The 124,704-nt window shown below is 41.2% G+C and overlaps 3 protein-coding genes and 1 long non-coding RNA gene across 14 annotated transcripts in view; 3 read left to right on the top strand and 1 right to left on the bottom strand.

Moving 5' to 3' along the window:
* Positions 1 to 22,331: 22,331 nt before the first annotated feature.
* On the top strand, positions 22,332 to 30,703 carry LOC307017977 (V-type proton ATPase subunit d 1-like; the record flags this gene model as incomplete). Of its 4 annotated transcripts, none has more annotated exons than XM_079647983.1 (9): positions 22,332 to 23,805; positions 24,439 to 24,613; positions 25,739 to 25,910; positions 26,679 to 26,857; positions 28,702 to 28,781; positions 28,962 to 29,039; positions 29,863 to 30,039; positions 30,128 to 30,205; positions 30,493 to 30,702. In XM_079647983.1, exons 2-9 carry the CDS (start codon positions 24,493 to 24,495, stop codon positions 30,625 to 30,627), a joined length of 1,020 nt encoding a protein of 339 aa, XP_079504109.1. In that variant the 5' UTR covers positions 22,332 to 23,805; positions 24,439 to 24,492. The 4 variants fall into 4 exon arrangements, with proteins under 4 accessions (XP_079504109.1, XP_079504108.1, XP_079504107.1 ...); XM_079647982.1 differs by having other exon boundaries at positions 22,337 to 23,805; positions 24,480 to 24,613; positions 30,539 to 30,703; XM_079647981.1 differs by having other exon boundaries at positions 22,337 to 23,805; positions 24,476 to 24,613; positions 30,539 to 30,703.
* A 100-nt stretch (positions 30,704 to 30,803) lies between these two features.
* Positions 30,804 to 122,622, bottom strand: LOC307017967 (uncharacterized protein). Of its 8 annotated transcripts, none has more exons than XR_013802316.1 (74): positions 122,396 to 122,592; positions 122,149 to 122,199; positions 121,834 to 122,000; positions 121,692 to 121,762; positions 121,331 to 121,496; positions 120,995 to 121,132; positions 120,308 to 120,485; positions 120,092 to 120,234; positions 118,982 to 119,085; positions 117,748 to 117,913; positions 117,470 to 117,652; positions 117,192 to 117,344; positions 116,645 to 116,789; positions 115,416 to 115,574; positions 115,215 to 115,333; positions 114,922 to 115,128; positions 114,237 to 114,395; positions 113,268 to 113,452; positions 113,002 to 113,184; positions 111,094 to 111,185; positions 110,778 to 110,947; positions 110,544 to 110,697; positions 110,393 to 110,469; positions 110,134 to 110,314; positions 109,534 to 109,689; positions 108,633 to 108,766; positions 107,798 to 107,956; positions 107,483 to 107,666; positions 105,848 to 106,059; positions 105,049 to 105,237; positions 104,181 to 104,323; positions 103,921 to 104,080; positions 103,744 to 103,827; positions 102,333 to 102,470; positions 102,040 to 102,156; positions 101,866 to 101,958; positions 101,506 to 101,726; positions 101,006 to 101,199; positions 99,349 to 99,603; positions 99,044 to 99,273; positions 98,777 to 98,941; positions 97,752 to 97,829; positions 95,717 to 96,088; positions 94,272 to 94,616; positions 81,918 to 82,253; positions 80,953 to 81,084; positions 80,665 to 80,817; positions 79,698 to 79,814; positions 77,773 to 77,946; positions 77,484 to 77,688; positions 75,408 to 75,562; positions 75,225 to 75,337; positions 74,283 to 74,364; positions 73,998 to 74,135; positions 70,528 to 70,690; positions 69,527 to 69,642; positions 68,679 to 68,837; positions 67,749 to 67,862; positions 67,366 to 67,482; positions 62,342 to 62,500; positions 61,917 to 62,078; positions 44,055 to 44,217; positions 43,368 to 43,552; positions 40,372 to 40,464; positions 40,089 to 40,293; positions 37,640 to 37,827; positions 36,414 to 36,511; positions 34,973 to 35,157; positions 34,521 to 34,711; positions 34,215 to 34,383; positions 34,013 to 34,122; positions 33,787 to 33,932; positions 31,516 to 31,642; positions 30,804 to 31,408 (listed from the first exon to the last, which is right to left on the bottom strand). XR_013802316.1 is itself a non-coding variant. In XM_079647959.1 (74 exons), the coding sequence occupies exons 1-74, from the start codon at positions 122,451 to 122,453 to the stop codon at positions 31,398 to 31,400; spliced, it is 11,484 nt and encodes a 3,827-aa protein (XP_079504085.1). In that variant the 5' UTR covers positions 122,454 to 122,592; the 3' UTR covers positions 30,804 to 31,397. The 8 variants fall into 8 exon arrangements, 7 of the variants coding, with proteins under 7 accessions (XP_079504085.1, XP_079504086.1, XP_079504083.1 ...); XM_079647959.1 differs by having other exon boundaries at positions 33,807 to 33,932; XM_079647960.1 differs by having other exon boundaries at positions 30,804 to 31,642.
* On the top strand, positions 48,174 to 105,478 carry LOC307017994. Its single transcript, XR_013802320.1, has 4 exons — positions 48,174 to 48,318; positions 49,217 to 49,258; positions 104,231 to 104,332; positions 105,038 to 105,478. It is a non-coding gene; the product is annotated as an uncharacterized lncRNA (long non-coding RNA).
* A 1,146-nt stretch (positions 122,623 to 123,768) lies between the features above and the next one.
* LOC307017984 (Krueppel-like factor 13) overlaps positions 123,769 to 124,704 on the top strand; it is a 10,717-nt gene continuing 9,781 nt past the window's right edge. The window contains exon 1 of the mRNA XM_079647992.1: positions 123,769 to 124,545. Coding sequence (XP_079504118.1) covers positions 124,053 to 124,545 — 493 coding nt within the window. The 5' untranslated portion in view covers positions 123,769 to 124,052. The remainder of the gene's footprint in view (positions 124,546 to 124,704) is intronic.

Genomic DNA, 124,704 nt, shown 5'->3' with positions numbered 1-124,704 from the left:
TGTTGGATTTCTGTATTCATTTTTCAGCTTGATAATATCCAAGCAGTGACAGGTAGAAGCAGTCTCGCCTGGAAATTATTCACTTTGTCAGTATCATGATTTTAGTTGTTTTTAATCCATAACATTAGTGTGTTCCATTACCAGAGACATTAGCAGTTCATATTATATTTAGATTTTAAATGGGATCTCAAGGATTTCATTTATAATAACACAGATGCTTGTCAGGAATTCAGAGCTATTGAGATATGTTATTTAGTTCACCTGAAGATGTTGGGGTTTATTTTGTTGACACAGGCCAAGTATTAGAATTCTGAAGCGGCCTACCAGTGGTGGGTCAAACACCTGAGGGCCCAGAAGCCGTGAGCGTAGACTTGAGGGGTGGGTATCAGATTTCTCCACACAGGTTGCTGACGCCAAAAGGGGGACCCGAGGAGCAGGAGGCCGACACAGCGGAGTTCGTCTGGCTGAAGGTCGTCAGGCCTACGTGACTCAACCCCAGGTTCTCCGGCCTCTACAGAGTGACCCAGTGGACATCTCATGCCGTCCGCCGAGGAGCAAAGGGGGACATCTGGTACTACTGGAGCCAGTGTGCGGCGAGGAACACTCCGGCTAGGACCTTGGAGGACATCAGGATGGACCTGGCTATCGTCAACGCGGACATCCCTACAGCAGACGACTTGGAAGCAGGCATCAGCGGACTGGAGGAGAAGGACCTCGCGGACATCCCTACAGCAGACGACTTGGAAGGAGGCGTCAGCGGGCTGGGGGACTTCTCGAGGCAGCAGAGGAGTCTACTTCTCTCTGATCAGATTCATCAGTTCCACCTTTGAAGGAAAGGCCGCATCTCCCCCTCCCTATCAGCTGCCCTTGTTGGCGTATTCCGCTGAGGGGGGGGGGGGGGGGGGGGGGGGGGGGGGGGGCCCTGATGATTCAACAACACGCAAGGATGCTGCTTTCTGGCACTCAGGCTCTCACTCTGATAGTTTCTTCACTGTCATTGGAGGTTGTTTTCTGTTCTCAAGGGTTTAATGAAGGGGGACAGACACAGTATCAAAGAATGACAGTAGTTTGTTTCAAATGTCGTATGTGTGTTGGTCTCGTGAGGCGAGACCAAAAAGGGGGAATTGAAGGATTATTTGAATTATTTGAAGGATTAAAGTAACGTGGTATGGCAGGAAAGTTCAATCTGGTATATTCCTTTTTATGTCACCTTATATATATTCATGTGTGTTAAATTAGAAGGGACAAAGTATCTTTTCCCTCCCCCAATATATTGAGGTGAAGTCCTTGTGTTTAGAGAGAGATGTGAGCAGGGGACACCCTTATTTGGGGATAGCTCCAAAACTCTGGAATGTTTCCCTCGTAAAAGAAGGGTGTGCGTTACACATGCTTGGAGCAGATGTGTGTGTGTTTTCATTGCAGTAAATATATGTGCTACAGGATTACTGGTCAACTATACCTCTGTTCTTATTCTTTCATGTGTGGGTACTAAATGGCTACAAACATTGTGGAGAAATTAGCTTAAACATCTTTTATTACTCTATATGAAATGGAAGCAGTTTTTTATGACAGGGACGAGAGAGTTGGGGGAGGGGACACATTCCGAAGAGTTTCAGCATGTCAATTATCAGGGAAATCGACTTGTGTTCAATAGATATGTGTGGTTGGTTACTTTGTATTAATAATAACAGTATGTGTAAAGGAAGCTGGAAATATGCAATGTGAAACCTTTTTAATTGAAGTAAAGATGTGAACGATAGCTCAAACAAATGGAAAGGTGGTAGGACAAATGAGTGTGTTCTCTATATTAGGCCTGTGTGAAGTTTGACTATTTGAAAAGCATCTCTAATACTGTTTAAGAGCATAGGTAATGTGTTCCTCGTTATTATTGATATGAAAGTGATTTACATGTATTACGTATAGTTAGCCAACTATAACAACTATATCTTAAAACATACTTTTAACTTGTGTGTGGTAACCTGAAGGGGGGAAGATGGACTCAGGGACAAAGGGCCATAAAGGGGATGTGTGTGTGCTGGCTACAAGATGTGAATCGGGTTTCTTCTGCTGTGTCGCACTGATTGGGTGCGACAGGCCATGTGTTGGTCTCTGCCAATAAGATGACCTCTGGGGGAAAGCACGTACACACCTCCTCCTGTGTTTTTAGTATGAAAGCCTGTGTTTTCCTTTGGTTCGCGCTCTTGTTTTTCACCGGCCGTTCCTGAGACCTGTCTCACACGGTGGTAGAACCTGAGCCCGGAGTACTCTGCAGAGTGCTTCGTGATTTCTTTGTATTTGTATTGTTACTCTTTATCATTAAAGCAAGATTATTGTTTAACTTGTATTCTGGTGTTTCTTAATCCCTTCCTTTTTACGAATTCACCCAGCTTATCAAACGACACGCGGAGACGAGGTTGGTTTTAAACATCCTCTAAATCTCCAACAGTGTGTGTGTGTGTGTGTGTGTGTGTGTGTGTGTGTGTGTGTGTGTGTGTGTGTGTGTGTGTGTGTTCGGTGTGTTTGTGTCACTGGCATTTGTTTTCAGATTACCATGAACAGTAATTTACACACATATAGCCAACTCCATAGGTATAAGTGTGTGTTCCCAAATGAAAGAAGTCATTTAATCTTAATCTCGATGTAGTGCTAAATGAAATATTTAGAAATATATCTCAAATAATGTATGCACTGCCATTTCCCCACATCAACAACAACGTTCGCAATGAAACGGTTGTCTCCTGTGTGCTCCACTTCCTCCTTGGCGAACCGGTAACTTTCTTGTTAACCCGTTATGGTTTAAAAACGGAATGAGGTCGGTTTTTTGGTTTTCCGTTTTTTCTATATTTCCGTTTTTCCGTTTTGGTTTTAAAACAGAACAAAAAAAAACAACACCGGTTTTAGTTTTTCCAATTCGGTTTTGAAACGGAAAAACCAAAGAACAAACCATACACGGATTAAACATAAACTTCTCCTCATATTTTTCAAAATAATCTTTTTATAAAAGTAATCATCATCTTTATATATATATATATATATATATATATATATATATATATATATATATATATATATATATAGCCTATATATATATCAAATCACCTATACAGCACCTTCGGGCATGTAGTGTCTTGATCAAGGACACAACAACGTGTTTGGACGTGCATGGGGCTCAAACCCGTGTAACTCGAGGTGACATGAGTGGGGGGCTAACCATAGGGGTGAACACACTAACCACTCCGCCAACGCCACAGTCGCCCCCACCGTTTGGGCCGGGGCCGGATCCGAATTTATGGCCGGCCCAATATGGCGCGCGGGCCATAAGTTGATGGTCACTGCGCTACAGGGTGTACTTTGAGGGTTTGTGACTTTGCAGACCATTTACATGCAGAAAAAGCTACATAACACACAAAGGGACGGGTAATAACCGGAAAAGCATGACATGGGACCTTTAAGTAAAACAGCTATATTGAAATGTTAACAATGGAGCAACGCGTTCCTAGAGCTAAATGTAACTCGGTTAGACATATTGCTTGAATAGAAATAGTCATAAAGAAAAGGAAATGACAAATGGTCAGCAATTAAGTGTCATAAATTTGACTGCAGTGAATGTGATAAATTGCAAAACATGTTATTTTACAATTTTATCTTTTTCTGGGACCGCAGACATCTTTTTAAGGCAGATGGACTTTGCCTGAACAAGTCAGGAGTAAAATTGTTTATCCCTAACACAGAGTTCCCGTTAGCCGGTAATTACTGGACTATGACAGTAATGACCAGTGGTGACCGGACATCTCCTTCATTCAGAGACTGCTTTGGATATTGTAACTACGCAAGGAATACAACTTGAAGTGGTTACCTGTTACAAATACTTGGGCTTGATGACTGTCTCACTTTTAAATTTCATGTAAATAACCTGCTTAAAAAGCTGAGGTTTAGGCTAGGTTTCTTTTACAGAAATAAGTCCTGTTTCTCGCTTGATGCCAGGAAAAGGCTAGTCACTGTGACCTTTTTACCTGTACTGGACTATGGTGATTTGTTATATATGAATGCACCCGCCAATTACCTGAGCAAGTTAGATGCTGCGTATCATAGTGCACTGAGATTTTTGACAAATTGTAAAGCACTTACGCATCACTGTACACTGTATACCAAGGCGGTTTTGCCATCACTTACCGTACTGAGGCTCAGTCACTGGTACTTTTTAATTTACAAAGCCATGTTGGATAAAGTACCATCTTATATCTGCTCCCTGATCTCTCTGCGAATTGAAAGTACTTATTGCCTGAGATCGCATGCTATGGTTTTATTAAATGTGCCAAGTGCAAGGACGGTCTTTGTGAAGAAAGCTTTTAGATGTGCAGCTCCACTAACATGGAACAGTCTGCAAAAAGAATGGAAAATTACCAAGCTGGTACCACTACATGTTTTTAAAGCTCGGTTGGATGCTACAAAATCAGATGCTGTTGGTACCTGTACATGTGGATAGATATGTAAATTGTAATCCCTGTACATTTTGCTGTATGATGTCCTTTTGTTGCTCTGTTGTTTATGTTTTTATGTTTTCACGTGGAACCTACTGCTGCAGGTCTCCCTTGAAAAAGAGATCATTGATCTCAATGGGATTTTACCTGGATAAATAAAGGTTTTGAATTTAATTGAATGACCGGTAAAATATGCCTAAAAGTGGCAAATCTAAATCTCTCCGGTCAAAATGTCCGGTCAAAATAATTTCCCTTTAGCGCAATAGTGCATCAGTTGCGCCACTTATGTGACAGACAAGAATAGTATGTGACAGACAAAAGAGTATGTGACAGATAAGAATAGTCAATTCTAATGTCTAACACGTAATGTGGAGAAAGAGATGTCCTGTATGGGTTGATTGTGCGTTGATCTGTTGTTAATCCCTCTGGGTTCCGGTGGGCATGTAAACAAATGCATAATGCTGCGTTATACTTTGTGGCCTCACCCGGTTGCATAGCAACGCTTATTGTTTAGGTGTCTTTTAATAAGCAGGTAGTCATATCATTAGCTAGAACTAGCTAGATCTGATCGATATGGACATAAACGCGAGTAAAGTCTAATCTGACGGGAGAGAGAGACCAGCTGCTGCTGACGAGTCCACACGCAGCTCTGCATAATCACATGCAGCGGTGAGCGGAGCAAAACACACACTTCAGGTTAGAATATCACACGTAGCTATTTGAATTACCTCTCAAACTACCTACACTAGTTATAGATATGTTTAGTTTTACTGTCGGGTCACTCATTACTGGATCCGCGAGCTGCATGATAGGCCTACTGCTGGGCTGTCAGGAGAAGGAGAGAGCGCTCCGTTTATTATTCCCGTGTTATTGTAAATTACTGTACACTTTTGAATAGTTAATCTACTATAGTTACTTTGTGTATATCGAATCATATCAATTTGTTTTAAAGCTCAATAAATAACAAAGACCTTTGACCTGCACTTTTCTCATTTTGTCCGGAAGATTTAAACTTTAAAAAATGTAGACTTAAAAATATTGTAACGTGAACTCTGCTCTAACATAATCAACAGCCTGCGTCATCAATCTGTTCCCTCTGCCAAGGACAAGCGACAAGAAGAATCAAAACAGGAGAAAGACATAACACATCATGCAGAAAACCATGAAGAAGTATCACTGCACCCGCCCGAGGAATGTTTTGATTATGGGTTAGAGACAAAAGGAGGAGTCTCCACCGCCCTTCACCCCCCATTATCAACGCCTTTGAGGATACTCTCCCTTCATACCCAAGCTCTCTCTTCTCTCCGCTCACCCTTTCACCCTCGTCCCCCTTCCTGGAGTTCAATGACCGCATGAAGGAGATACAGAGTGTTGGCACCAAGTCCTTGACCCCGTCCACCACAATCACCAAAGCAGAGACGTGCACCATCTCCCCCGTCTTCATCACCATGCCTACCACAATCATCCAAACCAAAACCTGCACCACCTCCCCCCCTTCAAGACAGCATCTGCTGTCTCCGAAAGCCTGATAAGGATGTGTGTGAACAAAACGCAGCAAACTCTAACTGATATGTGCTGGGTCTAGGCTCAAGGGCGTATGGCACTCCCAACTCTTTCCAGAGCAAGCCGGTGCCCTGCCTTCCAGTAGCTTTGCCAATATCTTTGTTGATAGGTAATAGATTGAGAGCGGTGAATCAGCTTAGAAACAGGAAGCGCTCAAACGTTTGTGTGAGTTTATAAAATGTTGCAGTGATTCCATGTCAGCCACAGCTTGTCACAACAAATCTGACTGATAGTGTATTTAACGAACTTTAACAGGCAGGAAAAACGTTTTTAATCAATGATTTTATCACTGAGCACAATCTCGATTTTATGTTTTTAACGGAAACTTGGATTGAACAAAATAACAGTGCAGCTGTTCTTATAGAATCAACCCCTCTCAACTTTAGTTTTATGGGTCAGGAAAGGATGCATAAGAAAGGAGGTAGAGTTGCTATTGTGTTCAATGATTCCCTTCAATGCAGGAAGACATCTTATGGGAACTTTGCTTCTTTTGAATATGTGGCCCTTCAGCTGAAATGCTCCTCTCGAGCTCTGTTCCTAAATATCTATAGACCACCCAAATACTGTGCAAGCTTTTTTAATGACTTTACTGAACTGCTGTCTATAGTGTGTATTGACTTTGACCGTCTGGGTCTGCATTTTTATTTATTTTTTATTTTATCTTTTCCAACATTTGCCGATATGTACTGTCTTTGGTGTATATTGATACTGATGTGCTGTAAAGTGATGTAAGGTGTTTGTGTTGTTTATTTTCTTTGTTCAATAAAAATAAAGTATAAAAAAAAAGAAAAACCTCTAACCCTTTCCTGGGGTCTGGTCTGGCCTTGGGAGGTCCGCGGATACTCCGGAAGGTTTCTGGGAGATGCAAGGCCAGGATTCCAGCCTGTGCTCCAGCAGCTCCACTTCCGGCTCCAGTTTCGGATCCAGTTCCGTCCCACGCAGCCGTGGTTCTAGCCCCAGTTCTGGCCCCAGCAGCCATGGTACCAGCCCCAATTCCGGCTCCAGTTCAGGCTTCAGTTCCGGCTCCAATTCAGGCTTCAGTTCCGGCTCCAGTTCCGGCTCCAGTTCTGGCCCACGCAGCCATGGTTTCGGCTCCCGTTCCGGCTCCTGTTCCGGCCCACGCAGCCATGGCTCCGGCTCCACCGGCCAACTCTAGCTCCCCATCTCCTGTTGGCCCTCCGGCCGACGCCAGCCCCCCGTGTCCTGTCGGCATATCGGCCGACTCTAGCTCCTCCGTTGGCTGACTCATGTCCTTTCTTCATCGGGGGTCCCGCTTTCTCAAGTCCCGACTCAAGTCCCGACTCAGGTTCCGATTAATGTCCCTTCTCCTTTGGCGGTCCAGCCGACACCTGTTTCGTCCGGGGTCCTGCCAACTCCATGTCCTGTTCCATTGAGGGTCCAGCCGACACCTGTTTTGTCAGGGGCCCTGCCAACTCCATGTCCTGTGTCGTTTGGGGTTCCGCTGAGGGTCCTGCCAACACCATGTCCTGTCCTGTTCGGGGTCCCGCCGACACCTGCTCCGCCAAGGTTCCTGCCAACTCCATGTCCGGTTCCGTTGGGGGTCCCGCCAACTCCTGCTACCGGTGCTCCTGTTCCGCCGGTGGCTCCGCCGGTGGCTCTGCCGGCTACGAACTCTGTCCTGCCGGGTGTCCCGCCGACATCAGATACTATTCCGCCGGTGGTCCAGTCGGCCACAAACCCGGCCCGTCCTTGTGCCCGGCTCCCTGACTATGCCCACCGCGGCCTTAGCCGCTTCTCTGCCTCTGCCTTGTCCCTGGGCCGTCCGCCCAAGAACCACCTCCTGTTCCTCTGCCTTGCCCCTGTGTCGTCCGCCCGAGACCCCTTCCTGGTCCTCTGCCGTACCTCCGGGCTGTCAGCCCAAACCCACCCTTTTAGAAATGTTGGACTTTGTTTAGGACATATTGAATCTGCCCCTTTATGGGTTATGCCATGATTTTATTTTTGTCTGTCTTGTCATGGTTTTATTTTGAAATTCTGTTCTCCCTGTGTCTTGTCTTCCTTCCTGTGTTTGCCCTCCTGTGTCTGATTGTCTGATTGTGTTCACCTGTTGCCCTTGTATTTCTGCCTCCCCTGCCCAACTGTGTCTTGTCCTGTGATTACCCTTTGGTGTATTTAGTCTTGTCTTCCCCTTTGCTCCATGTCGGTTCGTTGCCTTTCCTTTTACCCTCGATGTTTGTCACTATCGGGTTTTGTCTGGATGCTACCTCGTGCTACCTGTTTTTTTATTCATGGTTTTGTTTAGTTTTTTCATTGTCAACAGCTTTTTTTTGTAAATAACAGCCTTTTGTTACATTTTGAAAACCGCTTCCCTTTTTAACCCGTTAATCCCGAGAGTACCCTAATCCAGGTCCGGCGGGTAGTTATTTTTACGAAACTGTGTCTCAGGGCTTCTTAATATTTAAAAACCTATTAATGTGTCATACTCACTTAACGATTAGAAACTCAGCTAACTGAAGATATGAACAATTTTTACCGAAACAAAGCACAAGTCTCACAAGAAGCGTCTAAATGAGCCCTGAGTGAAAAAATGCTAACACACTTAGCACAGAACTCAAGGTAAAAATACCCTTATTACATATCGTAACAAATACAAAATATCAGATTAAAGCACAGATTCTTTAGGTATTAGTGTCATCACTGAGCTATCAGAACTCGCAACAGCGGAAGCAAACACAGACATCACAACACGTAGCTTTACGGAGCATTCACAGGAGATCGTTTCACCTTAGCTGTTATTCTGATCAAAAGTCGTGTTCAATGGCATTAAAACGATAAAAACGAAGCTGAAGGTTAATCCAATGGTTAATCCAATGTGTCTGTGTCACTTTAGTAAATGATTACTGATAATCCATCATTCAATTTTTAAGTCAAAAACTGAGATTTCATATTAGCTGCTAATGATAGCCACCCGAGTGTATCGCAGCTTCCGGTTCCGGAGCATTCTGGCTCATCACTCATTCACCAATGGCTAATGTTTAGATGGATTTTAGGAACTTCCCCTTGATTCTATTGGCTCTAACGGTTAAAAAGAGATGTCAATCATCAAAATCGAACAAGGGGGGCCAGACATATGGGAAATGCACCCAAATGACCCCAGAGGTGGGTTTTTTTTCTAAATCTCTCTAAAAAGGTAAAAATGTCACTTGTTTTGCATCAATCTTGATACAGGCTACTTATTATGTGTTATAGTAAGTACATGGGATTCTAGATTACACAAGTAATAAAAAATGTTGGACAGACACTATAATTTACATTTTTTTACTATGTTCAATCTGAATTTACTTTAAAATAAAAACATGTATATTGATTCCGATACTTCTACATCCAACTCACAGATGTAACCTTGCTTTGAGAAAAAAGATTATTAATGTACCCCTTTTAGAAGTGAATATATGGTCAATTGTTCTGGGAATGTCATTTTCGAGCCTGAGACCTGAAAAACAGGCTCAGGGCTTAAAGTCCTTATCTTGCGTAATTTACTGTAGCTGAAAGATCATAGAACTGTTTCAAAATGCATTAACTTGTTGGGTCTTATTCCAGTAACACGTGATATAGATCGAATATCGTTTCCTATTTGCTGTAAATCACTTGTTAATATCGGGAAAATGGGTCAAATTCAGAGGTATCCAGAAAAGTCTGGATTCAAACTTGCCGCTGCTTGGTGCTGTGTCGTGACGTCACGTGTGGTTCCGCGAATCCTGGTGAGTTCAGCCCGTCCCAGCATCACACAGTGTAGCATTGCTGGTATAGCCGCATGTCAACTTTGTGTATCAGTGTTTATCTCCGAGTTTGTCTTGTTTTTTCCGGATCATGGTGAAGAGGTGTGTCGTTGGCGGGTGTAGCAACACCAATCGGGATGGTTTTACCGTTCATTTGTTCCCGAAAGAGAAGGTTTTACGGGAGAAATGGGAGCGATTTGTGCGGAACACAAGAAAAAATTGGCAGTGCGCCAGTGAAACCAGCGTTATTTGTGGGGCACATTTTGTTGTCCCTGATGATTTTGAAGGCTACCAACAATGGAAGATGGGTTTCAAAAAACAGTTGGACATAAGAAAGGGTGCAATTCCATCAATTAGGACAGGTGATTCAACCCCAATGACTTCCTCGCGTTCCGAGGCTGAGCCCCAGGCATCGTCGATATTTCGCGGCCAACGGGAGACAACGCTGTCCGATAGTAAACAGGGTGAAACACAAGTGATGTCAGACTCCTTGGCGGAACCCCTACAAAAGAAACACAGGTCCGATAAAGCTGTGAAAAAACTAACACTGTCCAGGGTGAGTGAACCATCAATTTGAAATTTGTTTATCATTTATATATCCTAATCTAAGTTGTAAACTGGGAGAAACCCAGGTATCATTGAATGACATGGCACTATAGACAGTTTTGCTGGCTCGAACCTATACGGTTCTAGGCCTCTTATTTCTGGTGTAAAAGGCGGCAGAGATCGTTCAGATTCATCGTCACTGCTCGCATCGTCCACACCAAATAATTGTTCTGTCAAATTGTGCCAAATACCCGCGCTATTAGCTTTTTCTGATGCGTAAACATCAACAATATTTGACGCCATTTTTCGTTGTGAACTCTCGCTGGCTGCGCGCATTGGCTGTCGATCCGGACGGCAGCAGGGAGCCAGACAGCGGCAGCCGGGAACCACACGTGACGTCACGAAATGGCCTGCTTCCAGAAGCAAAGTTTTTTTATTGGACCTAATATTTTTCCTTTTTTTACATATTATTCAGTATGAAATAAAGAAACATACATTGACTATCTGTTGCATACACCCCCCAGAAATCAACTGCCAAAAAAAGTTTTTAATGTAAGATAAGGACTTTAAAGAGCAACTTCCAGGTTAAAGACACCTGTGAATAAATGTGTAGGAAAATGATGAATACACTAGATTTTCAAAAAAATATGCAGAAATATACATTACAGTGACATCTGTCGTCGTTTTTGTAAGAAATGTTCACTTCCGCATAAAAAAGCCTCGGCACGTGACCTCCCGCGTGTGACGTAACACGGGGGACACAAGGGGGAGAGCGGCCGGTGTAACGTATTAATAAACATGGATCCCAATGCTAGTTTCGACACAGAAGACACAGAAGAAGTTGAACATGAATATTCAAATGCATATGACGGACCACAACCTTATAATTATGAGCCTGCAAGGCTTCCAAGAGACCAGGAGCAGCCAAGGATTAGAAGAAATAACGGCCATCGGAGAGAAATTGAGCTGTGGTGTGAGGAGAACCAGTGGAGAACTGGGCAGCTATCTTGGTGAGTGACCGGCGTTAGCTACAGAATGTTAGCTAACGTCACCTCACAACATTGTAAAGTTAGCTATCATATATCAGGCTATAACTAAAGTAGCATTGATAATATAGTAACGTTACTGGCAGGACTGTTGATACTGATCCATAACAGAAACTAATGCGCAAGTATCAGCCGTATCTCGCGTTACCTAATGCAACTCCACACGCTGTTTACCGGAGGAGAGACGCGAGATACGGCTGATACTTGACGATCTGGCGGAGAAAGGTTGTGGAGCCTCCGCTGATATGTCGTTGTAAATGGCTTGATGGAAAGCAGGTGTAGTCGGGGAGGGTGCACAGCTGATTGCAGCAGGTGAGTGGAGGTTGAGCCGGGAGCCAGGAGTGACAGCCACCACGCACACACAAACAACACAGTACCGGAGGAGAGAGAGAGAGAGAGCAGCGATGGGGGGGGGGGGAGAGAAGTAATACGGTTTCCTGATAAAGCTGTGGAGATTATGTGCTGCAGGGAGGTGGATGCACAACGCACCCGGGAACGAACGCTAGCTCCGGTCCTTTTTACTGTGGACTCGATGTCCTGACAGGCTGGTATTTGTGCAACCTGCACAAACACAATACTGCACCATGATTACAAATGGTGAAATGCAATGTAAAACTACCGAAAAATACCAGCTCCTGAAAACACAACCGTTCTACTCAACGCAACTCTACTATACCCGCGGTCAGAGAGCGGAGATGTGTCCCCTGCGTGATGTAATATGACGCGTTTGACGTATGACCTTAAAAAAATGCAGTTTTTAAGAGCAGACCTCAAAATTGCTCCTTTCCCTCTGAATTCCTGCCCTTATGTCTCGTAAAACATATCAAATCCTGCATTCACTTTTTTAATTGTAATTTTCAAGCAAGTTTAAGCATAAATGTAGAAAAAAGAAAAACCTGCAAGATGCTCTTTAACAGGTTAAACTGCATTTGGGTCCTACCTTTCCTCAACACACACAGACACTAATTAGAACAGTGGTTCCCAACCTGGGGGGCGCGCCCCCCTTGCGGGGGCGCCAAAGATCGCAGAGCCTCAGATTATTTGAGGCCAAATATCATATTTAGACTTTTTTTCTTTTTCTTTTTCTTTTTTTCTTTACCTGTAACGGAATACATGATTGTCACTACAAGCCTTGTCTCTACATTAAAATACAATATACAAAATAATTGATTAATTAATTCAGGGTATATGCAGGAATCCTGAAGTCAAATTGAATAACTTTTAAGACCTTTTTTAAGACCCTTTCCATATATTTTAAGACCTCATCGTCACTTCGAGTTCTAACCGGTTATATTGGCGACACACTTTACCTCACATTTACTATATACAGTATGGATTGTAAGATAGCACAACTAAACAGCTTGGGATAACTCCTTATCATAATTCAGATAGAACAAAGCACAAGAGAATGAATTGTGTGACTAACCCAATGCAAGGTTTATTAGAAAAAGAAACCATTAGAAAGTAGTATTTGATTTAGGCATTGTTCCCAAAAGATAAAACAAAAAACTATATATATGTGTTGACAGAGTCACATGAATAGCAATAAACTGGTCATGACGACGAGGTATTCTTTAGCCTTAACTGGCGTGGTTTATTTTCATATGTGCATTGCACCACTTGACCTGCTCTCCATGAGAGCTAGAGAGAGAGAGAGATAGAAGGGGAGGGAACAATCCCTTATATCTGATATCTGACGTCAGCTACAATAGCTGCGCCTCCTTACGCCTATAGCGCCCTCTTACTGTAGAACAGTTATAGTGCAGTTACATGCAGACATATTAATACTTACACTTAACACTCCCACTTATGAATGACGTGTATACTGTACAACTTTTCCAAGAAAAATAACAATTCAAAACATCAAAAGAACATGGCAGTCAATATTACATAGTAGGCAATATTTTACACACCGAACATGACCCCTGCACATTTTTTTAATTTCAGTTTGGAGACAGGCTTGGTCATAGCGTCTGCAACCATGTCATCTGTAGGACAGTAAACCAGTGTCATCTTTCCTTCTCTGATGACAGATCTAATGAAGTGATATTTTATATCCACATGTTTACACCTCTGTCGGCACACAGGGTTTCTGGCAAGTGCAATGGTTCCCTGGTTGTCTTCATAAACAACAGTTTTCTTATATACATAGGTATCCATTCCTTTGAGCAGTTGTTCCAGATAAATACATTCCTGTATTGTCAAGGCTAGAGCCATATATTCGGCTTCACAAGTTGATAGTGCCACTGTGGGCCGTTTCTTTGTTTTCCATGAAACCAGTGAGCTGTCTGTACCCATACTCACACAATACCCTGTGGTACTTCTCCTGTCTGTGGCGTCTGCCGCCCAATCTGCGTCACTATAGGCTTGAAGCCCTAAGCCCTCGCTGCTCTTTCTGTATCAAAGCTGTTAATCTGCTGTACCTTTAAGATAACGGAAAACATGTTTTGCTGTAATCCAGTGCTCTTCTGTGGGATCAGCAAAATGCTGTGATAACTTACTCACTACAAAACATAGGTCAGGGCGAGTACATGTTGTCAAATAAATTAGGCTGCCTACAGCTTCTCTATACATTTTTACATCCGTCAATTTTTGTGCATCCTCATTGTAGTCTAGCTTTTGATCACATGGTGTTTCCCTAGTTCTACATTCCTGCATGTCAAAACGATTCAGGATCTTTTCCACATATCTCTTCTGGGATAATTTTACACAACTGGCAGACTGTTCGAAGTCCATGCCTAGAAAATGTTTTAACCTGCCCAGGTCCTTCATCTTGAATCTGGTGGAGAGCATATCTTTCACCTGCTCTAGGTTTCTAGTGTTGTCTGCTGCGATGATCAAATCATCCACCCAAATCACAATGATCACTTTCCCTGACTCCTTTGTGTAAACACAGGGGTCTACTGGGTTCTGTATGAAGTGGTCTTCAATTAGACATGTATGAAGCATCTCATTCCAATTTCGCCCAGACTGTTTCAGGCCATAAATGGATTTTTCTAGCTTGCACACTAGCTTCTCTCCTTTCTTCTCGTAACCTTCAGGTTGTTCCATATATATGTCCCTATCAATGGGTGCGTGCAGGTAGGCTGTCTTCACATCCATCTGGTGTAAAATCAAGTCGTCTTCGGCTGCCTTCTGCATAACTACTCGTACACTGGTCAGATTAGCTGTAGGGGAGAATGTCTCACCGTAGTCTATTCCTTCCCTCTGACTGTAGCCTTTAGCTACAAACCTGGCCTTGTACCTGTCGTGCCCTTCAATACCATCCTTGATTGAGTACACCCACTTGCCTCCCACTGTCTGTCTACCCTCGGGTAATTTTGTTCGAGTAAAAGTATGATTGTCCTCCAGGGACCTCATCTCCTCATCCATCGCTCTCTCCCATTTTCCTGATTCAGGGGATATCATGGCCTCTGAGGTACACCACTCACTACTCTGTAGCAGTAATCTATGCTGGTAAGTGTACTGTCATCCTCGTCACTTTCTCTCTGGGCATAGTCTTTGAGATACTTTGGGGGTTTATGTTCCCGGGGGGGATATCTCCCACTGCATGAGGCATGTGACCCCACCCTAGGGTGCTTCTCGCCATCATCCTCCGGTGGCTGTTGACCATCTGTCTGCATGTCTGTGCTCAGTACACTAGGTAGACCCTCCAGAAAAACGCGATTCTGCGATCGCAGAATTTCCCGCATAATCAGCAAAATGCCGCAGATTTTTAAAAGTCCGCATATTTATCAAAAGGCCGCATAATCCCCGCATTTTTCCACAAAAAGTTGAGAAAAAAAGAAAAAAAAAAGTTAACTCGTCTTGACGAGTAGTGATGATGACGCAACGTCATCAGCCCGCGCATCACAGAAGGCAAACACCGTCGTGTGAAGGTGTGGAATTCACACACCAAGATGAACAAATCGAATCCATCACATTTACCCACGAACATTTCAGCTAAAGACCGGGCAAAGCAGTACCCCAATGTCTTGCACGAAAGTGGGGGGAAACTGTTCTGTACCCCGTGCAACTGTGTGTTGGAGCATAAAAAGAAATCGACTGAATACCCACTTCGATTCGCTCAAACATTCAAAAATGGTTTCTGCTGCGGACAAGAAAGCCAAGCAACTCACGCTCACAGAGGCTTCAACCTCCAAAACCCTTTCGAGGGTTGCAAGAAACGAGGTGAGTAGCCTACAATATTGAAGCTGGTCAGATAACGAACGAGTAAAATGAAAACAGAATGAGGAGGAGGAGGTGTGTGTGTGTGTGTGTGTGTGTGTGTGTGTGTGTGTGTGTGTGTGTGTGTGTGTGTGTGTGTGTGTGTGTGTGTGTGTGTGTGTGTGTGTGTGTGTGTGTGTGTGTGTGTGTGTGTGTGTGTGTGTGTCTTTCTGTGATGTAGCTTGCTTCTAGTATGCTTGTTTATCATAGCAACTCTTTAAAAGTGCTCCCTTTCATTCAGTAGTAGCCTAGTAACAGGGTGCGGGAGAATAAACACCTTTTTTCCGCTTCCCGCATATTTCACAACTGTTCGCATATTTCGCAACTTTCCGCATATTACGCAACTTCCCGCAATTTTCCCGCATAAAATCACATAAAAACCCCGCATTTTTATCGCATAATCAAGGATTTTAGCCCGCATAATCAATGATTTTAGCCCGCATAATTAAGGATTTTGGCCCGCGTTTTTCTGGATGGTCTAACTAGGCTGTGTCGTCTCTCTTTCCGCACACCCTACTCTGGAGTCCAGCTCTGGCTCCTGTGTCTGTGTCTCGTTCTCACATGTTGTCTTTGTGACAAACTTGACTAACCTGTGCTTTTGCACTTTCCCCTTACCGGGATAATAGACTAGAAAAGAGGGGCTGCCTTTGTCATGCCCTATAAAAAGTCCTTTCTCCCACCTGGACTCGAGTTTTCCTCTGTCCTGTTGGTAAGCATAACACACTGACCCAAACTTTTGCATCCTGGCTAGATCACACCTTTTTCCTGTCAGTGCTGTATATGGGGTGGTGCCCGTGTGCTTGTTAAAACACCGATTTCTGGTGTAAGCTGCTTCTTGGACCGCATAATGCCATAGACTCTTAGGTAAGTTACCGTCTATTAGCTTACACCTAGTCATTTTGAATAGAGTGCGCCCTTCCCTCTCAGCTATCCCGTTCTGGTGCGGGGAGTAAGGACAGGACGTTTCGTGTCTGATCTTGTTCCTTCTCAGCAGTGACTGAAACTCTCTATTTGTAAACTCTGTTCCGTTGTCGGACCTCAGGCATTTTACGCTGCCATACGGAGCTACATCTGCAAGGAATTTCTCTGTGGCCTGAAGTGTGTCACTCTTCGCTTTGAGAAAGTAAACAAACACTGCCCCTGTACACACATCTGTGAAAGACTGCATATATTTAAAGCCACCTATGGACTCATTAGTTACCGGACCGGCTAGATCTGTGTTAACTAGCTCAAGTGATGTCTTTACTTTTTCTGTGGGACCTCTGTTCCTTGTTTGAGCAGTAGCGTGGCGTGGGGAAAAAATTAGGGGAAGCCAATAATACGTCCTTTCTTTTGGGGGGGGGGGGGGGGGTGGTCAATGTAATAACGTAACCAGATGAGTGATTACAGCGCCCGGTATCATTTTACACACATTTGTATCATACAGATGCAGGACTTACACACGCCTGTTATCTGACCGACAGGTCCGTCCGCACGCACTCTCCAGCCGAAACTCTAATAAGCGTTCATTCACAAACTAAATCAGGAGACCTTTAACGTTTTACGTCCGATTCGCTCCTTTGTTCCTCGCTGTACACAGCTCCAGTTTGGGCATTGGCCTGTCATCAGATTGTATTTGTTGTTGCTGCTGCAGCGGAAGTTTAGTACAATTATTTTTGATTAAATACTCCGAATCTCTACCCTCCATAATTGCACTTGCTTCAGTTGCTTGCTACTTTCTAACGGGGGTGAGAGTGGTGCAGTGACGCTATTTTTTCTATATTAGATTTATTATTCGAAAATTATAAAAGTAGGGTAGACATGTGGATATTATTCGACTGAACAAAACGTGCATTTACCTAACAGGTTCGTTTTCCACTGACCTTTTTTCGAGCTATTTTCCAAAATCCTATGGAGAAATCCCATTGCTATTTTGTCGAGGGAAACCGAGCGCAGCTTACTTCCGCTTTTTGGGACGCGTCGCTGCACCACTAAGTTGATGCGATTTGATTGGATTGTGAGGCAAGGGAAGCCAGCCGCCTCTGGCTTCCCTTGGCATGGCCCTGACCAATCACAGGTTGGCAGGGGCATGACGTGAGCCTCATCTGATTGGTCAATCCCTCCATTTTTTTTCACCAAGGGAAGCAAATTTCGGCTGGCCTCCTCTCCCAACAGAGAGTGCAATCTACTGTTTCACCATAACATCTAGAGGGGCGCTGTTTCACTCTTTGTAAAATACTCAATGAGAATGGGGGAGAGACGGGCCGGCAGCAACACACAAAGAATTTCCGAAACTAAACGAAGTGTTTTTATTTATTTATTAAAATTATAACTACAATCCGAAAAAACAGGGGAAGCCTGGCTTCCCTTGGCCTCCAGGAGAAAACGCCACTGTGTTTGAGTGAACTTTCCCTTTATACACACATCACATTCTTTGTTAGGTCTATGCTTTTCGCCGTTAATGTGCATGCCTACTGTTACCGCCTGCAGCTTCAGTATATCCTCGTAATTACAATGACCCATGATCTCATGCCATGTCTGAATATCCTGACTGACATTACACACATCATTTTCATTACATTCTGTTTGTAGATAATACATTCTCTTGTACACCTCAATGTTAAATCTCGTACCGTCAGGCTCAACAAGAACATCGTTACCTTCATTGAAGAACACCTTGGCACCATTTGCAGTAGCAGATTTGACAGAAAATAGTTATTGGGGGGACGGTATGTAGGGCGTTCTTCAACGTCACTGTACACCGGCGCCCCTCACTGTCTATGAGGCATACCTGTGCGTCTCCTCTCCCGTGCGCCAACCCGAAAGTGCGCTTCCCGTCTGCCAGCTCCATGCTGTGTCTCTCCGGCTCGAAGGTGCTGTCAAAGTTCTTGAATCGGTTCCTGTCGTTGATAATGTGGGACGACGCACCTGTGTCCACGATCAGTCCCTTCCTTTTGGCCTGCTGCTGCTGCGCTGACCAGCTGGCGTATGCTGTCTGCGCCCCGAAGGTGAAGTCCTCTCTTCCCGCTGCTCTCCGGGCGTCGTCTCGACTCGCCTCACGTCCACCGCTGCCGCCATCTTGTCCACAGCCGCCATCTTGCACGCGCGCGTACCGAGCGCTCTGTTCGCGCTTCTTTCTACACACTCTGTCTGCGTGTCCCGAAGTTTTACAGAAACTACACCAAACAGTTTTTGTGCAATTATCTTTTCGGTGACCCTTTTCTCCACATCGCCAACACGCCATCTCCGTCGGGGGTCCGGTCTTTTTCTTTGGCGCTGCCCGGGCCTTCATTACCCTTTCTCCCGCCTCGTCGGCGACCGGGTCTGAGTCTTCTGAGGCCTCGTAGTTCCGCAACTTGGCCTTAAACTCCCCCAGCGGCATGTCCGCTGAACCGTGCGTCATCAACAGTGTGAACGGTTTATACATCTCCGGTAGTCCCCTCATAACCATCGCCATCATTAATCCATCGCTCGGTGCTTCTCCTGCACTTTTGAGCGCCGTGATGATCTGCTCGGCCCTGATGACGTATTCAGTCACCGTCTCTGTGTTAGCTTTCTTCAGCGCGGTCAATGTTATATACAGGGATACAATCCGGGGCCTACCTCTGCCGATGTAGTGTTCTCTTAACACTTTTAGACTCGCTCGGCCTTTGTCCTTTGTGTCCCGGAATATCAGCCCCAAGCTCGTGTTGTCTTGGAGTGGTGCTAGCTCGCAGTATGCGTCGGCGTTCAGCTTAGTATCCAGGGCTCGCGCGGCTTCCGTTATTTCTCCCGTGAGGCCCGTCAAAATTGTCTCTTTCAGCCCCACTCTGTGTATACAGCACAACATCCGCTCTTCCCAGAGCTCGTATTCTTCTGCCCTTCCGTCAAACGTGGGCCACTTGCTTCTGCCTCTAGTCGCCATCTTTTGATTGTAGCTTAGCTTAGCTGCCCGTTAGCTTAGCTTTAGCGTCCCGCGGTTTTCCCGCCGCTAAACTAGCCTAAACTTTTCAGCTAACTAGCTATCGTTATTTCGCTCTTCCGTGATCTGGGCCCATAACCTGTTGACAGAGTCACATGTATAGCAATAAACTGGTCATGACGACGAGGTATTCTTTAGTCTTAACTGGCGTGGTTTATTTTCATATGTGCATTGCACCACTTGACCTGCTCTCCATGAGAGCTAGAGAGAGAGAGATAGAAGGGGAGGGAACAATCTGACGTCAGCTACAATAGCTGCGCCTCCTTACGCCTATAGCGCCCTCTTACTGTTGAACAGTTATAGTGCAGTTACATGCAGACATATTAATACTTACATTTAACAATATGTTAACACTTTTCTCGTTCTTAATATAGACTAGACTTTAGGGTCGATATGTGTTGACTTTACTTTAAAATAGCAGATCACTGTGACCGGATATAGTTGGGCTTAGTGAACGTGTGTCTCTTCCTTGGAGGAGCAGCATCGGCCGGACTCCGCTGCTCCTCCGTGCAGAGAGTCTGCAGCGGTGTGTGCCAGCGACTTGCAGTCAGGGGAGGCATCGGGAGAGTCGGGTCTTAAACGCCGCAGCTTTCTGGCTATTACTTAGCATGTGGGACCGGCCAGCTTTGATCCCCATCGACAGTGGCGATTCTAGAGTCTGTGGGCCCCTCAAACCAGCTTTCATCACCATCAGTGGCGCCCCAAAACACTCTTCCCCTCCAGGCGGAGCAAGGCAACGAAACTTAAAATAAGAAGCAGCATTTTACGGCGCGCTATGCATGGGGCCGCCTTAAGGGGGTTTCCCGACATGTCGTTGCAGTAAATTAGAGGGTATTTCATGTGGTCGTTGCTGTGGACCTTCTTAATACCTTGGAAAATGCCGTTTAATACTTTTTAATAGCCTTAATTTTCGCTAAATTGTTCAACTTTTAATACTTTTTAAAACCCCTCGGACACCCTGTAATTTGAATACAAATTCAAGTTAGTAGCTATTAAAGGCATAAAAAAAAAGAAAAGGTATAATTCTTTCTTTAATAGAAATGTTTCTTCTGCCCGTAAAGTGTCCAAACCAGGCTTTTCTGGATAAGCACATTTTCAGAACATAGTCATTGTCCATGCCGGTTTCAGTTGGATTATTTGTCACAGTTGCTCCGATCAGATCGGTCTCCTCCATTTTCTAGATTATTTATGACTTTTGAATCCACATAAACACATCGGCAAAATCCGGCTTACTTTGAGCATGTGTTTTAAACAGTTTAATCCCTTTGTGAATTGTTTCCACTTGCGCCGTCCTTTAATTTCTTCAGCGGGAATCCAAATGAATTAATCCTGAGTCCAATAGCCATCAAAGTCACTCCAATAGTGCTCCTTAATTACGCTTTCATCCTCCTTTAACAACATACTTCACATTCATCCAGTTTGTGACAGTAGTTGTAGCATTTCTGAGACTTTGAAACTTTAATTACCGCTGTTGTAGCAGCGTTCAGTTATTGTGCTCCAAATATCTGGAACAAACTCCCAGAAACCTGCAGGTCTTCTGCAACTCTTACTACTTTTAAATCTGCTTTTAATTGAAATATTCATATCTTACACTGCACTCTAACTTTTATTCATGTATTTTTTTACTTTTAATGTTTATTTCATTATCTTTGATTTTTAATGGCTGTTTTTAAATGCCATATTCTTAATGTCTTTCATGTTTGTAAAGCACTTTGAATTGCCTTGTGTTGAAAGGTGGTATATACTGTAACTAAACTTGCCTTGCCTTGCCTTGCCTTATATCCCACAATCTGTATTCTGATACCTGATTTTGCATCGGTCTTTTCTCACACATGCTCACACATGCAAAAAAGTATAAACTGAGATTGAATGCCCATAAATATTGTGAGCGTTTCACCATTCAAGAGCAGCTCAGGTCATTTTGATGTATGGTTTGTTAAATAAGAGATCAGAGTTTGCTTCATCTTTGCATGATGTCGAGCCAAAGAGCATCATCGTTTTTGATTTATATTGATACACTGTTTTTTAAAAGGAGATATATTTGTCCCTGGGTATGGAGTCAATACACAAATCAGAGTTAAAAAACCTGTGTAGACTTTGGGCCTTTCTCACTTCTCTTATTTTTCATTTCCTCTCTCCTCGGTCTCTGTCTCACCGGAAGTTGATTTGTCTGCGCCATCTTGAGTAGCGTCCCAATGGCCTTATTTTTGTCGGAGGAGCGAGGAGCGAGGAGCGATAATGGAGGAGCTATAATCGAGGAACAACCAGACCATCCTCCGATGAAATCCTCAGACACTCGCCCCGCCCCCTTACTGTGTATCGCTCACTGATTGGACGATGCAGTGCATGCACTGATGTGATGCTTCTTGACATGAGAGCAGTTTCCCAGCGAAGTGAAGAAAATACATGAACCTCACGGGAGTCACTCCTCAGTTTATACCGTGTTTTGTTTCAATTAATGTATAATTTAGTTACAAGTATATCTGATATGTCTGAACAACAAAGTGGTCAAAAATCATTGTATTCATTTTTTGGAAACATTTTCATGATCGCTTTTTTCGTTTTACATTTTCATTTATTATCATTTCCATTCGGTCAGTCATTAAGTGCTATTTAAAATGTTAATTTGCTACATATCCAAACAAACAAACAAAGTGTGCAATCCAATGAATGTTAATCTAACTGGGTTTTGATATATAACATATCTCTTTTTCTTCTCTCAATTATTTTATTTATTTTGTGCACTCTAATCAATATTAATCAAACTATTGTTCGTTTTGTGGTGACCACTTATTTAACTACTGGTCCAGAATTCAAACTGGGAACTACAGTTGCGGCTATTGTACCCGCACGGACATTTTATGTGTTGCCTATATATGGTGTGTGCCCTCTTGGCTCTTCCTCTTGTCGACCCGGGCTGCGACCCAACAACATGTCCTATTCTGCTCTCTATTAAAGTCCCCTTTTCACATCTCCATTGCACCGCCTCCGACTCCATGTCCTCGGCACTACACTGGTGACCCCGATACGTCTTGGGAAGTTTCCTGGACGGAGCCGAACACGGCAAAAGGAACTCGTTTTCCTTTCTCGAGATGCCGGGGTTTGATCGGAGACGTCCGTGGCTGCCACCGGCACGCGGACTGAGGCTCGGTGCGCACTCCGCAGAAGGCTGGGGACGTTGCTCGCCGTTCCCGCATCGGCTTTCTATACAACGGGGGGACGATGCACGACCTGCTGGGTCGACCAGCAACCCCATTGCTACCTCGTGGGTTTGTTCTTCGGGGCGTGCGGCTGCACATCCCGGCTGCTGACCACGTGGGGCTAACGACGGCTAGCAGCCACCCATGGCTGCCAGCTAGCGGCTAACCACGTGGGGCTAACGACGGCTAGCAGCTACCCATGGCTGCTAGCTAGCGGCTAACGGCTATTGCTAACGGCTAATGCTAACGGCTAGTGCTGACGGCTAGTGCTAACGGCTATTGCTAACAGCTATTGCTAACGGCTAGTGCTAACGGCTAGTGCTAACGGCTAATGCTAACGGCTGATGCTAACGGCTAGTGCTAACGGCTAGTGCTAACGGCTAGTGCTAACGGCTGTCGGCCCTTTTGAGTTTTCTGGTGCCGGAGAGGAGGTTCGACCAGCCGGGGGCTTGTGTGGTGACCACGTATTTAACTACTGGTTCATAATTCAAACTGGGAACTACAGTTGCGGCTATTGTTCCCGCACGGACATTTTATGTGTTGCCTATATATGGTGTGTGCCCTCTTGGCTCTTCCTCTTGTCGACCCAGGCTGTGACCCGACAACATGTTCTATTCTGCTCTCTATTAAAGTCCCCTTTTCACATCTCCATTGCACCGCCTCCGACTCCATGTCCTCGGCACTACAGTTTATACATTTTAAGAATGGCGTTGATGATACAAATGTTTGTGTAAGTAAATGTGTAGGCTACTAACAGAGGCGGGGGTGTGTGTCGAAATAACGGGGACAGAGCTGGCTACTGTCAGACGATCAGCTGTGCAGCGTCATCACAAACGGACGTCGCTTCACGTGACGCTCCGGAGGAAAGGACGTCCCATTGCTCTTAAAACTAATTTCCCTGCTTCTCGTGGTTTCCTTGCGTCCCTCCATACTTCCCTGGTGGGAGGGACTAGTCACAGGGAAACTACGCATGTGAGGAACGCAAGGAATCCATTTAACCGAAGTGAGAAAGGCCCCATGTACATTTCCTTGAGTCCTGCACTGAAGCACCATTTCACAGTATCACTTCACAACATCTTACAGGTAAATATTTAACTTTTTCACTCAACTACATCTTAATACATTTAGTTACTAGTTACTTTGCAAATCTTAATCTATTACATTATCAAGTGACTTTACTTATAGCACATGTCAGAGAGAAAGTTCCTTAACACACAATACAAAAATACAATGCATTTAAAAAAAAGAAAAGACAATTGGAAACAATTGCAAAAACAACTCTTAACTAATGAGGTATGCTTCTATGTCAAATAATTTCCCAATTAATTAAGAATAAAGTATATCAAATTTAATCTAATCTGATTATGTAATGGATCATAATAGTACATTTACTTTTTTCTTTAAGTATACTGATGCTACTATTTTCATTATCTTATCTAAGATCATCTTAAAATGCAGGACTTTTACCCGTATTAAGGTGTTTCTATAATGATGTATTGCTATGCGAAAGGAAACCTATCTTAAAACTAGCCATACTAAATGTACTAGGAAGTGAGACAGCGGACATATTTCGGGCAGTTATGGAATTTATTGGTGTCAAAGAGGAAGGGACAATAAGTGCATGAATATTAGTCAGACAGGGAATAATGCAGAAGTTACAGCTAAAAAAAAGCACTAAAGAAAGACTCATTTGAACACTGAAACATAATTTCTCAGACAGCATTTCTCTAAACTGCTCTCGGGCTTGTTAAAGAAAGGCTCATTGGCACCATGGCAGAGCTCAGTTTCAACAAGGATCACGGCTATCTGGAGGGTCTGGTCCGCGGAATGAAGGCTGGGATCCTGACTGACACCGACTATCACAATCTGGCCCAGTGTGACACACTTGATGGTAAGCATGTTGGTGTTGGGGAAGCTAATTTACAGGCATTGGATGAGGTAGAACTGTATACATCCAGATGGGAACAGCATAGGAAAATTCAAAGTAGAGTACATACTATTATATGTAAACAAGTGAAAAAATATAATTTGATACAAATAAGGCAATTAAAGTAAAAATTCTTAGAGCAAAAAAAAACTGTAGATGTTCCAAATAATATTGATATGACTGTTGTTCTTAGTGTCAGATTTTTCAGAAAAATGGGGAGGACTTGCATAGTTTGACGGCCACTGGTAAAAAATACCTTTTCAACAGCTTTGACAATTAAAAACGACTTTACTACAGCAAAGCGGAGACATCTAGTTTGGCTAGCAAAAGCTACTTGGAATAAGTAGTGCAAGCTACTTTGAGCATTTCTTGATCAGACTGACAATATTTATTTTTGTGAATCAAAATTATTAACGTAATATAACGTAAAAAAGTAAAATGTCTCTCAACTGAGTTATTTTAGGGTGCACACTTGAATGCTGGTCCTACATAAACAACATAAGAAATATACTATCTTAGACCATTTGACAGACTTGAGTAATGGTCTAAAAAAAGGAAACATGCCAGTTGTCTGCTATCAGAGGGTAATTTAATGCAGTGTAACTGACAGGGATCATCTTTTCTAACCTGGACCCAGTTTTTCAAAACAGTAATCTGATTTTCTTACAAGGTAATAGGCATTCCTTTCTGGGAGACACATTGGCTACAGGGCAAGTCAGTGTGGATGAAGACAAATGACTTGTTAGTGTTGAGCTCAAGACTGTGTACAGTATATTTTCAGGAATGTTTATTCTCCCACTCACCAGTTCTGTAAGTTTGTGGATCTTGGAAATGTTTTGAGATAGTTCTCCTAACAGACCCAATGCAGTTTCTTTTTCACCATATGTGTCCGCCATCCGCTGAAATCCGTTTAACAAATTGGTCAAAAGTCAGGGAGTGCTATGTGTGAATTACATACTGTATAAACTTCCTGTTTTTCTTTTGTAAATGCAAACTCCCAGGAAGCCGTTGTGGAAAAACACTGATTTGAGCTCAAGTTAAGCTATGAGGACGATAAATGTTGTACAAAATGTTCTTTTCTTTCCCCAGACATGAAGCTGCATCTGCAGAGCACAGATTATGGTAAGATGCTGTCTTCGTCTGAGGAGGACCTGACTGTGTCTCTGGTGGACAGCAAGCTGAGGGAGAACCTGGTGACTGAATTCAGCTGCCTTCGCTCCAACGCCCTGCCTCCATTATCCACCTTCCTTGACTATATAACGTACGATAATGTAATTCATTAAGAATTATACAAAGATCACAAGACATAGTTCCTGTTTTAATCTCTCCATATATCTTGCTTTCTACAAGTCCCAAATCCAATCCATTTAAATGTTTAATTTCACAAATCTTTGTGTGCTACAAGATTCAAATGCTGTGTCTCAATTCACGTACTTCTTTACCTAGCTAAGCTATTTTAAGTGTGACCCAAAATTCAGGTACCGGGATGATTTTTCGTAACATTCAAACAGTTGAGTGTGAAACGCTGGAGACTTCACGCACTCAATGATAACCACTTTGGTAACTTGACGGAAGTTGTGTGACCTGCCAAGATTGCAGTTGCTCTGGTGAACACAGCATTATACAATTAAAAAATATACTTTATATTATTTTTACTATTTAATAAACATAGCAGTAGTGTTGTTGTAAAGAAGCAACTGTTCATTTAATAGTGAACGGTCGTTGCTAGCTAGCTAGCAACAACCAGGCATTCGCTAGGTAAAGAAGTACGTGAATTGAGAGATACGACGGGTTTCCAACTTGCTAGCTCGCTCGTTAGCTAGCAAATGTGGACATTTCAACCATCAGCCGTCGTCTTAAAAATGTGCACTGCTTCACAAAATGTGTATTCAAATTGAGTCAAAGCAATGTATAGGTAAACATTTTCTTAAAATTTAAAATAGTTCAATATGCCTTAAGTAAAAGGGATGTAATATAAAATGCCATGCACACAAATAAAGTAACATCTATTTACTCTGTGTTGCCATAGCTACAGCTACATGATCGACAATGTGGTGATGCTGATCACAGGTGCCCTGAAACAGAGAGATGTGGCAGAGGTTCTCCCACGTTGTCACCCACTAGGAGCTTTTGATCAGATGGCAGCAGTGGGCATCGCTCGCACCCCGACTGAGCTCTACACGGCCATCCTGGTGGACACACCACTGGGTAAGGTCATTCAATCATTTGTGTTTAACTATAACTCCTGAAGATGGTAACTACTGTATAGATAAACTCTCAAATAAGATTTAACACCTGAGATGATTTTATATCTCCAGTGTTAAAGTGAAAATTGAATTGTTTTATAATGGGGAGGAAACATTTTCAAAAACTGAAGTTTGATGAATAGGGACCCTTTCTGGTTGGAGATCAAATAAAATATTAAAATATATCATTGTTTAACACCTAAAAGTGGGAGTGGAATCATCTGTGTTTATATACTGTATAAAATATGTGATTGTGGAGAAGGTAGGAGACTCATTGACTATAGGCGCAAACGGTACATAAGTTAACTTTTCAATGCGCTAAACAATTAGGTAAAGTTCAGGCAGTGACAATACTGTAGCTCTCGAAGCGTCTTTATATTTTCTCTGTTCTCCATTCTTTTTCACTCTGAATTTAATCCAAATTTCAATCAAGACTTGCCAAAAGAAGAAAAACATTCTCCCTCTACTCTTGGTACCTTGACCTTATGTTCCCTTAGCCAATGTTCCCTTATCCTGTGTTCACTTGGCCTTAAGTTCCCTCACCCAACGTAACCTCTACTCTTTCTACATCATCCAGTGTTCACTCACCCAGTGTTCAGTTTTTCCCTTAGTCTATGTTCCCTCAACCGGGGTTCCCTCTGGCCCATGGTTCCTCAGCCTATATGTTCCCTCACGCGACGTTCTCTTAGCCTATGTTCCCTCTCCAATTCTTTTCTCAGTCTGTTTCCTGCCCCTGTGTTCCCCTGTCAAATGTTCCCTCAGCCTATTGTCCCTTGCCCAATGTTCCTTGAACATATTTATCCAAATTCCCATAAGGCGATGTTCCCTCACTCAATGTTCCTTTAGCCTATTGAGGTTTTCCAAACACATGAAGTGGCTTGGCTCAAATCTGTTTGACGACACATGGATTTGCATTTTCACTTCAACAGGACTACTCACTTAAAAGTGTGTCCTGATCCTCGGGAACTCGGGATCTAAGTAGTGGCTGTATAAATGGTGGATAAACTCATTTATATCCCTATTAGTTTTAACAATAAAAGTCCCCCTTTATTTGTTATGCTTACTCTTCCTCCCGGCAGTATTAATAGTCTGGTTTTTATTGAAGAATAGCCATTTACAAAGCTTCACTTTGGAGCCAAATATAAATAACTGAAAGCTGACCACATAGACTTTATAAAACGTATGTCTCTCTTGTGTCGCACATGAGATCAAGGCACGGTCGCACAACAGCTTGGTGGGAGAGGGAGAATTAGTTTGTATTCTGTAGGTTGGTTTGGCCCAACTCTGGAGATAGTAAAACTATGCAAAACAGCGACGCCCAGCTTGACTGGCAATCAAAATGGTCAACGAACAGTATTTGTTCGGGAGAGGGACGGCTTCAGGAAAGTCTTGGTTGGATTTTACCCTGTGTTTTTATCCACCTTCTCCAAAAAGTTGAGAAGTGAGGTTATATAAGGGACCATCATTAGTCTCTTTAAGTTGAGGAACATTCTTTTGGATTGTTTTTTAATGTTGCATTGAGTGAATTATAGGGACATAGGTCTGAGAAAACATTGGCAAGCAACACAGCTAATAATATATTATGACTTTTTCCGTTTTTGACTGTCAGGCTTACTGCTCCCTCAACCGTCAACACCATCCATCCATCATCAAGACAATTTTCTATTGGTCAACCGGTCAAAGTTCACAAACACGGATATTCCATCGGAATTGAATCATTTCACGGCCAATTTGGTCTTTAAGCTGCTCGAACAGACATTGAGTTATGCTAGAGACTAATGATACCACTGTGTTGTTGTGTAAAAGCTCAGTTTTTCCAGGAAGCTGTATCCGATACCAACCTGGATGAAATGGAAGCTGAAATTCTCAGAAGCAAGCTGTTTAAGGTGACTACAGGGTAAAATTATACTATAAAGCGGTAATGTGTGTGTCTGTGTGTTCATATAAATTCTGGACTGTTGAGTTTTAGGACAATGTGCTTACCCTCTTCCTTTGGGGTCAGGGTTTTATGTTACAGACACTTAAAGACTTTTTTAAAGATATGATGAATATGTGTTTCTTTAAAGGCATATTTAGAGTCTTTCCACTCCTTCTGCAAGAGCCTTGGTGGAGCCACAAGAGATACAATGTGTCCTGTCCTGGAGGTACTGTGAATAGACTTTATACATATTTTGACGTAGACCGTCCTTTTCATGCTAGGAATCATTCAAGTAGGTCTTAAGTCCCATATTTCTTATTATGGTCATCTCACTTAAATGTAGTCAAATAACATACAGAGCTGTCTGACCAGAACTGATAATACCAATATTTGAGGAGTTATCTTTAGATAAAAAGCTAATTGCTGCTGCACAGAATTAATACATGAAGGGAAAGGGCTCCAAATTGGAGTAGTACAGTGATGACGTAAAATTGTAGCTAACCGGAAGGGGCATCATATGATAAACAAAATCACATTTGGCAGGATATTCTCCACAAATGAACACCTCTTTGTGATTGTGGAAAGATATTCGGCAGTAGTAAAAAGCTATAAACAAACTACTGTCACATGAGTAGTGTATTTAATGTCGCAGAACAAAACGTGAAAATATAAGCTTGTGAGTCTTATTTGCAGCCTTTAACCAAAAACATGTTTACATTTTTTTTGACTATGAGACGATGGGAACCAGAAGTGGTAAAGAACATGCTCCATGCCAAAAATGCTAACAAATGTTACGCGTTGTAGGACTCTTTCCTGCATCACTCAGTGGCAGCAGGGTGGCCACATCTATGTTTCCTTGTTCTTTAGTCATTGTCAATCCTCATGATCAAACTTCATTTAAATCTTAGAATTGTTAGACATCAGCTCCCTGTCTCCAGCATCCTCTTTGTGTTTTCTAGCATATTACTCGTAGAATTTCCTTCACAATTTCTTCAAGTTTTTACTACGTAAGATTTCTTTTTGCTAAAAATGCTGTGTATGTGCTTCAGTTTGAGGCAGACAGGCGTGCGTTCATCATCACAGTGAACTCCTTCGGGACGGATCTCAGCGGAGCAGACAGGAGTGTGTTGTATCCATCTTGTGGCAAACTTTACCCTGAAGGACTGCAACTGCTGGCCAGCGCAGAGGACCATGAGCAGGTCAAAGCTGTGGCAGACTGCTACCCAGTGAGTCCAAACACATTGCCCGCTGTGTTATGACTGCACTTAATCAAAGTCGTAAACAAGGTTAACATGAACCCTAACCTCCTTGCAGGGCTACAAGATCATTTGTGATGACCCTGAGCCAGAATCAGGATGCAAGACTCTGGAAGACAGATTCTTTGAACAAGAGGTAATATCATTTGAAGGTTCTTCAGACTTTAGTTTCCCATGAGGATGTGCAATCTAGCTGTTGAAGTTTGGGACCAATCACAACATTTCACACAAAATGTACCTTGAAAGTACTCACAGGAGGATTGTGGCCACATGTGAAAATAACATCACAATGAGTTTACAGCCCTCATTGTGGTGGTAGTAATCATCTTCCGTAGAAGGCAGTTTGTTTACATTATTTTCACTGACGATATGTTGGTGAACATTTTGGGATAACTATATCTATCTATCTATTTGTGTTGTAAGTGCCTTTCTGTGTCTGTTAGAACTCTCATTATCTACCTTTTCCCAGGTGAAGTTGAACACACTTGCTTTCCTGCAACAGTTCCACTTTGGAGTATTTTACTCCTACATCAAACTGAAGGAGCAGGAGAGTCGTAACATTGTCTGGATCGCAGAATGTGTCACACAGCGACAGAAGTCCAAGATACACAACTACATACCTATCTTCAAATAAATTAACGGAGCGTGATTGGTACATTTTGGGGTGTTTTTCTTCTTCAACATGTCTTCTTTTAGGCTCGTGAAAGAAAACATCCAAAATCAACATGTGGGTGTTTATTTGAGTAACTTTGTTTATTTATGTATGTAGATTTCTCCTAAATTCACCAAAATCTAGAATTAGATAATCCCTTATTCGCATTTTTAACGAAAACATCAACAGCAAAAAAACGGTAATTCAAAAAAATGTGGATTAATTTAATCAACTGGTGAAGTTTCATTTAGATTTTCTTAATTTTTTTATGTTTACCCTCTTCTCTATAAGTTCTGTCTTTAATAAACAATCGTAAGATAGCATACAACAGGTAATGCACTTTATCAAAAACATTTGTTGATGTCTTCATAGTCCAAGTTTGCTTGTTAGGATCAGTTACTTTGGGGTAAAATAGTTATATAATATAAAAAATGAGGCCTTGTGATTAATAATAAACTTGCTGTAGTCAGTATGTTCACATTCATGTTCCTGGCCCAATATCTGGATGTCTAAATAGTGAGGTATAACAATGTGTAAATATACAATTAAGAACAAAATGCAATACAAAATATAAGTAATGTAGCACAAACAGTGGTATAAAAGTATAAATGTGTCAGTTTTAGCAGCTAACAGATATCACAAATCCGCCATGTTCACTCTTCATCAGCGCGTCCGGTCAGGCTTTCACTAAATAAAAAAACAGAAACATATCAGGGCAGTTCAGAATCACAGACTTTATAACATGGTGTGAGTCTAACCAGTCACGTCCTTGGTTGTGTAATGGCCTGACTTACAGCAGTGGACTGGGACCTCCAGAGGTATGTAGTTCTGCCGGCAGAGATGAACAAAAGCAGATGCTAATCTACAGGGTGCTCTCCAGGAGCTCAGTTTACACACCGACCAGAACCGACTGGGATCCACCTGACAACAAAAACACTTTGTAAACATGGAGCTCAGAAACAATCACATACAGGTGATGCTCAATGCAAAGCCCTTATATAAGATTATTATTGTAGATCAGGGGGATTCAAAGTCACGGACTGTAGGCCTCTTGCAATGTTTGGAAAAAATTGTGCCTTCACCCTGTCTTACTTTTGCTCAATTCCAGGATGCCTTTGGGATTATGATAAGGTTATTTGAACCCTGAGGCACTCAACAATTTAACCAACATATCCTTATATTGCCGTTTGACATAACACAGACTACACTAAATACATAATAGATGACATGCTAAGACTTTTATCAGTTTGGGATTCTGGGAAAGTATGAAAAACTTCTCTCTGAACGATCACTCAAAAATAAAGCACGCACATTTAGGCTATACTATGCGATCTTATTTTGCTATTATAATGACTAATTTGACATTTCAAATGAATATTTCCCCCTTTTTTCCCCCTTGCTTAGAAACTCCTTCTATGGGTTAGGCAGGTGTAAACGCGTAACACTGGTCAGAAACCCATGCAAAAGAAGAAACATCTCAGATCAGATCAGAGTCCTGCACGGGTCTGATTTTCAAGACCCGCTCCCGCCCCGCACCCGCGATGTGAAATACCGAACCCGCCCCGCTACCCGCACATATTGCCAATTAGTTCCGCAACCCGACCCGACCCGCCGGCACAAGATCCGCAACCCGACCTGAACCCGCATATATATAAGCAGTGAAAACGTGCAATTATTAACACACGCAGTTGCATATTTGGCTCAAAAAGCCTCGGATGTTGGTTATTTTCTGCATCTAGGATGACACCAAAAGCCTCCCAGACGTTGGATTTCGCTCTTGAGGAAGAGTTATTGAAAATGCTGTATTCTCCGCTAGAGAGTCTCACCTCAGCCATTCAGAATGTGGCGCGCTCAGCAGCAGATAGATGCGCTGCAGAGGTTATGAATATGCTCGGTCCCGCGGGGGAGAGGTCTGAGGATTTAAACATTAAACTAAATTATTATTATTTAAATATATTTATTATGCAACACCCGCAACCCGACCCGCATCATCTTTGTTTTACCCAGAACCGAACCCGGAAAAAAGCGTTTGAAAAAATAGCACCCGCAAATCACCTTTTTTGCGGGTCACCCGTCGGGTACCCGCGGATACCCGACCCGATGCAGGACTCTGGATCAGATATGCAGCGTTTGTTGAGCGCTTGTTGACAGTGACAGTTGGCTAGTTTAATAATCCCTGAATGTCAACAAGAGTTCTTGTCCCAGCTGTGTGCGTCACTTTCTAGTATCCCCGTTTCCATTTTGTTTTTGCAGCTTTTTCATTTATGCAACACTTTGAAGAGTTCTTGGTGAATGTTTTGTAAATACTGCGCATGTGTTGTGAAGTTGGTGACAATGTGTTTTTCATTTGCATGTGTTTTAGCATATTTGTGTTTTAACATTTGCATAGTTTATGAAGCTGCAGCGCGTTTGTCCTAATGGAAATGTTTTGGGCCGTTGTAGCGCGGTTGCACTTGTCGGCCACCCTAGATTTGAGATTGAAGGCATACTCTTAGGCTTTTTTTCTGTTGAATTTATACTGTGTGGAAAATATAAATAAATAAATAAAATAAGTAAGTAAAATATATATTTTACTAGTAAATGTATTTTGAACTAACTACATGTATGCACAAAACGAGTAAATAAATAAAAAGTTTAAATATATATATATACTGTATGTTTTTTTCACTTTGCTGAGCCTCCACTGAAATTGCGTGAAGCTCCCTTGGGAAGCTGGTCTCACAATTTGCTTTAGATAAACATATGTATATTTGGTTTTCATTACTTCTGGCAGGACTAAGAAATTAAATGCACTCATTGACACACGTTTTTTAGCTTCATCTACCCTATGAGTGGAGTTCAGTACAGATGGATCATGTTTGTTCTGACACATTAACATTGCTCATCATGTCCGGCTAATTATTTTATCTTATCTTTGTCATGAAACCATAGGCATCAGTTAGGTCTGCCAGGTAGGCGCTGTGCCAGACACATGTTTTTAAATTGTGTAACATCCACATACATCCTCACAAGACGATGATAAGGCTCATTAATAACATACCGCTGGGTAAGAATTATTCACTCACACGAGCGTGTTTGCACTCACCACCCTGAAACAGGAGCTCAGCGGGGAATCAGGAGAGGAGAACAAAGAGTCACAGCTGGGAGGGCCAGTGGCTGCTTGAGGGAGGTGCTCTGTTACACCTGGATCTTTAATACAATCCAGATTCATCTGAAAAAAACAGACAAAATAAATACTTTCTTGAAGGGTTGTGTCTATTGTATATAATTGAAGTGTCTCACTTGTCCAACCTGCCAACTATGGAAGAACTCCTCCAAATGTTCAGCCTGAGAACCATCAAGCAAAGGAAAATCGTTCCCGGCTTCATTGTCATTCGTTCCCAACAGACCAGTGGACACACCTATGTAGAAGAAAACATGTTGTTCCCAATAATGAGGATCAGTAGGATATTTAACCTCAGGACTCACGTCAAATCTTTCGTTTTAGACCTACCATGCAACCATCCATCGAGAGTGAAGCTGCACAGCTCAAGCAACAGGTCACATGACACTGACGCCCCATTCTGATTGGACATCTGCACAATGTTTGACCCTCTTCTGACAGTTACTCCATTGTCACTGTGAAATGTGCGCGTAACATCGTGGTTGCAATTGGCCTTCACCTAGGACACAAACATGTATTTTATTTATTTTTAAAGGCACGTTGAAAGAAGTCCGTCTGCTGCAGTTTTCATTTTGTTCTCTGACTAAACACAGTCCACTCTTCTAATTATTTGGAGTCCCCAAAATTAACACGTACCTGTCCATTGTGCTGAATGGTGACGGTGCTGTTATTCATTTCTATGAGAAGGAAGTCTGTATTGCGCAGCAGTGTGAATGAAGGCTCAGCACTGACGTCTTGAGCAAGGAGCAGTGCACAGGAGGGGGGGAGCTCATACAGATGACCATCAAATGTCACCACAAACTGATCCGCCACCAACAGAGCTTGGTCTGAAAGAGAAAAACAGAAAGAGAGAGACATCATTAGAATTACAAGAATAAAGGAAATATTTCATCTACAAAATCTCATTTACCCAGTTGTATGCTCACGATCTAAAACACATGCATTTTCATTGAGACATTACTATTTAATTGTCGCAATGAAGTGGAAGTGGTCATATAATGGAAAACTCAAAGGGACATTGTTTGGGGTAAAGTATTTCTCTAAGTCCCAAAGTTGCATTGCGTTTCTTACTGAAAAATGTGTCTTACGTTTAAACGGGCTGTCTATCATCTTCCTTTTGAGACGGTAAAGTTCAGCTGTGGGCCTGACTGTGGCGAGGGTCTGCAGGGGTCTCAGGAGCCACTCCTCCAGAAGGATTTCTACCAGTCCAGCCTCGGACACCCTGGACCAGGGGAGAGGTGGCAGCGGCACTGACACAACCACCGAACACTCACTGGAAAAAGAAAAAAAAGGCAACTAGGTTAAAAATATCTTACTGGAATCATTTTCTTATTAACTTACATATTTTTTATTAAGATTTTGGAATGTAACAGCAAATACACAACTATGAAGTTTGAGTTTATATACATTTTCACTACAGTGAGGGACACAGAGGGGACACAATTGTATGTATACAAGACATGAAAAAGTGGATTTTGCATAATAAGTGCCCTTTAACTACTTCATGACAGAATATTGGAGATAAAGCCGCACATGAAAATCATGAAATCTGTCAACCCTTAGCTCATCCACCTGTCATTCAGAGGACATTCCAACCTGGTCTTTAAAACCTGTATTTTAGGCAGGTGGTCAGAATATTTTATCATTATTAACTGCTCCCTGTCTTTTGCCACTTTTTACCCCTTCTTGAAGAAACCATGGTTAGATTTATCTGTTTTTACACATTTTAGGCCTATCTCCAAGCTTTTGTTTTCATCCAAGATTTAGGAATACAAATGTCTTCACACAGTTGATTTTTTTATGTTTAACAAAAATCTTACCATTGAAAAAATGTAATCTGGTTTTCAAGCTTGACACGACACATGGTTTTGAAATGACTTACTGCTTGTATCTTTGTCATTCGTGGAGCCTCTCGTGATCCTTACTTTTGTGGGTGCCCCCCAGGGCTCTATACTGGTTCCTCTTGCCACTAACTTGCTATCCCTCGGACAAACCATGCCAAGTATAGACCTTAAATGATATGCAACTGTATGTCCCTTGGAACCTGACACAACTAATGTTTCCTATATTATGTCTTTGCTCAATGATAATAACAATAGGACATCCTAAAATGTTGCAATTTCAAAAAAGAGGCCCGCAACCTGGTAGTTATTTTCAACTCAAGTCCTTATTTTCTTCTGCAGAGTAAGGAAAGGCCTTCATGCTTTTATCTCCTCCAGAGTTAACTAACGCAGTGCTTTGTATTGTGCTATCAGCAGGCAAAACATCTAAGAAATACAAGGCAGAGAAACTCAATAACCTCTATCTTTTCGTAAATGTCACTTTTATCTTTTAAACCATTTCTTAAAGACAGAGTATTCAATTTCACTTTTTTTATATAGTTTTATATCTTTCTTTCATTATTATTAAAACTTAAGGAAGAATATGTCCCTCCACTGACCTCTGTTCATAACTGAATGAAATGAATATTTAAATAAAAATGTGTTTCATGGAGCTTTTCTATATGTTCGTGTGAGACATGTGCAGTACCTGGGGGAGAATTTGTAGGCAGAGGCCAGGCGTTTCCTGACCCCAGACAGAGCCATCGCCAGCCTGGTCTCCACCCAGTGGTTGGCATGCTTTCCTGCCTGGTTCACAGAACACCATCAGTCATCGTTCCATTTTACAAGTCTATCATCATATGACAGGGCAGGGAGGAGGGGGCAGCGGATATGGCTTGGGTAAATGTCCAATTGGCTTCTTGTTGTCACGGTAACCAGGGCTATGCTTAGTTCAAGGTTGTTCTACACAAATATGAGTGCGAGTGTGTGTGAGTGTGAGTGTGAGTGTGTAAAGTAAAGTAAAGTAAAATGAACATTGTTCTACTCTATATTTTATGTATACCATTTTTTTTTTACATAACTTGAGAGGATTTCGCATCACTACAAATAGATTATGATGGTATAAAACAAAGTATCCCAGTTTATGAAAACCAGTTCAAGAGCTCTTTCAGGTTTTTGAAACTTGGATATTTAGATGCAGACAACATAAACAAGTTACCCTACTGTAACCCTAAACCTAACTCGGATTGTAGTTCTTAAATGTCAACACATTATTTTAGTCAGCGAAATAGAATTTACCAGGGCTGTCAATTTTAACGAGTTGTTCAAATATTTCCTGTAATTCCAACATAGATGTTTACTATGAATCGCATGGAAGTGCAAAGACAAACAAAACGGAGAAGTCGGCACGAGCTACATGTATCTGCAGACTGGAGACCACTGGACATCGGTGAGCAATGGAACACCTCATCCAACACAAATGGCAACTGCACTTGTTGTCTTTAGGTGTGGTTAGTACAGAGGTAAGGCGCTTTGCTGAACCATGCTCCTGTAGTTGCACAGGAGTGGGAGAAAGCAGACAGTCTCCACTGTAGGACAGATAGAGCCCGCAGTATGATAGCGGCAGAGATAACATGCCATGCATGTGTAGCGCACATTATATGAGTGGTATCACAGTGGCTCTCTGTGACATCAGCTTTGTCTATGCTTTAGCTGTTAGACTTCATGCCATAAATTCAGATATCATGTTATAATAAAGTAAAAAACCCTATGATTTCTATTAGCAGTTTGTCATACACACCACATATGGTTTCTTTTTCTCCCGTAAACACTAGTATTTGAACTATATTATTGTATTTAAGTGTTTTAATCGTTGAAAGCACTAGAATTTGCTAATCTTACTATAACGTTTGCTAAGAAAAAAGTATTTCTCACCACATCCAGGGCGGCGCTGAGCGTGGTGACCCCGGCCTGAGCCAGGGGCCTCAGCTGAGGGTTCCCAATCAGCACAGGGAGGACATGCATCAGCCCGTCAGTCCACAGAGAAACAGCCTCCCTCCACAGCGCCTCCACCCTCTGGCCCTTCACATCTTGGTACACACCTGCCAGAGTGGCCAGGGGCCCTGAGAATAGAGCAAAATGCATTAAGATGAGAGCAGCAGATAAACAGTATTATCACATTCAAATAACTCAAATGGAAAGTAGGGGTAAAGTATCCTGACAACAGAAAAATTGTGAAAAGATGCTACTCATGCGTCATATAATGACGCAAAGGAAAAGATCATTAGTTTGTGATTTCATGAAGAAATTCGATTTCTGGCTTTGAGGAAAGGCAGGGACTGACTGCACTCACTCAAAAAGTCAAATTTAACTCCGCTGGCCATATCAGTGTAAGCAGGCTTAGACCTGCTTTACTTTACTTTAGACTTTATTGTGCCCCAGGAGGAAATTCCTTACAGCACCGTACACATCACAGAGCAGTACACGTGAACACCAGTACACACTCCTATCCAGTGAGGCCAGTTGTTCAAAGGGAAGATTGGAAGTTTTGAAGTGGGATTGTATTAGGAACTTATCTTTAGAAAGTGTGCGCTGTATTTATAATATGTTTACCAATTTTGAATGCTCTCCTCAAAGCCATTGGATTACTTTGAAACAAATTGGAAGGTTGGTACAAATCCGAGCCTCCACAAGTTGACTGTCACATATTGATATGTCCTTGGGCAAGATACTGTACATACACTTAACCCAAAGTTGCTCAGGATGTCAAGGTAAGTCCGAGGGAATGTTTGAGAGATTGTATGAATAGTCTGCATGAGCAAGTGGGACCTTGTGCAGCAGCCTCTGTCTGAATGTGTGCAAATCGGGAATGCTCACCTATATGTAAAAGTGCTTTAAGAGGTCACAAATACGGTGGCCGACAGGGGCAAATGCGCTACAAAGGTCCAAAACATTTCCATAAGGAGAAACGCACTGCAGTTTCAAAAACACTGGAAATGAAAAAACATGAATGAGCCAAAACACATGCAAATAAAGAAACATCTTCACCTACTTAAAAACACATGTGCAAGTGTTAACTAAAAGCGCTGCATAAACAAAAACTCTGCAAATAAAAAAACCCTGCAAGAAGCTAAAAACACAAAGAAAATCAGGGGACACTAAAAAGTGATGCACACACTGGCCAACTGTCACTGTCAACCTCAAATGTACGTTGTATTGGCTTATTTAAACAATGTGACTGCACAATTCCTCCCGATATTATTGCAGATCTGATATAAGCTAGTTAGCTAATGTAGCTAACCTAGTCATTTAAAATATACTGACAAAACACTTACAATTACAATTATGAAACAGACTAACTCTGCCAACACTGACAGTTGGCCAACTTTATAATTGCTGATGCGCTCCGGTCCCAGCTGTGTGCATCATGCATGTGTTGGCAGGTTGGTGAAGATGATTCTTGATTTGTATATTTTGACACGTTTGTGTTTTTTATATCTGCATCACTTCTGAAGCTGTAGCGTGTTTCTCCTAATGGAAGAGTTTTAGCCCGTTTGCACCTGTTGGCCACCGTACACAAAGACTGATAAAGCAATATATAAATGCAGTCCACGCAAATAAGAGAAAGGAATAACTGGCCTCTGATGGCAAGGAAAAGTGTTGATAGTGAAAATATTCTGATCTCATAAGACCCCACCTTTAAACATATGTCATATTTTTTACGATAGCTATGAATTCTACGACATGCCTTTTAGTTTAGGTTAGCCCTTCAACACATGAGGTGGTGATTATGTGGCTAGATACAGTCTATATTAATTACCGGTTTTAGCGGCCTTATTGTTGAGCTCTGTGAAGTTGGGTGTGGGTGGTTAATTATACAGGCGGGGTTGTTGGCTATGGGTATGTGAACAAAAGTAAAGACGCAAGAGTAACTCCAAGGAGGCCCTATTAAGCTTTTGGGGATGTTCCCTTTCCTGTACTGTGCTTTTTTTGTGAATGTAAAGGCTAAAATCCCTGTGTTCCCTGTGTTCCCTCTAGACTTCCCCAAGTGGTGAAAAGAGGTGCTGCAGCACAGGCAGTATGAGAAAAATAAAGAGCTTTTTGAACATTAAAGCATGTGGACATGTCACAGTAGGGACACTAAATATAAAGATGAACCTGAATTTAGCCGAATGTGTCCTCTTTAAAGCGTTATTTTCAAGTGAAAGAACCACAATGTTTTTGTTAAGGAAAAGTAAAGTATTGGCCAAACCAAAGCAGCACGAGAGCGTCCTATCTCTTTTAACTGCTCTCTTAATCTTTCTTTAAACATCTTTCTTTTCAGTGACACGAAATGCACGACCCCATGGAGGCAATGTCTGCCATGTGACCCCTGTGGACTCACTCCTCAGTTCCTGTTGTCCCAGCAGAGAGGTGTGCTGCAGCAGGCTGAGGAGGCGCGGCAGGCTGTCGGTCAAGAGGCGGCGCAGGGGGCTGTGCTGCCACAGAGCCAGCAGACCCCCCTGTCTGTGCTGCAGCAGAGCCTGAGCATGCTGGGAAACATGAAGCGGAACGGCACTCAGCTCCTGAAGCAACTCGCTGTCCCTGGACTGTGGAGAGAAGGTTGCCAAGTTCAAAAAATGTAAATGCATTTGTTGACGTAACTTATCCTGCAGTCATTTGTCTACCTGCCGTCTGAATTCCACAAGGAGATGCTGTAACGTCTTGACTCTTTCCAGCAGCTTGGTCTGTATGCGAGTGCTTAGATATTGAATGCGTTCCTGTGAAAACAAAAACATATTGAACAGATTCTGAATGATTTTAACTTATTATTCTCTTCACGGATCAACTCTATGGAATAATAGAATGATTACATTTAATGGGGAATTGTTACGAGGAAGGCATTTTCTTTGTTTATGATCTGTCCGATTGCACTGGTCACTTTATTTCTTGCACAACTTGAAAATACAGACATAACAGATACAAAAGGTATACATTGAGGCAGAAAACCAAATGGACTTATTTGAAGCCTCCAGCTAAATAAAGTAAAAATTCCCAATGTTATATAAAACACAAGGTTAATATACAAACCAATAATAAGAATTCACAGTGACGGCATCACTACCTTTTTAGGTATCATTTCAATTATATAATAATTATAGTAGAATCGCTGATTCAGTTAATTACTGTAAGAATATGTGTATGTTTTCTATTGACAGGATAAATGGTCAAATTGGTGATTAATGATTCAATAATAAAAAAAAGTATTACTTATGTATTTGTGCTGCGGTTTGAACGGGCTGAAGCCAGATATGTAAACCATTATGAGTAAAGCACATTCTGGAATTACGATAATGGTTTATTTTCCACAATGTAAAAGAAAATGTTATTTAAAATAGTGAATAACGTTCGATGGGTTGCAGAGTTTCTTAGATATTGTTGAAATTATAATTATACTAATAACATTTGTAAAGCGGGGAACGAAACTTTCGAAAAAAATGTATGCCCAGCCTCAAATATATTTTTTCGTTAAATAATAAAAAAATTGATATAATACAAGATAAATGAAAATCAGACTTTTGACCAATAATATACAATTTTTGTATTCACTTTTTTAAATGTCTCTATTTCTGACATGGTTAATTTGATAATTACTTTTTTTACAATTACATATCTACTGTCAACCCAGTCTCACGGTATTTCGTGTTATAGTCACGAAATTAATCTATTGATTCGTGTCACACAGAACGATTTTAAAAGCAATGTATTTCTATTGGTAGTATGTTTCGTGCCTTCCTGCACCAAATAATAACAAATTAGAAGGAAAAAAAGATGACAACAAATACAGATTTCAGTATTCTGAGGCTCTGAGCCCCATTTCTTTTCCTCACGGACGGCAAAAAAAGTCGTGCTGTAGGCTGAAGTATTATTTGAATTATTTGAAGGATTAAAGTAACGTGTTATGGCAGGAAAGTTCAATCTGGTATATTCATTTTAATGTCACCTTATATAGAATGTGTGTTAAACTTGTGATTTCTGCATTGAGGGACTTCTGCCTAGCAGATACCAAGAAGAGGCCCCTAGGGTCTCTCTGTTAATTATCAATAGTCCTTGCAATTAACAGGGGAATTCCCAGATACATTTTCAGATAATCCAGTTAAAGTCCTGTTAATTAGTGGTTCATGTCCAGCATGCATTAGTTAAGAAACGATAAGGGTGTGTGTTTTGTTTGATATCTTTGTTTTTTTCTTTCGTGTGTGGGTACTGAATTGCTACAACATTTGTGCAGTGGTTAGCTAAAACATGTTTTATTACTCTGTATGAACAGAGAGCAGTTCTGCATTCCAGTAGATTGGAAGAGCTGGGGGAGGAGACATTCTTCTTAAGATTTTCAGCATGTCAATTATCAGGGAAATCTACTTGTTTTAAATAGATGTGTGTGGTTAATTAACAGTATGTGTAAAGGAAGCTGGAATTATGCAATGTGAAACCTTTTATTTGAAGTAAAGATGTGAACAATAGCTCAAATGGCTGGAAAGGCTGCAGGACAAATGAGTGTGTTCTCTATATTAGGCCTGTGTGAAGTTTGACTATTTGAAAAGCATCTCTAATACTGCTTAAGAGCATAGGTAATGTGTTCCTCGTTATTATTGATATGAAAGTAATTTACATGTATTACGTATATTTAGCCAACTATAACAACTATATCTTAAAACATACTTTTAACTTGTGTGTGGTAACCTGAGGGGGAGAAGATGGACACAGGGACAAAGGGCCATAAAGGGGATGTGTGTGTGCTGGCTGCAAGATGTGAAATAAGATAATGAAACTTGTTGTTTAGAGCAGGTTCGTACCAGACACCAAAAGGTATCTGGTTTTCGTCAAACTGAAAGAGACTTTTTGTTTCTGGGTTTCTTCTGATTGGGTGCAACAGGCCATGTGTTGGTCTCTCCCAATAAGATGACCTCTGGGGGAAAGCACGCACACACCTCCTCCTGTGTTTTTAGTATGAAAGCCTGTGTTTTCCTTTGGTTCGCTCTCTTTTTCTTCAGGCTGACCAGAGAGTAAGACAGGAGAAAGAGCAGGAAGTACTTCCTTTGTATTTGTATTTGTATTATTACTTTGTGTCATTAAAACAAGATTATTGTTTAACTTGCATTCTGGTGTTTCTTAATCCCTTCCTTTTTACGGATTTACCCAGCTTACCAAACGACACGCGGAGACGAGGTTGGTTTTAAACATCCTCCAAATCTCCAACAAGGCACGAAACATACTACCAATAGAAATACATTGCTTTTAAAATCGTTCTGTGTGACACGAAAAAAATGGGAAAATCGTGTTGGTGAACATGAATCAATAGATTACATTCATTTCGTGACTATTACACGAAATGCTGTGAGACTGGATTGCTACCGTACTTCTTTTTCCTTTTCTTCTATGTAAAGTAATTAGAAAATAGTGCTTATTTATATTTCTACTTGCATATAGTAACATGACTATGCACTAGCATGAATAAACATAGAACACTTAAGTGTTCTATGTTTATTCTATCATTTATTGGTTTATACAGCATGTCTGTATTCTATACGAGTGCTTGTAGGCTTGTTAATGAGTATTAGTATTTTAAAAAGTGCCATGCTTTATGGTAATATTAAGGTATCTGCTGTTGTTGTCTTGGTGATACCTCCACTGCTGTCAGACTTTCCAAACAGCCTCCTGCTCTCAGCCTCAGCCTCTGATTGGCCGCTCCCACACACACACTTCCCAGAGTCTCAGGGCCTGTGCTGCTGCCGTCTCGTTTCTGCACATCCAGCGTCACACTGCCATTTGTTCCCACACACGCCACAACTGTGACTTCCTCGCTCACACCTGGACATAAACACATTCAAATATTCATCATCCTAGATTAAAAATGTTTGTCTTTTTTTCTTTCTTTTTTCTTAAGAAACTAATTTTTTACAGAGCAAGCGCAATACAAATGTAATACAGTTAAAACAATAATACCTAAAAAGAATTTGTAAGAAGAACTCAAAAATTATGATGGGATATATTTAGCAGGAAACGGATATATAGTCAACATCTAAACAAAGGTCATTTCTAATATTTTATGTTTACCCATTTTCCCGATTTTTTATCAAATATATCAACACAAAAATAGGAATTATCATATATTTCATGTATAGTTATTTCCATTCAATATTTTTGAGGTTATCATCTTTTGATTATTTCCTTAGAATGTGTTTAGTGGCTACTCTAAATACTAGGCTGAAGTAAACATTCTTCTTTATTCCTTCTGTTTTTTTTTGCAGAAGTTGTGGGTTTTTGTTTAGAGCAATATAAAAATCCATATTTATTTTTCAGATGTATTCACCGTTCATATAACCCGCTGCGCTCTGCAGACATGGTCCCTCTGCCGTCCCGTTAAGCCAGATCTTCTCACTGCCGTCCAGTCTGGCCTGCACCTGGAGACCGGACCCCCGGGGCCCAGACAGGACACTGCAACCCACCTCCACACTCCAGTTGCCAATCCTAGACTGTGAAGTGTACAACACACACATTGTTGTATTTGTGTATTCATAAGAACCCACAAAGATATACAAAAATCTAAAATACAGCATTTATGTGTTTTAGCCTTAACTTCCTTGAGTATTGCATGGCAATTAGGGAAGACTCACAAAAGTTTGACAAACAACCTCCGATAATGCCACAAATGGTAATCTTTACACACATTTTTTATGTGCTAAATCTAATGTGTAATTTTGAGCTTAAAGTGCACCTATCATGCTATTTTAAGGCATATATTATGGGTCTCAGATATATACAAATATATAAAAACATGTCTATGATGTGTTTTGCTCAAAATACAAACAGATCATGCATTTTAGACATCCCTCCATTCTAGCCATGGATGTATAATAAGAACTGGATACAGCGTGGGAGGCGGGGCCTCATTCATTCCTATGAGAGTTGGAGCGCATGATGATAAAATGGCCCAACTTTTGAGAGAGCAAAACGTCACAGGTTACCCGGCATGCCTGAGAAGTACCCGTATGTGCGCTCATAGCGCATGCGCAACTTTAACCAAAATGCTCGTTCACATCAAGCACGTCAATTTGCGTACATGTAACAGCACCGCGCGTTCATGACAGTGTGGTAATGGATTGTTATTATTATGGATTTGGAGATCCAGTGTGATGCACATCGCTTTTTAAGCCATGAATAGTGTTTGAAAAGTGCTTGAAACATCGGCAAAAGTGTTGAAAATAGGAGAGTTTACCCAGATAGCTCTGCGCTGCAGATGGCTCTTCCACCCAGACTGAAGCCAGAGAACAGGCTGCTTCACAGCACTTTATAACCCAGGAAAGCAGCTTGGATCATTTAACGAGGCGGTAGTTAGCAGCTAGCGGCTAGCTAATAATTATGCTAATGTACACATCAATCGTTATGTACTTATATTACGCTGTAACAGGATCTAGTGACATCCAAGCAACAGAGCTTCATTTAGCATGAAATTATTATTGCACTGTATATATATATATATACACACATATATACATATATATATATATATATATATATATATATACATATACAGTGCAATAAGAAGCTACAGGGACGTTAATCTAACGTCGGTAATATTAACTTTATTTAATACAACATTTACGGTACAAGATGTAATCATACAGCCCGTGTAGTATAATATTTTACTAATGATGAATTACAGCAAACATGTGCAATATATCCATTATTACAGCTCCGTGGGATGGCAGTAAGACGATATGGGTCCGTTCTTATTGTGCATCCATGGGTAAAGATAAACGCATGTAGTGCTGAACACGTAACATGAACGTGCCGGGCGGCGCGGTCCCGTGGGTTAGATGCGTGTTCATGCAGAGGGAAATAACTCTCAGAATGACGTTATTAGCACATTTTTACAACTTGAGGAACGAATGTTTTTAATAAGGGCTATACAAGTGTTCATACTGGGTAGTTTATTTAGTCTAAAATAGTCTTTCCCCATGTAAGTCAATGGGAAAAAGTGTTTCCGGGCCCCAAACGGAAGTGTAGTACCGCCGTTTGGCCACCACAAATATTTTCATCTGAGTCCAGCTCCTGGGGGCTTGATTCTAGCCCGGATTGTGGGTCCTTAGCTTAAAAAAAAAAAAAAAAGGAGGCGGTGGAGCTAATGCCTGATCAGAATTCTACCGGAGATAAACTTAAATTCTGCTGTGATTAAACGCCATCCTGTTCTAAACCACATCAAAGATTATTTCTGAAACAGTATGGAGCTCAAATAATTTTTCTCTTGCGGGTTTATCACAAGGTGAGTTCCTTTTTTTATTTCCTGCTTTTAAAACACATGTGCTCTCCAGTACAGGTTAGCTCTGAGTGGTAGCGAGAACGAAGGCGAGATTACATCCAAAACACGTCAGACATTGTTTCTGATAGCAACTTTCTGTGGGTCCACCATCCAAAATGACGTCTTATAGGCAGCAAATCTGTATCCGCTCGTTGTACCCCCGTTTTTTCGATTTGGGTACGGAGGAAGAGAGAAAGGGTTTTATTTTCTGACACTGCGTGAGTTCCTCGACGCACCGGGGACACATATTTATGTATAAAAGACATCTAAGAGGTGCTTAAACTGGATTTTGTTAGCTTTGAACAGGGCTACGTTAGCTGTTTCCCCCTGTTAGCATAGTCTAAGCTAGGGATCACAAACTACATTTGTCCAAGGGCCGAAAATGTATCCAATAGACCAGGGGTAGCCAACACGGTGCCCGCGGGCCCTCAGTCGCCCGCAGGGGCAACGTGAGTCGCCCGCCGGGCATTTTCTAAAAAATAGCTCGCTAAGCAAATCCAAAACAAAAAAGGAAATGTAATTAAAATAATCTACTCTATGCATAAACGAAACCTAAATCATAGCGAACTCTATCTACAGATGTAGCACTGAATTTCGGACTCCAGTTTACAGCTTCCTGCCTACGGCCTGCCAAAGACCAGTATAGAGGAATGTTAAGCCCTCCCACTATTTTCCAAGAGGGCGTTGCCAGATTTTCAATTTCAGGTTTTAACCAGGAGATGGCGCTTCATTCACAAATACAGAAAGACAAGTTTCATGGACTTTCAGTTGTGTTTTGAAGAGCATTTGAACACATCAATATTTTAGATCAACTAAAGTATATCTAATCTTGTAATTCAATAATATATAGTCTTTATATATTAAATAATCATAATTATAATGTAAATGTTTACATTACACTTCTTTATTTGTTATGCTCATACTTTAATATTTACAATCGTTTGCTTTAATATGCAGTATATTTTTGTGTTTGCTTCCTCCTGCTCCCTTTCGGACACATACTGTATGATTTATTATTATTATTAATATGAAGATATTATTAAGATAAGATAAGATGTTACTTTATTGATTGAACATTTTAGTTTAGAATGTGCTGTCCCACGGTAATTCAGAAGGCTCACAGGTCACATTCCGACCATTATTTAAAACAATAGGTGCTTTCACACCTTCTACAGTTTGATTTGTATAGAGGGAGCTCTGTCAGTTTTCGAATTACCCATTTGCTTTCGGGGAGCCCTATTTTTCAGAGCACATCCTGCTACTAAATATGTCACACGCACGCTCTGTTGACTGGTGCAGCAGCGCGGATGCGATCAATTGATATAAAAACACTCTTCTACTAATACAGACGGTGTCACTATGCCGGCGGATGTGGCCGTTGTTGAAGCCTCTTCAGGCTCCGCATCGGCAGGCCTCTCCCTCGGTGTGGAGCTGTCAAACTCGACCCTAACGCCGCTTACAGCCGGCCAACTAAAAGTTGTTTTCCGTTCACGTTGTCATTTTTAGACTCCTTCGCTTCTTTGCTTGTGAATCCAAAAGCTGTGACGCTTGGCTGTTTTCGTTTTGCCATATTTTTTTATTACACAGCCAGAGTTAAAAGAATATCAATATGAACATTTCAAATACCGCGCCGGCATTACCGCCATAATCATAGCAACGTAAGTAAGAATGCAGCGCCGCCACATACAGATGGCAACACCCAGACATATTCACAAATATAAAACAAATATTCAGAAACTGTAATGAACAATAACTATTATTTATTTCAAGAACTGTTATTTACAGAAACTCAACATTTCTAATCTGTGTGACACAAATATGCACGATTGTTTTGGGCTCCCCCCAGTGGCGCAAAAAGTGGGTATGCACTATATGCGACGCATAGGGGCGCCACACCAGTGGGGGCGGCCAACAAGCGATGGTAAAAAAAAAAAATTAAATTAAATTAAAATAAAATGGTATTTTCTTTATGTTTCTAAATAGTTTCTGCATTTCCTTAAGGTTTTAAAACATTTTAGAGGAGTAATATGCTAGAGAAGGGCGCCCTATCTCATAAGATTCCATCATAGAATTTTTACATAGAGGAGGGAGCACGAGCAGGGACGCCGTGAACACTGAGGAGCAGGCGCTCGTTGTGAGTTAACGTCAAAAAGAAATCATGGATAAACCAAAAAAGCGGTCGGGGGCAGAAAAATAGAAAAAGAAAGAGGGAAAAGGAGACGGCGTGTCAAGGGATGCGACAACAGCTAAATAAGTGGATGTTGAAAGGCAACAGGTAGGAATAGGATGATTTAAAGTGTGACGTCTGTCTGTGCTTGGAAATATTGACTGGCTAGCGTATGCTAACACTGGGCATGTAGCAGCCAAAGGTGGGTGGGTTTATGGCTAGCTTAGAATATGCAAACCAATGTTGCTGCGCCAGCGCTGACATGGAAAGTATGAGGTAGCATGTACAATAAATGACAAGAATCTGGAAAACATAACTAATGCAGTAACTCTGGTTTATCATGGAATCATGCACACATTTGCTACCAAATAAGAGGCTTGCAAATGTCAGTTCATGTTAACAGACTGTTCTCAGATTGGCTAGTGTTTGCTAACACTAGCAGCTGAAGTGTGGTTTACGGCTAGCTTTAATGCAAACCGATGTTTCTGATAGCTACATTTAGATTTTGGTTAAACCCCATGCATGTCACGTCCAAATTGTATTAAGGTAAAATAACAACTGGTAAATATAAGGTAGCATGCACAATAAATGTCAAGAAGCTGGAAAACATAGCTAACCATGGAATCATTTAAATATGTTGTGCTGCCATTAGCTGTCTATGTTAGCTGTGCTGTCAGACATACAGGCTATACATCTGTTTGGTGACACAGAAGCTGTTATTACAGGGTCACATCTCTTTACAGGTCTGTGCTAAGTAGCTCTCCGTATTTGTTCTTTTAAAATTCAAAATGTGAATGTACTTTCAACAGCAGCACAACCTTACACGGCATAATAGTGTTTTTTATTTGTTCTTTTAAAATCCAAAATGTGAATGTACTTTCAACAGCAGCACAACCTTACACGGCATAATAGTGTTGTTTTTTTTATTATTAAGTTGCCTTATCACTGGGCTGATATAATAATTTAATTTAGACAGCTGCTTTAACAGTGAATTCATTTTATTCAGGTGTGAGGATGGTGGCTCAGGAAAGACAGGGGAAGGCAACAGGTAGGTCTAACATTAGGTGTAAGTGTAGGGGTCTTGATACCAACAGATTCATTTCTTAATATTATTTTAATATTATTAATAAGGAAAAACTAATATGGAAAATCTATTTCATAATGTTTGTTTGACAATATATCTTAGTGGAAAAGAACACAGGCAAGGAGTGAATGAGACAGACATGAGGTCGGCGATGGCATCAAGTAGAGATGAGACCAGTGATGATGTCAGGTAGTAGGAGTTCTATTAGTTTGACCACACAAAACTCAATGTCCAGTATGGTTTGAAGTTCTGTTGACCAACCTATTCACTGTGTCCTTTTTGGGGATAATAGTGCAGACAGAGATGGAGAGCCACTCACCACAGAGGTGGAATTTGAGGAGATTGTCGAACCGAGAGGTGACGATGAGGTGGAAGAGAATGTCGAACCGAGAGGTGAAGATGAGGTGGAAGAGAATGTGGAACAGAGAGGTGAAGATGAGGTGGAAGAGAATGTCGAACCGAGAGGTGAAGATGAGGTGGAAGAGAATGTGGAACAGAGAGGTGAAGATGAGGTGGAAGAGAATGTCGAACAGAGAGGTGAAGATGAGGTTGTGGAACAGAGAGGTGAAGAGGAGAGGGCTGAGTCAAGGCCTTACTCAGAAGATCCATCAGACTGGCCACCACCACATCAGATTGGGGACTCATTTAGGCAGTGTGTTGTTGAAAATGGCCCACACAAATGTCCTGATGGGCCATATCCAAGATCAGAGAAGTCTAGAAGGTGTTTTTCGAAAGCGTATTGTTTTCGCACAATGTCAAATGGAGAGAAAGTTGCACGAGATTGGTTACTGTATTCTAAAAGTACGAATAAGGTGTATTGTTTTGCGTGTAAACTTTTCGGTGGAGCTAGCGTTGTTGACACACGCTTTGTGGTGGGATATAATAACTGGCAGAGTCTTTCAAAAACGCTGCAGCACCATGAAACCAGTGGTTTACACATCAACGCGTATCTTTTGTGGAAAGAATTAACATCTCGCTTACGCCTTGGTAAGACAATTGACAGTACCTTGCAAAAAGCCATAGAAGCTGAAAAGGCACACTGGAGAAGCGTGTTAACGAGAGTGATCGATTGCATACTCTTTCTCGCAGAAAGGAACTTGCCACTGAGGGGGAAGAATGCTACATTAGGAGATCCTAAAAATGGAAATTTTCTGGGTGTCCTTGAGGTCATAGCACGATATGATGTCACACTAGCAGAGCATCTTAGAAAGGTAGCGGCTAAAAAAAACACAGGATATCTTTCCTGGTGCACTCAGAATGAATTTTTAGATTCAATTGCAGACTGTGTACTTGGTAAAATGTGTGCCCAGGTCAAAGCCTCCAAGTACTTTGCTGTGGAGTTGGATTGCACTCCTGACATTTCAAAGCAGGAGCAGGCCTCAGTCATAATCCGGTATGTTCATACGGACGACAAAAAGAAAGCCACCATCAATGAGTCTTTTGTTGGCTTCATAGTTGTGAAGGACACAACTGGTAAAGGTCTCACAGAAACACTGACTGGGGTGCTGGATAGCCTGGGGTTGGAGTTGAAGAATTGTAGGGGACAGAGTTATGACAATGGCTCGAATATGAGAGGTATACACAAAGGTGTTCAAGCCTTGGTGCAGCAGAAGTGTCCAGAGGCACTATTTATCCCCTGCTGTAGCCACAGTCTCAACCTTCTCCTATGTGATGCTGCATCATCAAACAGAGTGTGTCTTACCTTTTTTGGCACTATCCAGAGACTGTACACCATTTTTTCAGCTTCGGTGAAGAGGTGGGATATCCTCAAAGAGTTTGTGGACATTACTCTAAAGCCTCTCAGTGAAACCAGGTGGGAGGCGAAAATAGACTGTCAATGCTGTGCGTTTCCAGTTAGGGGGGATTCTTGACGCTTTGGAAAAGCTTGAGGAAGTGGAAAAAGACGGCAAAACAGTCTCAGAGGCAAAGTCGCCCTCTGGCGAGATTGTTACCATGGAGTTTCTGATGTGCCTCTTGATTTGGTATGATCTATTGTCAGAGATCACGTTTGTTAGCAAGGCAATGCAAGCAGTGAACATTTCGATGGACACTGCCATAAGGATGATCGATTCTCTGAAATAATTCTTCTGTAAGTATAGAGAGGAGGGGTTTCAGAAATCCCTTGACATTGCACGCAGACTAGCCATTGAGATGGATGCTTCCCCTGACTTTAAGGAAAGACGTTGCAGAAAGCAAAAGAGATTTCATGGAGATGATTCAAGCACTGGCCATTTTGAACAGGAACCTGAGACCCATTTTAGGTGCATGGTTTTTAATGTTATTGTTGACACTGTAATTCAGGAATTGTCTGACAGATTTTGCAATCTTCAGCTTGTGTCCGAAAAGTTTAAGTTCATTTACAAAATGGAACACCTGACAAAAGCTGAGTTGGAGGAATCAGTGACAAGATATGCACTGGCTACCGATGATGTTTCAAGGGATATCATTCAGGAAATTTACCCAGCAAGCCGTCTACTTAGGGGGCATGAAAAGGCTCTGGATAAACTAAATGTCCTCCTACAGGAGAACCTTGATTTGGTTTTCCCAAATCTGACAGTAGCCCTGAGAGTTTTCCTGACAATGCCTATGACAGTTGCCTCTGCCGAGAGATCATTCAGCAAGCTAAAGCTGATTAAAACATACCTTCGTTCCAACATGAGCAATGATCGCTTAACCCAATTAGCAGTCATTTCAATTGAAAACAGTGTGGCACGAACTGTTTCATTCGATGCAATACTAGATAAATGGGCAAGTGCAAAGGCACGCCATGTTACGATTTAGTAGCAACTAAAGAGTGCTCTACTACAATCTCAGGTAGCAACATTGTTACATAAGCTACATCATTTTTTAATTTTTTTTATTTATTAGCTTATTTGTCAGGGGCCGTGTACAAGACAGTTCAGGTACCAGAGTTAGCTATAAAGTGATTTACATCTGTGGTTGTTGTTAACAGAGTGTGTTCTAATGGATCTTTGTAAGCTTACTTTTGCATTTTAATGTTTTATGTTGCATTGATTATAATGATTGTAAATGTGTAAATTTGTTTATTATTTAATGATGGTAGACCTACAGTGGCTGATATGCTTTAAAATAAACCCTTATTATTTAAAGGCCATGTCCAGCAGACTTATTTATTTATTATTACTATATATATATATATATATATATATATATAATATATATATAAAAAAAAAATTTGGGGGGGGGGGCGCCAAAATTGTTGCTGCATACCCCCCTGACACAGGGCAGCTGCGCCCCTGGCTCCCCCTATTTATCTCAAAGTCAGCCTTCAGGGGAGCTCCCTCCCTCTTCGGGGGAGCCAAGCTCCTCCTAGCTCCCCCCCATTTCGAACAGTGTCTGTGGCTGAATGGCCAGCGATTAGGTGCGGCGCATTTGTAATAGGTGATCAGAGCTAACTGCCTGCCGTCAGATTTCATTTAAAAAACTGATCTGATTTTAAGACTATTTCTGCGCTCATAAAGAATGATAAGAATAAGAATAATGCGTATTGAACTGGTTTCATTAATTAGTGAGTTTATTTAATACTAGAACCGCCAATCGGGTCAATTTGTGTGATGTGTGTTGTGTGTGTGCAATGTAACTTTTTTTCAATAAAATATTAAAGTCTCCCAGTCCGTGACTTTTCCTGAAAGTGTGTTATGTAGCACCCTATGTTGTTAAAAATTGCATTCTAATAGCGGGATTTGACGGGTTTAGGTAGGCCTATACAAAAACCTCTGGCGGTTCTAGTGTTAAGGTAATTAGGTACAGTAGAAGCCCTTTTTTATCAGTAACGAATTTAGCAGTTGAACATAAAAGTTAACTAACTGAGGGTCACTTGCAATGACAGTGTTGTGTCTAACTGTAAGCTTGTCACTCAGAGTAACCTACCGTGAATTTAGCTGCTGGAGAAGAAAGATCAAGGGGGGAGGGGGGGAGAGAGCTGTGGTTGATGGGCCATTAGTTGTGTAAATACACAGCTGAGAGCTGCCGTTTCATTCAGACTGTTTAAAAAACTGTAACAACGGACTATTTTTCTTAGCGGATGCATGTCAATTTAAATCAATACATACAACTATTTTTTAAATCAATACATACAACTATTTTTTAAATCAATAAAATACATTTTCTAAATCCATAAAAGCATTTCAATTAATATTGGGAGTCATGTCTTTACTTTGTTGAGAATTTGGCCGTGTAATAAGCGGGATAATTTGCAGCGACTTGTTCCTTATGGGGAAAATAACACCCGTCATGTGTGTGTAGAGGTGTGTGTGGTTAAAACACTTTCATGAAGTGAAGGAATTTCCTTCTATAAAACAGCTGTGGGCAGCAGTGAGTGTCAAGGACATGAATTCATAGATCAAGGCAGACTGGTGCACACACTCTCCTGTCCTGCCAGGCGACACGCCCGTTCTAAGCCGTGTCCCTCACTCCTCACATCCCAAGCATCCCCACAAGTGTATTATGTTGTTACATCATTTCAGATGTTATGTTTCAGTTGTGCTCTGTCTATGTTCAGTGATGCAAACTTGTCACCTTTCGGCGAAATTCGCCGTTTTGAATCCAAAATAAGTCGTTTCTGTGATTCATGTAGATCTGCAATACAAATATTTTTGGGGTATGGGGGGGGCTGGGACCCGGAGTAATCTGCGGCCGTGAGCTGTTATGTGCCATCATGACACGCATGGTGTTCTTTTTTTATATATTATAATGAAGTACGAGCTGTGTGCTCGAGTCTTCCTGCCTGTCGGCTCTGCTCATGGATGTATAATAAGGCTCTGCTGCTCCGAGATGATGGTCTAGCTTCAGCAGCTACATTACCTACGGGTGCGGTCGTTAATATTAACTGTGCGTCCGGAGTCACTGTGGCACAGACTGGACCGCTGGTGAACAGCTGTTAGAACGGGCTGTTCAGGTGTTCAGAGCAGAGCTCCCTGTCGGAGCGGCAGAGCGTGATGTGAACTGAAAAGTTTTTCTGTGGCAATATTATTTAAGGAATCGTTGAGCTAGCTAGCTAGCATACATTGTCACTATCTGCTAACGTTAGCTTTAGCCTTCTATTTCTAATAGTTTTTTTCATAGGCTATAAACAGAGGTGGTATAAGTATATATTGTACTTGAGTAAAAGTACAAGTACTCAGATCTTGTACTTGAGTAAAAGTAGAAGTACTCAGGTCTTGTACTTGAGTAAAAGTAGAAGTACTCAGATCTTGTACTTAAGTAAAAGTAGAAGCACACAGATCTTGTACTAGAGTAAAAGTAGAAGTACTCAAATCTTGTACTTGAGTAAAAGTAGAAGCACACAGATCTTGTACTAGAGTAAAAGTAGAAGTACTCAAATCTTGTACTTGAGTAAAAGTAGAAGCACTCAGGTCTTGTACTTGAGTAAAAGTAGAAGCACACAGATCTTGTACTAGAGTAAAAGTAGAAGTACTCAGGTCTTGTACTTGAGTAAAAGTAGAAGTACTCAGATCTTGTACTTGACTAAAAGTAATAGTCCCAGAGTGTAGGAATACTCTGTTACAGTAAAAGTCCTGCATTCAAAATGTTCCTCAAGTAAAAGTAGAAAAGTATTATCATCAAAATATAGTGAAAGTAGCGTCAGTAAAAGTAGTCATTGTGCAGATTGGTCCATTTCAGAATTATAGATATGATATGTTTTATAATGATTGATCATGAAAGTGTTCTCAAAGCTGGTAAAGGTGCAGCTAGTTTGAATGACTTTGTATACTGCAGGGTAGCTTGTGGATTTACTCCAGGTGGAACTAAAGTCTGATTTAACACTTGATTATATTTCACTTAATTAATCCAGATCTGTGAAGTAACTAAAGGTATTAAATACATGTAGTGGAGTCAAAGTACACCATATACCTCTCAACTGTAGTGGAGTAGAAGAACAAAGTAGCAAAACATTGAAATACTTAAATAAAGTACAAGTATCTCAAAATTGTGCCCAAGTATAGTACTTGTTGAGTTTATGAACTTAGTTACTTTACACCATGTGGCTATAAAGATAAAAAGACTTAAGCCTTGCACAGAGGCATGAAAATACATTTTCAAAATACTCAACAGTGCTGCCAAAATTATAAACTGACTGCTCCACAATTTAAAATGAATGCTTTTATGTATTTCTATTAGATGTGACTCTTTGGCGTTTCTGTTATTATTAACACTGCTGCTTTAGTTGTTCTGACTGCTAAAATCCTCTGTCATTCCGTGGGGTGGGGGAGCCGGGGGCTCGGATCCTTGTCACCTTTTTCATACCTGATGAGTTTGCATCCCTGTATGTTAAAAAGCCTCAGTCACCTTAATTCATGTAATAAAAACATCTCAGGTCAGTAACACTCAAAGCTAAATGTGCAATACCATGTTCAGCTATGTTACTATTTATAATGTTATTGTTGTTACATCAGAAGATGTACATATTGAAATGATTTCTTAACTTACAGTAGGCTATTTTTTACAATGTGTGTTGGAAGGATTTATTAAATTACAATGAATATTGTCATTGTTGAAGGCTTTTAGAGAAGGGTGAACTATAAGCCTGAATTACATAACATTTTATACCTAAAAACATAAAAGCCACAATAAATAAGTCACAATTATTGTAGTTATTTTTACCTCCCGTATTGCTTTCAACCCACCAGCTTTTATGGTGTTGTTACGTCACTAACTGTAAGCTTGTCACATACAGTCTATGGTCACTCAGAGTAACCTACTGTTAATTTAGCTGCTGGAGAAGAAAGATCAGGGGGGGAGGGGGGGAGAGAGCTGTGGTTGATGGGCCATTAGTTGTGTAAATACACAGCTGAGAGCTGCCGTTTCATTCAGACTGTTTAAAAAAGTGTAACAACGGACTATTTTTCTTAGCGGATGCATGTCAATTTAAATCAATACATACAACTATTTTTTAAATCAATAAAAACATTTTCTAAATCCATAAAAGCATTTCAATTAATATTGGGAGTCATGTCGTTACTTTGTTGAGAATGTGGCCATGTAATAAGCGGGATAATTTGCAGCGACTTGTTCCTTATGGGGAAAATAACACCCTTCATCCAGATGAGGATCCCTCCGCTACACTTTGGGATCCTGATCGACCGACGAAACTCCATTAAAATATACATATTTTTGGTGAATTACTGAGTTTAGGCACGTTAATAACGTTTTAATGAAGTTGAATACAGTATATTCATATGTGTCAGTGATTTCATGTCAATTCGGCGAACATAAACATAAATGATAGTGGTGAAGATGATGATTAAATTAGGATTAAAAATCGAGAGCAGGGCTGCATTTCCTCCCGTTCGTTTTTTTCGAATAACAAAATTATTTTGTTAAATAACTACATGGTGATGTTTTGTAAATGATTACATGTCTCTTATTTAGCACAGTAGTATGATATCCGTGACATATGGATCTTAACAAAGTTCCGCTGTAGCCTACATCCAGCATACTGTATCTCACTTTATTTCACATGAGCTCCAGTGTGGAACCCCACTGCACCCCCTGGTGGATCAATGATCCATTGCAGCTGGCTTCATTATAATTACATTTATCTATCACGGGGGCGGTCTCAAGTCAAGCTGGAGGTTTTCCCTTGAGCGAGGGCAGATCACGTACCAATCACGGCCCTCGCGTTTCCAACTGTCTGAAATGAATCGCTACATCTGTACTTACTACAACTCTATATCTATCTAACACCCCTCCTCCCCCACCCCCACAATGAATATCGACCAATCACGTTTTGCTTGATTTGCGGGACCAGCGTTGTAGTCGGGAAGAAAAGCAATGTGGCACCTCCCCGCTGATTTTCCTTCTGGCAGAATCTACACAACACAACAGCCCCATTGAACAGCCTATCATGCCAGCCTATACAACACATGAGGAGCAGAGTTTTACTCTGTGTGTGTTGTAACTTGCATATATATTTATTCCACTCGACGCACACACAGGCAATCTCCACTGGGGACAGGGGGGACATGTCCCCCGCACTTTTCGAAATCTTGTTTGTGTCCTCCCACTTTACAAATATGTTTATTATTATTTTTTAACGCAACCCGTCATCGCCAAGGAGGAGCACACAGCCTCTGTGAGCGAGCGAGAGAGCTAGGGAGAGAGAGAGAGAGAGAGAGAGAGAGAGAGAGAGAGAGAGAGAGAGAGCGAGAGAGAGAGAGAGCGAGAGAGCTAGGAAGAGCACACTTTTATCTATTTAATATAGATAAAGTAAGAAGTCATTCCAGTGTGTACTATAGGACAGTACAAAAAACAGTTTAAAAGGGGAGTGATTAGTAAAATATGCATAAATAAAAAGAAAGAGTTTAAATGATTTGTTATTCGTTGCGATAATATTCTAAAGATGATTGGAGTATTGAAACGTATACAGCTCCCTTTCATATGAGTGTTGAGAGCTGTATCCATAAATTCATTTTGTACTCAAAGTGCAGCAGATTGGTGCATTTCACTTCAACATTTAAAAAAAAATCTTTTAGAGGAGGTGAGGACCCACCTAGAAGATGTGAGATCCCCCCTGGAGAATGTGAGGCCCCCCCTAGAGGATGTGAGGTCCACCCCCAAATAAAGCAGGTTAAAATTATTAAATTGCATACATTTTCTTTTAGTAAACACTGACAACGGGTCCCACAGACCCAAACAGCACACAAAGGTTAAAGGTAAGCATATAATATATAAATATAAAATATATGCAATGCAAAAAACTAAAAAAAGAGGAGTAAAAGTAGCCCCCGACTTGCTTTATTTTTTGAAAGTAGCCCTCATCCTAAAAAAGGTTGGTGACCCCTGCAATAGACACTATCGCGGGCCAGCGATTTTTATATAGCCCAGAATTTTGAAGTTGTTGAGTAATCAGAATACAGTTACAGTTATGTGTCTTAAAAACGTATTCAGATTACTTTTAGAATACTTTTGGAATACTTTCTTTTTCCATAACAGATGGGTATGTTTTGGTGAACAGGAAACACTTATTTTACTGTTTTAATGGCTTACCAAGAACTCAAACACAACATCTTGGTGTCCTTCTGGACAGCTCTCTCATCTACACCCCACATAAAAAACATCACTCGGACTGCATTCTTTGTACTGTCTTAAAACCTTTCCTTGGAATATGTTATGAATTGTAAGGTGTCCTTGGGTGCTTTGAAAGGCGCCCCTAAATAGAATTAATTATCATTATTATTTATTATCTGAAACGATGTAATAACTTTTAAAACTTTTTCCAGTCACTTGCCCCATGCATTCAGCAGCAGCAGGCCATTCACTTTGATTTGATCCCGTTATGAAATGTCATAATTTCGACAATAAATAAATGCTACATAAACGTTATCTTGCACATTTGATCTAACCATCTCCGTTTCTAACTTTCAATATATTTTAAAAGAGATGTCTATCTCTCATCTGCGTGCGGGGGCGGGACCTCCCAGACACGCTGCATCTCTCTCTTTCTCAGACATGCTGCAGCGCTGTGCAGTGTGCACACAGTTCTGCCGGTAATGAATATTACATTTTGTGAGGAAACTTTTCCACCAATGATTCCAATAAGTATTCCAAAAGGTATTCACTTCAGGTTTACGAAAGTAACTGTAATCAGATTACTCGTTTTTCAAATGTAACGCCAGCTGAATACAGTTAGCCGACTAGATTTTTGTATTCTGATACGTAGCGCCGTTACATGTATTCCGGTTACAACCATAGACTGTATATATAAAGGTTACAACCCAACCCTGCTTCTAGGCTACTGTCCCGCAGCTCCTGCCTCTCTGTTGGACTCTGTCGCAGCGGGGCTACTGCTGTGGTGCAGAGGCCCTGTCTCAGGTCGACTATTTTCATTTCCTCGCTCCTCGGTCCTCGGTCTCACCGGAAGTTGATTTGTCTGCGCCATCTTGAGTATCGTCCCATGGCTCTTATTTCTGCTGGAGGACCGAGGATCGAGGATCGAGGAGCGATAATGGAGGAGCGATAATCGAGGAACCACCAGTCCATCCTCTGATGAAATCCTCAGATACTCGCCCCGCCCCCTTACTGTGTATCGCTCACTGATTGGACGATGCAGTGCATGCACTGATCTCATGCTTCTTGTTCTTGACATGAGAGCAGTACCCCAGCGGAGTGAAGAAAATAAATGAAACTCACGAGAGTCACTCCTCAGTTTAAACTGTGTTTTGTTTCAATTCATGTATCATTTAGTTACAAATATGTGATATATCTGAACAACAAAGTGGTCAAAAATCATTTTATTAATTTATTGGAAACATTTTCATGACGGTTTTTTTCGTTTTATATTTTCATTTACTGTCATTTCCATTCAGTCAGTCATTAAGTGCTATTAAAATGTTAATTTGCTACATATCCACACAAACAAACAAAGCGTGCAATCCAATGAATGATAATCTAACTGGGTTTTGATAGATAATATATATATTTTTCTTCTCTCAATTATTTTATTTCTATTGTGCACTCTAATCAATATTAATCAAACTATTGTTCGTTTATACATTTTAAGAATGGCATTTATCTTTTTTGAGAATGAGTTCTTATTTGATTTTATTTATTGGGGTCTACAACAGATGATACAAATGTTTGTGTCAGTAAATGTGTGGCAGGGGTGTTTGTGAAAATAACGGGGACAGAGCTGCTGTCAGACGAACAGCTGTGCGGCGTCATCACAAACGGACGTCGCTTCACGTGACGCTCCGGAGGAAAGGACGTCCCATTGCTCTTAAAACTAATTTCCCTGCTTCTCGTGGTTTCCTTGCGTCCCTCCATGCTTCCCTGGAGGGAGGGACTAAACACAGGGAAACGACGCAAGTGAGGGAAGCAAGGATTTCATTTAACCGACCTGAGACGGGGCCTCTCTTCACAACCAAGGATCACTTCTTCTTCAAGGCAGGGGAGGTTTCGCAATACGCAGTCTACGGTCCCGCAGCTGCTGCCTCTCTGTTGGACTCCGGTACTGCACCTTACTCACAAGACGTTGTATAAAAAGAAAAAAATGGGTGGGGGGCGAACGCAGCAACCACTCCGCAAACGCCAGTCACCCCCCTCGTGCGGGCCGGATGAGAATGTCTGGCGGGCCGGATGTGGCCCGCGGGCCGCTAGTTGGTGGTCACTGGTCTAAGCTTATCAGCCGTAGCATAAATGGACATTTTGACTTTTTAAGTGGAGTTTTACGAGCAACTTATCCACGATATGATATGATGACGGTCAAATGATTTTATGAACGCTTTATTCAATGTCACCAGACTTATTTTACTCCTAAGTAATTTTACCTTGCAAAATACAGGTTAGCTGGTCTACCACTGACACAATTGATTGTTTAGCTTGTGTTAATGGATGACTTTAGGGTTTAAAGGGTTAGTTCAGTTTCATCAAAGTCATACAATAATACAATAGATCAAGGCAGCAATAAACCGGTAACCCAAGTTCTGCTAGGTAAAATACTGCTTTTTAATGGAGCAAAAAAGGGTTAGCATAGCTAACAGCTTCAGTTCTTTGTTGGAAAAGGATATCTCACTTCAGGTTAAAGCTTGGGAAAATATTATTTTAATACTCTTGGTGGTGAGTGGTATCAAGCTTCTGGTCAATTATGTAAATGTCAAAAGAGGAAGTTGTACTGTTATGTACTATAACGAATAAATGCCAAAGCCTTGGCCTAATCCAGATCATGTTATTATGAACCTTTTAAGAAGTGAGATTCAACTCTTTACTTTCCACAAATGTCCTTACGTTGCATACCCTAAACCTTGTCCTCACTAAGACGCAAAAACAAATGCACCTACACACACACAGCAGCAGCACTAACAGCCTCTGTGTAGAGAGTGCTATTTAATCCAATCCCAATACCTTATCACTGGAAAGTTCCGTCAGCACAGTAATAAAACCATCATGTTCAATAATCGGAAAGAAACACCACCCTTTTTAACTAAAGTTCATGACGAGACACATTTCAGTGTAATAAACCCATTTAACATACTTCAGATCTGTAACATTACTAACTATTCTGATAATAATCTAATCTTTTAAGTAATTGTTTATGCAAAATGGTTTGGAAATGCTGTTGTTGGCCTCTCAAATATGTAGATGTACTGCTTTTCTGTTTTATATATATATATAATATAACACGTTGGGAGTTTTACAAAAAAAAAAATTAACAAGATATCACCTTGGTATTTTAGAAACTGGGATGGACTATATTCTGACATTTTATCAGTGGTGGGAAGTAAAAAAGAAAATCTATTTAGTCAAATGAGGTACTTAGGTAAACATTTGAGGTATTTTACTTGAGTGTTTTCTCTTTGTGCCACTCCATACTTCTACTCCAATTGATTTAAAAGGTTAATATTGTGCTTTTTACTATGCTATAAATATTTAACACCTAAAACAACCTTTTCAGGACATTTTCCTGATCATACTTATATAAACTAATATAATAGTACTTTTACTTACATGAAGGACCTGAATACTTCTCCCACCACGGCATTTTGTAGATCTAAAGATTAATCAATCAACCAAAATATATGTGGTAGCTTCTAAAATTGAAAGTAATGTTTACAAATGTGAATGAAACCAAGGAAAACTAAGATTTGATCCGGGGGATGTTCACCTTGGAGAAAAGAGACATGTTGGAGCCCTGGGCTGTGGAGGAGTTGGTCAGAGCGACGGTGAGGCTGCACTGGTGGGGCCGTCCTGTAACCGAGAGGCGAGACTGAGAGTAAAACAGCTCCTCTCCCGAGTTCACTCTGTGGGATCCGGACCACGATACAGTCTGAGAGACACACAGAGAAAACAAACAACAGTTGGAGAAAGGAACCAAGCACAGCCGCATCCTGTGAGTCTGAAAACGTACAAGAAATTACAAAAAGAAAAGATTCCTCCAGGGTTCAGAGTCTATGCAAGTTGAACCACACACTTTACCAAAACAGCAGCTACAATCTGCACATGTATTCAGATGTGGGAGTAAAACACCAAACTGTAAATCATCGTGAAGGAAAGCAGTGAGAAGAATAGGATGCAGATGTGTTGACTCACAGGCTGGGGGGGGCAGAGGCCCAGCAGCACTGTGTGCTCCAGGCGGTTCCTCAGGTTGGTCTGAATCTTCGTCAGGAGTGTGTGTGAATGACAGGGCACAGGGGACACTTTATTGAGGCCCACATTCACCTGAAGCCTGTGCATTCCCCGTGGACCCCTCTAGAATGACAAAAACAGAAACATCAGCCAAACATGAGGGAATAAGTCAGGAGGATTTAAAGCTTTAAGCGGGTTGAAGGGGGAAAGCTCTCTGGGGCCCCACCGCTGAGAGGGGGGGATAGATAAAAGCAATCATCATGTTTATCCTGGTAGAGTGTTGCAGGAAGGAGTCCTAAAACCTGGAAAGGAGTTAGCATTTGACAAAATTCCAGTTTCCTCGTCTCAAAGTAAATTTGAACGTGTTTCTAGATGCCTGAAACACAATCTGATGTTAGAACAAGCTGATTTTCGAGATTAGACTTTCAAATGTTGTTCTGAGACATAAAACACCTAAGTAATTACCTCACTCTTGATTGTCCCAAGCTTTTAGGCATCTTAAATACGGTGGTTGCTAACAAGTGAAATGAGACTACTGATCTTCGCTACATCCAACATTAGCGCCTTTAGCTTAGCAGAGGTAAAAAGCAGCCATGCGACCGTGTTATACTTCTGGGGATTGCCTTTACGCTTTAAAAATGATGGTGGTGTTAATATGAAGGTTATATTTATTCGAGGGAGCCCTTGCAATGCTAACTTATGAGTTGGCCTGTATAAATACTTCACTGCACCACTATATATTTAGGCATAGGTAACATTGTATTTATTGCTACTTTAGTAAATGTTGCCTGTTTCTTAAAGAGGACATACTATGCTCTATGAGGGGCCGTACAGGCCGTAATTCATACTGGTCATCTCACGCACATACATTCTCCTTTTACATACATACATTTTCACTCTCACACACGTAGATATTTACACTCACACATTCATACATTTTGCTCTCATATTATCATATTTCAATGCACACATTCATATATTGTCACAATGTTTCCCCTACCATTGTCTTGGAGGGGCTGCGCCCCGCCAACGGAGCCCCGTGCCCCCCCTGAAATTGAAGGTGTTTTTTATATATATATATATATACATATAGCACCAAATTGCAAATAATCTATATCTACTGTCACTTTTCACATTGAACATGTGCTCTTTTATTAAATAAACTAAACACTTTCATTTGAAGTTGTGAGTTTAGTGTTTTTGACCCTAAGAAACACTGATGCATTAATCAATAACAATAATCCACAGCTCCTCTCTCTGCTCCAGAGGATTTTTAAAGAGAATATCCCAATTGAAAAAGAGGAATAAGAGTCTATATGCAAGCTATTGGAATGATATATTAGATAAATAGATAAATAATAACTAAGTAGCAGATGAATGTTATGGATGTTGTTTCAACAGTTCAGGTGTTTAACAGTCTTATTGCCTGTGGGGCGCGAAACTTGCGGAAGTATATTCAAAACAAAAGCACTCGTTTGCTTGTAACGGTGATAATATTATAAACAAGGTGAATTTAGCGATCACAACGAAAACAGCCAAGACGCATATTGAGCCCAGAAAACTGTTATTAAGGGCTGTAAATATAATAAGCCTATGTCTAAAATGGACAACATTGTTAGGAGTTTTAAACTATACAGCGATTCTGCACTGCGGTCACCTCAGCCGTCTCTCGAGTTTGTTTTTCAAATCAGCTGCTCTTCATTTTTTTCTTTACAAATATTTGTTACCGCAAGTTCTTAATAAAACGGACACTGTTGGACTCTATTCTAGTTTGCTCCCAAAAATAAAATGAATTATTTTTACTGTGTACCGGTACTTGTTTAGTAATCCTCTGTCAGAGTCCCCTCCTGAGTACATAATGCATGTGTTCTGCTATCTTTGATGAGTAATAAAAATACAATGTTACCATTAGTTCTTAATGATATTGATACTGCTGGACTCAGTAGTCTTACACCTACTACCACAATACAATGAAGTAGCCTACTTCTAGTGTGTTTTTTGTTGTTGTTGAAATCCTCTGTCAATGTCCCCTCCTGAAAACAAAATCAAGCCACTTCTGCTAAGTTTGATGAGGGAAAAAAAATGAATTTATTTTGCCATTAGTTCTTTGTGAGATTGACACTGTTGGACTCAGTACTAGTGAAACTACTCCCACAAATACTATGAAGTACTTTTACTGTGTACTTTTTGAGTAATCCTCTGTCAATGTCCCCTCCTGAGTACAAGAATGCATGTTTCTCTACTATTTGTGTTAAAACACCTTTCTCATGAGACTGATATTGTTGGACAGAGTATTTTAAGAGGATGGTAGACATGATATCAGCAATACTTCCAGTCAGTACTCCGGCAGCAGCATGTTTACACCTTGGAAAGTCTTTAGAGTCTGGTCTGGATAGCTGGTCCCAACTCCTTCAGCACACTGACACACTCTGACACTCTTGTTGGCCTCTTATGAGGTTGCTGTCTTTTAAAATATGATTATTTCTCTGCTCCTAGTTCATTGCTCACGGCTTATTCCATCAGTCCCAGTCATTGCATGTCAGTCAATAGAGCTTCTAAAAATGTGTCCAATTCAACAAAATGTTTTTTTGTGAGTGAAGGCCAGAGCTAAATTATAGATTGTTTGATTGTGTAATTACAAGGTGAGAGAAAATAAATCCACATCCTCCTACTAAACTTGTTTTATTTACTTGTCCAGGTCCATGTTATACAGTACTTATACTTACTTGTATTAAAACATTTGCATGTTGAACTATATGCTGGATATCTTCCCCAGCCTAAAGGAAATACAATAAAATAAATGGATTCATAATTTTAAAAAATGTATAAAAATGTATACATTAATAATGTTGTGTGCCAACATTTCAAATTTAAATACAAAAGGAAAAAAATGTTTACTTTTGAAATTTCTCACATAAACCTTTCTAAATAGTAAATTATTAAAAAAAGGTTTAGTCTATAGACGTTTTTCTGCCTAAAATAGTTGAAATTGAACGTAAACTATATCAAACACCACATCCATGGCAATTAACCCACTTTTGCCCGCTATTTAAATTGACTATGGTTGAGCTTAATACAAATATTGATATTATATATATATATATATATATATATATATATATATATAGCATATCATTGATGCAGTCTTTCTGAACACTTTTAAAATAAAATACTGCAAATTAAGAATATTTGTAATGTTCTGCACAGATAGTGCCTTAACTTGAATTTGAAAACACGTGGCAACTTTATTAATACAGCAGATGAAAAGATTTGTGGAAGGATAAATTCTTCATGGGCTTCAATGGCTCTCTAGATAAAGGGTGTTTTATGGTTGCTTGTCTTATCCTCAGATAGTGGTTGTTTAAATAACTACTGACATTTTAATAAATATTGCAAAAAAGGGCTCAAAAAAAGGCATATATATATATAACCTGGCCGGCTGAGCCAGTGTGTATTTTTTCAAGCACCACAAGATTCAGAGTTTATAAAGTAAGTACACAGTAAGTACTTCATAGTACTTCTGGGGGTAGTTTCACTAGTACTGAGTCCAACAGAATCAATTTCACGAAGAACTAATGGCAACAAAAAATAATTCCCTCGTCAAACTTAGCAGAAGTGGCTTGATTTTGTTCTCAGCAGGGGATTTTGACGGAGTATTTCTCAAAAAATACACAGTAAAGTACTTCAATGTATTGTTAGTAGCAGTGTCAGTTTTATTAAGAACTTGTGGTAAAGAATATTTGTATCACTCATTGAATATAGCAGGGAAAAAATGAAGAGCTGCTGATTTGAAAAAACAAACTCGAGAGACGGCTGAGGTGACCGCAGTGCAGAATCGCTGTAGTTTAAATCTCCTAACAATGTTGTCCATGTTTAGACACAGGCTTATTATATTTACAGCCCTTAATAAGATTAGTTTTCTGGGTTCAATATGTGTCTTGGCTGTTTTCGTTGTGATCGCTAAATTCACCTTGTTTATAATATCACCGTTCCAAGCAAACCAGTGCTTTTGTTTTGAAATCACTTCCGTGAGTTTCGGAAGTGATTTCGACCATTTAGTAAGGTAAAAAGCAAAAACGCCTCGCAGACGCTCTTCAGTTTACTTTTTTAATAAAGAAAAACAAATGGTCCGTAGATACACGGATTCATCTCCCTCCATCATGTTGAACTGAATCAGAAGTTCTGAACATGAGCCCGCCCTGCTCGACATTCTGAGCCAATCACAGCGCGATAAGGACCTGCCTTCCGTTACAACCATACTCCTTCCTTTCCACTATACTTTCTCTCACACACACATGCATTCTTCTCTTGCATACATATATTGTCTTCAGACATACATACATTCTCCTCTTACATACATATATTGTCTTAAGACATACATATATTATTTATAATATTAAATGTAAACATTGAAAGAATGTGTATGAGAGCAACATTTATATATGAGCATTAAAATATATGAATATGAGAGCAAAATGTATATGTGTGAGTGAAAAATGTATAAATGTGTGAGTGAAAAATGTATAAATGTGTGAGTGACAATATATGAATGTGTGCATTGAAATATGATAATATGAGAGCAAAATGTATGAATGTGTGCATTGAAATATGATAATATGAGAGCAAAATGTATGAATGTGTGAGTGTAAATATATACGTGTGTGAGAGTGAAAATGTATGTATGTAAAAGGAGAATGTATGTGTGTGTTAGAGGACTGTAACATGTTTCCATGCTTTTATGTTCAAAAACCTAGGGGATTCGGCCTCATGACCTAAGAAATGTACTGATCTGAACCATTACGGAGTGAATTTCCTTTGCTATGTCTGCCCATAAATCAGGATGTCTTAAAATAAATGGAAGGATATTCGACGAATTTTAGGAGAAAGACAGTCTACTGTATGAGTAAAGCAAATCTAGATTAGGGCCTCATTTACTTGAATTTCAGAGGGGCCCATGTTCCTGTGTGGTCTGAGCTTGCAGAGTTTACCTGGTACTTCAAGCCTTGTTTGACGCTCCTGTTGTCCCATCTGAGCTCTGCATTCTGGGAATACGAGCTTCCCTCCTGACCCACTGACACACAACCTTTGACAGACGACACCGCCATCTAACACACACACACACACACACACACACACACACACACACACACACACACACACACACACACACACACACACACACACACACACACACACACACACACACACACACACACACACACACACACACACACACACACACACACACACACACACACACACACACACACACACACACACACACACACACACACACACACAGATCAAGTAACACAATAAAGAAAGACTTCTCCTACACATGTGTACCATCCTATGAGGAGGGTCTTCCAACCTGTTGTGTGGAGAAGAGAGCGCAGGCCTGCCCCCCGCTGGAGTTGTTCTGCCACTGCTTGTTCAAGCTGATGGAGATGTTGACGGGCACCGTGTTGTTCCATGACAGATGGGTCTGCAAGCAAAATAAGATGAATGAATAATAATAATAATTATTATTATTATTATAAATAATAATAAATATTATTTATTATTATTATTATTATTATTATTATCATTATTATAATAATAATAATAATAATAATAATAGGAAAGTAAAAAAATGGACTTGCATATTTAAAAAAAGATGCAAACACATTATTGTTATTGCAAAACATAGGTGTTAAAGCCTGTTTAGTCAGTCCATGATAGTAGATATACAGTATGTTTTAACATCAGAGGTGGGAAGTGACGAAGTACATTTACTCAAGTACTGTACTTAAGTACAATTTTGAGGTACTAGTACTTTACCTGAGTATTTCCATTGTATGCTACTTTGTACTTCTACTCCACTATTGTTCAGAGGTAAATGGTGTACTTTTACTCCCATACATTTATTTAATACCTTTAGTTACTTCACAGATCTGGATTAATGATGTGAAATATAATCAACTCTTAAATTAGACTTTAGTTCCACCTGGATTAAATCCACAAGCTACCCTGCAGTGTTGTAACATTAAGGCCATTAATAAAGGATTTAAATTTGGTATAGAGTAGACAATGTCTTTGTATTAAGTAGGTAGTACATGCGTACAGCTTTACTATACCAGTGATTTTAATACAATAACCTAAAATCATTGACCTTGTCCATTTGAGCGATCAGATCCAAAAGATACATTTAAAATGTTTTTATGAGAACCTGAGCTTTGTTAAATGTTTCAATTCAAATGACAGAAGGAGACGTGAGAAAATATGTGAGTAGTGTAGTGTAAGATGAAAGGTGTCAGTGTACCTGGTGGCTGGTGCGCTGCTCCGTCAGTGCGCTGTGTGTCGCGCTGTGTGTCAGGCTGTGCAGGGACAGGCTGCTGAGGGTGGAGGAGAAGGGCTGCTGCAGCTCCACCCTGCTCTCACTGCTCTCCTCCGAGCGCCTCCACCAGCTCTCAGCCCGGACCTGCAGCGGAGCCAAGACGTTAGTGAGGAAACGACGGGAAAAGAGGTGTAAGTAGAGAGAGTGAACCCAGAGAGCAGGATACAATATGACATGTGTTATTATCTGCTTATAGCTATACACTTTTATCAATCATAAAATGTCATTGTGAATGATTATGAAGTATTATTATACTTGACCTTTATTAATTATAAAAATGTGTTATGATTATTATTGAAGTAACATAAATATATGATTGCTTTTAAATGTAACATACAATGCTATAAGCAGTCTAAATATGTATAGTATGCCTTACAATCATAGAAAGTGTTACCAAATGAAAACCTCATACATTATCAAATAAATGCCAGAAAATGACTTTTACTCTCCAGCTCCAAAAGGATAAGGCCGATTAATATTATTAAAAATATGATTGTTATAAACCTCTCAGATCTTAACAATGTCTTATTTTCCTCTAACCTCTTTTATATGCATTGTGAACTGTACCTATGCTTTCATTTTTATTTTATTTAAATGTTCTGATTTGTGCTGTATTGTCACAGTCCTGACGTGTTCTATGTTTAAAAAAGAAAGAAAGAAAAGTCTAAAAAACATAAATAAAATCACTGTAGAATATGACCATTTGTGACTTCAAAAAGGGAGGAAAAAAACGATATAATGAATTCTTCACATTGTCATTATCACAGTCTGACCTGCTCCAGGAGGCCGTGCCTGACCCAGCCCACCCCCACACTGTCCTGCCCGCCCTGGGGGGAGCGCTCCAGGGTCACCTCCACACGGGACCCCCGGGGAACACAGCTGACCTGAACTGAAGCAGAGAACAAGAGAGAGATGGGGAGCATAATGAAAGACCAACAGCTGCTACATGTATCACATGTTGGCTATGATTCAGCCCTCTTGTTCGATTTGATTGAAATGGAAAAACATTTGGCATCTTTCCCCAATATAATAACAGCACGTGTTCTATAACCACACAGTTATTGGTACCTTGGTCTCATAATGATGAATCCCACTGTTCTCAAAAATGTGACGGTCAAGAAGGCCCATATCAACTTTATACACAAAAACTTCAAAAGTTCTGAAGTACCTTTGAAGTTCATGCCTTCATATTTGGCAGCGGCAGAAGTGGATATAAAATAATAGAACAAATATTGTTCCGTTTATTTATTTAAAAAAGACCATAATGCTTTACAGTATTTAATTTGACATTCTGTTTTGTCTCATTCTATTTGTATGCATTTGTCTATTTCCTTGAACTTACTTGCACATTTTTCTATTGCACTATTTTATCGTACTATTTTAATGTTGTTTTCTTTTTTGTTAGTAACAAAACAAGTATGTTGCATTGTTGCAAAGTCTTTAAATCTTCAAATTAAAAAGAAGATAATCATTTAAAAGAATGAAGGTCATAATCAAAAAGACATTATAAATAATTATAGTATTGTTAATAAAATCCTGTTTTATACAACTGTAGAATTCATGTTTTTGAACAAACATGGCAGCACTCAAATGTGTGCAAGTGTGCTAATGAGTATATGTTGAAATCGTTTTTACTTTGAACTAATCCTTAAATAGAAAACATTGGTGAGAGTCAGAATCTTCATGATAACTGTGGATGTGGATTAGAGCTGGGTATAAGAAAGCTGGGTGAGTGATCGTGTCTGTGCAGGTGGAAACGCTCTGCAACAGTTACCCTTCAGGGTGTGGTTCCCCTGCTGCAGTGCTGGGGGGGCAGAGTAGAGCCCGGACAGGACTAACTCCTGGCTGCCCCACACCGCTCCATGCTGGACCTGGTGGCTCCAGCTCCTCGCCTCGTACACCGTCCTCACTGCCACCGTCCTGGGGAGGGGCCTCAGCTGCAGAACAGAGGACAGCACTGAAACACTGTGTGTGTAATTGTGTTGGTCAAATGTACCGGTGCACTCTAAAAACAAATTCAGGCGACCTTTCACCTCCACTTAATTAAATGCATGGTTGCAAGATAAAAATGTGAATTAATTGATTTAGATAAACATTTTAAGGTGCAAACATTAATTTATAAGTTGTGTTGACGTAATAATGTTGGTAATTACATCAACTTAATATTGTGTGTAATTTGAACTCTGATTTCTGCGTTAATTCTCTGGCTTGATAGCTTCATTGTTCTACACCTTTAGTGAAGGATTTCAAGTCCACTCCCACTTAACATGCCTGGACAAATTCCGACAGTTAAGACAAATAGAAATATACAAAGGACATTTTAAGGTGAGTGTCATCTTTTGTCATTCAAATACAGATAGCCTTGTAGTTGCACTGTATAGGCAAATTGGTGTTTGACCAAAATGAGCAGCCTTTGAACTGTGAATAGTTCTGTGAGAGGATAAAAAGTAGTAGAGGCTACTGTGAGAGTAAAAATACTTTGGTTACTATTGTGATATCGCTTTTTATTAAAAATGAATCTCGGTGAAGCAGATCAAAGACATGCTTCTTGAGGTAGGATCGTTATTTAGAGTTGTGATTGAAATGCAAGTTGTTGGCAGTCACCCATTCAGAATATATTCATTTAGGTAATTTCTCTTTTTTTCCTTTTTCAAAAATAGCACAATACAAGTGAAGTACGCAGAGAACTATAGCCATCCGCTGCCTTGTCGTGTACCTTGGAGAAAAGGAAGAGGACCGTTTCAAGGAGTTTAGCGATGTAATTAAAAATCTTGAAATAAAATAAAATCCACGGGCACAGTGTAAAAACACAGGACAAAAGCACTGCTCTCTGTCAGTTACATTTTGAAGCATATTGAACTTTTGGCCACACCCCAATCAATAATGCTTAATAAGTGCTTCAAAAGGACTTGAATATCGCCATCATCAGTGACCGGTCCACCCCAGGATCTGACCATACGATGGCAACCATCGTGGTTGAGGGAAATAAATGAATGAGCAAGCCTTCTGCGTTAAATGTGTTCATACTATTTGAAATAATGACTGTCGGCAGTGTAAACATCTTTGTCACATCTTTTGTAAATTTGATCTATGTGATCTGCAGATTGGTGGCCATTGAGAGTTTGTTTCTGTAGTTTTACAAAAACTTTACAGATTTTACATAATTGGCACTGGTTTTAAATATGCAAAGGCCTCTAACTTCGTTGTGATGGCAGCATGTATTTGCTGTGTCCCCATTTCCCATGGTAATATGGCTAATGTGTTTATTTATTATTTGTGGGGCAATTTAAATTTGTGTTATTTATCTTTTTTTTCAAGATTTAAATGAAGCTCAGCGCAAGTTCTTTCAGGAAGACTGGGTGTAAATACATTCACTCCGCAGCTGCATATAATCAGCTCATCACAGGCGTTCTCTTTAACCTATTACATTTCACCTCATTCTCCAGCAGCCAATCAACGTGCTGCAGCCAAACTATATAGTGGTTCTCCTCTCTCCTGCAGTCAGCTGTGATTTCAGGTGTTCATGCACCTTATCATATTGCATGTGTCAATAAATGTTCAAACTAAATGAATTCTCTCCTGATTGAAACATCATGTGTTGAAATAAACAACTGCAGTTCAAAATAAAAAGTGAATTGCCAAATATTTTTCTTGTGGAATCAATTAATTTCTTTCTTTAGAGGCAAAAACATGAAAAAGCTAAGAAAAAAAACTATTGAATACAATATATCTGGAGCAACTTAATTTATAAATGGTTGTCAACTTAAAAACGTGTGTTCACAATGATGGTAATTAAGTACATACAACTTAAAATTCCTCTTAAATCATACGGTAAAACAAGTTGGAACAACTTCATTTTTGGAGTAATCAACTTAAAAACTTGTATCCCGAATGAGGGTAATTAAGTACATACAACTTAAAATTCCTTTAAAATCATGTGGTAAAACTAATCGGAACAACTTAATCTTTTGAGTAATCAACTTCAAAACTTGTGTTTATGCTACCAATTATTAAGTAAGTGGTAATTAAAAACAACTGATTGTAGAGGAAAAGCCTTCTCCCCTAACTCAAATAAGTTTGTTGCTTTAAGACAATTTCATTAGAAGTTGTCATAACTCAATAAACATCGATGCAAACTGTTGCGTTGATTTTCTTTGTTGAGCCAAGGCATTTGTTTTTAGAGTGTGTAAGACTTTTTAAGATCTGACCATTGTGTGTGGTCATGCCTGGATTGCAGTGCAATATTAAGTCACGTCTGGGGAACTCCCCTCCCAATTTTGTTATGAATTGTGTTTTTTCTCCTGCTTAGGATTGTTCATGAAAACGAGCTATACCCTCCTAAAGTCAGAAACCAGAGAAATCTCAATCTTGTGATGTCATCCATCCAAGTTATTCTTTTTATACCAAACAAGCCTTTTTTGTATCTTTTACCTTTTTTACAATTCAATTTCAGTGGAGCAGTTTCACATTGTATTCTTTATGACATCACACATTTGTTTTTAAGCTACTTTTTAGACCGAGAAGAGCCTTGTTAATGATGACGTATCTTTTTAGAACATAGGAATATATACATTGCAAGGTTGCCCCTTAAATGTGAATACAACAACAAAAAAGGTTTGGTCATTAAATGTATGTATCATATCTTTGACTATTTGTGATCATGTCATCATCTAAATCAGTGGTTTCCAACCCTTTTTTTGTCTGGTGTCCCCCTTGAGCTGGTCTCCATTCTATAAGAACCCCCTCCCTCATCTGTGATGATTTGCCTAAAAAATATTCTTGTGCTAAACCCTTTGTCAACAAATTGAACCCAACTGTTCCTTACATTAAATCACTTGTATAACTCACCCTAATACACATGCATTAAACCTGACATCTACACTTATTATGAGTGAAATAACAAAATCATATTAAGACTTCTAACAGCCACAACATCTTTTCTGAAGACTAGAGCTTTATGAGACACTTGAGCTTGCTTGTCTTTAATAAGCTGTGATAGTTCTGGGGCAAGACACCAGACTTATGAGAATTGACTTTAAAATGTTTTTTTTGTGTGGAAATATATTGCAATCTCTATTCTCTCTACGTACCCCCTGCAATCCCCTCAAGTGCCCCTAGGGTAAGGCAACCACTGATTTCAATCATGTCCCACACCATTGGAATGCCTGTTCATTTCCCTTTACTACTGGTGATGTAATTGAGTGTAGGGTCCCATATCATATCTAGCATCCTGCTCAGCAGTACCTGAGGGTACGAGTGTTTGAGCTCCACAGCCTGTCTGTATCCACTCTCTATGGCTGTCAGCTCCCCCACCGCCCACAGCCTCCTCCGGCCTGACGACACCTCCACCAGCCCTGCTACACCCGACTGGGACTGGTTCAGCTGCAGGGAGGAAAGAGAGCAATACAGTCTAATTACTACAACAAGTGCATGGACAAAAGCGACACAGCAACAGCATAAAAGGGGATATTCCAGTTCACATGTTGCATTGCTTCATTCTCATTTTAATAGAATGTAATAAGCCCCCACCTGAGAGCGGATGTTGAGCTGAGGAGGAAGGTACACCAACATCCTGGGAATATTCTGCACCACCTTCACCATCAGGTCCTTGCTGGACAAAAGAACAGCTGTCATGTACATGTTCATGGATAGCTTCAGTACTGGGTCCCAGGGAAATCAAAGCTTCAATCACTTTATTTCCTGCACGGTTGCATTAATGTATGTCGGAAAAAGTCTTGGTAAAAGTTTTAGTGTAAGAAAACAAAGGTGACAATTAAAAATAATTCTTGATTTTTCTTTCATATATGGTATAGTGGTACATCATTAAATACAGGTACAGATAGGTACAGATCATTAAAGTTATGCATTGTTTTGTGTATCTGTGTTGAGATACTACAAATAGTTTAAAACATGTCTAATATCGTTTTATTACATTACCCTTACATCAGCAAAAATAACAAATAATAAGTCAAACCATAACCAATATATATGTATTATAGATAGTGTATCAAAGGACACATAGATTGATAGATATAGTTATTAATAACATCTAAAAAAAAAACGCACCATGCCCCCTCCTCCCCCCATGCAAATGAGCCATACTCTCATTAACTATGCGCATATTTGAATATACATTTCAGGAACACAATTCTGAGCATTGGATAAAGTCAGGTTCGAAATGCTTGTTTATTGTTGTTGTTTATTGGTTTATAGTAACATCTCAATTGACTGTTTCCCATTCTGTTTCTGAGTCTGATTATTGTTATTCTTTCACACAATTAAAACTACTGTATATAAGAGTAAAAGATGAGGCTGAGTCGAATGATTCCAAGGGATAGGAGGGGTTCCCGGTATATTCTCTACAAGGGTTTTTTTTGCTGAAGAAACAATTGATAACCTTGAGTATGAGAGGGTATGAGATAAGCCTAAGTATGAGTGTGTGCATGTATTAAATGTGAGTGTTTCCAGTACCTGTGGGGCCGATGGTGTCCCTGCATGATGAGGGCCAGAGAGGAGCTGAGTTCTGGGTTCAGGGCGATGGAGCACCTCAGCTGGGACTCAGTGAGCCTCCCCCAGGCCTCCACCTGTCAGAGAGAGGGGGTCAGCACCGGTGAAGAGCAGCAGGGGGGTGTAGAGTGTGTGTGCGACCCTCACCTGTAAGGCGGGGCTGGTGAGTCCCTGGACTGTGTGCCTCAGAGTGACCCGGGCCTCCTTGGAGCCCCCGTGGGCCCCCCAGCCCCCTACGTCCCCCACAGCTCTCACTCTCCAGTGGGGAGAGTGAATGTCTGCGGAGGCGCTGCGCAGAGGACCTGAGGGGAGGATCAGGAAGAGCATGATCAGGTTTCTAATTTTCTAAATCAAATTCAAGGACTTTTCAAAGACATTCCAGGTCCAATTCCATCAAATGAGGAACGCAAAACAGTATTGTTTGAGATACAGTTCGTGGTCATGAACTTTTAATGTTGGCCAGCCCCTCCCAAGAACAATAGAATAACTGGAACTGATCAAATAGCACAATATCACTTTTTCTCTCCTCTTTTATCTCCTTTGTATTTCTTCTTGTGTTATGATCCGTATTTGTTTTCCCGTTTTACAGTATTTTGAAAAGTGGTGTTTGATGTTGCTTGTTCTGAGAGAGTTTATGATTTTGCCTTGTTTGCCATGGAACTAAGTACAGATCGCGTTCACACCGGAATAACTTTTTTATCCCCAGGATAGTCCCACCTCTCTAGCAGGCGCTCAACATGGGGTAAAAGTTCTCGGAACTAAGTTCTCTTTTTGGTGTGAACGCATAATTCCAGGCACTATCGGAACTAAACGGGAAAAGTACGGGTAAAAGTACTCCGGTGTGAACGCGCCAAATGCACATTATTTAACATGAGCACTGGAGTCCATCATGTAAATGTGCCAGATTTAGCCATAGATGCTCATTTCCATCTGGCAGGTTGATGGCATTAAATGAAATCATAGAAGAGCACATGAGAACAGAGAAAACTCATGAGCATAATGACAGCACATAAGCATAGTCCATTTGCAATCCACTAAAATACATGATTATAAAAAAAGTCTCCAACTTGTTATATTAGGCAGCTGGCTCTTCACCCTGCCATCTGGATGTCTGGCGGATCTTCAATAAGCCTGAAGTAAATGTCTTAAGGCCCAGATACACCGGCCCGAAATCGGCAGTAAACAGGAGTCGGGCCGAACATGAGCGTGGGCACGCCCTATTCGGAGTGGTGTGCGCCGCACCGTCGGGTCTTTTCAGCCGATCTGACGCCTTTTCTTGAATCGGCGTTGGGAACACCACCGGAAGTCGGACAAAGGGATAACACTGATTGGCTGTTCAGCTAGCGAATCAGTGCATGAGAAGCGTTAACGGAAGTGAGGGAGGTAAACAAATGATTTAAAATGCAAGATGGAACACACACGGACGGCTATTTCACCTCATCGGTTTATAGAGCTCCTGTTCGTTCATGTTTTCAATGGACGAGAGTGAAAATGGAAAGAAAAACGCTATTTGTTGTTTGTTTATATCACGGAGTCTGTTCTTCTTCTCTGTCTTCCGGTTGTTGCCTCTTTTGAATGATGAATACACACTACCGCCGACTGCTGGTAAGGAGAGTTATTGCCACTCACGCATGCGCAGTTCATACGTGCTCGGCTCGGATTTGCGGTGTGTTCCAGTGCGCGAAGTCGGCAAATACGCAGGAGAGTCCGGCGACGCAAAAGTCGGTGTCGGCGTCGGCGACTTCTCAGTTGACTGGCCGGTGTATCTGGGCCTTTAAGTGAACCACCAGACATGGAATTGACATTTTCCAGGCGTAACTGAAGGTTGCTTCACACATCAATCAGAGCCAAAACTCTAAGTTGAGTTAGATTTATACTCACTCAGGACTTAACCCTAACCATCCAAGGTCAAATGAGCAAGCAAATTGAAGGACACACTCTCACTTTGCTTCAATCATCCTTCACTCCACAGAAAGAACAAAAAGAGCCACATAAACGTACGCTATTTACTAACCTCAAGTTAAAGAGAACATTAAAATATTCAACTATCATAGTCCATGTATTTTTATGTTTCTTTTAAAGACTTTGAAAGCTTTGATTTTTGCCCTCAAATGGACATACTTTCAAGGACTCAAAAAGTACCGATAAACAACTGCAGTGTCCCAAACCTAGGGAATAGTATTAAAACACAAACATGGAATCCAGAGGTGAATACACTCTGACCTTTGAACTGTGCCGTGATCGTGGTGTTCAGACTGTTCTGAGTTCCTGTCAGATTTGCAGCGGGGGGGGAGAATGAGAGGAGCAGAGCCAGGCGTCCGTCAGAAACACTGACGTTCAGCCCAGAAGAGAGCAGCTGCTGCCCGTCCACAGAGAGCCGGACCCCCGACTGGAGCTGAGAGAAGACCCCCTGGACAGAGCACAGGCCCTGAAGAAGGTTTTCTTTTTTTAAAACACTCTTTGAATACCAGTTTAATGAACCTATATAATGTAAATAACCAAGATATGATACCTCTATGTTGCGGGGCAGCCCCCTCCCCTGCAGCCAGGACCAGCCGTGCCACATGCTTCCTCTCATCTCTTTGCTCGTTGGGAGAGATTTCATCCTGAGTCTCACCACAGCCTGTTGACCTCCAAACTGGGACTGTAAGGTGAAGGCCTTCCCCCCCGCTGAGCCCAGCTCCACCTGTACACACACACACACACACACACACACACACACACACACACACACACACACACACACACACACACACACACACACACACACACACACACACACACACACACACACACACACACACACACAAGTTATGTCTTAAAAAGAACCCATAAAAGATAGAATTAAGGAGATTTAACCTGTTAAACCCCCTGGTTTTTTTTTTCAGGACACTGTGTCTCAGGGGATCTTAATATTTAAGAACCTATTAATGTGTTATACCAGATTAACGGAAATAATCTCAGCTAATTGACGATATAAACCATTTTTACCAAAACAAAACACAAGTCTCATAAGAAGCATCTAAATGACCCCTTAGCGAAAAATGCTAACGGACATAGGCACAGAACTCAAGATAAAAGTACCCTTATTACTTATCGTAGCTGCACATACAAGATCTCCGATTAAAACTGAGGTTCCACAGATTATTTAGGTATTTAGTATCATCACTGAGTGATCCGAATTTGCGACAGGGGGAGCAAAAACAGACATCACAACACGTACCTTTACGTAGCTTCTCGGGAGATCGTATCCCCGTAGCTGTTAATCTGATCAAAAGACGTGTTCAATGGCATTAAAACGAGAAAAAACGCGGCTGAATCGGTTAATCCATAGGTTGATAAAGTTTCTGGGCAATATTTTGTCTTATTTATAATCCATAATTCCATTTTGATGTAAAAATCGGAGTGCGAAAGTTAGCTGCTAATGGTAGGCACCAGAGTGGCTGCTGCTTCCGGTCTTGGCTATGCGGCAGTATAATACACACACATGACCAAATAAAGACTATGTGGGAGTTCCCCTCGATTCCATTGGCTCTGACGGTTAGAAAGAGATGTCACATGTCAAAATCCAGCAGGGGGAGCCAGAGATATGAAAAGTCCACCCAAATGGCCCCAGAAGAGGTTTTTTTTTGCTAAATCTGTCTAAAAATGTCAAATATCACTTGTTTTGCATCAATCTTGATACAGGGTACTTATTATATGTTGTACTTTGGATTCCTAAATATTTTAGTCGACTAACCCATCATCTAAGGTTAGTTTTCACAATAAGTACAAAATATCTTTTGGACGGACACTATAATTTACAGTTTTTTACCATGTTCAATCTGAATTTTCTTTAAAATGAAAAGAAACTATATTGAATCTGACTTTTCTACATCCAACTGACAGGTTTATCATTACTTTGAGAAACAAGATTATTAATTTAACCCTTTTAGAAGGGAAGATATGGTCATTTGTTCTGGGAATGTCATTTTCGAGCCTGAAACCTGAAAAACAGGCTCTGGGTTTAACAGGTTAAACTGAACAAAAAAATAAATAGGAATATTAGATATAGAATATTAGAGAATAAAATAATAGAGACTGAAAATGTTTATCAACTACCTTTTTATAATTAATTTTCCCGCAGAAATAAAGAAAGCCCCCACCTTGGACTTTCGCCCTATTTTCTTGACAATTTTGAGCAAAACCCTTGATTAATTATTCCAGAAAATATCTGCTTATGAGTCTATAAAGAACATTTTGATTTAAAGCACTTTTTCACATTTAAATTCTTAGATTGAAAAGTCAGACAGGAAATGTAAATGTCCACCTAATCCTTAGCACTTTGCATTTTTCGAATTTGGCCCTTCTAAAAAAGAATTGAACAGGCCTGTTGCACACCTTTCTTAATTGAACTGTTTAAAGTCATTTCACTGTCACTTTTTGACAGTTTCTAACCTGCATGCTGCTGTCTGCAGGGACTCCCGCTCTCCTCAGGACGCTCACTGTGTGTCTGAAGAGACTCTTCACTCGGACTGACTCAGACATCTGGGAGACGCTCATCTCCTGAGTTAGCTGTAAAACATGGAGAGGAGCAGCCGTTACATACAGTGGGAACTCACTATCATTATAAATATATATATTTTTTTATTATTGAAAAATTATATCAAATACACAATCAAAAGGGACATAAACATCAATGTTCATCACATCAATTCACAAAACTGAGGGCATGTCTTACTTTGGCATAATTTAATAAATATGTTGTATCATCATGCCTTTTATTTAGAAATGCAATAGAAACTGGGGAAATATTGAGAAGCGACATTTGTTAATTTAATATTTTGCTAAAATAATCAATTGATGAATTCCAAATTCAGTTTTTTTGTTTTCAAATTGAAGGCCGAACTTTATATTATCATAGATGTGCGAAATGTTTTGCTCATTATAAATGAACCAAAACTGGAAAGTGGAAAATGTCTAAATGACAAAAGGAGCTTATATTTCAATCTAAATTGAATCTGTGGTGTGAGAAATGATTACAAAGGTATGATTTTAAAATGTACTTCTTTAGCTTTTGGTGGAACTGGAAAGAAAAGGTAACTGGTTCTTATCTTTATAATATCGTTGTTTGAATACTTTTCCAAAATATGTTTTCTTTTTAGCTGTGAATTATCCATTCATAAGTAATGACAGCTCTTGTGGAATAACCACAGAATATGAAAGCATGCCTTTCATTCAAACAATCATTGCTTGAGGGATTGCTTTAATAACTATCTTATATTGCCTGTCAGTACACACTCAATTATATATTTTTATAAATGCATCATGTGTTAAAACATTTCCATAATGATCCCACAAATGAAAGATTGACCAGATACTGTTTGACTTTCATTTGATTCTAAACTGTTTTATAAAAGGGTACCTTCTGGCTTCCTGCACTGCTGTGTAGCAGGTAATAGTACGATCCGTTGCCATGACTCCAAGAGTGCATTGTGAGTGCAGTACTGACAGGGAGACCCATCTTCTTCAACACGGACACAGAATGGTTCACACTGAGCGATGCTTCATTGATATCCTGGAAAACAACAGCAGTGAAAAACGATACGTGATGTCACGTCCACTTCATCTCAATGCTTCATGTAATGTGAATTGTTATTATTTATTTATGTAACAAATGTAAAAGGACAAATGTTTCCATGCATATCCACACCTTGGTTTCCTTGAGAACCACAGAAGCCTTTAACTCTGCTTCATCAATCGCCATGGAGACCCGAGACTCTGTTAGAGTCGGGGAGACGACCAACGCCCCAGAATACTCCATCCTGTCGGGACTCCCCCACTCCTACAGACATCAGACGAGAGGGAAAGAGTGGTAATTGAATAATTAAATATAGTTTATTTCAGTGAGCCTTAAATAAATAAATAGTAGATATGCCTGATTGAAGAACTAATACATACAAATGAATGTTAGAATGTATCTTTTTTTTTTGCTGTATAATAACACTTCCAAAAAAGGAGACAGCATGTTTTTTTCCACCAACTCCCGTGACATGGAACCAAAGATATTAAACCGAACGCTCTGTGGCGATTGCTTTACAATGTATCCTTGTTCTTTTCACATGCGTCCAAGTCTTGTTTGTTAGTAATAGGTGAAATAGGATTTAACAAAGCTTTTCAGCTCAGGAAACTGCAAACGACAAGTCCTTTTTTTATTCACATATCGGGGCTAAAGAATGCTGTGTTTTTTATTTAATTTGTTGGTCCATAAAGAGTACATTGATTTACTTGTACATTTTCATTGTTCATACAAGGCTTTGGCAGGTCTGTATGCCATTATAATCATGGCTACAAATCTATTTAAATCTTAATTGAGAACTCAACTTGATTACCAGATCAAAGTCGACATAAAACATTGTGGACTATTCTACACAGTTCTCCAAACATTTGTTTTGTATGTATATGCAGCTACATCATTGTAAGAAGCAATCAATCAATTTTGCAGGTCTCCCTTGAAAAAGAGATCTATGATCTCAATGGGACCATCTGGTTAAATAAAGGTTTGAAACCAAATCAAATCAAATCAAACTCAAATGAAATTCGAAATGAAATAGAAACTTATTCAAAGTGATAAGCTATTGCGACCTCAGCAGTTGGATGATCATGTGGTGTGTGTACCTGAATGAGAGTGCAGTTGTTGTGATACAGCAGCGCCCCCTGTAGGCCTGTCTGTGACATCACAGCTCCACTGGCTCCCACAGTGCACTGCTCCAGCTGAACGAGGGCCTCCCCGTCATACCGCTGTTCACCGGCCCTGCAGGAGACCCTCAGTCTGCCGTGCTGCGGTAACCCTCTCAGGGCGGGGAGGTCGTGACGGAGCTCGCCCTCCACACTCAGCTCCGGCCAGGCCCTTGCATTCAGCCTCAGGAAACCCCTTTTAGCCTCCTGGTTGGTGTCCACTGTCACTGTCCAAACACCCAGAGGGTCCTGCAATACTGAGCCATTCAGATGAGCCTGAAAAGGACAGAATATCAACACTATTATCACTGGTATTGATAAAAACGTCTTCTACAAACACTGACTGAAGATTCCTTATCTTTAAAATTGCCACAAAGTGGTAAATGATTGACCTATAATAGAGTACATTTGGACTTTCCAGGAAAACCACCATCAATCCATAAATCAAAATCATGTAACTTAGACTAACATTTGCTCCATTTAATTGAGCACCCCAGTCTTCATTATTGTGATGTAATTATCCCTGACCTTTTCCTGACATTTCTACATGTCTGCAGTGAAAAAGGTCAAAATGCTTAGACAATCAACAATTGAATAGTAATTGGATCCCTATTTTATTCAGGCCTTTAACTGTAAAAGGAAAAAAACCTCACAATGTGTGTCAGACAGTACTGAATTCCAAAATTAATATTGTTATGGTCATAAATGTGGGTACCTGATTAAAAGGAACAATTCACCCACAATAAGATCAGTTTCTCACCCTGTTACATTGAATTCTTAAAGAAAATGTGTTTTTCTCGCATTTCTAGCTGGTAAATGAAAGATACACAATTGAATGGAAGTAAGGGCTGTGTTTAAAACCAGCAAAACGATATCAAAACATCTGTTTACACACTGTTTACAAAATCTATTTGTTTGCATTTTCCTCAAAACCAGGAGGTATGGACAGGGATGAAAGGTAAGTTGTGCACATACGTAACATCACTTCTGTTGGTATTTCAACCTTAACATTGACAAATTTGACATGGAATTAAGTCACTTGTGTAATTTTTAACCATTACTCGATCTCTTTCTTAACCCTTAGATGCATAAGTGGTTTTTTTTTTACCCAGTGAGGTGGTTTTCTTGAAGTATCTTTGTAATTACATTTTATAATCATTTCATATTCCAGCTATTCCTAAAAAAAACATGTTAGGTCAAAAATGACCCGCATGCATTTTCTATGGGATCCTATGGGAAAACGTTTTTTTTTCAAATGTAATTTTTTTTTCTAAAATTCTAAATAGTGAAAAATTAAATATAAAATATTTCTAGTGTGAACCAAAATGTAATACTAAATATTATATAAGTGATTTTTTTTAACAAAATGACAAAAATGGCATAACAACACATATTATTCTAATATGGGTCCTTTTTGACCCACTTATGGAAGAGTGTAGGGTCCAGCCACTCGTGCATCCCGGCCACACGAGGACGAAAACGGTCGTTTGCGTTACTGTTTAGTGTCATATAGACCGTCGGCGTTCGGCCACACGAGGACGACCGAATATGACAGTAAACAACTGCGGTAACGATAACGGGTCCCAAGGTGGATAGAACGGCATACGCAACGCTCTGGGGGGTCCAACGGCTCGGTGTGTGCGCCCTATACGATCATTTTGTGATAATGATGAGCAATAGCCCCGCCTCTCCCCACCTCTGCTGCTCACCCCCGCGTCAAAGTAAACTGCACACTGAATTCAGATTATTTATCTTTCTCTCGATATGGACATAAACGCGAGTGAAGTCTAATCTGACAGGACCGAGACACGCAGCTCTGCTCACCTGCAGCTCCTCCCGCTGTGATGCAGCGGTGAACGGAGCAAAACACACACTTCAAGTCAGATCATCACCCTTAGCTATTTTAATTACCTCTCAAACTACCTAAACTAGTTATAAATATGTTTATTTTTACTGTCGGGTCACTCATTACTGGATCAGCTGCTGCTTGAGACAGACACTGACGCTGTTAGAAGAGAGGGAGGAAAAAGAGAGGCTCCGTGTATTTTATTATTACATTATTTGTATTCATTTGTTTTAAAGCTCAATAAATAACAAAGAAGACCTTTGACAGGCACTTTTATAATTTTGTCCGGAAGATTTAAACTTTAATACAGGTTGACTGGCGAAAAACTCTGCCCGGTTCCCTCGGCCCCTACCGTGGAGAATAAACAGAAGGGCAACCATGACAACCATGCTTCTTCGCTGCTTTTGTGGAGGAAGTTACAGCGCCACCTACAGGCTCCTGCATATTAGGGGTGGGCGATACCACAAAATCTGGATTAGATCCGATACCAAGTATTTCAGGGCCAGTATCGCCGATATCAATAGCGATACTTTTTTAAATGAAAAGCGTCTTATGTACTTTTATATAGGTGGGAGCTGCATGACATGATTTTTGAGCTGAAAGCATCATAAATAGACTAAATCTGAATTAATTTTCATGAATACAGACAGGATAGTTTTTATAGACAAATAAACGTTTTACTTTTGCAAATTTAAAGTGCAAACATGAAAAATAACAATACAAAGTGGCCAGAGTATAGCGAACTGTCTTCTTGCACACATCACAGTTCGCTAAGTTGTAATTGCCAGTTGTGAAATTGCTCAACGCTGCTCTTTCTCTCAGCCATCATGCGCGTTTGTGTGTTGCACTCGCGAGTCGCTGGCTGCTGCTGTTCTGCCCTGCCGGCTGCTGTCAGTCAGCTTGATAATCGGCGTTCAGGCAGGGAGCGCCTGCGCGAGTCTCGAGGAGAGGAGGACAGCAGTGGAGAGAGAAGAAAAGAGCATTTGTGTTCGTCTGCACATAGTTTTTTGAAGAAATTGACGAGTAGAGGAGACGGGGAAAAAAGTATAAAAGTATCGATCCTATAGACAAGTTTACGCGCCAAAACACGGGTAGCGCCATAACACTACACAAATGCACTTCATTTCCGCCGGAAGTCTTTTGCACAGCGTCTGTCGGTGTAAACCGATGTAAACAGTCAGACGGGCACTGGTGTAAACACAGCGATTTCGATGCTAACAGTGATGCTAGCTTGGGAACACGATTCTACTTCTTTGACTGGAGATGGCGTTACTCTCCCCCACCCGAATTCAGTGCAAAACTGGGAGGATAACATGACGACGTGGCCCAGCATAAAACCAAAATAAACTGCCTTATTTAGGTCATGCCCACAGGAGCCAACAGTTGTCTGTTGTTTACATAATGCACAATTTACATGATCTCTTTATGCTGTGCAATATATCATATGTGCCTGTACTGTTTGAGTGAAAATAAAGTTTGATGTAATTTCATTTCATTATTGCACTGTTATTGCATTATTGCATTTTGTTCCTTAGAGTGCTACAATTTCTTTTAACACAGTTCATCATTCATATTAAGCTCATACTGTACATAAATAACACTGAATTAATTAATTGTTGAGAGGAAACTAAAGAAATGGCTTCAACAAGAAAGATCACATGTTTAATCCTAACAGGTATTACAAATTAAAATATAAAAGCAGCCCACACAATTACATCACTATGAAAATATTCATATATAATATTAAAAAATACAATGCATGCAGTATTTGTTGTGTTTATCTGTATTTAATGAACAACATGGCTGGGTGCTGGGTGCTGGTTTGTGGTCGTAGCACTCTCTATCTAACCACTCGTTCAGGTGCTTTCTCGAGTGATTGCAACCAACTACCGCACACGTAGTTCCCGAACCACTTTTCTTCATGTTGTAATTGTTATATCCTCTTTGTCTCTGCGATATCAGTGCTTTGTCGGCACAACGGAGCTAGCTAGCAAAACAAACCCAGTCCGCCAAAACGGAAGTGCATTGCATCGAAGGGAGGAGTTCAGGATGTAGAGCGGAAACGGCTCAATAACTTGTGTATTGGCTCTAGTATCGATATTTTGAAACGTAACGTAATATCGGAAGTATCGATATTTTGGGATCGATCCGCCCACCCCTACTACAGCTTCTCCAGCGGTTGGAGCTAAACGGAGCTGTCTCGTGTGGACAGACACTATACGGTGAATATTGCGTGTGGACGGAAGCTTTTTTGCGATTGCGTTTGCGTTAATCCTATGCGTTTAGCCGTATGCGTCCTTGTGTGGCCGGGGCCTAAAGGTTAAACCAGTTTCCTCTGAAGCTGGAAGTTAACTTGCCCGTTTACTTTATGTTGCATTGTTTGAGGAGCCTGGGACTTAAGCCCCGGCCACACGAGGACGAAAATGGTCGTTTGCGTTACTGTTTAGTGTCATATAGACCGTTCGGCCACACGAGGACGACCGAATATGACAGTAAACAACTGCGGTAACGATAACGGGTCCCAAGGTGGATAGAACGGCATACGCTCTGGGGGGTCCAACTAGGGTGGCCATTTCCATAACACCAAAAAGGAGGACACTTTGGGATTATCTTTTAGTTTTTATCCTGGCTTCACTGAATCCTTCACACTCAAAACACAATAAGACTCTAGTGTACTAACCACAAGTTGAATGTCTATTTACGATACTTTTGCCCTTTCCTGGCTGCTTCCAAGAGTTTTTTGTTTGTAAGGAGTCTCTGGTACATGTCTGTGCACTCAAATGTGAAGTTGACACAAATTTGCAGCTCTGCCTTGACACTGTCCACATCCAGACGATTTCTCTCATTTCTCCATGCTGAGGTCATCATTGAGAACACACGTTCTGTATGTGCATTGCTACATGGGATGGAGAAGATGTAGGCGCTGATCTTCCTCAGATTCACAAGTGGTGAAGAGTTTATCGCCGGCCACTAGAGGGCAGTGTCACTGCTGTCGCTGCCCGGTTATGCCGTGCTCTGACCCGGAAGTGCCGAGCGGCCATTTTAGTTCAAACATTGTTCATGCACTCCGCCTCGAGTTGAGACGTTCGTCCACTCATTCATGTAAGACTGTTTCCACTATTATATTATACCATATATTATACTATATATATATTATACTATTATACTACTATACTCTGTTTCGTGGTATATATTTGTGTTGATTGAATTGCATGGATGTAATACTTTGTCAGCTTATCTTGCTGCATTATTCTGTTTTAGGGTGTCGTCATCCTTGTCAATAAATCACCGAAACTGACATTGAGGAGTGTGTTTCTTCAAGTGGGACTTCTGCTTTGGAAAACAGTTTCAGATACCGCTCCTCACTGTGGCATCCTTCCATTTCTGAAGAGCTGAGAATAGCTTCCACCATGCCATATTCCTCATAGAGTCCATCCATGTCAATGTCTTTCAGGCTGCAGGCTTGGACTGCATCACTGTATTCTCCATAGGACACAGCAGTTGTGAGGCCAAGCTTTGACACTTTACTATGAAAGCTGTTCTCAGAGAAGTCATACCTTTCACTCACGTATTTCTTGGCTCTTTCATAGAAAACAAGAAAATCAGCCTCACATTTCTTAGCCAGATCAGGGGTTAGCTGCTTGAGTTTGTTGTTCACAGCAAAGCCAAAAAATGTGTCCTTTAACCTTCTCTCAAGTTTCCCTTTCAGTTCAGTCATTACCTTAAACACAGAGGTTATGCTGAATGATTTGGCCTCAAGTGCTTCAATGCAGTCTGAAAACACTTTCAGAATGTGACTGAGGAAGAGAAAATACATCTCAGATACTTCGTTGCCATCCTCTCCAAAGCATTTCCACAAAATCTTGGAGCATTCCTCCTCACCTAGACTCTGAAAGTAGCTGGTCAGGGGTCTCCAACACTTCAGGATTCTGTCAATAGATGGCAGCAGAGACAACCATCGCGTGACAACGTGCCGCAGCAGATTGCATTCCTCCACTTCCACAAACTCGCAGAATTCCTTCAACTGCGCCGTTCTGCTAGCTGAGATGCTAAAATGGCTATACACCTTAAGCACAACATTTTCAATGTCAATATCCAAGTTGCTTGCTGCATATCTTGTTGCATTGTGCAGAATATGGGCTAAACAGTTTGCAGCGAGCACGTCTTTTTGAGCCTGTTTCAGTTTCTGATAAACACTGTTGTGTTTTCCATAGTTAACGCTGGCGTTGTCTGCTGCATATGCTGACATTTTTTTTACATCTAGTCCAGACATCTCCAGTTTAGATAGCAGCTGATTTGTTATAGCTTCCGACTTTTCGTTGCTATCACTGTAAAAATCCAACAGTGCATGTTGCACGCCCTCCTCAAAGTGAAAATATCTCAGTACAATGGGGAAACACTTGATCGTACCTTTGTTTGATGCATCACTTGCCACTGAATAATGCAGTTAATTTTCTTTTATGTAATCCACATGCGTCTGGACAGAGTAGGGTGCTAGGATATTTTCGCACAAAGCTTTGGCTTTTGTTTTTCCACAGGTCATCCCTTTTGCTATTGATGAGTCGTTGTAGATTGTGCGATCAACTTTTATTCCACAGTCTACACTCCTGTATGACTGGTGATGCTTGACGGCATGATAAACTTTACAAAGTTCTGCTGCGGAGATTGTCATCTTGAGGCGATGAAGCTTCACGGAAAAACGATAAAAGTGAAGAGGCACCTGCGCTTTGATCGCTGCTTTTGTGCTTATCTGTGTTAGCATGTCTGTCGACAGCACCTTTTCCTTTGCTATGTACCTCCACATCGCAACGACACAACGTGCAAAAAGCATGGAAGTCGTCCTTTCGGCTTTTTGTGAGGAATCCATGCTCTTTCGACCATTCAGGATTAAATGAAGTCTTTCGTTTCGGCATTTCTGCGGTTTAACCTACCGCTAACTAGGCGGAGTTGGCTCATGAGCTAGTCTGCTAGCGCTAACGTCACTCTGTGCCACAGTGCCATGCCGTGAACGTGACGTCAAGAAGCACATGGCTAATTGTTTACGTTTATTAACCAATGAAATACAAGATATTTATTTGACATCACATTCAGCCAATAATTTGTAAGACCACAAGTCTTACAGGGATATATACTTACACATAACTTATTTTTTGTATTTCTTTGTATAATTGTCTATTTTTTTTTTATACCCTAAAAGTATAAAATGGGGATCACCTCAAAAGGAGGACAAATGAGCGTCCGGCTCAAGGCTGCGCCGGCAGACGGACACAGACATTGAAAACCGGACTGTCCGACCTAAAACCGGACGGATGGCCACCCTAGGTCCAACGGCTCCGTGTGTACGCCCTATACCAGGGGTCGGCAACCTTTTTGATATGAAGTGCCATTTAAAAAAAAAAAATGTTATCAGCGTGCCAACGATCGAGAATTATCAACGGGGGGGGGGGGGGGGGGGTGAGGAGCTTGACGCCCGTAAACTATCAGCAGGAGGGCGGGGGAGCTTCGCTGCGGGGAAGCAGTGTGTGGACCTGTCAGCGCAACTTACATGATGCCGAATGTAACAAACACATTTAAATAATTGGTTTAAACGGCATAATAATAAGGACGATCGTCCGTTCTGTGATTCTCCAGAACACACAAGTTATGATATTAGGGTCATGCAGAGTGAGATGAGATCGCTGTCCCTTTAAGAGAGAGAGAGATGCATGTGTGTTTGTGAATGGTAGAGCGACAGTGAGGGAACGTGTGTATGTTTCTGGAAGTGAAACGGGAAAGCAGAAAAACAGAGGTCTGTGATGTATTTTGTGAAACAGAAGAACAGCTAAATAAATGCAACGTCCTCCCAAGAACAGCTCGCCTCTCTCCAGTCATTTAAGCTAAAGTGGGTTATTGAACCTGAAGCTTGTTGCTTCTGCCCGCCTCGACTACGGTCTGGGATGGCCAGTCCGCCCCTCTGTAGCATATTATTTCGATGAGAGATGAGCAGATCGCCACTGGGCTTTCAACTAAATAAACACAGCCACGCAAAAACTGCGTCATTTGTACAGCTCCTTATGGGTACTGCAATTAGTGAAGTGCTTTCCTCCGTGGTGAAACGATCAGCAGTGCACCACGGAGGAAAGCGGCAGAAAGTCACCTGGAGATAAAGAGAGCGGGGCTGTGGCTTCCTTCTGCAGGTAACGGGGAGACGCGCTCTGGCGGCGGTCTCGCGTTCAGGATCTGAAAATTAATTTAAATATTTTGCACACTTATTCCACTTATTCCTAGCGTGCCACTGGTTACGGTGCCGCGTGCCAATGCTGGCACGCGTGCCAGGGGTTGCCGACCCCTGCCCTATACGATCCATCCATCCATCCATCTTCTCCCGCTTATCCGTGGTCGGGTCGCGGAGGTAACAGTTCCAGCAGAGAGCCCCAAACTTTCTTTTCCCTGGCCACATCAACCAGCTCTGACTGGGGGATCCCAAGGCGCTCCCAGGCCAGCGAAGAGATATAATCCCTCCATCTGGTTCTAGGTCTACCCCTTGGTCTCTTCCCAGCTGGACGTGCCTGGAACACCTCCCTAGGGAGGCGCCCAGGTGGCATCCTAACTAGATGCCCGAACCACCTCAACTGGCTCCTTTCGACGCGAAGGAGGAGCGGTTCAACTCCGAGTCCCTCCCGGATGACCGAACTTCTCACCTTATCCCTAAGGGAGACACCAGCCACCCTGCGGAGAAAACCCATCTCGGCCGCTTGTACCCGCGATCTCGTTCTTTCGGTCATGACCCATCCTTCATGACCATAGGTGAGGGTAGGAACGAAAATGGCCCGGTAGACAGAGAGCTTTGCCTTCTGGCTCAGCTCCCTTTTCGTCACAACGGTGCGGTAAAGAGACTGCAGTACCGCTCCCACTGCTCCGATTCTCCGACCCATCTCACGCTCCATTGTTCCCTCACTCGAGAACAAGACCCCGAGATACTTGAACTCCTTCACTTGGGGTAAGGACTCATTCCCTACTTGGAGTGGACAGTCCATCGGTTTCCTGCTGAGAACCATGGCCTCAGATTTGGAGGTGCTGATCCTCATCCCAGCCGCTTCACACTCGGTTGCGAACCGATCCAGTGAGTGCTGAAGGTCGCAGACCGATGAAGCTATCAGAACCACATCATCTGCAAAAAGCAGTGGTGCAATCCTTAGTCCACCGAACTGCAGACCCCCTCCCCCACGACTACGCCTCGAAATCCGATCCATGTATATTACAAACAGGATTGGTGACAAAGCGCAGCCCTGGCGGAGGCCAACCCTCACCTGAAATGGGTCCGACTTACTGCCGAGGACCCGGACACAGCTCTCGCTTTGGGAGTACAGAGATTGGATGGCCCTGAGTAGAGACCCCCTCACCCCATACTCCCGCAGCACCTCCCACAGTGACTCCCTGGGAACCCGGTCATACGCCTTCTCCAAGTCTACAAAACACATGTAGACTGGATGAGCGTACTCCCAGGCCCCCTCCAGGATCCTTGCAAGAGTAAAAAGCTGATCCGTCGTTCCACGACCAGGACGGAATCCGCATTGTTCCTCCTCAATCTGAGGTTCGACAATCGGCCTGACCCTCCTTTCGAGTACCTTAGAGTAAACTTTCCCGGGGAGGCTGAGTAGTGTGATGCCTCTGTAATTGGCACACACCCTCTGATCCCCCTATACGATCATTTTCTGATAATGATGAGCAATAGCCCCGCCTCTCCTCACCTCTGCTGCTCACCCCCGCGTCAAAGTAAACTGCACACTGAATTCAGATTATTTATCTTTCTCTCGATATGGACATAAACGCGGGTGAAGTCTAATCTGACAGGACGGAGACACGCAGCTCTGCTCACCTGCAGCTCCTCCCGCTGTGATGCAGCGGTGAACGGAGCAAAACACACACTTCAAGTCAGATCGTCACCCTTAGCTATTTTAATTACCTCTCAAACTACCTAAACTAGTTATAAATGTGTTTATTTTTTACTGTGGGGTCACTCATTACTGGATCAGCTGCTGCATGAGACAGACATTGACGCTGTCAGAAGAGAGGGAGGAAAAAGAGAGGCTGCATGTATTTTATTATTATATTATATAGATTCGTTATTCATTTGTTTTAAAGCTCAATAAATAACAAAGAAGACCTTTGACTGGCACTTTTATAATTTTGTCCGGAAGATTTCAACTTTAATACACGTTGACTGGCGAAAAAATCTGCCCGGCTCCCTCGGCCCCCACCGCGGAGAATAAACAGAAGGGCAACCATGACAACCATGCTTCTTCGCTGCTTTTGTGAAGGAAGTTACAGCGCCACCTACAGGCTCCTGAATATGTACTGCAGTTTCTCCAGCGGTTGGAGCTAAACGGAGCTGTCTCGCGTGGACCGGTGTGGACAGACACTAGGCTTGTTTGAGACAAGCGAGACCAGCGCAATTTCGATCAACGTCTTGCTCGTGCGTTGCATGATGGATAGTCATTTTGTCCGACTTGCTCTGGAGGCTCGCCTACATGAGACGTTGAAATCTCGCGGGACAAAGACGCCCGCAGCCTTGAGAGCGAGGCGGCGCAGTTCGGTTATGGCTAGAAAGGATCCGTCTAGTGTAAATATGACGTCACGTTCTAGTTGTAACTCTCGTTGTAATCGGAGCGGCTCGGAAACACATCTACAGCAGTAACATGATGCAACATACACATTAATGCAGCAGCAATATTAATAGATAAACATCAGACTTAATAGTAAAACACTGCAAAGGAACATTTTATTGCACCAGGAGCTATCTTGGGACTTTTACTGCGACAACGTTGACTTGCCTGTGAATTAAAAATAAACCATAGTGTTGGTGATCTACAGTGTTGTCATTCTTCTTTGAAGACCAACAAAACCGCTAACACCCTATTTCAACAATCACACTCCCTGTCATTGACATAATTAATAGATAGTTTAGCTTCTCACCATCATTTGCTGTGGCCAACTGATGTTAACGATCGTAACTGAAAGGCTGCCTGCCAAACGTAAACATTCAGCCACGTCACATTCAGCCAAACTCTCGCGAGAGTTTTACACAAGACGGATCCTTTCTAGCCATAACCGCGCAGTTCCTCTCCACGGGCTGCGGAAGCGAAATGCTTGATGGGAAACGACTCGCTGGTATCTCGAGCTGAGCGCTCATTGGTGGTTTTTACCACGTGCTGGTGATGAAACTCTCCAATTGGCTTGGCAAAAGTTTGTTGTTGTTTTGTGTCAGTTTTACGTCGCCCCCCCATTAACATTTTTCCTCATTGTTCCACAATGTTTATCATCATGAAATTAATATCTATATATGTTATACTGTACTTGCACTGCTTACCGTTTTCATACTTTATATATCTTAGCATATTCATACACACTGTTCATACTGCTCACAGGCCGCTGTGTATATATTCATACCCCTCACTGTTTATTCATCATTCAATTCATTCTATATTTTATTCTGTAGATTGTGTACATTACTTTTCACTTTACTGCTTCCTGCACTCCTGGTTGGAAGCTAAACTGCTTTTCGTTGTCTCAGTACCTGTAATCTGTGCAATAACAATACAGTTGAATCAAATCTTGAGCAGGAACAAATGTATTTACTTAGTACATATCTGATATTAACGATTAAACACATGTGTGCATTCTTTATAAATGCAAACCGAGTCAAGCCGACTCCGGAGGTGGCGGTATGCACCTTAAAGTTGTTTGCAATCCGCCAAAAAACCGAGAGAAGAAGAAGAAGAAGCCACCGACTCGGAGCTTTCCGACTTCAGGCGAGCTTTTTGAGACCTCCCCCGGGTGCGATCGGCTATTCTCGTCTACTGTCGAGGCGAGCCGCAACGCGTCTCAAACTACCTAGTATCCGGTGAACATTGCATGTGGACGGAAGCTTTTTTGCGATTGCGTTTGCGTTAATCCTATGCGTTTAGCCGTAAGCGTCCTCGTGTGGCCGGGGCCTTAAGGTTTCATTGCCATATCTACACTGTAGCCACTATGCATATAACATTAAACCTTTGATTCTTTGAAATGCATATGAGATTACTAGACTTTGTATAAAACATTTGCAAGATTTGTAAAATATCATACAAACCGTTGTATGAGTATGCCTTGTTCTAGGCATCTGAAGTGTTTTGAATACATATATCATTTTTTGTGAAAATGCAGATATTTGTGAAGACTTCAACATACTACTGTAGAATTAAGACTTGAATTATGCTGCAATAGTTGTGTAAGAGTTTGTAAACGGTTGTTTTGATATAGTAGTACTGTTGTACTGTTCTTTCTTCATCCTCGAGTCATAAGAGAAAAACATATTCTTCTTCAAGAGCTCAAAGTAACACAGCGTGAGTATTTCGTATACACATGGTCATTGTATGGAATAAGGACAGCTTTAAAACAACTTCCTGCTACATCAAGACTTTAGTAGTTACCTGTAACAATGGGCATTGAGCATCCAGAGCCCAGAGCCACGGTGTCCTTCCTGAGGACCCTGAGACTCTATTGGCTCTGATGGAACACGTCCCAGTCTTTATGAGCAGGGCCCCTGCCTGCTCTGGGGCCGAGGCCTCTATGCTCATCGTCTGGGGCACGCCAAGGCTCCTCAGCCCAGAGAAAGAGTGGGTGAGGCTCCCAGAGAGATGCGGGGGCCTGCAGACCTGCCCCAGCTCCAGGGAGAGGCCCTCAGAGTCTGCCCTTAGAGAGGAGGTCATGTTGAGCTGACAGGGGCCGACTGACAGGAGGCCCCGGAGGGTCAGGGACACCGGGAGGACCGTTTCCTGTGGCACAGACACACAAGGAGGATGTTCATCAGTAGTTGTTTTTGATATCTTTATTACTTGTGGATATAAAATAAACTCTCCTATATTTGATATTTTGTTGTCATCATTTTATGGCTGGGACTTAACGGAGACCAATGGAGGCGTTTCAGGCAGGGGGGAAGACAATTCCTCTGGAGTAAACCACCAAGAGGCCCCATTAAAGATTCAATATTGGATAATGAAAATAATGAACTAGTTGCAGCCCAATGAAGATTCACATCTAATAATCATCTTACGTTAAGTCTTTTAATTCAGTTTTATCTGCTGCTTTTTAACTTCCTACCAAACATTGCATACAATACCTTCTCACCCTTGTCAATTGTATATCTTTTTTAAAGGAGCCCTATTGTGCTTTTAGGGGTTTCTTCCAAAGGAAGTTTGGAATTTCTTTGTTTACTTCAGTAACATACCGGCATCACTATGTAACACTTGTGCGCGATAGGCAAAGCGGCGGGACATTTCTAAGCGGTTGACCAATCACAACAGACCCGGCCAGCTAACCAATCACAACAGACCTGGCCAGCTAACCAATCAGAGCAGACTGGGCTCTGGTTTCAGACAGAAGGTGAAAAAAGGTGCTGCAGCACAGGCAGTGTGAGACAAATAAAGAGCTTCTTGAACATTAAAGCATGGAGACATGTCACAGGAGAGACACTAAATACTGATATGAACCTGAGAATGAGCAGAATAGGGCCCAAATGTACAGCCCATGTTAAGTCCAGGGACCCAGATTGTCTCTTGGTAGAAGGAGATTTGGCACTCAGCAGGTGTTTTTACAGGTAATCCAGCATGTGTTGTTCTGCTTGCTGCTATAATAAATGAGCTGTATCTTGACTTTCTAATGAGCTGGAAACTGTTCTTCAAAGGAATCTGTGTAAACATGACCGGGTTGAACATGTAGGAAATCACAGTTCTTCTAACTGCGATGAAAGAAAGATTAATATGTCGTCACAGTTTGAGTAAGTATTACTTACGTGAGTATTTTACGTTTTACTTTGTAAATTAAGTATTTACAATTGAAACATATGAGTTTATTCAGGAGTGATTGATCTTCTGACCTGTAGAGCGGGGCAGTGGTTGGTCACATTGACAGCGTAGGAAGCCGGCTCCTCCTCTGTCTGTGGATCCTGGGTTTTCCCTAAATGACCTCTGAAATAACAACGACCCAGCTCCACACCGACCTCCACGCCAGGCAGATGTGCAGCTGAGACATTCAGGATGAAAGCCCCGTAGGCAGGAAGTCCCAGCATCTGTACGGCCTCAATAGAGTGCTGTACAGATGCTCTCAGACTGAGCTGAGGGCAACATGTGGAGTGCACACTGAGGCTGCCTTTCTGCTCCCCATCAGCATGGAGGACAGCTCTGAGATCAGTGCAGCAGCCAGAGCGGGTGATGGAGATGTTGGCTGAGGTCTGCGCTGGCAGGAGGGTCTGAAATGAAGAAGGAAAGATTAGAACCCCCTTACAAACTTATAAGCAAGGGGGGTTAGTTAAAAAAGTCTTAAGATGTATCCTTCAGGTCATAATCACGTTCCAATTCACTGTGGTGTGAGTAAAGAAGTCCTTGCTATAAGTCATAGAAGCCACTTTGCTGACCGTACCAATAATATTTATTATTTCAGCTTCTTTCTTTCCATGATTACGTTACTGAAGTTCACAAACAAGACCATTGTAATATATTTCAATTTAAGTGCAAAAAAGGTTTAATATTGTTGAGATAATTGTGAATAGAAAATCTTTGATGTCATTAGTGTGGCAGGTACTGGATCATAAACCAAAGTCATGGACAAAGTTTTCATCTCATGTGCGTTAGTATTACAATTGATCCTGTTCCTGTGATCATTATTTGTATCAGTGTTAACCAAAATGTTGAACATAGGGACAGACATTGCAGACCATAAAGTCTTATAAGCGCCCATTCCAGGGTCCATTGATACTTTTAGTAACAGTGTTATCAATGTGAATTGTAATGTAATGGAAAGACAGAGAGTCATCTCCATGGCGAAGATGTTTCTTTTGCTTTCCTCTGCTGGGAAACAAGTCTCTGTGCACTTGTTTCCTTTCTAACCTTCAGTAAGACACATCGCTGGTGGACAAGAAAGCTCCAGCTGCTCCTCCTGTCTCCTCCTTTTTGTTGATTTGTCAGGAAAAGCACAGAGCACGCATCACTTTCCAACTCCAATTCAGCTCGACCAGCCGTGGTCAACATGCTAACCGTTAGCTCGGATGGTACTGTCGTGTGGGTCAGGTTTTGCTGAAGCATGACCTTCAAGGAGGTGGAGGGCTCCCAGGAAGTAGTCAGGTCTATCAGAACCGAGCGGGTGTTGAAAGAAACCATGGCACTTCCAGAGAGGGAAGTGTCACTGAGCTCCCCTGACCCCTGGAGATCTATTTTGTTTGGGAAGATGGAGGTAAGAGAAGCCCAGTGATGCTGCAGAGTCCAGCCCACTTCCACCTTTATGTCCTTCAGCAGTACAGACAAGAAGCACTGACTGGAGTCCTTCACACTTTCCAGACCTAGGGAACATGTAAATCCATCTTTCCCTGCCAGCCTATTTACTGTTAAAGAGGTTTTCTGTGGTACACCGCCCTCAACCCTCCTAATCTGCACCCATGTTAACCTCCCCACCCCTTTGCACCGCACAGACAGCAACAGACTTGAGGTCAGTGAGTCCTAGGCCACATTGACATCCGCCCAGATATTACACCAGCTTTCCAGCTTCATCCGACCTGTCAGCTCAGCCTTGTGGGTAACACCGCGGCCCCCAAACTCAAGCAGCCCATGCCAGCCATACAGCCCAGGCCTCTCTAGCCTCAATCCCAAATTTAGGTCCATTCTCCAAGGGTCACAAACCAACCCACCACTCAGAGCCCACCTCTGAGGCCCAGGTCGGAGCAGAAGCCTGAGACTAGATTTTGTAGGCACGCCCAGATACGTTAGAATTAGCACGGAGGAGTGGGTGAGGTTAGCCTGGAGCTCCGTCTGGCTGTTAGGACCGTAACAGCCTTTAGCTCTAGCACTAAGGCTAAAGTGAGCTAGCGACAGGCCATAGCAGAGCCTGTTGTGTGGTCTATAGGAGCGAAATACTCATACCTCCACGGGGCAACCTGAGACATTTCCATAGCACTGGGCTGAGAGACGCTCTGCGCTGGAGTCCCCTGTGCAGTTCATCTGTGAAAACAAAAACACCCGTTAGCAAAGTTTGTTTTTCAAAAAAGAAACTGAAGGAGGAGATGGAAGAATTTCTGTGGAATTACTGAACCTTAGACGTGCAACAGTCAAACATGTTGTGGTACACCAACATGCTAATTTGAGCCCATTTTCTAAAACATAAAATGTTTATTGTTGAAGCAGAATTTCTGTTTAGTTTTAGTTAAGTTTTAGTTTACTGGTTCATTTGATACTACTGATCATGGTGTGCAGCTGGAAATGCTGGAATACTGGGACAACCTCTTTCAAGTCATATTTCTTGGGGGGAAAAAAGTATTTCTTGGTTGTTAGCTTAGATTAGCTGAGCATAAAGACAAACAAAGAGGAAGACAGCTTTCCTTGCTTTGTAAAACTTTCTAAAGTCCATTATTGATAAATATTAAATTGAGAGTTAAATCATTTAAGTTGATAGTAATTTTAAAAATAATACAAATATAATTTATAATGTTTATTGTTTAATAAATAGTACTTTAATGTATGTAATTGTATCATGAAGTTATCATTTTATTCTCTGTTAACAGTGAAATAACTATCAATATACCATTTATTAATGATTTATTAATAAAGTGTTACCATCCCTTTAAGTTGTTTCCTACATGCAGGGTGAACATATAGTAGTTGTACCAATGGATGGATGTTATAAGGATCAAGTGAAGTGCGGTGTCCTCCAGGGATAATCTGTGGGCCCTCTCTATTTGACATTATTTCCAAAAGCAACATTATTTTATGATAGAATTACATATTTTTCTTTCCAGAGAATTTTAATTGAAGGATTAACTGATAACTTGATGTATAAAGGACAACGCTCCAAATGTATTGTTTAATATGAAAGACACAGTCAAAGTTTAAATGTTCAGTCATAGGCAATAAATCGATAAATTAAAGTGTATACATGCTGTAAAGTTTACCTGTAAAGAGGTGGGTATGACACCCTGAAGGATCTTCATCTGTTGCCATAGAGACAATTCCAATATAGCTGCGCTGTTCTTTGATACAACATTAAAAAGGATATCAACCACTCTCTCGTCTCCTGTGTGAAGGACCACGCCTGTGTCCAGACTTTCTTTTTCTAACTAACCGTGGGAAAGAAAACACAAGAACAGATATCAAGTTGATAGATCTAGTGTTGTTTATGAAATATGCTAGGGATATAAAAATGGTAGATAGTCCTGCACCTGGTAATGTGCTTTAGCTAGTATGGAGCCTGATACACCTCTCTTCAGCAGGGCTTTGAAGTGATGGTGCAGCCTGGAGAAGAACTCCCATCGTTGTGTAAGCTGGTCAGTCTTTCCTCCATTAAACTCAGCTTTTAGATGTTCTGCTCCAGCATGCAGCTCTGCAAAGACTGACAAACGACCTTCATCCTGGGCCCACCTCAGCTGGGCATCACTGCTGGCAGGTACACCTGTATTCAGTGGTCAAAGGCAGTCAGACACCAGGAGAAGCTATATGTGTGCATACGTATAAAGTAATGATTTACCTGTGGCATTTAGTAAGACAAAGGAATGAGATAGCCTTGTGTAGATCTCTCCCATCCCTCCATCCCCAATTCGGCGACTCGCATTCATGCACAAATGCTCCGCCCCTGACCGAACACACAGCCAATCACGTGCCATGTGAAATTTTGTTCCCATCATGCCCTCTTCATCTTCTCTGTCCAAAATATCTCTGAGAGCTTCCTGATGTCTGAGCTCCACGCTGTACAAGGTCTCCATCACTCGTACTCTCAGCTGTCCTACAATGACAACAAAGAATAAAAAATGATCACAATGTCAGGAAGTAAATGTCCAAACTAAATCACAAGCTACCACGTAATATAACAAATATAATAGGTAACGTTTCCGCATTCAAATGTCTATACCTATAAACCTACAATATCTTCGCTATTTGGTTGTGTTTCCAACAATATCAATATAGAGAAATTCCGGTTGTTTAAATCAAGGAAACGGTGCATTTCAATTGGTCGACTCATATGTTGATGCATCCCCTGCCATAAATTGACGTGTTATCGGATTTTAAGCAACTTTTTTACAACACTCTTTTTAGATATTGGTGGTTTTTAGCTTAATATTTTACCCGGTGGAGGACTTTAGTCATCTAACGACTGTATCTTAAATTATACGATATGATTCGATAATATTGTCAGTTCAAGTCAAAAGCTTTTTTTGCAGATCCATTTACAACTTCAGATATGACAAACATTAAACAAGAAACAAGTGAAAAAACATTTAACATAACATTAAATCACAATATGTCCGGCAGTGGCTCAGTCAGTAGGGGCTTGGACTGCGAGCCGTAGAGTCGACGGTTCAAGTCCCCGAACAGACCTAAGTATGGAGTGTGGACTGCTACTTGGAGAGTTCCCAGTTCACCTCCTGCCCTGCCGTGGTGCCCTTGAGCAAGGCACCGGACATTCCCCTTCCCCCCCACTCCTATTGCTCCCCGGGTGCTGTGCAATAGCTGCCCACTGCTCCTAGTACTAGACTCCTGGCACTAGGATGGGTTAAAAGCAGAGAACACATTTCACTGTGCTGTGTGCTCTGCATGTGTGACCATTAAAGAGCGTTTCATCCCTCCGATTCTATTCTATGTTCAACACCCTTTAATGTACATTAATTTGGGATTAAATTAAGAGTGGTGCCTCAGGGATCAATCACTGGGCCCTCTTAATTTTATTATCATAGCGTTACTGGCGATACATAGACATATGGTCTATGGATTACAGTTTACTCAACGTACTAAATACTCAAACACAATTCCCCACAACTTTTTGGGGGATTAGACTCCTTATTTAATTGTACGATTGACTGGTTCACAAAAGAGTTATCACAGAAACAAGCTAAGCAGATGTTAGGAGCAGCTGGACTGCGTCGGGGAAGCACTGATGTATAACTGTTGCTTTATCGAGTATTATAGTTTAATTCCCCAGATTAATTAATTTTGAAGAGAAGGGGACCTCTCTAGATAACTCAGCTCCCTGTAAAACTAAATGAAGGAATCCTATCCAGGAGAAGCTGACTGCAAATAAAAACTCACAATTCCATGCTTCTTTGCGATGCATCCAAACTCTTTAGGTATTGTTTTGATTGGAAGACCCCTGGTGGCAGAAAATGACTAGTTGATTAAATGAACACTACCTTCAATGAGGGTGTCAGACTGTCCCAGCAGCCCGTCCAGCCCCAGGACTGTAGGCAGCACAGCGAGGCTGGCCATGGAGTGCCTCAGGTCCCCGGACACAGCCAGCTGGAGACCCCCGGTGTCTTTGAGAGACCCTTTGAGCTGAGCCAGCAGAGCCTCATGGCCCTGAGTGTAGGAGCCATGTAGAGACACACTGGAGGGACGTTATTGCAATGAGAATCAAACGTCCAAAAAGAGACTTAAGACATTATTTAACACAAAATGATACAGTGCAATAAATGTGCTGTATTACCATTACATGATCGCAAAAGGAAAACCTACTTTACATGTTCTATAAACTAATGACAAGAAATCATAACAATAGGCATATTTTTTTCATCAATTGCATTTTGTTATCATTTTGTGTGTTGCTAATATTATTTATTGTTGTTTTTTTGAACGGATGGTATTCAAACCCTCATTCAATTATACTATACCAAAAAAAGATAGATGCACACACCTGTCCGAGGACATGTTGGCAGCCATGTTTACGTGCAGGTCGGTGGCAGAAGGTAGCAGACTCTGGGATACGTTCACAGTCAGTCCCATGGCTCTCTTTCCCCTCTGGATGGAGTGGGACATCTGGGCGTCCAGCTTCACCCTGTCCTTCCCATCAGCCCTCACATGTAGGGAGCTACTTCCTGTGCCACGAGCTGCAGAAACGTCTGCAGTGGCCTGTACCTTAACATGGACAACATCACATTTAGAAGATAGCTTAGATGCTAAAATGCAGACACATTTTGTTTTCTGACTTTTTATTTATTTGACTATTTTCGGACCACTGACAGACATTATTTTGCAAAAAACCGAAGCAGTCTACCTCTAATGTTTTGGGTATCTTTGATTTGAAAGGATGGGTGAGGGAGGAATAAAGACGGACTCTTCCTGATGTTTCATTGAGCTGTACAGAAAGCTAAAGAGAAACAAACAAAAAATGCATAATTAACGCCAATTAAACATGCAATAATTACAATTCCGAGTTGTTTTTACTCACTTGGCATTCCTGTCGCTCTATTTTCAGTTTCCCTCCAGCCTGATAATCAAAGTCACTGTTGTCTTTGGGGTTCCATCCTACATTTCCCTCCACTATAGCGGAGGAGGGGAGCTGCAGCTGTAACAGTAATAACAGACAAGTGGTCACAAGTTCAGCCTTTTTTACTGTAAACTATACTGTACGCTGCTGGAGGTGGACTTGTTAGTTGTCAAGAACTTACAGCTATCTGCATGCATCATACATATAACAAATGGTTTTGTCTGTAGAATAATGATGGTAATAGTCTGCTTCACCTGGAGTAGATGGGAGAAGTTGGCTCTGACTTTTATCTCTTGGTGAGTTGAGTGCAAAGGGTTAAACTGAACTTGTCCAAAGAACGTCAGTCTCTCTTTGCTGCCGATTCGTAACCTTCCCTGTATGTCTCTCTGGGTCTTAAAAGGAAATGTAAAAACATATATTAAATACACAAATGTTCCCAACATTTTCTAACAGTATATAAGTTAGTGTACTCACTTACATTTGATCATACTTATCAAATAAATATGCTTATCCATTGTAATTCAATTAAATTATCCTACAACTCTGCAAGTTTTACTTTATCATTTACAAGTTTAATATCTTAATAAACATTGAACTTGAATTTAAGGGGACACGATACAGGAGAATAAGGTCAAACATGTAACTAGTAGATATCACCATGCTCATAGGCGTCATTTGCGCTGGGGACATGTCTGCAACACTTTTTGAAATGGCCAATTTTGTCCCCACCACTTTTTAAAAGTATAACTTGTAAATGTTCTGAAAAATAGCGTGCAAAAAGAAATGTAATTTTTTTGAAAGAAAACATTGCTCTGGCTTTGCAGCAACAGAATAATTCCTCCTTACTTTACTGACTCTAAAATGACCCAAAAACATACAGCAATGTTGTTTGGCCTGTTTGCCTTGCCCTGAAGTAAAGGTTGTCTTGTTGCTTTATTTTCTTGTCCGAGAGTGCCAGAATGCGTAGTTTACATGTTAAAAGGGGGAGGATCCCCCCAGACCCCCCTGCAGGGCTACAGTTTGCAAACATGGTTTTCACAACATGTGAGTGTGCATTTGCGTCGCTGTGGAGAACAGGCGTGTTCAAGACTCTTAAAGAAAGACGGAGAACATCGGCTTCCTCCATAATTTTCCCCTGGCCACACATCTATAATGGTTCCTACGGAAACAGTCTGTAGCCTGAAACTGTGAATCCTGTCTATACACGTGTTGATAGCAAATAGTAAGGAAATGGGTGTGTACAAAAAAAGCAATACAGTTTTATTTTTATCTGAAAAAAAGTGTCCCCACCTCATGACCATGCTACTTCCCCAGTAGATAACATACATTAACGCAGTTACTTTTTGGTTTATTTGTCACTTTCTAAAATGTTTAAATATGCATTATTAAACGCTAAGTTTTTGGTTATAAGCACTTAATGTGTGTGTATTTTGGATCATTTAGTTTTACTAGTCTCAAAGAAGAAATGTTATAGAAGCAAAATAGCCAACATTTTCAATATTGACCAGAGAAGATATTTCTGTATCCAGACACCTTAAAAGCGAAGGAAAGAGAGTTCAAAATTTAGTAAAAGGATATGTAATAAAATGTCATTACCTTTTAAATAAATAAAGAGGTTATTTTTTTTATTGTGAGCGTTTTGAGTTTAGAAGGCTGGCAGTTTACCTGGTTGCTGTTTAGGGTCACGCAGACCTCTGAGTCTGATGGAATAGTGTCAGAGCCGAAAGGATGGACGAGTGCAGAACAAACCTAAACATGGAAAAAGCCAGAAAACATATCGATAAGCAATAACAATCGACTTGTGTCATGTGTGAGTCATAAATCAACATGTGTCAAACTTACAAAAGGGCTCGGTGGTTTGTAGCCGAGGGTGAGGGTGTGGATGACCTCTCTGTTGCCATGGAAACCCGCTTTGGACTCCAGGATGTAGAGGCCTTTGAGTAGGTCGACGGTGAAAGTCTCCCGTAGGAGGAAAGTCTGAGGAAAGGTGTGGAAGGGCTGTCTGTGCGATATAGCAGCTATTAATGTCAGCAACTGGCATTTTAACATAACTACAACATCCTAAAATACATCAACAGATGAAGTCCGAGTGAATCACAGACCTGAGCTGCAGCATGACTCTTTTCTGATACATCTTCGTGTCCTTCCTCAGCTCCTCCACTACACCCTCAAACTCCAGCTCTGTGGACGGACTCTTCGGCTTCGAGAAGGTCATCTTCAGGATCGCTTGCCTCTTTTTCAAATTCTAAAAGAAGTGAGAAGATAATCATTTTCATGAAAGGATTACTAGACCATCTAACTGAGCAAAAAAGACATAACACAGACAGAAATACTGACCAAAAGGAGACACAAAATAGGTGAAAAGAGACAGAATATGATCACAAAGAGAAGCAAAATGTCCAAGAAAAACAGCCATAAAACAGACACAAAAATATTACAAATAGGGAGAATATTGCCACAAAAAGCCAAAAAGCTTTCAAAATAGACAGAATACAAAAAGAAAGAGACAAAAAACTTCCAAAAAGAAATGCAAAATGACATAAAATAGACACGAAAGGGCTACAAAGAGACAGAATATAACCACAAGTCACAAAAAACATAAAAAAAGAGCGGATTATGAACACAAAGAGATGTAAAACGTCAGACGCAAAGGGCTACAAAGAGATGCAAAACGGCAAAACCAAAAAAAGAGACACACAAAACAACTTCAAAAGAAAGAATAAAACTACAAAGAGAAACAAATGTACAACAAAGAGACGGAATATAAACACAAAGAGACATCAAATCACTACAAAGACAGGCAAGAAAAACTAAAGTCTCTTTGAATCTGTGGCTCTGGTTTAACTGTTCTGTATATAGGATGGGCGGGGGCCCTTTACATGTCTGTGCCTGGGGCCTAATGTCTCATATTCCGCCCATAATCTAAAAGCATTTCAGTAATAATCCCACCCTTCCACAGACACCACCCACCTTGTCCACGGTGTTCAGGGAAGCAGAGAGGCTGGCGTTGTGCCTGCCGCAGGTGGAGGTCATGTGCAGGGTGTGGCTGGATTTAGAGGCCTCCAGGGAGACGTCTCCTCTCAGGGAGGGGGTCCAAAACGAGCTCAGAGAGCCGGAGGCCTTCACACCGCGCTTCCCCACCACGGCCCACCCCCCTGCCTGGGGAGGGACAGGAGGAGTGAGAAAGACAGTGGAAACTTTAGGCAAAATGTTCAGTGTTATAAATGAAATCACTAATGGAGCATTTGAGTGATATCATTAATTATTTAAATTAGTATTTTTGCTTAATATGTGTAACCTTTCTAGTGCATTCTTTTTTTTTATTGATATATTTGTGTGACCTTTATTATTAATTGTTGTTTATTTTTCTTTTGATCTATTTACCTTGGTCATATGGTGCCTTACATCCTAAAAATAAAGTTTTAAAAAACTGATCTCCTCTCATATCAATCAATAACATTGTATTTATATACTCTCCTATCACACATTACACATTTGTCTCAGTCAGCAGTTTTTATACTGTGTACAGCATACAACACCTCGCAATAACAAGGAGAATCCCCCCAAATAAACCCACAATTAATAGGACAAAAAATGAAGACACTTTGGGAGAGAAACAGAGGATGTCCTTCTCACAGGACCAGGTGTGTGTAGATTAATAAAGATAACACTACTACACAATCATTTCACAAATAATAAGAATGATATGAACGTATATAAATAAGTTAGATTGTTAATATCTCCCAGGTGTGTTCCCCCCCTCCCTCACCTGGATGTACTGAGCGGCTGCTGTGCTGATCTCCAGGCGGGCCTCCCCCCCCCGGCCCCGGCTCCTGTAGAGAGCCTCCAGCATGAGGGTCCGGATGTTCAGCCACTTGCTGGCGGTCAGCTCTGAGGTGAGCTGGAGGGAGTGGCTCTGCTGCTGGGTCAGTCTGTGGGAGGTGAACACGTACAGCCAGGGAGAGTCCATGGTGAGGCTGCCTGGAGGAGAAGAGAGACAGGATTCTGACCAGGGCCTCACTGCCAACACACTCCAATTACAGTCAGACAGAATTGTACCGGTAAATGTTGATAATAAAAATACATTGATTAATAATATACATTAGGTTCTAAATCAAACATCTTATTGTTCTTTTGAGTGTCACTGTCTGTAGTACTACGATAAGATATGAAAATATACGATATCTGATAAACAAGATACAATACGAAAACGATAAGATATACGATATACAATATAAAGTAAAATATACAATACAATATACAACATATGATATACGATATACTGTATACGATATACGATATACGACAACAATATAAAATACAATATATGATACGATATACAGTATACGGTATAGGATATCAAGATAAGATATACGATGCAATATGATATACGATATAAGATATGATGTAAGATGCGATATATATAATAATAATAATAATAATAATAGCTTGGATTTATATAGCGCCTTTCATGAGACCCAAGGTCGCTTTACAAAGAAGAACAGGAGTAGAAACAAACATAACAAAAGGCAGTCAGACAAACAGTCATACAGACAAAACAACAAATATATTAGGGGCCAAAGGCCTTAGCAGACAGATGGGACTTGAGGGCCCTTTTGAAGGCGTCAAGCGTGGGGATGTTGCGGATCTCCGCAGGGAGAGCATTCCAGAGGGTGGGGGCTGCCAGACTGAAGGCTCTGTCCCCGAAGGTTCGCAGGTTGGTGCGGGGGGCCAGAGTCTGAAGACCGCAGGTTCCGAGTCGGGGCATGTGGGCGGAGGAGGTCCGATAAGTACTGGGGGGCATGGGCATGAAGGGACTTGTAGGTGAGCACAGTTTTGAACATACTGGAGCCTTACCAGGGTCCAAACGGGAGGTGAACTATTGTATCTTGTTTATCAGATATCGTATACTATCATATCTTATCGTAGTACTACAGACAGTGACACTCTCAAAAAAACAATAAGATGTTTGATTTAGAACCTAATGTATAATCAATGTGTTTTTATTATCAACATTTACCGGTGGACTAGGGTTTTTATATGATACGATATACGATATGCAATACATGGTACAATAATTGATAAGACACAATATATGATACGATAAACGCTACGATATACGACATACAGGGTACGATATACAATATGACATAGGATAGACGATACAATATGATATACAATACGATATATGTTACAATAAACAATACGATAGGATACAATACAAATACGATTGACAAAAACGATTTAATATGATATACTACAATACGATATGAGACAAAATAATACAATATATTATTATTAAAAACAATGATGCTTTAAATAACTATAATCCTTTGTTTAAAGACCATTAAACATAGGCAACAAGTTAACTCTATCTATGTAAAATGAAATATAGCTGTTTTACCTTCCCATTTCCTCAGCGAGGAGCCTTTGGGAGGGCTTTTCCAGTGTAATCCGGCCACCAGAGGCATCAGGTTGTTGTAATGGATTTTGAGGTGAGTGCTGCTCTCTGAGCCCAGCTGTTTCAGGTGATAGTGCATCAGCTGGGTCCGGTAGTTCAGATTCTTCTCTGGGACCTGGAGACTGAACTGGGTTCACCAGAGGAAATATTTTACTGTACTTTGGTTGGACATAAAATATCTATTTCGTGCTTAGAAAATGTAAATACAAGGATTATTTTTATTATATACGTGCGTTGGTTTGGAATAGTTATGTTTACCTCCAGTGTGTAGCTGGTGTGGTTTTGTGTGGATTGGTTTTTGAAGGACTGGCTCAGTAGAAGTGTGCGTTTGTTGTTGATCTCGTCCCAGTGTTTGCCGTAGCTCACGTCCAGGGACGATTTAATGTGGACGGCGCTTTCCTCGTGGCGGAGGTGGATCTGCAGACACAGAAAAAAAACAAAGAGCTCTGTTCGGAAGCTATATAGTAAGATTTTTCAGCATTTCCACTCATGATTTTCTATATGAATGGTGCATATAAAGAGATACTATATTGAAACAGCAATTTACCTAAAAGGACAGAGAAGTTGTTGGTGTTGAGTCTATCAGTTTGTTTGTTTGTTTGTTTGTTTTGTTGTTTGACTTAGGTTTACCCCAACAAAAGGATGTCACAAACTGACTTTGCAAGGCAGCTGTAGACGAGCAACTCCCATGATCTTGGAGATAAAATTACTGTTTTTTTCAACAAAGTATGGTGGCTTTGGGGAGGTCTTAGATAACAGATGCACTTTCCTCGTAAAAAAAACTATATGACGGCAAGGTCAGCCGTTGTAAATATTTACAATATAACATACACTTAAAGCGTTAGACTTTTCTATTAAGTGAGCCTTTCTTTAAGCTGGCTAAAATACATTTCGCACCTGCCTCTGTCCACAGAAATACATTGGGTTTTTTCACAAGCTGTAACTACCGCTACTTGTTTTTCAAAACTGGGGGCATGATGACCATCGTCCACTGTAGGTTATACAGCGACTTTGTAATAGTGCCTCATAACCCCACAAAATCCAGACTACCCTTTACCAGCTTGTGTGAGATCACACAGTGGGTTTCAGGTACCTTGTGGTTGATGGGAGCCATGTTGGAGCAGTAGAATTCCTGTTCTGCTCTCATGATGTAGGTGAGGTTTGAGTCCCTCTCCCTCCTTAGTCTCTGAGACGTGTAGCACTCCTGACGCAGGTGCCGGGCATCACCTGTGCAGGGGTTAAAGGTCAGGGAAACTGAAGTTTTTGTGAGCTAAACATTATACCTGACGGGGAGAAACTTGAAGTAAAATTGCTCAATTTCCTCCAAACATTAACAAGAGCACTTTTTTTTTAGGAAGAACAGATGACTTAAATGCATTTTTTAGTGGTGGTAGCTTTAAAAAACGTGCCATTTTGAAAAACTCATCAGGAATATCTCTTTCGAAATAAATTGAAAATAGTGATTAATCTAAAAACCTTTTCACTGTCGTCTGTATAATAAACAGGATATTGGATAGGCAGTTGGTCCGAAGAAGGAGACATTCTGCTGCTGAGTTTTCCAAAATACAGAAACAAAAAAGATGTGTTAGCCTTTGCCAATGACACTTTAACAATCTGAATGAATAGAGCAGCACCGTAGTACCATTTCCTACCAAAATGAGCGGATATAAGCTGTTTTTTTAAACACTAACCCATATTATATTACCATTGATGGAGTTAAAGCAGTTAAATACCGTCACTTTCCTAATTGCAACCTTTCCCACTAAAGAGGACTATTGGAGGATTCTTAATTTTTTGTATGGTTTTAGGCATACTGTTCCTTTACTTTTTTAGAGTTTACTCCTGCTTTTTTTTATGTGTCCCTTTTTTGCAACTTAATTTCTCTGGTAATATTATGAATTCACCATTATACACCAAAGCAAATTCCTTGTATGTATCATAAACCTTATACTAGTCGTGTGGCTTCTCAAAATGTACATATTTTAGTAGCTCACCTCCTAGACCATATTTGAGCCTGAGCGCGGAGCTCCACACTGAGCCCTTCTGCTCCATCAGACCCAGCATCCTGGTGCCCACCACCCCAGGTAACAAGAGCTCCGCCTCCACAGAGTACTGCCTGCTGCTGGCATCCCGCCTGCGCTCCAGGGACACTGATGGAGGAACGAACACAGCTAAACCACATGTCAAAGGTAAACATTCTAAACAGCATAGGGACAACTTTTACAGGGATTCCTTGGCCCGTCCACACGGCGGCGTGCGTTGAAGCTTCAACGCAGCTTCCCATTCACTTTGAATGGGGCGACGTCACCCTTTTCCGAACTGCATTGTGCTTCCGTCGCGGCACTTTGCCTCCGTTGCTCGCTTCAAAAGTTGAGAAAAGTTCAACTTTTCAAGCTTCGACGGAAGCGTCAGCCAATCAAATCATATTGTCACATTGTTTTTCGGATTGCATAGAAGTCTATGAAAAAATGACCCTACTTGTAACTTGATTTGTGACTTAGGTTAACATTTTCTGAATAATACATTTATGGTAAATATTATGTCAAATGTAAATGTTGAAAATTAATATTATATATATTATATTAGTTGCATACCCGACAGTGATGCAGTTTCTCTGAACACGTTCTTCACAGTGGCGGAGAAGCTGGTCTTCCTGCCCAGTCCATGTGTAACATTGGCAGAGAGGACCATGGGAAGTCCATCAGCGGCCATTTTGGCTTCAAGGTGATAGCGCATCCTCTGCTCTGACAGCAGGGTGTGAGTGTCCACTAAGCCCTAGAAATAAACTAATTAACATCTTTCATGACTAGACATGTCATCTTATCACATAGCATACAGAATCTCAATACTTGCCATGACGTAATAGTGAACACCATCAATTATAAGCTCTAGCTTCCCTGACTTTACGTTCCTCTCTTGTTCAAGTTGCCCTGAAAAAACAACACATTTTCAGTATTAAACCCTGAAAGAAGTTTTTTTCCCATAATTCCCCTCTGCGACTGACCTTGTATGTGGATGGTTTTCAGAGGGTGGGTGATCCTCAGCAGCAGTCTGTGGGGGTTGAAGGTCAGGTCCAGAGACATGTCCCTGGGGATGGAGGACTGAGGTGTGGCCAGGAGGAAGTGGATGGAGGCCTCTCTGGGCAGCCAGGTGCCTCTCTGAAACACGAGTTGTGAGGCTAGATAAAGAGATCTCACACAGGGGAATACAAAGAACATAGCTTCTTCTTTTCTCCTACCTGAGGGCGCAGTGAGTAGGTGGCCTCCAACATGTAATAATGTAGGCCTCGGTCAAGCTTCAGCAGGCGGAGGGAGATGTGGACAGGTCCTGGAGCCGGAAGTGAAACCCCTGGGGCAGCCGATGGGTACGAGGCGTTGGAGCACAGCTGCCAGCCGACCATCTTGGACCCTGCCAAGGAAGCAGAGATCAAACAGAATCTTTTATCACCTGACAATCGTAGAAAGTAACCCGACAGGTAAAATCCTAAATCGTCCTATCCCTGCTTCTGTGTGTGATGTATAAATCTATAGAGAGTGTTGTGTTGGAGGACTCACATGTCTTTGGGGTGCAGGAGGTCTTTTGCACTCGACTCTTTGGCCCCCTGATCTCCTCTCTGTGGTCTCCACTGAGCTGAAACACTCTGGAGCTGGTCAACACAAACAGATGGACACACTCGCTGAAACCCTTGACATATCAAACGCTGGCTGATTGTGTTCAATTAAAATGTATTTATTAATTCGAAGATTTTGCAACCTGCTAAACATAATCAAGAAGAAATAAAGTGTGTACAAATAAGTGTAAAGCAAAGTACAAATGTGGTAAAAAATATGTATTAAATATTGAACCAATTCAACAATTACATGTTTAAAAATCTTACACTAACACAGTGTTTCTCAAACTTTTTCTGTCAGGCCCCCCCTTTGGAGAAAAAAAGAAGTCGGGCCCCCCCAACACAAGTCAGGCTCAGTGGTGGCGCCAGAGATTTATTTTGGGGGTGCTGTGGGGTAGCTTGACGTTTCATAAAGGGTGCTCAAACATTTAAGGTTTCCCATTAATGTACCGGGCGCTACAGTGGAATGTTCTACTGCAACAATCCCCACACAAATACACAATGTACCCGCGACTGTTACAATGAAGGCTCGATAATCAGCTCACGGAATATAGCTGTAAGCAGGGGTCAAGTGCTATTTTTATAGGTGTTGTGCGGACCTCACATAGGGGGGTCCGGGGGCAAGCTCCCCCGGGAAGATTTATTTTTAAATATTGAAGTTAAATGCATCAATCTGGTGCACTTTGAGAGCAAAATTAAGAGATCTATGGATACCTCTCTCAACACCCATTTGAAACAGAACTGTAAACAGGTTTTTTTATTTTTTTTATTTTACAAATCGCCCTTTTAAACTTTATTCTTGTTTTACTGTCATTTAGTATTTCATACCTGTTTTTAATTTATTCTCTTATTTTTTTATAACTATAATGATCATATAAACGTGTGCCTCGGAAATAATTGTTTACATTAATGGTGACCAAAACATTTGAGACCCACTGAGATAACACTAAGAGAGTCCTTTAGCTCACTGAGTCTCTCAGTCTGACAGGAGAGGACTCTCCTCCACTTTGTTATTGAAAAACTCCTTATATCCGTTAGCGTAGCTCGCTAGCACCAGAAGCTAACAACAACGATCTCCGGTACCGGTGCGCTCTCTCTCTCTCTCTCTCTCTCTCTCACTCGTGCACACAAAATGGCTTGTTCCACACACACGCACACACATAACCGAGCTTTAATGAAAAACAGAGACCCAGACGTAATAGTACTGCATCATATTATTTTCGAATCAATCATTTTTCAAATTATGATTTTTTTTTTTTTTTATAACAATTTTTTTATAACAATTTTTCCTCCTGGTCTCTCGCGCCCCCCCTGGCATGCCTCTGCCTCCCCCACTTTGAGAACCACTGCACTAACAGCATCTCCTGGTCTAAAAAATGATGACAGCTCTATAGGGCCTTAAAACAGCATCCTTCTAATATCTAGCAGGGGGTGACTCCATTGGTTGCATTAAAAAAAGGCTTATTGTATAAAATTCTATGAGAAAATGACATTACTTTGCACTTCTTTTCTTACCCCAGTAAATATTTTTCTAATCATTTTATGGTCTCAATTTCTAGTTTGTATTCTTTTTCAATACATCGTGATGTTCATTTAGTAAAGTTGGGTCCCATTTAGAGTTAAATACTTTAGGGCCTATCTAATTAGCAGATCTCTACCACATGGTGTAGAACAGTTGGGGTGTTTTCGTCTTACAACTTTAACAGTGCATTTACAGTTTCAGAAAGTTACTTTTTGGATGCCAAAAGGTTTTGGTGTTTGGTTTTACTTAGCTTTACCCTCTTGTACCATTTCTGATTCTAAAAGATGACGAATGAAGGAAGAAATAATTCTGGTAGTAATCCACTGTTACCTGAGAGAGATGATGTCCATGACGTCCTCCGGTGTGTTCAGTGTGACCCGGACATCCCGCCCCTCCTGCAGCTGAACACTACCATCCAGACTGATGGAGCTCCTCAGCTCAGAGACCCAGTCCACCGCAGCCTGACCCAGAGCACCGTCAACCCCCATCCTGGCCGACAGCCCCACGTAGGCACTGGGAATACAGACAGCAGTTACACTCTACCGCTTGTAACCGAATGTCAGAGTAGTAGCCGCTGTTAGATTATATGGAAGTACTTTGGTTTGATGTATCCGGTCAGGGAGAAGTGAGAGGTGTCCCTGTAGTTGATGTTGCCCTTCAGACGCAGCGACAGGAGGGAGGTCATGTTGATGCCCAGTTTGATGGGTAAACCGGACAGAGACGGTAAAACCAGCTCGTCTGTCATCAGCACGGCTCGGTGGTTCAGCTGGACTTCCTGACCCTGGAGGACAGAGAGTGTGTGAGAAACTGACAGGAGGGTAAACAGACAGAGACTAGCTCAAGTAAGACTAGGAGCGTGGACTGAGGTTATATCTGGAGGACGACTGGTGACGACATCTCACAGTTATATAGTTCAAAGCAATCCAAAGCTTGATTATAAAAGATGTATTCAGGTTTTATTTTGCAATCTCAACTCATTTGTGGTATTCTTGTTCATCACTATCCTGCTTCTGGCAGAACTACTGTGATAATATAGCAAAAACACTGTTGATAACTGTTAATGTTTTTCCCCTATATTGCAATATTTGGGTTTGCAGAAGACTCCAAACATTACACCTCAAAGCAAAAAAACTCTATTACTTAAAAATAAGATATTCGGTGAGAGAAAATTCTTATAAGATATAAATCTAAATCCTTTTTTTACACACCATGTTGTTTCAATATTACAATTTAAAGCTCATCACACACTGAATTCGGAATACACATCTCGAAATTCAAAAATGGGACCATCCAAGGAGCACATAAACGTACCATTAGCCTTGGTGGATGTTTTTTTCTCTATTGGGATTTTCTCTATTTTTTTTTACTTTTAACTTTGAATAGTTTGCATACAAATTTAAAATGCAGAAAGGATACCTTTTTGTCCTTTTGATCCATTGAGATAAACATAGTCTTAGTTTAATGTATCATGTTATGTCATTGTTAAACTGACATTTTCCTTTTCTCTTGTGCCATATCTTAAAAATATATTAAAGCATATTTAAGAGTAGCTGCTGTGAGTATACCTTGAGCAGTTTGACAGCCAGTCCGGCCACGCTCAGCGAGAGATGGTCCAGTTGGTTGTAGAGATCTTCACATGAGAACACGCTGAGCTCATTGCCAAACACCTTCACACCGACCCAGCACCGGGGCCTGATCTCCTCTGATCTCCTCCTCCCAAACAACTGGAAAAGACACATTTATGAACATTCTCTCAAAAAAATGTGTTTCAAGAGAGCTGAAACAAGTAGTCAGTTATTTGTTTGGCAGAGAATGAATCGCCAACTAAGGATTTGATGATTGTGGCTTCTTAAATGTGAGTATTGATGCTTGCATTTGTCTTGTTCTTCAATTCCTGTAACTAAATACCTTAGATGCAAATTCAGGAACTCAGGCCATTTTTATTTTCTAACCTCATGAGTCAATGAAACATTAATCAAGAAAATAACCTGTAAATTAATCAATAGTAAAAATAGTTGTGAGCTGCAGCCCTAATTTAGGCATTTACTTCAAGTATTTTACAAATGTACATTCAAGATAACAGTTTTAAATCTAAAATGCAATATAAATGGCCACAAGTCCGCTGCAAAAACCTCCCCACATGTTCACGTCTGTGTATCCCTCTTGACCAGGCTTGGTGTTAATCCTGCTGCCTTAACTGCTCTTAATAAAGTAGAGATAACTGGCCTTCAGCAATCACAGTGACCTCACCATGGCCCTGGCCTGGCTCAGATAACTGCTGGTGTCAGATAAACACGCTTCTTTTTCTGCACTACGTCCATCCTCTGGTCTTCTTCTTGTCCTTGATGCCTCTTTGGACTGCGACTTTGGACTTTGAGCCTGGGACTCTCCATCTGAGTTCTGCTGACCGAAAACATTCCTCAAAAGAGGTTCAGCGTTTTCAACGTGAAGGTCCACCTAAGTTGGGAAATAAATACATGGGTTGAAGTACATTTTGTAGGACTTTAATTTAGTTTTAGAATTCAAGTGGACATGAAACTCACTTCCAGAAGGTTGTGGGCTCTGCCATGTAAATACAGTGTAAGGTTGGCAGAGGCAGATCTTGGTAGAAACGATTTGGGAGAGAAAACCAAAGAGGTTTCCACATTTGTAATCCCCATGCCTGAAAGGAATTAGTCATGTAACATTAAGTTTATCTTGTATTGTTTATCTTGAATTTGAAACTGAAGGGACGCCATCTTTACCTGATGAAATAGTGTAGTCTGAATAAAAAGAGTATTTCAAAAACTCAGCCTCAAAGTCTCTGCTGATAATGTCATCAGGCAGTGACTCGATTAGGGGCTGCTTCATGGGGTCCTCACTCTTCAGGACATTAGTCAGGTGACTCCACACATATGAGCCCACTGGAGAACCAGAAGAGAAACAGTTATTAATGTCCATCAAGATGAGAAAGTTCTAAAAATGAATATCCCGCTTTAAGTTTTGCCCCTTTACCATTCATTGTTACTTTAACCCAGAAAAATATCTCGCAAATTTGTGAATTAAATCTCAGATAATTTCTTTATACTTCCTCGCAAATATAGGATGCTATAATTTCAGATGTTCAAGCTTTTTTCAGAAATGTGTGATTTTTTGTTCTCACCTTATGGGTCAATGAATCCCATTGTCCTTTTTCATTGTAAAAAGGAAAAAAAGGTTGTAATTGCTTAGACATTAGGCATAAGGAAACTTGCCAATTCGAATTCTGAAGTTCAATTTTGTTTGCATTTAACCACTTTGCATAAGTAGATAAACCAGAGTTAGCTTCATAAATGACTACTTAGAATTATTGGAGTAAGTAATTTGGACACATTGGGTCAATCATTTATATAAATGAGAAATTCTAGAAACACAGGAATAGACCCCTGGGGTACACCATACTGTAATTGGGCTTTGCGTTAATGGCAATGCAACCTTTTTAACAGTGTTATGTATTACACAAATAATATCCTAGCCATACGATTGCTGTGTTGAGAAAACATGCTTCTGCAGTTAACACTGTAAAAGTTGTTATTCACCTACACAACATTTTACAACAAATAAATAGTTTTTGATCAAGTTATAGTGAGATGTAATCTGTCAGAGAAACCAAAGCCATGTACCCTATTGGAGTTTATGAAAGTCATACTGATGTCTCTAGACAGAATAGAGTTGGAATTAAAGTAAACAAGATTCATTTTATATACACATTCTTAGTAATTTGGGGAAACATGCCAGCAGACAATGTTTAATAATTATTAGAACAAATCATCATCTATGTTTAAAAAGAAAATGAAGTCTTGTTAGCAAGACCAACCCAAAAAATACAGAAAATAAAGTGGCTTCTATAATGAATATTTAATCTGTTTGACAATGAAAGCTGACATTGTTTATTAATATTTTAATTTCAGCAGGAAACACATCTATCTACCAACCACAAAGGTTTGAATCAGACCTTGGCGGGAGGTCTCGTTCCTAAGCGTGGTCTTGACCACTTCAAACACGTCCTGGTCGGGGCAGTGCATGAGCTGCTGGTATGCAGCGATTCTGACCTCGGGATCCTCCTGGGAGGAGCGGTACAGCTGCAACAGCACAGACCTCTGGAGGAAGGAAACTGCTGTCACTCACTCATGTTAGACGGCTCAGCACCTCTTCACCTCCACCTCTACTCATCATGAATCAATTAGACAGTTAGCCTCTTTGATATGAAGAGATATTAGTTTTTGAAATATGAGTAACTGAACCTTCTATTGAAAAAGGACAGTTATCTAGAGTTACCTATTTTCACAAATGTAAGTGAATGATTTCAGTAAAAATGTAGGTATTAACTAGAATCAACTCACATCAGGAGCACTTTGTTAGCCTAACAGGTACACTAAACTTGTATTCAATTATGGCATTAAGTCATTTTCCTCACACCAAATGTTTTCTTCTACCCAATCTTTAACTGTCCTCTGTCATAAAATGGCAACAAAGCTGTAAAGATAATGTAATCAACTCACATCAGCTGAGCAGGGAAAGCGTCTGAAGGCTTGGATGGCGGCTAGTCTCAGCTCAAGTGCAATTGAGGGGCTTAGCATGTAGCATTTTAGCAATGGAATAAAGGTTGGAACAGACAGACCAATGTTTCCCACAGATTTCAGTGCATAATAAAACTGTTGGGGTGAAAATATACATGTATATTAGCCATTGTTTATGTACAATTGTTCAAATCAACAGGTTTAGTCAGGTGAATATCTGTATGCTAATGCAGCTAGTGTGCGTGTCTGTATGAAAGCACCTTAGCTTGAGTGGGTTGTTCTTCCTCGCAGCCCTCCTTCAGGGTTTCTTCAAGCATCTGTATGAAGGACTGCACCTGAGGAAATTCACTACAGGAGGCTTGAGACTTTTGGCACAGTTGATACACAAGAGAGGATCCAGCTAGCAGCGCCTTTGAACGAAGCTCTTGGACCTGCAGTAAGGCCTAACACAGATAGAAGACAAGCCTCAATACAGAAATTATTTCATTTAATTGATGAGATATTTAGTTCTTCATTAATGTCACATAGAGGTTCCTACATTGATGGACTCGATGATCTGTGGCGATGGATGAGGGATGAGGGCCATGGTGGTTAAAAAAGCGTAAGCCTGCTCCTCCTCCAGCTCTTTGCTCCTCATCAGGTCGGTCAGCAGGACGATGCAGTGTTCAGATCCACAGGCTGGTAATGCATCCAACAGAGGCTGCCTGTCCAACCAGTTAATAGCGTCAGTATCAACCTCTGCTGTATGCATGTGTCATAATGTGGTATTAAAGAAATTACTGCTGTTTCCAGTGTTTATGCTAGGCTAACCGACGGCTAGCTTGCAGCTTCATATACAGACAGGAGGGTAGGTATTAATCTTCACTGTTGTACTATATTTGTTAATGTTGCCTTCATCTCATTTAGTTGTGTCAGTTAGTCATACCATGAACAAGAAATCACAAAAAAACGGTCAGCCGGACTTTACCGAAATGGGACTGTTGCTTTTTCCATAATCACACATGTGCTTTGGGGGATCTTGTGTTTGGTCTTTGACTATACTGTTTTATTCCGTCATTGAACACTGACTCATGACTTTAGTAGCAAATTACATTACTGGCAATCGGTTTTACAAACCGCAAAACTGGCGGCACTGGTATTGTTTTTAGCTTTCACAACAACACAAATGCAATCACAAAACCTACAGCTGTGTAGTTGAGTTTAAAAGATTGGTTGGGCAAGGGGAACCCAGAATTCAGGGTTAGGAAGTGGGATAAGGGGGCGCACCCCCCCCCATACGTTACACCTTGGCCTGATTTGGCCTTTCGGCTGGTGTGATCCAATTAAACCAAAGAAAGGTTTATTCCCAATTTAAACCTGAATATATGCAGAGTAATCCATACCTGATATTTTATGATTATGAAGTTAGTCTTGAAACAAGATTTTGTATCTTAAGTCAAAATGTCAGTTTGTTATATTCTGCATAGACGATACTAAGAAGGTTTGCTGTAAGTCATCCGTCTCACAGTAGGCTCTGATTGAGTTAGTTAGTGTCCCACACAGACTGTCTTTTGTTAACATATTTTGCCAGAGGCTGTGTATTTTCAATGGTAACCGATATACAAAAGTTCCTTCAGCTTAAATCAAATGTACTGGTCACACAATAAATGTTTTTCTCTATAACAAGTGTGGAAATATCAAATTTAAACTCACATGTATAGACATTGATTCATAACTGAATGACTCAACATAACATACTGTATGTTATTATATAACACAAAGAAAATACTGACCAGTCGTTGAGGCACTTGAAAGACGCTTCTTGCCAAAGTGTCTTCAATTGAGCAAGTGTCAGATCTCTTAGCTGGAAAGCCAGTTCAAGGAACTCTTGCAATAGCTGAGAGCAAACACCAAACACATACATAGACTTAGATTTTTTGATATCCTAAAATCAATTAAATGTACTCTCCATTTTTTCAAATCTATTCCTGCTCAACCAGAACCAATGACTTCCTACAGAATGCACTTTTTATCCCACACAGCTTTTATATCACAGTGTCAGGCTCTGGGTCTGACAGCTATTTTTAAACACATCCCATGTAAACAAATTATGATGAGGGCTGCCAGATTATGTTTGACTGGCCTCCTGTGTATGGGAATCATTTAAATGATTCACAGTAAAGTATTGGGGGAAGTCAATCCTCTTACTTAGGCTAGCATTCTGGGAGGGTACGGGCAATCTTGTAAACCATTGGCATCTTGTTCTGATGCATTAATGTGTGTAAAGAGAACTGGATACAGCATTTGAGGTAGAGCCCTGCTCATTTCAATCAAAGTTCTGGTTGGAGCACAAGGCAAAACACTTTGACATCTGAAAGTAAAAACACCCACAACTCCTGGTGATGTTCCGCATCAATGAGCCCATGGAGCAAGCATTCTAAAATGATGGTTTAGAACTACGCTAACTTAAATGGTGATAAACAATTTAACTATGCACATAATCTAAACTTTCAAACTTCATCAGTCCGAATCAATCAAATAAAAAATAAAAAATGTTATCCAATTATTTATAGAGGTCTCTAAACCAATGTAAGTCAATTGGAAAACAGATTTTTAGGACCAATGGGATCAGGTGACGGAACCCTGCAGAACCCTGTTTATTGTGACACTCATTGTTTACAGTCCTTTAGCCTTTTGAGAGGCCGGAATGGAGTTGGAGTAGCGAGAAAACGACGTCTATGACCATTTTGTTTCAAAAGTAGCCAGTTTATTAGCAAATGTTAATGTATTAAAAAACATAATCATCGTCAGACGATAAACGATGGGTTTCCTAAATTGCTTTTGAGCCAATACTTTCTGCCTATTTTGCTCTCTACACGGACTGTTTGTTTGTTGAGTCCTACCAGTTGTGGGTCTGACGTGAGGCTACATAACATCCGAACAGTTTGGCTGGCTTGCTGAAGTGTTGACGCTCTGGCTTTTCCTGGCCTTGCAGCCCCCTCGTCCTCAAACTGCAGATCAGTCAGAACACCAAGACCTACGGAATCTGCATTGAGGAGAACAGGCATCAGGATACTTGTCTATAAAACACTTGCTAAGTTGTAAGCACTCCTCCTGACCTGCTCCTGAGGGGGTCCCTGGCTGGGCTCTGAGCAGCAGCAGGGTCGACACTGTTTTTGTCTTAACCAACCCTGCCGTCCCGGACCATGTTGCCATAGAAACAACTTCAGTGCAGTTGACCTCTTCCATCACTGTAGATCCATGCTTCTGAATACAGTTCAGTTCTGATTGCACTGACTAGCAAAGAAAGAAAACAAACCTTGCATCATGAAAGAAGAACTGTAATGCAACAGTTGAACCACATTACTGATGTTATTTTGATGACAGAGGGCTCAGGGTTAGGGTTGTGCAGAAAAGTGTGAACCAGCGTCATCACTCTCTTTCAACTTCCACGTTCCTTGAACTCAGATACCAAAGATAAGAAAAAGGAATCAACAAGTATAATGGGCCGAAGCTGGGGTTTTGTAAGTACTAGCAAGGATGGAGTGCAATAAAATGCTTTAAAATAGAATCAGAGCTTGTTTTTGTTTGCAAAAAACATTGCCAATGTGGTCTGGGCTCGGCCCTTAACGTCCTGACTGCCCCTATCAACATTAACAAGGCCCATGGACCCCCACTGACACTGACCCTTAGCCACATCAGAGGCATTATGCTTTACATTAATGTACAGAATATGAAAATTAGGATAATAGGGCCCCTTTAGTTTCAACAGTGTCTTTATCAAAAAAGAAGAGTGGTAAACTCACAGTATCTTCAATTAAAGCTACTGAATGGGGCCAGAAGTGTGCCAGTCTGGCCTGTTGGCACTGTTTTAGATCCCTGCTCTTCAGCAGTACAGCTCCTCTCCTCTCATACTTGCTGCTGCACGTCCCATACACATCAGTCTGGGAAGAGGGATGAGAGAAAATTCAGATAATTACCATTGTGAGTGCACTACATTATGGCAAGATGGTGTTAATGACAGTTATTGTTTGTTGCGGGAGTAGAGGGGATGCTTTCGGACTAGAAGTAGTTATTTTGAAATTTCCATAAAGACAGAGGAGCTACTGCATACACAGAACCGAGCCCTCATTAACCCTCACCTCTTTTACTAATTCCTGTTTGGAGGCCATGCGGGAGGTCTGGAGCATACTCAGTAGAGCCCTTTTAATGTTGAGGGCCCACACCTGCTCCCCCTCCTGGAGACAGAGGGCCGTGACCTTTCCCCCATGGAGGGAGAACTTGAGGCGCGTTCTCTCCAGTGAATCTCTGGGAAACAAAAACAGCAGATGAGCCCCCCGGGGACCCCAACACACAGACAAGTGAAGCATCGGAACAGAGTATCACATTCATAGGAAAAACAGTTGTGGCATTCCAAAATGATCTGGACTTTGAATGCTGCACAATGAGGACAGACATGCAAAATAGAGCACATTTACTTATAAAGACATCATAAAGTTGTACCTCAAGCTCTTTAAGCGTTGCACAGAGTGTTCCTTCTGAGGGGAAATTCGCTTTATCTGTGGATTCCTGATCTGCAAGTGCACAAATGAATGAGTTTTTGCATTTCTTTTTTAATCCCACTAACACTCCTATGAAAGCTGACCTGCATCATTAGGTGACACTTGGAAACCACGTCGATATCAACCACACAGTCCAAAGCCAGTCCATTCCTTCCAGCACTGGAGCCATGAAGGGTTGTAGTAATTGTCGTGCTATACCTGTAAGTATACCTGACCCCTCTCTGATAGGACAAGTCGGGGGTAGGAGACCCTAAAGACATGAAATAATAAGATTTAAAGAAAGTGAGTTTTTAATTGAGGCAAATCTTGTGGTATAAAAATGTTTATGTCAAATCTTATCATTTAAGTATTTTTTAGTGAGCATGCATTGTGACATAAGCAACAAACTGGATTCTCACCAGCACAACTTGAATCACAGAGATTTGGTTCCGTCCGAAAGCAATCACCTACTGCATGGAAAATCAGGTCAACATTTTTTTAAACATAATGACAAAAAACAACAACTTTTCGTATAGAAAATTCACCAAACCTCTATATTTAACCCTCATGTTATCTCGACTCTTAGTCAAGTCAACTCTACCTTTAATGGAAAATTCAATTGCACACCATGAATGCATATATCACACAACAAAAGACACAACTCACCGTGTAGCAGCAGAAAAAGAAGATGCAGACAACTGAGTGGTAACAAGAACATAGCCATAGCAATCCCTGTAGTAACTTCAGGTTTGGCTTCCTCCACATGTAAGTGGGATGAAAACCAAGCACTGTTTCCACCACTGAATGACCAGGCTTGTACGTGGGCTTCCACAGTGACCCATGGTGCTCACAGCGACCAATCAGGAAATACCTTCCCAACTGGAGCTACAAACACACTCCGAGCCAATCACTTGAGTGGACCTCAGAAAGAAACCCCCCCAAAAAAACATGGAATGACATACTGTGAGATCAAATTCATTTGATTGCATTGTTCAGTTTGAAAGATGACATCATAATATACAATGTAAAACATATTTATCTGCAGGTATATATCCTAATTATAGTACAATAGTAAAGCATGACAGAGCACAACCTGGAGTTATAATAATGACCAAAGTGTTATTGCTATTGTAAATTATATTAATAGTTCAGGACACACAGTTACATACACATTGTCATTATGACCATAATCAATAAGCCACACAACCAGTGTGGACTCTAACCTATTAAAGCTGATTCATAAACTTCTTTCTACACACAGCTTAGTGAGGTGAGCGTCAGGGAAGAGGGACATCTAGTGTCTGGGTTTATGGATAAAAACAGTTGGAAAAGTGTATAGGCTACAGAGAGTCCTTCGTGTAACTAAATTTGCCTGGAAGGTGTAAAAAAAAAAAACGCTGCACTACTCAGTCCCGCTCTTCAACCTTTCGGGTGGGCTCCAACTAAATTACCCATCGCGCCTTTCATCCCCATCTCCTTCCCCCATCATTACCCAAGCTGCCTGCCACCTACTTTCCACGATGCACCCGCCGCCGCGGTCCACGCCCGTGCTGCGACGTCAGTTACTGCTTGCCGCTGGTAGACAATGCGTTCAAAACGTAGCAAAAAATTGTAAATAAGAAATGTCTCCAAAAAAATACCGTTAACCCGGTTTCACCCCAACTTTTAGAGTCCTGAAATTATAGAAATAGCACATTTTATTACGTTCAGTATCTCAATTATGCTCTATTATTGTCATTTAAAAGCATTGTGCTTGGGACTTTGTGGTTATTTATGAAACATAACATACCTAGATGCTATATTCATAATTTGTGTTAAATATTGCCCTTTGTGATTTGCTATATGGAGTTTATGTAAAAATACAGTGTTTCAATTATAGATACGATACTGAAGTAGTTATAGTGACAAAATGAAACAAAAAGGGCGGCATTTTTAGAGATTGTTAACCTAGAATGCCCCTAAAACCCGTTTACCCGATAGGCCCTAAACGCATCTACGGTCCGGACCAGGGGGCGTAGGTTTGACCGGCTTCTCGGAGGCTCAGACACAATGAACCGTCAACGGTGAGGGGCTTGAGTGTTTGGCTTGAGTTATTGGCAAGGTTTTAGCACATTATTATTCTCAATTGTGCCTCTTCTTTAGTTAAATAAGCCATTTTCAGACTACTGACACACTGTATGGCGGTTACAGGGCTCGGCTGGAAACGGTTGGTTCGTCGAGTTTGATGAAAACGAGGTCAGGCTCAGACTACCGTTAGCCCCTCCTGGCGGATTCGTTTCGTTAGTTTTTTCTAGATAAAGCCAACAAAACGAGGCAGATAACAATGTCGTTGACTGCTTCGTCTGATTATTTCGCTGCCGAGTGTCTGGTATCGATATCCAGCGGTCCTGTCTTGCACAGACCCACCCCGGTCGCCCCCGCCAGCCAGCTGACCACCGTGGGCCTGCTCCCCGGGGAGCCCGACGTGTCGAACGAGGACAGGGAAGTGCGGGAGACTCTGAGGCTGGAGGGGGCCAACATGATGGCGGTGGCCGGGATCCTCACCGACCTGCACGTCAAGTTCCGCCCCATGTCGGCCTACTCGGAGAGCAGCAACTCCTCGTGTGGAGGGGAGAGCGGCTACACCACGTTGTCAGACCCGACCACCCCTACCATGACCCCCTCCGCCACCCCGGTGCCCGGACAGCAGCTGAGGGGGGGAGTAGGCGTGGGGGCCCCGAGGTCCCCGGTGAAGCGACACCAGTGCACTTTTGAAGGATGCGACAGAGTTTACGGGAAATCCTCCCACCTGAAGGCACACATCCGGACACACACAGGTAAGAGGACAACAACAGTTTGTAGTATCAGCACTTCATGTTGTGTACAGCTGGAAATAAAGTGTGTCCATAACTTCTGCTTTGGCGGTGACATGTACTTCCATAGTGTTTTAACCAGGGGAAGTGCCCCTTATCGGATTAGCTAATAGTAGCTCTGCG

This window comes from Notothenia rossii (assembly GCF_949606895.1).
Source record: "Notothenia rossii genome assembly, chromosome: 9".
In the NCBI taxonomy this organism is placed as follows: Eukaryota; Metazoa; Chordata; class Actinopteri; order Perciformes; family Nototheniidae; genus Notothenia; species Notothenia rossii.
This window is presented reverse-complemented; position numbering and strand designations above follow the sequence as displayed.

Excerpts from the sequence above, each read along its gene's own strand:
- LOC307017967 (XM_079647957.1), bottom strand. The coding sequence starts at position 122,453 with ATGGCTATGTTCTTGTTACCACTCAGTTGTCTGCATCTTCTTTTTCTG. Across the intron at positions 82,254-94,271 it reads CTCAATGCCCATTGTTACAG|GCTCATCTGAATGGCTCAGT; the intron begins GTAACTACTAAA and ends TGTCCTTTTCAG. Across the intron at positions 67,863-68,678 it reads AGCAGCGCACCAGCCACCAG|ACCCATCTGTCATGGAACAA; the intron begins GTACACTGACAC and ends TTTTGCTTGCAG.